The sequence below is a fragment of the Triticum aestivum genome, chromosome 7D, assembly GCF_018294505.1.
Source record: "Triticum aestivum cultivar Chinese Spring chromosome 7D, IWGSC CS RefSeq v2.1, whole genome shotgun sequence".
Classification (NCBI taxonomy): Eukaryota; Viridiplantae; Streptophyta; class Magnoliopsida; order Poales; family Poaceae; genus Triticum; species Triticum aestivum.
The window spans coordinates 596328925-596473103 of record NC_057814.1 but is presented as its reverse complement, the minus strand read 5'-3'; positions in this window follow the sequence as shown (position 1 = coordinate 596473103).

Here is a 144179-nt window from a genome sequence, read left to right as displayed (position 1 = left end):
GAACGAAAAGAATATCTTTGAGGTGGTTTCGTAACCTACAAACAATTTATTCTTATGTTCTCCGCTAGATTGGAACTTTGGAGTGATTCTTCGTTGCACTTTGAGGGATGGTTATATGATCCAATTATATTAGCATTTTCGAGAGATTGCACTAGCGAAAGTACGGACCCTAGGCCTTGTTTTCAAGCATTGCAATACCGTTTTTGTGCCCATTTACTATTTGCTACCTTGCTGTTTTTATTTATTCAGATTATAAAAATATATTTGTACCATCAATATTACACTTGTATCACCATCTCTTCGCCGAACTAGTGCACCTATACAATTTGCCATTGTATTGGGTGTGTTGGGGACACAAGAGATTTCTTGTATTTGGTTGCAGGGTTGTTCGAGAGAGACCATATTCCTCCTACACCTCCCACGGACTGATAAACCTTAGGTCATCCACTTGAGGGAAATTTGCTACTGTCCTACAAACCTCTGCGCTTGGAGGCCCAACACGAGTCTACAAGAATAAAGTTGTGTTCTAGACATCAAGCTCTTTTCTGGCGCCGTTGCCTGGGAGGTGAGTGCATGAAGATAGATCTTTAGATCTTGCAATTGAATCTTTTAGTTTCTTTTTTTATCACTAGTTTGGATAATAAAAAGAAAACTACAAAAAATGGAATTGAGGTTGGATCATACTATTGATCATCTCTATAATATCTTTCTTGAAAATGATGGATCGGAAAATTGTGCTCAATTTTTAGAAGAAGAAGTCAATAAAATGTTTGGCACAAAATATTTGAATGATGAGCATGATTGCAATGTTGTTAGTATGAATTCTTTGAATATCCATGATGCTAATGATATGCAAAGCCATAACCTTGTGGATGCTATTTGATGAAGGTGATATTTTTTGTCCCCCAAGTTTTTGATGAGAAAAATTATTATGCTGAAATCATGCCTCCTATTTATGATGATTATATTGATGAAAGTGGATTTGGAGAGGTCATGACTTTATTTAATGACGAATCCACTATTTTGGAAGAGGATCCAATTGACTATGACAAAAAAGTTCCTATCTATGATGATTATGGTGATGACGTGTATGTGATAAAGAATAATGATAACCATGAAACTTGTCATCGTGATTTTAATTTTCAATCACATGATAGTTACTTTGTTGAGTTTGCTCCCACTACTATGAATGATAATAAATTTTCTTATGTGGAGAGTAACAAAATTTCTATGCTTATGTATCATAAAAAGAATGCTTTATGTGATAGTTATATTGTTGAATTCATTCATTATTCTGCTAAAAATTACTATGAGAGAAGAACATATGATTTCACATATTGCAATAATATCAAGTTTCCTCTCTATGTGTTGAAAATCTTGAAGTTATGTTTGTTTTGCCTTCCTATGCTAGTTGATTATTGTTCCCATAAGTTGTTTGCTCACAAAATCCCTATGCATAGGAAGTGGGTTAGACTTAAATGTGCTAGTCATATGCTTCATGATGCTCTCTTTGTGTTTTAATTCTTATCTTTTATGTGAGCATCATTGAAATCATCAGGCCTAGCTTAAAAGGCACTAAAGAAAAGCGCTGGTTGGGAGCCAACCCAACACTTTTACCTACTGTTTTTGTGTGTTAACATGATTAGGCTACTTTAGTAATCATGTTTTATAGCATTTGTTCCAATAAAGTGCCAAGTAAAGCCTTTACGATCTTCTTGGGTGATAGTTGTTCGATCTTGCTGAAAAACAGAAACTTTTACACTCACTAAAATAATTTTCATAAATCACAGAAACATGCTTTTGCTCTGTTTCTTTTTGCAGAATATTCATATACAAATTTCTTATGTTGTCCTAATTTTTCAGAATTTTTGGAGTATCAGAAGTATGGTTAGAGTACAGATTACTACAGACTGTTCAGTTTTTGACAGATTTTGTTTCCAATGCATAGTTTGCTTGTTTTCTAGTTTCTATGGCTTATATTGCTCGATATAAATTGTGGAAATAATATGCTACAGTAGGCATTGTGTGGAAACAATTATGGATTTTGTCTTTGACAGTACCAAAGTGAATTGGTTTGCTCTTTCTCATACTAACTTATCTCACGAAGTTCCGTTAACTTTTGTGTGATGGAAGTTTTCATGTTTTGGGTGAAATGTCAATATGAGGAGAATAAAGAGTGACAAGACCCTAAGCTTGGGGATGCCCAAGGCACCCCAAGGTAATATTCAAGGAAGATCCAAGCAACTAAGCTTGGGGATGCCCCGGAAGGCATCCCCTCTTTCGTCTCCAACATTATTGGTAACCTTACTTGGGGCTATATTTTCATTCGTCACATGCTATGCGTTTTACTTGGAGTGCCAATATATTTTGTTAGGATTTTCTTGCTGTTAATTAGAATAATTTTTTGCATCTTTATTTTCAATAAAAATGTCAAGGATAGCCTTTTCCATGCTTATTTTAAAAGTCTATATGTTGTTGTTTCAAAACAGAAAGTTTATCGCTGTTGCGAAAATTCCCTAGAAAAGTCAGAATGTGATAAAATGTTGAAACTTTTTGCATAATAAGCTCTGACAAATTCTCTACAGTGTGGTAAATTTTCAGAAATTTTGGAATTAGGGAAGTATGATGAATCCTGCATTCTTTACAGACTGTATTGTTTTGGCAGATTGCTGTTATGTTTGCTTGTTTAATGATTCTATTTGAGGATAGGACTATTAAATATGCAGAGGCATTTTGTATGCAATGTTGAATAATAATTTTAGTGATTTCCTTCAGTAGAGAATGATAAGGATTTTGCATTGGTTTATACTAACTTATCTCACGAGTTCTTGTTGAGTTTTGTGTGGATAAAGCTTTTGAGATTTAGGAAAACCGTGGTATGAGAAGAATCAAGGAGACACAAAATCTCAAGCTTGGGGATGCCAAAGGCATCCCAACAGAAGAGAATGAGAAGGATTTTGCATTGGTTTATACTAATTTATCTCACGAGTTCTTGTTGAGTTTTGTGTGGATAAAGCTTTTGAGATTTAGGAAAACCGTGGTATGAGAAGAATCAAGGAGACACAAAAGCTCAAGTTTGGGGATGCCCAAGGCATCCCAAGTTAATATTCCAATAAGTCTCAAGCATCTAAGCTTGTGGATGCCCCGGTAGGCATCCCACCTTTCTTCTTTCACAATTATCGGTTAGTATCGGTTGAGCCTAAGTTTTTGCTTCTTCACATGTTGTGTGCTATTCTTGAAATGCCATTTTGTTTTGTTTTTCTTGCTGTTTTAATAAATTGCTTAGATCCGAAAGTTTTTAAATAAAAATAGAGTCATCAAATAATTGGCAGGGAGGCTAAGCAAGTGGCATTCACATCCCGTCAACGAAGCTCTTTTCTATGGAATTGCTCTCGTGCTTCACTTATATCCTATGAGTAAATTGTTCAATAAATTGAATGAAATAAAGTTGAAGTTTTATGTTCGTATCATGCCAAGTGATAGCTTCACATTGGGTTTAGAAAGTGAAATCTTTTGAAGCTTGACAATCACAATATTGGTCATACAAGCAATTCCTAAATGATTAGTAGAAGGAAGAGAAATTTCACATGCAAATACACTACAATGGAAATCTTTTGTGATCAAAATATTATATGCCAAAATTGTTGATGTTGGACAAGGAAGACAACGTAATGATTTATGTTTGTTCATATTCACATAGAAGTTATATTGTCATAGATCCTTCAACATGTGGTGCTTGCCCCCTATCTTTGCTAGCCTAAAATTCTGCACCAAGTAGAGATACTACTTGTGCATCCAAAAACCCTTAAACCCAAATCTTATTTTCAAGAGTCCACCATACCTACCTAAGGATTGAGTAAGATCCTTCAAGTAAGTTGTCATCGGTGCAATATGGCAATAAAAATTGCTTCTAAAAGTGAGATTATTTAGTGTAAGAGAAAATTGAGCGTTGTACAAACTTGGATGGCAAAGAATAAAAGCGACAGACTGCATAATAAAGGTTGCCATCTTAAGGGGAAATACAACGTGACGTTCTTATGCACTAAGGGATTGAGCATACAAACAAATAAGCGCATGGCAACCTCTGCTTCCCTCTGCGAAGGGCCTATCTTTTACTTTTATGTATTTACTTTTATGCAAGAGTCCAAGTTTTTCTCTCTATTCCTTTTTATTTTTTCTCCTTTGGCAAGCATCATGTGGTGAGGAAAGATCTAGGCACATATGTCCAGTTGAATATGGATAGCATGAGTTATTATTGTTGACATCACCCTTGAGGTGAATACGTTGGGAGGCGAAACTATAAGCCCCTATCTTTCTATGTGTCTGGTTGAAACGTTTTGCTCATGTGTATGCGGTGAGTGTTAGCAATCATAGAAGACTATATGATGGTTGAGTATGTGGAGCTCTTACATAGAATCTGTTGAATAAGTTGAATTGCAATTGCTTGGTGACTGAGAACATAGGTTGTTGGGTTTCAAGAGAATTCATTGTTTCAACCTTAACATGTGAATTGGTTGCTACTTTAACATGAGAAGTTTTATAATAAAGAATTACTATTATGATGCTAGGAAAAGTGAATGAAATTATCATGGATCAAATTTATGCACTTTGCTAGCATTCACACTTCATAAATCATTTCTTTTATCATTTACCTACTCGAGGACGAGTAGGAATTAAGCTTGAGGATGCTGATACGTCTCCAATGTATCTATAATTTATGAAGTATTCATGCCATGTTTACAACAATTTTATATGGTTTTGGTATGATTTGCAAGGAACTAACCCGGACTGACGCTGTTTTCAGCAAAACTACCGTGGTGGTGTTTTTTGTGCAGAAATAAAAGTTCTCGGAATTGGACGAAACTTTTTAATGATTTTTTTGGAACAAAAGAGACCCCCGAAGCTTTGTGGGGGGCAGAAGAGCTATGAGGTGGGCACAACCCACCGGGGCGCGCCTGGTGGGCCGTCCGTCCCCGGTGGGTTGTGCTCACCTCAAGGCCCATCTTACCGTGAAACCGACGCCAAAAAATCCTATAAATAGAGAAACCATCATAAGTAACCTAGATCATAAGTTCCGCCGCCGCAAGGCTCTGTAGCCACCGAAAACCAATCTAGACCCCGTTTCGGCACCCTGTCGGTGGGGAAATCATCACCGATGGCCATCTTCATCATCCTAGCGGCCACCACGATGAGGAGGGAGTAGTCCACCCTCGGGGTTGAGGGTTTGTACAAGTAGCTATGTGTTTAATCTCTCTCTCTCGTGTTCTTGAGATGTCACGATCTTGATGTATCGCGGGCTTTGTTAATGTAGTTGGATCATATGGTGTTTTCCCCTCTTTTATCTTGTTGTGATGAATTGAATTTTCCCTTTGAGATTTCGTTGTTATCAGATTGAATACTTTTATGGATTTGAGAACACTTGATATATGTATTGCAATTGAATACTCATGGTGACAATGGGGTATCGTATTGATTCACTTGATATATGTTTTGGAACTCAACTCGCGGATTCCTGAGGTGACATTGGGGTAATCTATGCATAGGGGTGGATGCACATTCTTTTCTTTAGTTTCTCCGGTAGAAATCTCGGGGCACTCTTTGAAGTTCTTTGTGTTGGATTGAATATTATGAATATGAATTTGCTTTGTTGTTATTTTAGTACGAACTCTAGGATAGATCGAACGGAAAGAATAATATTGTGTTATTTTAGTACGAACTCTTGAATAGATCGAACGGAAAGAATAGCTTTGAGGTGGTTTTGTACCCTACAAACAATTTATTCTTATGTTCTCCGCTAGATAGGAACTTTGGAGTGATTCTTCATTGCACTTTGAGGGATTGTTATATGACACAATTATATTAGCATTGTTGAGAGATTGCACTAGAGAAAGTACGGACCCTAGGCCTTGTTTTCAAGCATTGCAATACCGTTTTTGTGCCCGTTTACTATTTGCTACCTTCCTATTTTTATTTATTAAGATTATAAAAATATATTTCTACCATCAATATTACACTTTTATCACCATCTCTTCGTCGAACTAGTGCACCTATACAATTTGCCATTGTATTGGATGTGTTGGGGACACAAGAGATTTCGTGTATTTGGTTGCAGGGTTGTTCGAGAGAGACCATCTTCATCCTAAACCTCCCACGGATTGATAAACCTTAGGCATCTACTTGAGGGAAAATTGCTACTTTCCTACAAAACTATGCGCTTGGAGGCCCAACACGAGTCTACTAGAATTAAGTTGCGTAGTAGACATCAACAGTCTCGCCGTATGGTCAGTGCACACTGTAGCCATACTCTGTCTCGTCGGAGTAATTATGCGTGGACTCCGAGGGGAGGGAAGGGCCGGCTACTGGAGGCCGTTCCGCCCCCGGAGCTGCCTTTTGGGGAGCACCGCCTTCTGGGAGCTCACAGACAGGTAGGGCCTACCACCTGCGGGCCGTACTGACCGCCCGTCGTGGGAGATCGGGAGGCCCTATAGCCACGCTCCATCTTGTCGTAGTGGTTGGGTGCATATTTCATGGGGAGGAAGGGCCGCCTGCTAGGAGCCGGCCTCCCCAAAAGCTGCCTTCTAAGTGGGCGTCGTCTTCTGGAAGGCGGCCGCTTGGGCCCAGCCGGCCCAAGGAGCCGGCCGCGTGTCCGGAAGGTGCGAGGGGCTTTGCTAGCCCCGATGTCTTGAAATGCCAAGGGGTGTGGATGAGACTACCCGTGGTCAATCCCTCCAACATAAGACTCTTTAGGTTTTGTCTAAAATGTGATGCTGAAAAATATTATAGTCTATTACCCCAAGGAAGTATCAAAGGAAATATGCCCTAGAGGCAATAATAAAGTTGTTATTTATATTTCCTTATATCATGATAAATGTTTATTATTCATGCTAGAATTGTATTAACCGGAACATTAGTACATGTGTGAATACATAGACAAACAGAGTGTCCCTAGTATGCCTCTACTAGACTAGCTCGTTAATAAGATGGTTAATTTTTCTAGCCATAGACATGTGTTGTCATTTGATGAACGGGATCACATCATTAGATAATGATGTAATGGACAAGACCCATCCGTAGCACTATGATCGTTTAGTTTATTTCTATTGCTTTCTTCATGACTTATACATGTTCCTATGACTATGAGATTATGCAACTCCCGAATACTGGAGGAACACTTAGTGTGCTATCAAATGTCACAACGTAACTGGGTGATTATAAAGATGCTCTACAGGTGTCTCCGTAGGTGCTTGTTTGGTTGGCATAGATCAAGTGTCTCCGAGGTATCTCTCGACCCTCTCGTTAACGCTCATCACTATAAGCCTTGCAAGCAATGTGACTAATGAGTTAGTTACAGGATGATGCATTACGGAACGAGTAAAGAGACTTGCCGGTAACGAGATTGAACTAGGTATGATGATACCGACGATCGAATCTCGGGCAAGTAACATATCGATGACAAAGTGAACAACATATGTTGTTATGCGGTTTGACCGATAAAGATCTTCATAGAATATGTAGGAGCCAATATGAGATCTAGGTTCCGCTATTGGTTATTGACCAAAGATGTGTCTCGGTCAGGTCTGCATAGTTCTCGAACCCGTAGGGTCCGCACGCTTAACGCTCGATGACGATTTGTATTATGAGTTATGTGATTTAATGAACCGAAGTTTGTTCAGAGTCCCGGATGAGATCATGGACATGACGAGGAGTCTCAAAATGGTCGAGACGTAAAGATTGATATATTGGAGGGTTGCATTTGGACATCAGAATGGTTCCGGGATGTTCGGGCATTTTTCCGGAGTACCGGGAGGTTACCGGAACCCCTCGGGGAGTTAGTGGGCCTTCATGGGCCCTAGTGGAGAGAAGAGGCAGCGGCCAGGTGGATGCGCGTGCCCCCCAAGCCCAAACCGAATTGGACTAGCACTACTAGGGAAAACCCTAGCAGTAGCGCGGGTATTTTGCCTATTAGTAGCGCGGGACGATGCGCTTCTGATAAGGCGCTACAGCTAACGTGTAGCAGTAGCGCCTGTCGTCCCACGCTACTGCTATACGTGGCTAGCAGCAGCGTCCTTTAGTGAAGAGCGCTGCTACTAATATCCTGCAACGCTTTTTAGCAGGAAGCGCTGTTGGAGATATGCCCTAGAGGCAATCATGTGATGATGACATTTCCATATATATTCATGAGTCCTTTGTATTGTCCTTGAACATCATCAATGATGTGTATCAATAAGTATGTGACTTGTTTGTGGAACTATGTATTGTATGATGATTGTTCTAATGGTCCCTAGTTGATAAGGTTATGCGGACACATATCCTTGACTAGTATACGACTCGGTTGATGACTATGTTTCACAAGTCATGTGCATGGAGATGCTAAACCTATAGTATGGGCTCGGGGATGGAGATCACCGAGCCAGACATACCCACTTTGAGACGCAGCGAGATATAGTCATGTGTTAGTCTCAAGTGCAATGTCTATGCCATGTCCTAGACCTGAGGTCCTCGCATGTTCTCGGGATGAGGATCGACTCACTTAGGGTCTATCAAACGCTACTCCGTAACTTGGTAGTTATAAAGGTAGCTTTCAGGTGAGTCGTGAGACATGCCGCAAGACATGGTTGACCAAGATGGAATTTGCCCCTCCTATTTGGAGAGATATTCTCTGGGCCCTCTCAAGTGATCAGATTCGGAAAGCATGGCCATGCGACTTGGGTTAAGTGTTGACCCAGTTCGGGAATCTGTATCATGGTTTCGAGAAGAGAGGTCGAGCTAACACAAGGGTGACAAGTACTCGCCTTGAGCTCGACAACAAATATCGTGAGGCAAAAGGAATGTGCCACATTGTTGAGGTTTGTCAAACGACTTTATGCCCACATGGGAGTTGGCACGTTCTGCTAGGAGCCGCTACCAACTATCGACTCTGGTCGTGTCCATGTGTACGTGAACCTATAGGGTCGCACACTTAAGGGGCTGCAGCCCATTCGGATTGGATCTGAGTGGAAAATGGATGTGGACTCCTAGTGGGCTCAAGTGTTGAGCCCACCTCGGAGGTCTATATAAAGGGGAGTGGGCACACCACTTAGGGTGGATCGGATTGAACCCTGGTTAGCCACCGCCACTCCCCATGCCCATGCCGCGCGACCGGACCTAGCAGTCCGCCGCTCGACGCTGCTTCCCGTACGTGTGGATACCTTGGAGGCATCGCATCTGCGGTGCTTGGACGAACCGTTCGAGGGAACGGCGAGGTGCCGTTCGCGGGAGATCACCGTTCACGGGTCTTCGCTGTTCGCGGGAGATCGGCAACGCGAGGAGGAGACGACCCGGGAGATCGGCTACACGCATCACCAACTCTACTTCCGCTGTGGTGACTGCGCGTCTAGTGGTAAATCCGATCCCGTGATCTATTTCCAGCAGCATGATCTTGGGTGCGCGGTAAAAATTTTATTTGGCGCTAGTGTAGCGTACCGTGTGTTCCAACAGTGGTATCAGAGCCTTCGCTGTGTGGTAATAGATTCGATGATATGCATATGAGATATGTAGATCGGTTCAGGTGTGGGTCGATGAGATCGGTCGCGCATGTCAGTGTTGTAGGTTGGTTTCGTGATCTTGTTTCCGTGATCGTGATGCAGAGGTCGTGACACGACTTACTCCTACCGGTCGGTTGTCCGCCATCGGGGTAGACAGTGGAACGTAAATCTGGATGCAGCACGCGAAGATCAATGAGATTGATCGAATCGGAACATAGATCAACACCTTGGAAATGTGATTTCCATGGTGCTGAAATCTGTTGGAGAGGCCTCGGTAAAACGGCTGTAACTTTTCCATACGAACTCCGATTTTGCTCCGCGACCTGTCAAACTGAAGCTAACGAAATGTTGGATTAGCCGCAAAACTTTGGAATAGGATTTCGGCGCTTCTGGCTAGGCCTAAATCCACTTGTAAGATAGAGTTTCGGGAGGTTTTATCTTCGGCGATAGAACGTCTGACTCATTTTTGCAGGGAATGACTGTGATTTGGTATAGCACATGTATGTTCCTTGTATATTATTGTTTCATGACCTGCGTTTCATGAGTGCGGCAACCGGCAGGAGCCATATGGTTGTCCCATTATTGTATTAATGAACTGCGTGTCAACATGAGAAGCCATGTAATGTAATTTACTTTCAGTAGCTATTAGTTTTTAATAGCTTAGTATCTTATGTAACACTTGGCGGTTGACACCATGGCGTGGAGATGGAGATCACCACGAGGACAACCATGCATGGGCAGACCGCGCACGTGGAGATGGAGATCACCACGCGCTGTGAAAAGGGGCTATACCATATCACACATACATAAACTACCTGTGAAAGTTTATCCCTTTTATGCACCCTTCCTTTTGCATGGTAGATGTTTTAAGTAGGGTGATCCCTCAAAGAATGTCAAGTAAAAATGCCTCCCCAATTGCTGCACCTTCACATGTCAAGTATATTTAGTGGCGGGCCTATGAAATTAGGGTGCCACTAGATCTCCTTGAAGTGATGGGTTTGTGTCGGACGCTTACACGCGGAGCATTGGTTGACTTGTCGTGTCTATCAAAACAGTTTTGGGCTACGCATAGGAGTTGGCGAGGCATGAGATGTCCCCAACAACAAGAGTCGTATGGAGATACGATTAGCAAGAGTTGCTTACCGAGTGATCTTGTCCTCTAGCGGTGATGCAAAAGCTCACTAGTTGACATGTTGATCTTGGATCTTGAATCACTAAGTATCAACCGAGGGATGTTGATTTTAGTGGGAGTAATGATCATATTAAAATGTTTAATATGAATTACTCTTCATGAATACATGTCTTAGTGTTTTGCATATTTCTGTTGTAGATCAATGGCACCACCTGCTCAAGTTACCCCTTTTGTGTTGAAATCAATCCTGGAAAAAGATAAATTGAATGGAACAAACTTTACCACCTGGTATAGAAATCTGAGGATTGTTCTTAGGCATGAGAAAAAGGAACAAGTTCTAGAGAATCCGCTTCTAGAGGAACCTGCCGATAATGCTAATACCACAGCCAGAAATGCCTACTAGAAACTCGTTGATGAATCAAACGAGATCAGCTGTCTCATGCTGGCTTCTATGGAGCCCGATCTGCAGCAGCAGTTCGAAAATATTGAGGCTTTCGATATGATCGAGAACCTTAAGAGCATGTTTCAAATGCAGGCTAGGACCGAAAGGTTCAACGTCTGGCGATCCTTGATGGATTGTAACCTGAAAGAGGGTGATCCACTGAGCCCGCATGTGATCAAGATGATCGGGTACATGCAAGCTCTGGATAGGCTGGGCTTCCCACTTGGGGATGAGTTGTCCACAGATACAATTCTGGGTTCTCTTCCGGACAGCTATGGGCCGTTCATCTCGAACTACCATATGCATGGGATGGAAAAGAAGCTCACTGAATTGCATGGGATGCTCAAAGTGGCAGAGCAGGATATCAAGAAAGGTACACATCGTCAAGTGTTGATGGTGCAGAACTCGGCTAAGTTCAAGAAGAGCTGGTCCAAGAAAAAGGCTAAGGCAAAGGGCAAAGAGAAGGAGGCAACTCCAACTACAGCCGTTGCGCCTAAGTCAGGGACGGCTTCGGGGAGTATTTGCTTTCATTGCAAGGAACCCGGACACTGGAAAAGGAACTGTAGCAAGTGGCTTGCCGAGAAGGGCAAGAAGACTGGAAGTATGACTTCTTCTTCAGGTACACTTGTTGTATATGTTATAGACATTTATCTTGCTGATGTTTCTAGTAGCTCTTGGGTATATGATACCGGATCGGTTGTTCACATATGCAACTCGATGCAGGGGCTAAGCAGAACTAGGAATGTCGCAAGAGGAGAAGTTGACATTCGCGTCGGGAATAAAGCAAGAGTTGCTGCATTGGCCGTCGGCACTATGCAACTTAATTTACCTTCAGGATTTGTAATGGAACTTGATAATTGTTATTATGTTCCTGCTTTGAGTCAAAACATTATTTCTGCCTCATGTTTGATGAGACAAGGTTATGAATTTAGTATTAAGGACAATGGTTGTTCTATTTACTTGAATAATATGTTTCATGGCTTTGCACCCGTTGTAAATGGGTTATTTATCCTAGATCTTGAAGGTGAATCAGTCTATAACATAAATGTCAAGAGGCATAAGCCTAATCAGATAAATCTGACTTACATCTGGCATTGTCGACTAGGACACATTAGTCAAAAGCGCAAGAAGAAGCTCCATGATGATGGAAATCTAACTTCGTTTGAGTTTGAATCATTCGAGACATGCGAGTCTTGCCTACTTGGTAAGATAACTAAGACTCCTTTTGCAAAGAGTTGCGAGAGGGCGTCCAAGTTGTTGGAACTTATAAATAGTGATGTATGTGGACCAATGAGCACGGTAGCCAGAGGTGGTTTCCAATACTTCGTGACTTTCACCGACGACTTGAGTAGATATGGATATGTCTACTTGATCAGGCACAAGTCAGAAACTTTTGAAAAGTTGAAGGAGTTTCAGAACGAAGTGGAAAATCAACTCGGCAAGAAAATCAAACTTCTACGATCTGATCGTGGCGGTGAGTATATGAGCCAGGAGTTTGATGATCATCTGAAGAATCGTGGAATAGTTCCACAACTGACTCCTCCGGGTACGCCACAGAGAAATGGTGTGTCAGAACGGAGGAATCGGACCCTGTTGGACATGGTTCGATCGATGATGAGTCAGTCGGATTTACCCTTGTCATTTTGGGGATACGCTCTAGAAACTGCAGCTTTCACACTAAACAAGGTACCATCTAAGTCCGTAGATAAGACACCATATGAGATATGGACTGCGAAGAGTCACAGTTTGTCTTTTCTGAAAATTTGGGGATGTGAAGCATATGTCAAGCGACTCCAGTCGGATAAGCTCACACCCAAATCGGACAAGTGCATATTCGTGGGATATCCAAGGGAAACCTTGGGATATTACTTCTACAACCGTGAAGAGGGCAAAGTGTTTGTCGCTCGACATGGAGTTTTCCTTGAGAAAGAGTTTCTCAATTGGAAGGCTAGTGGGAGGACGGTCCGACTAGAAGAAATTCGAGAACCACACGGGGACGTTCCGGTAGGTGATACTGTCACACCGGAGTTAGTCAGGGAACCCGTAGTGGAGTCGACACCGGTTCCACGGAGGTCGGAAAGGTTACGCAATTTGCATGACTGCAATGTGTTTTTCTTGGAGAACAACGAGCCGACTACATATGCGGAAGCGATGGAGATCCCTGATTCCGAGTTATGGCTTGAGGCCATGAGATCCGAATTAAAGTCCATGGATGACAATCAAGTTTGGAACTTGGTTGATCTGCTAGATGGCGTTCGAGCCATTGAGTGCAAGTGGATCTTTAAGAAAAAAATGATATTGACGGAAATGTCACAGTCCATAAGGCTCGACTTGTTGCTAAAGGTTATCGACAAGTTCAAGGAGTTGACTACGATGGGACTTACTCACCGGTAGCGATGCCTAAATCAATTCGGATCATTCTTACTATAGCGGCATATTTCGACTATGAAATATGGCAGATGGATGTCAAAACGGCTTTCCTTAATGGAAATTTAACCGAGGATGTGTATATGACACAACCCGAGGGTTTTGTCGATCCAAAGAAGTCTAGCATGGTATGCAAGCTTCAGAGCTCCATTTATGGATTAAGGCAAGCATCTCGGAATTGGAACATTCGTTTTAATGAAGCTGTCAAAGAGTTTGTCTTCATCAAGAATGACTGTGATCATTGTGTATTCAAGAAGGTCAGTGCGAGCTCAGTTGCATTTCTGATCTTATATGTGGATGACATATTACTGATTGGAAATGATGTTCAAATGCTTGAATCTGTCAAGGACTCATTGAAAAATAGTTTTTCTATGAAGGACTTGGGAGAAGCAGCTTACATTTTGGGAATCAAGATCTATAGAGATAGATCGAGAAGGCTTATTGGATTAAGCCAGAGTGCGTATATTGATAAGGTGTTGAAGCGGTTCAACATGCAAGATGCCAAGAAAGGGTTCTTGCCCATGTCACATGGCATTAGTCTTAGCAAGACTCAGAGTCCTACGACTCCTGATGAGCGAAGACGCATGGATGGGATTCCGTATGCTTCAGCTGTTGGGTCCATCATGTATGCTATGGTATGTACTCGTCCCGATGTTAGTTTTGCTCTTAGCGTGGTGGGCAGATACCAGGCTGATCCAGGGAGAGTCACTGGACAGCGGTGAAGAATATCCTTAAGTACTTGAGAAGGACTAAGGATATGTTCCTGGTTTATGGAGGTGAGGATGAGCTCGTTGTAAAGAGTTACACCGATGCTAGTTTCCAAACAGATAGGGATGATAGTCGATCGCAATCTGGGTTTGTGTTCATTCTGAACGGAGGAGCAGTGAGCTGGAGGAGCTCCAAGCAAGATACGGTAGCTGATTCTACAATAGAGGCTGAGTACATTGCGGCTTCTGAAGCTGCAAAAGAAGGTGTTTGGGTGAAGAATTTCATTTCTGATCTTGGTGTGGTTGAGCGCGCGTCTAAGCCATTGGACCTCTATTGTGATAATAGTGGTGCCATTGCGCAAGTCAAGGAACCATGAAACCATCATAAAACCCAACACATACTCAGGCGTTTTAACCTTATTCACGACATTGTCGAAAGAGGTGATGTAAACATATGCAAGGTACACACGGATGCAAATGTTGCCGATCCATTGACGAAGCCTCTCCCACGGCCGAAGCATGAGGCACACATGAGCTCCATGGGCATACGATGCCTAAATGATTGACTCTAGTGCAAGTGGGAGACTGCTGGAGATATGCCCTAGAGGCAATCATGTGATGATGACATTTCCATATGTATTCATGATTCCTTTGTATTGTCCTTGAACATCATCAATGATATGTATCAATAAGTATGTGACTTGTTTGTGGAACTATGTATTGTATGATGATTGTTCTAATGGTCCCTAGTTGATAAGGTTGTGCGGACACATATCCTTGACTAGTATACAACTCGGTTGATGACTATGTTTCACAAGTCATGTGCATGGAGATGCTAAACCGATAGTATGGGCTCGGGGATGGAGATTACCGAGCCGGACAACTCGGTTGATGATTATCAATAAGTATTTGAGACACAGCGAGATATAGTCATCTGTTAGTCTCAAGTGCAATGTCTATGCCATGTCCTAGACCTGAGGTCCTCGCATGTTCTCGGGATGAGGATCGATGTCACACCCTAGCTAGTTCTTGCATTAGAGTGTTGCATCATGTCTACTTTTCCAGAAACTTGAAATGGGGATGACAGAACCCCCAGCACCCCCTGAAAACAACTAGGGTTTACTAAAATATTTTTCAGTGAACCTGAAATGCCCTTCTAAAATGTCCATCATTTTTGTCTTGCGTTAGAACATCTGGCAAAATTGGTTCACAATTTTCTAGGTCATCATAAGGTCATTTAATTAAATCATATGTAACTTGCATTTGGGCATTTAAATGCTAGTAAATATTTTAAATGTCCAAATAATCCCAAACTGAAATGTTTCATGTTGGATATATTCCATATAGTGGGCATGAGCAGTTTGGTGAATTTTGAAAGTGCCTAAGCATTTTTAGAAATGCCACAAACTTGCAGAAATAAAACAAAACGGAAAATAAACAGGAAAGGACTTACCTGGCCGCAACCCACCACCCAGCCCACCTGGCGGCCCAGCACTGTGCTGGCCCGTGCTAGCCAGCTGCTTCTTCCCCGCCAGGCAGGCAGGGAGGTGACACCGGCGTGCACGAGCTCGCCACGACACCACCTGCTTGCCGCCCGCGCCCCTGGACACCTGGGCGAGCTCCACATCGCCGCTCCGACCCCGCAGACACCTCACACGCCCCCTGCCTCTCTCTCTCGCCTCTCCTCACCATGGCCGACGCCGCTGCAGCCGCACCGCTGACGTAGACGCGCCCACCATCGTCCCCGCGCTGCGCCACCATGTCTAGAAGCTCCGCCGCCCTCCTCTCCTTCGAGCAGGCCGAGCCCCGAGCGCTCGCTTGCCCGGAAGTCACTGCAACGACCACGGCCGACTCCACCACCGTCGGAGATCCCCTTCGCCGTCACCGCCGCACCAGCTCATCCCCGACCTCGCCGACTGCTCCAACGTGATCGCCGTGAGCTCAGCCACCTCCCCATCCTCTCTGTTCTCGCTCTCGAACACCGTAGCGACCGCATGAAGTTTCATCGCACGCGACGCCGCCGAGCTCGTCGCCGACGATGCTCCGGCCACCCAACGGCCACACCACCTTGTCCACCGCACTCACCGCATTCCCAGGAGCCCGTAGCACCACTCCACGCACCTCGCCGTGCCCCCTAGCGACGAGCCCGAGCTCGTCCGAACTCCGGCAGCCGCACAGCTCGTCGCCGACGTAGTTTCCGGCGACCCCGAGCCCAACCGCCACCACCACTCGACGCGGCTTACTCCCCGCGTCACATAGATGCCCTCCGCCTTCCATTTGGTCGCCGGAGGAGGAAACCCACACTGCCCCGCCACGTCTGGCCTTGCCGGCGGCTAAACGCCGGCGAGTTGACCAGTTGGACCGGGTTGACTAGTTTGACCCCCTGGGTCACTGACGTGTGGGCCCCAGGCCACTAACTAAACTAGGTTAGTGTTAGTTTAATGCTAACTAAACATAGTTAGTTTAATTGACACTGACAGACGGGACCCACTGGCCAGGTTTGACCTAGACCAGCCCCGTTGACTACTGACGTCACAGTGACGCAATGCTGACGCAATAAGTATTTTCTGGATTTATTTTTATACAGGAAATTCCAGAAAATACTACAAACTTCGAAAATTCATAGAAATTAATATGTAACTCCAAATGAAAAGATTATATATGAAAATTGATCAGAAAAATTCAATCTTTCCATCTGTACTGGTTTCATGCATGTCAGAACACTTTAACCTTGCTGTTTAGATGAAACAAGTTAATGCACTAATATCACCTCTTACGTTGGGTTAGCATTTGAATCCTTGATTCAAATGAACTCAAACTAATCTGTTCTAAGTTGCATTAGCCAAAACACACTCATTTTGCCATGTCATTGCATGCGTCATATTGTTGCATATTGCCATGTAATGATTGTGTTTCAATGTGTTCTTCGTGGTAGGTTCTACTTCCGAGGATATTCACGAGTATCCAACTGAAGGGCAGTATCCCACTACCACTCTGTCAGGCAAGCAACCCCATCGATCATTTCGATACAAACCCATCTTCTCGCTTCTGATCTCGTTTACTGCATTAAGACAATGCGTTTCAAACTGCTGTGTGTTGCGGTAGTTGAAGCCACTTCCTCTGCATGACCTGTCATTGCCACAGTAACTAGGTGAAACCCACTAGCATGTGTAGGAGTTGATTGAGCCATGTTTGTGTTTCCTACCATTCTATGCTTGCTATGCTTAGAGTCGTGTCAGGTCTGGCTCATCGGGGTGATGAACTAGAGTGAATGGTTGTGTCGGTAATGAGAGTGAAGTGTTAAACATGATTTGGTAAAGGTATCGATGAGAGGCCATGTAGGAGTACATGGTGGGTTGTTTCATTGAGGCCGCCCTTAAGAACTGAGATCTGTATGTGTGATTTAAGATTAGCTACTAGCACGCGTTGGGCCCGAAACCAATGGACCCTCTCAACTTATTAACCACTCTTGTCCTCTGTCCAGGAGTTGCAAGTAGTTTCATGTGTTTGTAGTATGCTGGAGGCCGTGCACAGCGCTGACCTTAGGGGTGGGCTGTGATGCGGTAGGCTCGTGGCACGGTGTACCGAGTCGCCCGTTTGGTGTCTCGGGAACCCTGCACACATCGTTTGGGGCCGTTGAGGACACCCCGGCCGGATTTCCTTGCGGATGGAACCCGAATAGCAGATAAACCTGGACTAGGGACTCGTGTGTTTAGTCAGGTCATGGCCGACACCCTCGCTGGGCTTCCGCTTGAAGGTTGCCGAGTACATGTCGTGTAAACGGCGATAAGTGGTGGCAGTGTGTGTGAAGAAGTACACCCCTGCAGGGTATAAAACTATTCGAATAGCCGCGTCCGCGGTAAAGGACTACTTGGTCGCTTATGCAGTTCATAGACAAGTTAATGGTTACTACTAAAAGACTCAAGATAAGTGTGAATACCGCGGATGGCCCTCTCGTAGGATGACGAGGGAGGATCCACGGTGGAGTATTGAGATGGTGATTAGTGGACTCGTGTGCAAAAACTATTTTACAAGTGGTGTCTCGTAGGATAGCTTAGCCAAGAGTCAAAGCTGGCTTGCTGCAATAACTCCACTACCCTTCTTGAGAATGTGCATGTATAGTAGGATCTGTTGTAAGACTTGCTGAGTACCTTTGTACTCATGTTGCTTTAATTACTATTTTCAGACGACAACACCGCCCCCTCCGATGGGTTCTATGTAGATCTCGACGTTGACGAGTGACTTGCCACCCAGGTGGAGATCTGAGCTTGTGAAGGGCCCTATGTAGATAGACACGCTTCGTCAAGCCTTCTTTCCTTCTAGTGTCTGTAATCAGACAAGTTTGCTTCCGCATGTGCTTGTATGTTTGTATGACTTGAGTGTCGGGTCATGTGACCCCTACCTGTATGAACATGTTATGTATGGCTCTCCGGAGCCTTTAAATAAAGTACTTTGAGTTGTAGAGTTTTGTTGCGATGCCATGTTGTATTTACACATATTGAGCATATTGTGTGTATGATTGAAATGCTTGGTATGTGTGGGATCCGACAATCTAGTTGTTTATCCTTGGCAGCCTCTCTTATGGGGAAATGTAGTCTAGTGCTTCCATGAGCCATAGTAGTCCGCTACAGCCCGGTTCACCGGAGTCCTGCTAGCCCAGCACTACTGCTCCGGAACACTTGACTGGCCGGCATGTGTTTTACTTCGTTCCTGTGTCTGTCCCTTCGGGGAAATGTCACGCGGTGACATCCAGAGTCCTGCCTAGCCTGCTACAGCCCGGGTTCCCGGAGTCCTGTTAGCCCAGTGCTACTGCCCGGATTCACACGCTGCTGACCGACATGCTCGATGTTGATTCATGTATGTCTGTCCCCTTAAGTTAGCGCCGCTTTGGGTTCACGACTAGCCATGTCGGCCCGAGTTCTCTGTCATATGGATGCTAGCGACACTGTCATATACGTGAGCAAAAAGGCGAAACGGTCCCGGGCCATGGTAAGGAGACAACCGTGGGAATACCGTGCGTGAGGCCACAAAGTGATATGAGGTGTTACAGGCTAGAGCGGTGTGACTTATAATCGGGGTCCTGACAATCGAATCACTTAGGGTCTATCAAACGCTACTCCGTAACTGGGTGGTTATAAAGGTAGCTTTCGGGTGAGTCGTGAGACATGCCGCGAGACATGGTTGACCAAGATGGGATTTTCCCCACCTATTTGGAGAGATATTCTCTGGGCCCTCTCGAGTGATCAGATTCAGAAAGCATGGCCATGCGACTTGGGTTAAGCATTAACCTAGTTCGGGAATCTGTATCACGGTTTCGAGAAGAGAGGTCGAGCTATCACAAGGGTGACAAGTACTCGCCTTGAGCTCGACAACAAATATCGTGAGGCAAAAGGAATGTTGCATATGCCACATTGTTGAGGTTCGTAAAACGACTTTACGCCCACATGGGAGTTGGCACGTTCTGCTAGGAGCCGCTACCAAATATCGACTCTGGTCGTGTCCATGTGTACTTGAACCTATAGGGTCGCACACTTAAGGGGCTGCTGCCCATTCGGAATGGATCTGAGTGGAAAATGGATGTGGACTCCTAGTGGGCTCAAGTGTTGAGCCCACCTCGGAGGTCTATATAAAGGGGACTGGGCACACCACTTAGGGTTGATCGAATTGAACCCTGGTTAGCCACCGCCACTCCCCACGCCATGCCGCGCGACCGGACCTAGCAGTCCGCCGCTCGACGCTGCTCCCCGTACGTGTGGATACCTTGGAGGCATCGCATCTGCGGTGCTTGGACGAACCGTTCGAGGGAACCGCAAGGTGCCGTTTGCAGGAGATCACCGTTCACGGGTCTTCGCTGTTCGCGGGAGATCGGCAACGTGAGGAGGAGACGGCCCGGGGGATCGGCTACACGCATCACCAACTCTACTTCCGCTGCGGTGACTGCGCGTCAAGTGGTAAACCCAATTCCGTGATCTATTTCCAGCAGCATGATCTTGGGTGCGCGGTCGAAAATTTTATTTGGCGCTAGCGTAGCGTACCGCGTGATCCAACAAGCGCTACTGGTAAGGCAGCGCTACTGCTAAATTTGTTCCCCTCGCTACTGCTAGTTTTATTAGTTTTTTTCTGCATATTTGTTTTGTATTTGAATAGGCTTTATACAATAATCTTTAGCATATCATACACATACAAATGTAATCATAGCATATACATACAAATAGTCTCATCAAATCATGTCATCATCATAATCACCATCCAACACAAAGTGGTCTCTCGTCATCATCTCAAAAATAGCGATACAAGTCTCGATTACTTGCAACTACATTGTCATCCATCTAAACAATGATATACGCGAGAAGAGCTATCACTTTGAGTGAGAGCAGTACATGAGTTCGTATCCCTCTCTCGCAATAGCGTGAACCTAAACTAACTACTGCCTGTGGCTCGAAAACCGGAAACCGGTACACCTGGGCCTGACACTCCGACCACTCGTCGTATATATACTCCTGGCGTAGCACTTCTTCGCCATCGATGATCTATGCACCTGCATCGTCACATAAGTCAATGATATGCAACATATATAGTTGAGCAACAGAAAGAGACATACTTGGCAAAAATAGAAGCAACATATCATAAGCATAAATAACAAAGTTGATGTACGCAAAATGCCCTAACTAGAGTGATCGTCGCTCGTCGAGGAGGACGGTTTAATTACATCACAAATAAAGTTTCGTCGTGCATAACTCAAAGTTTTGTCATACAAAAAGTATGGACTAAACGGACACATTGTCATATATCGACAATCACTCCAACATGTAGTGCCATCCATCCAAGTCAGGGAGATAGTCCCCGAGCCTAGTGAAAGGCTTCAGGTCGAGAGGCTAAGCGGCTACCCGTGTTGGGACGTCTTCCCGCGACATTTGTCCTTCTTCGTAGAACAACCCTGTTTTTCCGACGACCACCTTCATGATGATTTGGGCAAGTTCATGCTGGATGTGATAGAACTCAGCTCGAAGTCGATGATCCTCAATATCTCCTACGTTCTTCACCCATTGCAGAATATGGGCATCGCCGGATGTAGGTGACATGCGAAGGTTCTGGTGATCCCGTCTGTACTCCAGCATGTGGTGTAGGACATATAATCCATCATTAAGAGAATCACTCGGTTGCTGGATGCAGTAGAAGTCGGTCTTATGGCCGAAGGCGGGCCTGTCGTCCCTTCTCTTCTTGTCCTTGACCTCTCCAACCCGCGCGTCGTAGTAAAACATAGCACTCTCGAGAACATCCTTGATGTGGGTGTAATCCTTTTTGTTAATGTTCTTCGATGAGTCCAAGTAAGGAGCGTGGGAATGTCGAAGGGAGAGGATGATGAGAACGGCGCGCCCACCGCTGCGCAAAATAAGTACACCTCAAGTTAATTACACTACTAGAAAAAGGGCTATAGATGGGATTGACACTAATGGCGCACCAGACAAGCGGTGCGCCATTAGTATATACTAATGGCGCACCACCTTCTGATACGCCATTAGAGTTGAAACTACTAATGGCGCACCTGGCCCAGGGTGCGCCATTAGTATAAAAAAAATAAAAAATTTAACTAGTGCGCCTGTCCAAACATACTAATGGCGCATCCAGACACGGTGCGCCATTACTAGTTGTAACTAGTAATGGCGCACCTGCCGGAAAGTGCGCCACTAATGTTGTTTTTTCTATTATATTTTTTATTCCCTTTTTTGCAAAACTACTAATGGCGCACTTTTCCACCGTGCGCCATTACTAGTTTAAACTAGTAATGGCGCACTGTGGAACAGTGCGCCATTAGTATGTTTTTTTTTGCAAAACTACTAATGGCGCACCACCAGAAGGTGCGCCATTAGTAACCTGGATTACTAATGGCGCATTTAGAGTTGGTGCCCCATTAGTAAGTGGGCAGCAACAAGATATTTTGGACAGCCTCTCCTACCCACACTCACTTTCTCCCCACTTCATTCTCTCCACCTCCTCCTTGTATCGGGTGCCTCCTCTTTTTCACCTCATTTCCACCATAGATTCATTCAATTTAAGTGGTTAAATTACCTTGTTTTGATAGGTAAGTAAGGGGGGAAGCTATATTTATGTTGTTCTCCCTACAACAATGTGCACATGCACTTTTTATGGCCTAGCTAGATCTATGTATGTTCGTGGTGTTGCATATGTTTGTGGTGTTGCATATGTGTTTGTGTTTGGAGGTGTACCGGTATTTGAAATGCGATAGTTGCCAATATTTTGCCGGAATGTTGATTCATTTCCGTTTCGGCGAGAATTTCGGCATTTAGCATTCTTTTTTGTCCTATTTTTAGGGAAAGTCATGCCAAATTTTTTCTTGGTTCTAAAATATCGTTTTGCTCTACCCCGCAGGCGACCATGGTCCGCATGATGACCGAAGGCATCGTGAATAGGTTTTTGAGGTCCGCGAAGGCCGAGATGCTTCAAAAGAACGAGACGGAGATAAGATGTCCGTGTCGAAGATGCAAGCTGAAGAGCCTTATTGCGGACCCAGAATCCGGGCAGGTGCGGGACCACCTGCTCTTGCGTGGTTTCATGGATTGCTATCGGTGGCAAGGTGATGAAGATGACTACGAAGTCGTCCATGGGGGCCGGGCAAGAAATGAGGAAGGGCAGCAAGACAACCACCGCGGCTCGGGCAGGCGAGAAGACGAAGAATCCCCAGGAGATGATCACGACGGTGATGCTGTACACAGTCATCATGTAGAAGATGCAGGACATGATGATGAGGAAGATGCCGGAGCAGACGACGGGCATGATCATGAAGATGATGATGCCGGCGGAGCAGACGACGCTGGACCATCGATGGGCTGGGTGCAGGACCCTCATATTCAAGAGCTGCTTCTCAAGCAGACGGATAACGCAAGAGCTGCCGCCCGTGAGAAAGCCAAGATGGATCAACTTGAGTTAGACGCAGTTACTCCATTGTATGAAGGATGCAGGCCCGAGGATACCCGCCTGAAAGTAACGCTCATGGCTCTGGAGATGAAGGTAAAACACAAAATGACTGACGCATGCTTCGACGAGAACATGTCATTCCGGCACGAACGTCTTCCCAAGGGGAACAAGTGCCAGACCAGTTTGGAGGAGGCGAAGAAAATTATGTGTCCTCTGGATTTACCGCACGTGAAATACCATGTGTGCATGAACAATTGCATCATTTATCGGGACGAGCACGCGGAGTCTACCATATGTCCGGTGTGCGGCGTCACTCGATACAAGAAGAGGAAGAAAGCTCCTCGAAAAGTGGTGTGGTACTTTCCGATCACTCCTCGTCTGCAGCGGTATTTCGCGGACCCTAAGGTAGCAAAGCTCCTGCGTTGGCACGCGGATAGGGAGGAGAAGAAGCGAGAAGATGACGCAAATGATCCGGAGATAGATAAAAAAGACAAGATGCTGAGTCACCCTAAGGATGCGAGCCAGTGGCAAGCGTTGAACTTCGAAGACCTAGAATTTGGGAACGATCCAAGGAATATCATGCTGGGCGCGAGCACCGATGGAGTCAATCCATTTGGCAGCCAGAGAAGCACACATAACACCTGGCCTGTGTTTGTGTGGATGTACAACCTTCCCCCCTGGTTGTGCATGAAGAGGAAGTACATTCACATGAGTATGCTAATTGAAGGACCGAAACAACCAGGGAACGACATCAATCTGTATCTGGGGCTGCTGAAAGAGGAGCTTGACACGCTGTGGAAAACGCCAGCCAATACGTGGGACGCCGCAGAGAAAGAATATTTCCCTATGAGAGCCGCGCTGCTCACGACGGTGCACGACTATCTCGGTTATGGATATGTCGCGGGGCAGGTGGTCCACAGATTTTCTGGATGCGTCAGGTGCATGGATGACACAACGTATCGCCAGCTAGATAGAGATCCCGGGTCTTCGAAAACCGTGTTCATGGGACATCGAAGGTGGCTTCGCGATGATGACCCGTGGAGAAAACGCAAGGATCTATTCGATGGTGAAACCGAACCCCGAGGACGCCCGCATACGAGGAGCGGCGAGGAAATAGACGAGCTATTGAAAAATTGGAAAGACTGCCCACTGCCGGGAAAGAAGCAAAAGGCGCCAGAGCCGGGAAAGAAGCGAAAGGCGCCAGAGCCGCTGCTGAAGGTATGGAAAACGAGGTCTGTTTTCTGGGACTTGCCGTACTGGAAGATCCACCGTGTGCCTCACAGCCTTGATGTCATGCATATCACGAAGAACGTGTGCGAGAGTCTGCTTGGTACCCTGCTCAACATGCCAGAGAGGACCAAAGATGGGCCGAAAGCAAGGGCAGACTTGAAATCAATGGGCATCAGGCAGGAGCTTCACGCTATATATGATGATGATGATGATGATGATCATGATGAGGCGAAGCAGGACACGGAAAGTCGTCGCAAAGGCAAAAAGGCCAAGAAGACCGGAAATGACTACCCTCCCGCGTGCTTCACTCTAAGTCAGGAGGAGATCGAGCAGTTTTTCACCTGCCTCGTAGGAGTAAAACTTCCTTACGGTTACGCGGGGAAGATAAGCAGATACCTAGACCTAGCGAAGCTGAAGTTCAGCGGGATGAAGTCTCACCACTGTCACGTGCTGATGACGCAGATACTTCCAGTTGCAATCCGTGGGATCATGGACGCGCACGTCCGTGAAACGCTATTTGGCCTATGCAACTTTTTCGACGTCATCTCTCGGAAGTCTGTTGGCGTGAGGCAACTCAGAAGGCTACAGGAAGAGATCGTGGTGATACTATGCGAGCTTGAGATGTACTTCCCGCCCGCATTCTTCGACGTTATGGTGCATTTGCTGGTCCATATCATGGACGATATCATCCAACTCGGGCCGACGTTCCTGCACAGCATGATGCCGTTCGAAAGGAAGAATGGTGTCATCAAAGGATACGTTCGCAACATGTCACGTCCAGAGGGAAGCATAGCCAGGGGCTTTCTGACCGAAGAGTGCATCTCCTACTGCACGAATTATCTAGGCATCGAGAACCCCGTTGGTCTGCCCGTCAACAGGCACCTCGGCAGGCTCGCTGGATGGGGTCACCGTGAGGGTCGCCGTGAAATGCATGTCGACTTCGAGGGTCGACTCGCCGACTTTGAAAGAGCAAACCTAGTCGCGCTACAACACATAGACGTGGTCGATCCTTGGGTGGTAGAGCACAAAGCCTTTATTAAGAAGACGTACAATGACCGAGGCCAACAGAGGACGGACGGAGATATACTCAAAGAGCACAACTCATGTTTCACGCGTTGGTTCAAGCAGAAGCTTCTGTCGTACCCTTTACCTGAGGATTCTTCCGCGGAAGAACAACTCATATTCGCCTTGTCACAGGGCGCCGAGCACAACCTGATGACCTATGAGGCGTACGATATCAACGGCTATGCATTCTACACCGAGGCCAAGGACATGAAGAGCAATGGTTATCAGAACTCCGGGGTAACGATGGAATCCTACACCGGTAACGACAAGGACAGATACTACGGAAGGATCGAGGAGATCTGGGAGCTGAGCTACGCTGGAGAGAAGGTCCCGATGTTCCGTGTGAGATGGGCCAAGAGCGTCCTAAAAGAAGACCGGTATTTCACCACCATGGTTATACCCGAAACCAAATCCAAGACCGCAGGCGCAAATGTCACCGCGAAAAATGAGCCATGGGTACTGGCTTCCCAAGTGGACCAATGCTTCTTCATTACCGACCCGTCAAAGCCCAGTCGTGTTGTCGTGAGGAGAGGCAAAAGGAAGATCATCGGAATGGATGGAGTAGCCAATGAGCAAGACTTCGACAAGTACGGCGACCCGAGAATCGAACATGACGACGATGATGAAGTAGCAGCATACACCACAAGAAGAAGCAGGACCACCCTACCTAAAGGACGTCCGTTCCACAGAAGAACTCCATTTGCGAAAAAGAAGGGCAAGAAGATTGTGAACAGATAGCTAGCTAAGATCGATTGTATTTAAATCGTAGCCTTCATTTCTCAATTGTATTTCATGGGCACTTTTTGAACTATCATGAATATTTTTAAATTTCATGGACACTCGATCTCGATCCCCCTCCATCTCGATCGCTATCCCACCTCGCCAGATCCGGTCCCCCTCGCCGCCGAGCACCCCCCGGTCCACCGGCCCCCCGCACCCCGCGCACCCTCCCCGCTCCACCGGCATTACTGTTTGATGATATTTTAAAAAAAATTATTACTGTCTTATAAAAATATTACTGTTATGATTTAAACAAGTTTGAACATATTTAAACACAAATAAATATCAAACAACATTTTAAATGCATAAAAAAATTGTGGAGCCTGGGAATCGAACCCAGGACCTCCTGGTGTGAGAACTGGCTGCTGACGAGTCGAGCTAGTAGAGGGAACTTGGTGTGGATCAGGTCAGGTGGAAGATAACCTGTTGGCTCAAGCAGAAATCAAAAAAAATACTAGTGGCGCACCAGGGTGAGGTGCGCCATTAGTATGGATGTACTTATGGCGCACCGAGGGGTGGTGCGCCATTAGTATTGTGCCCTCGCCCTCGATCCCCTTCCCCTCTCCTCTCCCGACGCCGCTGCCCCGCCGCCTCGACGCCGCCCCGTCGTCCTCGTCTCCGCCCCGACGCCCCAACGCTGCGACGCCGCCCTCTCCTCTCCCGACGCCGCCGCCCCACCGCCCCGTCGTCCTCGTCTCCTCGGCGCCGCTCTCCTCGTCTCCTCGGAGCACCACCACCACCCGGATCTCGTCGCCTCCCGGACCTCGTCGCACCACCACCACCCGGACCTCGTCGCCCCACCTCGTCGCCCCGTCCACACCACCGCCCCCGTGAGCTCCACCACCACCCGGACTTGTCTATTGCTTCATGTTCATTATGACAATTGCTAATTCTTGTTTGATTTAGTAGCGTCTCATTTCTTGTGCTCATGGGAAAACTAAGAAAGCTCAGGAACATAATTGTGTTTCTTGTCTTGTTTGTTTCGGTTGCCTTTTAAAGAGAATGGGGTTAGCAAGAGAAATCAGCTTGTACACTATGAGTAGCTTATGCATGAGTCCTGATGGAATCACTATAAACACCAGGTCATTATAATTGTTTTCGAGGAGTAGTTTTGATGGTCAAGATCAGCATAAAGGAATACAACTTTATATCTGGTTTACCTTGGATTGTTTTACCTTGAGAAAATGCATTCCACTCAAAGACAGCCCATTTTGTACACTTTTTCGTTTGATAGATCTAAGGAGGCAGAAAAGTTCTCTTTTAGTCATCTTTATTGAAGTCAATGTCTCCACCACTCTGATATCCTCAGTATCATGGTTGTGCTCTGAATCTCCAAGCAAATCATATTGGTTGTGATGATTGACTGAAACATAAGAAGTTTTCAGGTGGTTGCATTGTTTCTTGCAACCAACACCCGTAGTTTCTTTCTTTGTTTAGTTGGATGTTTGTTATACTGATAGAGTGTGCATAGGGAGTAAACGAATTCCTGCAAAACGAATTTGTATGAGTTTTTTAGATCTGAATTCATTTATGTTCATGTGCGTCAGTCTGGCTGTGTATCCCAACTTGTGTTGATGCTCTGAAGTAGGTTTTCACTAAGAGAATTCAAAACTAAGACATGTTCTTAAACTGAAGCAGTATTTGTATCACAGAAAAAGTTCTGAAGCTGTTGAACCTTACCTTATGTATCACAAAAAAGGCAAGGAACATCATGAACAACTCTCCATGACTTAATTTTCCTATATGCATTGGCCTGTACAGCAGGTTCACTTTTCCTATATGCATTGGCCAGTACAGCGGGTTCACTTTTCAAAACAAATTAGAGCAGACCTCATACACCCAAGAAAACCTGAAAAAAATGAAGTTCAACCCCTCACTTTTCCTATATGCATTGGCCTGTACAGTTGGATTTGTTTCTGATTTTAGTGTTTTCAGTCTATTTTTCTATTTCTGCTTTAACACAACGGAATAACTAATGGTGGCTGCCTAATGATGACAGACTAAGTTTCTGATTTATTTTGTTATAGAAGTGTAGATTCATTGGTAGCAATTGTTTTCAGTGTCTCATGTTGCTTGTAGTGTTTTGTCCAAAATGTTGAATGATACTGCTTGGAGATGCATATATTGTTTCACCTCTTCACATGCCAATGTATTTTCCATGTTGTGATGGAGGCCTTTTTTGCCTTGTCCACCCGAGAGGCCCTTGAGTTTGCCGGAATGTCGATTAACTTCCGTTCCGGCAAATTCGGGTACTCCATATGTCCTATTTTCAGCAAAGGTCATGCTGAAATTTTCCGTGAATTTTAGCATGACTTTGCTAAAAATAGGACATATGGGGTACTTGTGACTAATGCATGGGCCGGGGTATCTTAGTAGTTAATTAAGTAGGATCAAGTGCCCCGGCGTACTTGTGACTTGTTTAGGGTTCAACTGGTTCGGGTGCTGCCAGGCTGCGACGAGTTGTTACCTCCGATTCGACCCATCGGGGCCGACGATGATGACGTGATGACCCTCAGCGCGTGCCTGAGCTGGCCCCTGCTTTGGCCGAAGAGCCAGATTCGTTTGGGGGCGGGGGACACCACCCCAAAGACAACACCGCCAGTCGTGCCGGCGCCAAGTCGGCCCCATGGCAAGACCGCCGCAACGGTGCCGGACATCCCTATGCCACTAGATCCAAACATGCATATGGCACAGGATCAGAACGACGACGACGACGACGATACATTAGCCAACGTCGATCAGTACTTTGCCGATCATGGGTACGGTGGCGACTGCATGGGGCCTCCTTCTCAAGAACCCAACCCAACAAAAGACGTGTGCGATCTAGCTGGTACCACGGAGAAGCCAAGTTGCAACAGGCGTCGTCTGCAGTTCAGCTCTCAGGAGACGCCTCCAGCTGCCGACTTCACCGAGCCTCAGATAGGCGAGGTGCGAAATATGATCAGCCCCAACACACTCAAGAAGGCGGTCTGTGAGCAGAACTCGGTCCCATTACAGGAGAAGAAGAAGGTACGCAAAAGAAAGACTAACAAGGGTGCGGGCCAGCCGGCACCGAGTACGATCCGTGCTCAGGACGGGCCACCTTCAACTGAGGATATCTCGAGGAGGGTGCATGTGGCGGGTAGGCCGATGCTACCGAGAAATATGCTCGATGCTGCAACCGGTGCTATGCGGAGTCTCCATGACAGTGTTCTTTCTTTGGAGAAGCGGCGTCTCGGAGAGAAGGATGTGGCATACCCGGTTTTCGCGGCCAAGGTGCCAGAGGGCAAGGGCTTTGTGGATTACTCCATCGGGGGTACGATCGTCCTGCGGTTTGATGACATCCACGCTATGTTGAACCTTCATCCGCTGCACTACACCTTCGTTCGGCTATTTTCGCTCAGTATGGAGATGCGGATCATTCACGACAAGACCCCGGACATCGTGATAGTCGACCCCTTCTACATGCGTGCCAAGATCTTGGGCAGCGCTGGGGACCGGCAAGTCGCGAGTTCTTACCTCGAAGGCGTCATTCTGGCAAACCAAGATAAGGATAACTTCCTCGTGCCTTACTTTCCCGAGTAAGTCCTCCCCTCAACCGCCCCGTAACATATGAATTCTTAGATTTCGATCGTTTTTCTTTTAACATTCCGTGTTTTCTGCAGTGACACACATTGCACGCTCATCCTCCTAAGCCCCAAATTCCATGGCCACGTATTTCGACCCGGACCGTCAGTCGAACGTAGACTACACAAATGTCAAGAAGGTTCTTGATGATGTTCTCCCCGGCTACATCAAATCTGGAGGCACCTTCACCAGGCCTATTCGTAAGTACGGCAAGCACGTGTTCTCCCACAATACGACGTTCTGCTGCGTCAAGCAGGCGCCTGGCGGTCAGAAGGGTGCCTACTACGCCATCCATCACATGCGGGCGATCGTACGGGACCATCATCAACTTCTGCTACCGAGTAGACTCAAAGATTGGGCCGCGAGCGTGTCGGCAATCCAGGACGCGGACATCAGACAAGAATTCTTTCGCATCCAGTCGGAGTTTGCGGAAATCATCCATCAAGATGTCCTTCGTACCTCGGGGCAGTTCTACCTCAGAAATCAACCGTCCAACAGTGACATCGACACAATCCTACAAATGCAGGCTGACAACGCCCGTTGTTTCATGACTCCCACGATAGACGGTGGCTTCATCCACGCTCCGGTCCCTTGAGTCGAGTCGAAAGCAGTGATGCTGTGTCTAGTTCTGAAACATCGATTGGCTCATGTTGTAATTAAACTTTAATGAACTTGTAGTATGTCTCTTTGGTTTCGAGAGTCGTTCAACTTAGATGTAATCGATGCTATTAATGTCTTACTTTTCTCTTCCGATCGTTCTGTTGCATACTTATATATTGCTTATGTATTGTCTGTGAATTGGTACTAACGTTTCGTTTGGCTACTGCATAGCGATGCCGTGGTATGTCGTGTACAAGGGTAAGGTTCCCGGAGTCTACGACGACTGGGAGGAGTGTCGGAGACAGGTTCACCGATTCAGCGGTAACAGTTACAAAGGGTACGACACTAGGGCCGAGGCAGAATCTAGATACGCCCGCTATCTAGCGGGAGAGGGGAGGGAGCGTTGGAGGAACCGGATGAAGACGAGTTTCATCGTGATGATGCTCATCGTGATGACCGCAGCTCTCTTCTATGTGATGGTAGTTTAGATGATCGATATCGACTTGTAATGTGAAGACAAACTCGTGGTCTCGAGACTTGTAATATAATGTTCTATCTTTGTTCGGTCTTTTCAATTCGGAGACTAATATGATGAATTGTATTCGGAGACTAAAATGATGAATTGTATTCAGAGACTAATCTTCTATTGTATTCGATGAATCTGTTGTTGATGTGTGCTGTCTATATTTTGTCCAATTATACATTTTGTAACCTGTGCAAAAAACAGAAAATTAAAAAATTAAAAAAACCTAATATTCATACTAATGGCGCATCACATCATAGTGCGCCATTAGTATGCCAAAGGATACTAATGGCGCATCACTAAACAGTGCGCCATTAGTATGTCGAAGTTACTAATGGTGCATCCTGTTGTTGTGCGCCATTAGAATGCCAAAGCACCTGGGTATAGATGGCCCCCTGGGAGGCATACTAATGGCGCACTGTTGTATATACTAATGGCGCATCTGGGGTGCGCCATTAGTATACCAGATACTAATGGCGCACCAGTGGTGCGCCATTAGTAAAATATACTAATGGCGTGGCACTAATGGCGCACCACTAATGCGCCATTAATGGCCAAATTAGGTGCGCCATTAGTAGGCCTTTTCCTAGTAGTGTTAGCCTCCACCGTGCAAATGAATGATTGAAATCGAAGGAAGGATATCCGCGTGGATGACTTACAGGGGATGATAAGCCACGAGAATCGCCTCCTTGTCCTTATTGGCGAGCATGAAATTGACGATGTATTCCCTCGCGTATTCACGGTGCTTTGCGCAGACTCCCAAGAAGCCCTCGTGCATGAAGTACGGGTCAGCGACACAGATATGAGGTATCTGCTCAACCCCGATGATGTAGTTCATGTGCAAGGCATAAAGGCGAACAAATGTAAAATCCAGCTTCTTCACGTGAAACATGTCGAATTTGTAATCGAATCGAAGGAAGAACTTCTCCCCGGGGAATGTGTTGATGTACGGCAATTGCCATGGAACGTTAACCACGTAGAGTGGGTATCCTGGATCTTTCGAGGCGATGAGGCCTTTCTCTATCCGCACCACATCGTCATGAAGTCTCCTTAGATCGCCGAATCTGGCCCTAGCGCTGCTGCGGGTAGGATTGGTTGACCGGGGATATGCCATTTATCCGCACCGGGGATATCTATACGGTCTTGAACCCGAGGCTGCTGAGGCGGCTGGATCATAGTATCAGCTTTTTTTCCTTTCCTCGGTCTCTTCCTAGACTTCTTTACTACCGGAAGGTCGTCCATAATACGTTCAGCCTCCGGAGACAGCAATTCAGGCACCGACTCATGACGCTCAAACCCTATGTAGGCGCCAGTATTGACATACTATTGAGTGACATCGTCATCCTCATCCTCATCTATGGCAATGTCACCAGCGACTAATGGAGCCTTTTCCTCACCCCCTCCGCTATCACCCAGCACGACAGCCGACACTAATTGGGTAGGTGAGGTGTTGATGTTCATACCTAACTGCGTGCTCATGGGTGTGCTCCCGGCCGCCTCCATACAAAAGAGACTCTTTGACCACAACAGGACCCACCCATTGCAACAATCACCAAGCCGCCGCGGGGTCTCGTCGTCATCCCCCACTAGTACCAGAGGAGGCAAATTCTCGTGGCCCGGTTTGACACTGGCCACGAAAACCTTGAATACCTCCGGGGGGATCGGCCGGCTGTGGAACAATGGTTCCTTCGGCTCCATTATCGTCTCCTTCCCCACGTCCACCTTCTGGTCACCGATGGCGTACAATATGGTGCACGGGGTTTCGTCGGCCTACAAAGAAAAGTCTGCGACGTGAGACATCCAAAAGGCAACGAAAATGTGAGATTATACATTTATTGAAGGGGGGCGGTGTGACAGATACCGTGAGGGCGTCGAGCTCAGCCAAAGATGAAGCACCGCCGAGCACGTCCAGTGCCGGAGCCGGTGCCGAAGCAGGTACAGGAGCCGGTGCGGGAGCAGGTGCAGCTGCAGGTGCTGGTGCAACGCTAGTCGAGCTGCTCCCCAAGAAGTCAGCAAGGGGAAAGTCCGCTGCATTTTTTTTGGATTTTGCCTGGTCCAATTGAAAACGGACGGAACCAAGGAAGTAGACATATCTACAAGCACCTATTTTGCGGCAGCTACCGCTGTTGCGACTGTCTGAGATGATTTCTTCTCAACCGCAATCTCAACCTTCTTGTCGATGTTTTCTTCAGTTAACCTCCGTCTTTCCTTTCTCTCCTCCCTGGTCTAACGGTAGTACTTCTTCCACGTGGTGCCGTCTCCGACACCGTGCACTCGTCCATACGACAGTCGAGTCTCCATCGGGAGTCGTTTCAACATGTTCAACGCCCGGTCGAGTGGAGTGTCCCACTTGGGCCTCGCCAATGCCTCAGATGGCAAGTCGCTTTCGACCGCAATCCTGTGCTGCTCTCTCTGCAAAAGGCACAAGGATCGTTTACAAATATGACTAACGTGCAATCAAATTGATCAGAAACTAAAATTACCAGCAGTCTCATGAAATCCGTCGTGACTACGTTCGTCTCGAAAACCTTCTTCACTGGGTCCCAATGGTGCCGGGCCCTGAGGACGTCATGCTCCTGCGGGACGGTGAACTCCGCCAAGGGGTCTGGGATGCCCAGACTCGCGGCTTCCGCGTCCTACTTGGCCCATATGGACCTCTTCCCGCCGTAACCACGGCTTTCGAGGTGGTGGCACCCAATGTTCCTCTGTTGAAGCCCCTTCATGTACTTCGACTTTTTTATTGCAGCTTCGTCCTCGCAAGCTGCCTTGAATATTTCAAAGTGCTCTGCCGTGATTGTCGGATTATCCTTTACAATCTCGGAGTAGGGTTCCTTTTTGTCGATGATCCTTCCTTTCACCTTTATTTTCCAGGCGGCCAACGTGTCGCTAAACTTGGTCATGGCATGTTTGTTTATGTTCTTCATTGCCGGGTCCTTATCTGGATCTTTATAATCCTTTTCATTCCGGCCCGGGAACAAGAATATCTGGTGCAGCTTCTTTAGGAGGGAGGGCCTCATATTATCTATCTTCTGTAGTTTCTCATCGTTGATGGTGGCGGTTGTCCGTACGATGCAGCCTATTTGATTGCCGTAGCACGCGCGTGCTTCCTCGGGCGCGTTTGGCTCAAAATTGCCGTCGTCCACCTCCGTGACCACCAGTCTAGTAGTCCTGAGTTTGTTAGGAAGCCGTTGCCTCTTTGCTTTCGGTTCTACACCGGCTTCGCTACCCGAGGCAGCGCCGTTCTCAGTCTCAGCACTGGTCTTGATGCCGGTCTGAGTCTCAGCAACGGTCTCAGTCTCAACACCAGTCTGCGTGTCGGTCTCAGTCCCTGATGTGACCGGTGGGCCCAGCAACAACATCGGTTGATCGTCGGCAAGGCTCAAAAATTCATCTGCTGCCAGGTAGACGTCGTCGCAATCACCAGAACCCTGTCCTTCATCGTTGCTAGCCATGTTTCCTACGTTTAAATCTAGTCAATTAATTCTAGACCTAATAGAATTAATAATGACATAAAAAAGGCCTATGTTTTGCAGGAACGTTGACTCCTTCCCGGTGCGGCAAATCCCGGGCACTCGATATGTCCTAGTTTGTAGCACAAGTCATGCTGAAATTCACGGAAAATTTCGGCATGACCTTTGCTAAAAAGTGGACAAATCGAGAACCTGAAATTTGCCGGAACGGAAATGAATCAACATTCCGGCAAAACATAGGCCACTCAGCTTCATTCCCTGGAAACAGTGTTCAAATATCTGTCACCGCAACACATGTCCAAATATACACGAGCAACCACATGTCCAAATATACATGTCCAAATTTCACAAGCTAATTCAAAAACAAAGTGTAGAAGAAAATCCATTTAACTACTAATAGGACAAAATTCAGTTAACTTTAGTGCTCTATAATGATGAAAGGAAATAAATTCAGTTAACTACTAATTTCATTCATTTAGGTTATTCATTTAACTTCACCTAATTAACCTACTGTACCACTACTACTAGCAGCACTACTAACTTAATTAACCTAGCAAAACTCTACTGCCCTAACTAAAAAACATCTAATTAACATCTACTAGTACCACTACTGCCCTAACCTAATTAACATCTACTAGTATCACTATATACTACAAGCAACATCTACCCTAATTAAACCCTACTGCCCTAACTAACTTTTGCTGTAAACCAAATTTTTTGCTCTAAACTAATTTTTCTCTAACATCTACTACTTAATATCTTTTGCTCTAAACTAAATTTTTTGCTATAAACTAACTTTTGTTGTACTAATTTTTTCTCTAAAATGCAAAGAGAGAGGAGTGGGGGTAGGGGTGGGGGACTTACAGAGAGGGAGAGAGACGGTGGCGGGGAGGTGCTCGGCGACGGAGGCAGGGGCGGACAGGGCGGGCTCGGGCACGGGCAGCGGCGGTCTTGGGCGGGCTCGGGCGGCGGTGAGGTCGAGGGCAGCGACGGTGAGGTCGAGGGCGGCCTCGGGCGGCGGCGGTGAGGCTGAGGGCGGCCTCGGGCGGCGGCAGTGAGGATGACGGCGGCCTCGGGGGGAGACGGTGAGGTTGCGGGCGTCCACGCCGGCAGGAGACGACGGCGGAGTGGGGCGGCGGCGAATTGGGGAGACGGAGGCGAGGGCGAGGGATTTGGGGGAGAAGTGGTGGCCGGGGGGAGGGAAACCACTGTTTAAGTGAAACGTAACGGTAGCGCATTCCTGAAAACGCGCTATAGCTAAGTTAGCTACAGCGCTTTTCCTGAAACGCACTACTGCTATTCCTTTCTCCTTTTTTCCATTTTTTCATTTATTTTTCTTTACATTTTATTTTTTTTCCTTTCTCCTTTTTCTATTTCATTCATTTTCATTTACTTTTCTACTTGTTTTTCATTTTATTTTATTTTCATTAGCAGTAGCGCCTTACACATAAACGCGCTGCTACAACGAAATTAGCGGCAGCGCTGTTTCTAAAAGAGCGCTACTACTATGTGTAGCCGATCGGCTTAGTGGTGGGAATTTTTGTAGTAGCGCTTTTACAACGGGACGCGCTACTGCTATATATGTATCTGCAGCGCGGTTATTTCGCGCGCGCTACTGCTGTCTTGCAGTAGCGCCCTTTTTTAACATGCGCTACTGCTAAAGTTCTGTGTATAGGCTTTTCCATAGTAGTGTAGGGTTGGGGGGCGGCCCCCCCTTTCCTTCTCCCTTCTCCTAGTTGGAATAGGAAAGGGGGGCCGAATCCTACTTGGACCGGGAGTCCAAGTAGGACTCACCCCTTTGGCGCGCCCCCTCCAGGGCCGGCCTCCTCTTCCCCCCTCCTTTATATACGTGGGAGGGGGGCACCCCAAAGGCACACAATAGTTTCTCTTAGGCGTGTGCGGTGCCCCCCTCCACAGTTACACACCTAAGTCATATCGTCGTAGTGCTTAGGCGAAGCCCTGCGCCGGTAACTTCATCATCACCGTCACCACACCATCGTGCTGATGAAACTCTCCCTCGTCCTCAACTGGATCAAGAGCTCGAGGGACGTCATCGAGCTGAACGTGTGCTGAAGGCGGAGTTGCCGTACGTTCGGTGCTTGGATCGGTTGGATCACAAAGACGTTTGACTACATCAACCGCGTTACTAAACGCTTCCACTTTCGGTCTACGAGGGTACGTGGACACACTCTCCCTGCTCGTTGTTATGCTTCTCCTGGATAGATCTTGCGTGATCGTAGGAAAGTTTTTGAAATACTATGTTCCCCAACAGTGGCATCCGAGCCAGGTCTATGCATAGATGTTATATGCACGAGTAGAACACAAAGAGTTGTGGGCGATAATATTCATACTGCTTACCAGCAATGTCTTGCTTTGATTCGGCGGTATTGTTGGACGAAGCGGCCCAGACCGACATTACATGAACGCGTTCATGAAACTGGTTCTACCGACGTGCTTCGCACACAGGTGGCTAGTGGTGTCTGTTTCTCCAACTTTAGTTGAATCGAGTTTGACTACGCCCGGTCCTTGTTGAAGGTTAAAACAACACACTTGACAAAAAATCATTCTGGTTTTGAAGCGTAGGTAAGAACGGTTCTTGCTAGAAGCCCATAGCAGCCACGTAAAACTTGCAACAACAAAGTAGAGGACGTCTAACTTGTTGTTGCAGGGCATATTGTCATGTGATGTGGTCAAGACGTGATGAGATATAAATTGTTGTATGAGATGATCATGTTTTGTAAAAGTTATCGGCAACTGGCAGGAGCCTTATGGTTGTCGCTTTATTGTATAAAATACAATTGCCATGTAATTGCTTTACTTTATCACTAAGCGGTAGCGATAGTCGTAGAAGCAATAGTTGGCGAGACGACAACAATGCTACGATGGAGATCAAGGTGTCAAGCCGGTGACGATGGAGATCATGACGGTGCTTTGGAGATGGAGATCAAAGGCACAAGATGATGATGGCCATATCATGTCACATATTTTGATTGCATGTGATGTTTATCTTTTATGCATCTTATTTTTCTTAGCACGGCGGTAGCATTATAAGATGATCCCTCACTAAATTTCAAGGTATAAGTGTTCTCCCTGAGTATGCAACGTTGCCACAGTTCGTCATGCCGAGACACCACGTGATGATCGGGTGTGATAAGCTCTACGTTCATATACAACGGGTGCAAGCTAGTTTTGCACATGTAGAATACTCGGGTTAAACTTGACGAGCCTAGCATATGCAGATATGGCGTCGGAACACTGAGATCGAAAGATCGAACGTGAATCATATAGTAGATATGATCAACATAGTGATGTTCACCATTGAAACTACTCCATCTCACGTGATGATCGGACATGGTTTAGTTGATATGGATCACGTGATCATTTAGATGACTAGAGGGATGTCTATCTAAGTGGGAGTTCTTAAGTGATATGATTAATTGAACTTTAATTTATCATGAACTTAGTACCTGATAGTATTTTGCATGTCTATGTTGTTGTAGATCAATGGCCCGTGCTACCGTTCCCTTGAATTTTAATGCGTTCCTAGAGAAAGCTAAGTTGAAAGATGATGGTAGCAACTACACGGACTGGGTCTGTAACTTGAGGATTATCCTCATTGCTGCACAGAAGAATTACGTCCTGGAAGCACCGCTAGGTGCAAGACCCGTTGCAGGAGCAACTCCGGACGTTATGAACGTCTGGCAGAGCAAAGCTGATGAATACTTGATAGTTCAGTGTGCCATGCTTTACGGCTTAGAACCGGGACTTCAACGACGTTTTGAACGTCATGCAGCATATGAGATGTTCCAGGAGTTGAAGTTAATATTTCAAGCAAATGCCCGGATTGAGAGATATGAAGTCTCCAATAAATTCTATAGCTGCAAGATGGAGGAGAATAGTTTTGTCAGTGAACATATACTCAGAATGTTTGGGTACCACAACCACTTGTCTCCACTAGGAGTTAATCTTCCTGATGATAGTGTCATTGATAGAGTTCTTCAATCACTGCCACCAAGCTACAAAATCTTCATGATGAACTATAATATGCAAGGGATGGAAAAGACAATTCCCGAGCTCTTCACGATGCTAAAAGCTGCGGAGGTAGAAATCAAGAAGGAACATCAAGTGTTGATGGTTAACAAGACCACTTGTTTCAAGAAAAAGGGCAAAGGGAAGAAGGGTAACTTCAAGAAGAATAGCAAGCAAATTGCTGCTCAAGTGAAGAAACCAAAGTCTGGACCTAAGCCTGAGACTGAGTGCTTTTAGTGCAAAGGGACTGGTGACTGGAAGCGGAACTGCCCCAAGTATTTGGCGGATAAGAAGGATGGCAAAGTGAAAGGTATATTTGATATACATGTTATTGATGTGTACCTTACTAATGCTCGTAGTAGCGCCTGGGTATTTGATACTGGTTCTGTTGCTCATATTTGCAACTCGAAACAGGGGCTATGGATTAAACGAAGATTGGCTAAGGATGAGGTGACGATGCGCGTGGGAAATGGTTCCAAAGTTGGTGTGATCGCGGTCGGCACGCTACCTCTACATCTACCATCGGGATTAGTTTTAGACCTGAATATTTGTTATTTGGTGCCAGCGTTGAGCATGAACATTCGATCTGGATCTTGTTTGATGTGAGACGGTTATTCATTTAAATTAGAGAATAATGGTTGTTCTTTATATGAGTAATATCTTTTATGGTCATGCACCCTTGATGAGTGGTCTATTTCTGTTGAATCTTGATAGTAGTGATACAGATATTCATAATATTGAAGCCAAAAGATGCAAAGTTAATAATGATAGTGCAACTTATTTGTGGCACTGCCGTTTCGGTCATATTGGTGTAAAGCACATGAAGAAACTCCATGCTGATGGGCTTTTTGAATCACATGATTATGAATCACTTAATGCTTGCGAACCATGCCTCATGGGCAAGATGACTAAGACTCCGTTCTCCAGAACAATGGAGCGAGCAACTGACTTACTGGAAATAACACATACTGATGTATGCGGTCCAATGAGTGTTGAGGCTCGCGGCGGGTATCGTTATTTTTTGACCTTCAGAGATGATTTAAGCATATATGGGTATATCTACTTGATGAAACATAAGTCTGAAACATTTGAAAAGTTCAAAGAATTTCAGAGTGAACTAGAAAATCATCGTAACAAGAAAATAAAGTTTCTACGATCTGATCGTGGAGAATATTTGAGTTATTAGTTTGGTCTACATTTGAAACAATGTGGAATAGTTTCGCAACTCACGCCACCTGGACACCACAGCGTAATGATGTGTCCGAACGTCGTAACCCCACTTTATTAGATATGGTGCGATCTATGATGTCTCTTACTGATTCACCGCTATCGTTTTGGGGTTATGCCTTAGAGACGGCTGCATTCACGTTAAATAGGGCACCATCTAAATCCGTTGAGACGACACCATATGAAGTGTGGTTTGGCAAGAAACCTAAGCTATCGTTTCTTAAAGTTTGGGGCTGCGATGCTTATGTGAAAAAGCTTCAACTTGATAAGCTCGAACCCAAATCAGAGAAATGTGTCTTCATAGGATACCCAAAGGAGACTGTTGGGTACACCTTCTATCACAAATCCGAAGGCAAGATATTCGTTGCTAAGAATGGATCCTTTCTAGAGAAGGAGTTTCTCTTGAAAGAAGTGAGTGGGAGGAAAGTAGAACTTGACGAGGTAATTGTACCTTCTCCCGAATTAGAAAGTAGTTCATCACAAAAATCAGTTCCAGTGATTTCTACACCAATTAGTGAGGAAGTTAATGATGATGATCATGAAACTTCAGATCAAGTTACTACCAAGCCTCATAGGTCAACCAGAGTACGTTCCGCACCAGAGTGGTATGGTAATCCTATTCCGGACGTCATGTTACTAGACCATGACGAACCTACAAACTATGAGGAAGCGATGATGAGCCCAGATTCCGCGAAATGGCTTGAGGCCAGGAAATCTGAGATGGGATCCATGTATGAGAACAAAGTGTGGACTTTGGTTGATGTGCCCGGTGATCGGCAAGCTATAGAGAATAAATGGATCTTCAAGAAGAAGACTGACGCTGACGGTAATGTTACTGTCTACAAAGCTCGACTTGTTGCGAAAGGTTTTCGACAAGTTCAAGGTGTTGTCTATGATGAGACCTTCTCACCTGTAGCGATGCTTAAGTCTGTCCGAATCATGTTAGCAATTGCTGCATTTTATGATTATGAAATTTGGCAAATGGATGTCAAAACTGCATTCCTTAATGGATTTCTTAAAGAAGAGTTGTATATGATGCAACCAGAAGGTTTTGTCGATCCTAAAGGTGCTAACAAAGTGTGCAAGCTCCAACGATCCATTTATGGACTGGTGCAAGCCTCTTGGAGTTGGAATATACGCTTTGATAGTGTGATCAAACCATATGGTTTTATACAGACTTTTAGAGAAGCCTGTATTTACAAGAAAGTGAGTGGGAGCTCTGTAGCATTTCTAATATTATATGTGGATGACATATTGTTGATTGGAAATGATAAATAATTTCTGAATAGCATAAAAGGATACTTGAATAAGAATTTTTCAATGAAAGACCTCGGTGCAGCTGCTTACATATTGGGCATCAAGATCTATAGAGATAGATCAAGACGCTTAATTGGACTTTCACAAAGCACATACCTTGATAAAATTTTGAAGAAGTTCAAAATGGATCAGTCAAAGAAAGGGTTCTTGCCTGTGTTACAAGTTGTGAAGTTTAGTGAGACTCAATGCCCAACCACTTCAGATGATAAAGAGAAAATGAAAGTCATTCCCTATGCCTCAGCCATAGGTTCTATCATGTATGCAATGCTGTGTACCAGACCTGATGTGTGCCTTGCTATAAGTATAGTAGGGAGGTACCAAAGTAATCCAGGAGTGGATCACTAGACAGTGGTGATACGTCTCCAACGTATCTATAACTTTTGATTGTTCCATGCTATATTTTATTCTGTTTTGGATGTTTAATGGGCTTTATTATACACTTTTATATTATTTTTGGGACTAACCTATTAACCGGACGCCCAGCCCGAATTGCTGTTTTTTTGCCTATTTCAGTGTTTCGAAGGAAAAGGATATCAAACGGAGTCCAAACGGAATGAAACCTTCGGGAACGTGATTTTCAGAACAAAATTGATCCAGAGGACTTGGAGTGGACGTCAAGCAATCAACAAGGAGGCCACGAAGCAGGGGGCCGGCGTGCCTACCCCCTGGGCGCGCCCTCCACCCTCGTGGGGCCCTCGTAGCTCTCCTGACCGACCTCCTTCGCTTATATATACTCATATACCCTGAAAACATCATATACGGAGACAAAACCCTATTTCCACCACCGCAACCTTCTATACTCGTGAGATCCCATCTTGGGGCCTTTTCCGGCGCTCCGCCGGAGGGGGCATTGATCACGGAGGGCTTCTACATCAACACCATAGCCTCTCTGATGATGTGTGAGTAGTTTACCTCAGACCTTCGGGTCCATAGTTATTAGCTAGATGGCTTCTTCTCTCTCTTTGGATCTCAATACAAAGTTCTCCTCGATTCTCTTGGAGATCTATTTGATGTAACTCTTCTTTTGCGGTGTGTTTGTCGAGATCCGATGAATTGTAGGTTTATGATCAAGATTATCTATGAACAATATTTGAATCTCCTCTGAATTCTTTTATGTATGATTGGTTATCTTTGCAAGTCTCTTCAAATTATCAGTTTGGTTTGGCCTACTAGATTGATCTTTCTTGCAATGGGAGAAGTGCTTAGCTTTGGGTTCAATCTTGCGGTGCTCGATCCCAGTGACAGTAGGGGAAACAACACGTATTGTATTGTTGCCATCGAGGATAAAAAAGATGGGGTTTATATCATATTGCATGACTTTATCCCTCTAGATCCACTAGTAGGAAAACGGGCTTTTACCCCGGTTTGTAAGGGCCTTTTGTCCCGGTTCTCGAACCGGGACTAAAGGGTCGTTACTAATGCCTCCCCTCTTTAGTCCCGGTTCTTACACGAACCGGGACAGAAGGTCCTCCACGTGGCCGCTGCTGCCAGCCCAGGCAGGCGGCCTTTGGTCCCGGTTGGTGGCACCAACCGGGACAAATAGGCAGGGCCTTTTGTCCCGATTGGTGTCACCAACCGGGACCAATAGGCATCCACGCGTCAGCAGCTGGCAGTAGCTGAGGTTTTTGTTTTTTTAAAGGGGGTGGTTTAGGGGTTTTGGGGGGTTAATTTAGGTGTTTCATATATTGTGTTAGCTAGCTAATTAATAGAGAGAAGTGTCCTCTCTTATCTCCGTGCTTGGTCGACGCTACGTACTATATACGTATGGAGAGGAGTAGACACGCTAGCTAGTAATCAAATGAAGGAAACAGAAGATCGTCATGAACATATGCATACAGAGAGAAGTGATATCGACCACCCTCTCCTTCTCCGAGATATTGGTCGAACAACAAGTTCTCGTATATCTATCCAACACTACCGGCTACATGTATACAATAATTATCTCTTACAATACAATCTCCTAATTAAATTGTAGGAACACAGGGTCCACATAGTATTCTTCGTTTTCAGCGATCACGTGGTCAAGGAAGAATGCCGCCAATTCCTCTTGAATTCCTCGCATACGATCTTCTGCTAGGTGCGTACAAGAATGCCGTAACATCTAATTTGAAGAAGGGGGTCAATACATATATATATATATATATATGAATAAATGAAACTCAACACAAATGATGGTAATAAAATAAAATTGTGAATATTATTGCTTACGCACTTCATATTGTTCTTCAGTGTAGCCCCGCTCACAGGTCGTGTAGCGGATGGACTCGCAAACGTAGTATCCACAGTAATTATTCCCGGGTTCCTGCCACAACCACTTTACAAGAAATAGAGGTCAATGAAATTGATAAGCAAGCATGCTAAATGGTATTGATGAAACTAGCGCTTGAATCACTAGGAGATGCGCGGAACATGCTACTATAGTACTTACTTTCGGGTGATTAAATTGCAGCTTCTTCGGCAGTCCCGGAGCTTTTGAGGTAAATTTTCTCCAAACCCTGCCAGACAAAGAAAACAATTACTTGATATCAGGAAATGAACAAAGTTGCTGATATGGTGGATAATGATCGATTTAACTTACTTCTCAAGCATTTGAGTCATGTTCGCATAGTCCTGGGGATCTTTTCGTCTCGAGTCTAAGACGGTTACTACTCCCTGCTCAAGCTTAATCTCTAGGAGAATATAGTGGAAGCTGCACATGCATGCATAAGTCATCAATTACATTACCATAACCTGGACTAATAAGGGAAACCAAATATGCACAAAACAGTAACACTAACTTGAAGTTGTAAGGAAAGGGTGCTCTCAACTTCCCGTCTTTCTTACGGTCATCACTGTGCCATCGCATCAACTTGGCATGCTCTTCGTTTCTGAACAGACGTTTCAACCATGGTATTATAGGAGCATACCACATCACCTTCGCTGGAACCCTCTTCCTGGGGGGCTCGCCGTCAACATCACCAGGGTCATCTCGTCTGATCTTATACCTCAATGCACCGCATACCGGGCATGCGTTCAGATCCTTGTACGCACCCCGGTAGAGGATGCAGTCATTAGGGCATGCATGTATCTTCTGCACCTCCAATCCTAGAGGGCATACGACCTTCTTTGCTGCGTATGTACTGTCGGGCAATTCGTTATCCTTTGGAAGCTTCTTCTTCAATATTTTCAATAGCTTCTCAAATCCTTTGTCAGGCACAGCATTCTCTGCCTTCCACTGCAGCAATTCCAGTACGGTACCGAGCTTTGTGTTGCCATCTTCGCAATTGGGGTACAACCCTTTTTTGTGATCCTCTAACATGCGATCGAACTTCAGCTTCTCCTTTTGACTTTCGCATTGCGTCCTTGCATCGACTATGACCCGGCGGAGATCATCATCATCGGGCACTGGTTCCTCTTGATCTTCAGCAGCTTCCCCCCTTGTAGCATCATTGGGCACATCGTCTGGTTCCTCTTGATCTTCAGCAGCTTCCCCCGTTGCAGCATCACCGTATTCAGGGGCACATAGTTGTCATCGTCCTCTTCTTCTTCGCCGTCTTCCATCATAAACCCTATTTCTCCGTGCCTTGTCCAAACATTATAGTGTGGCATGAAACCCTTGTAAAGCAGGTGGGGGTGAAGGATTTTCCGGTCAGAGTAAGACTTCGTATTCCCACATATAGGGCATGGACAACACATAAAACCATTCTACTTGTTTGCCTCATCCACTTCGAGAAAATCATGCACGCCCTTAATGTACTCGGAGGTGTGTCTGTCACCGTACATCCATTGTCGGTTCATCTGCGTGCATTATATATAATTAAGTGTGTCAAAAACCATTAGAGAACATCATGAATAGATAATTAAGTGACCAAATTAATAGAAGTTCATCATCACATTAAAACCAAAGTACATACATAGTTCTCATCTAACAACATATATATATCTCTCCAAAGCATCTAATTAATTAAACCATACATTGAAACTATGTAAAACATTTCAATGCGAAAACAAATGCGATCATAATCGCAACCTAACAATTGATCCAACGACATAATGATACCAAGCCTCGGTATGAATGGCATATTTTCTAATCTTTCTAATCTTCAAGCGCATTGCATCCATCTTGATCTTGTGATCATCGACGACATCCGCAACATGCAACTCCAATATCATCTTCTCCTCCTCAATTTTTTTATTTTTTCCTTCAAATAATTGTTTTCTTCTTCAACTAAATTTAACCTCTCGACAATAGGGTCGGTTAGAATTTCCGGTTCAACCACCTCCTAGATAAATAAAATCTATGTCACGTTGGTCAGTATATTTGTCATAAACAATAAATGAACCAAATAGTTATAAAAAGATAATATATACCACATCCGAATCATAGACAGGACGAGGGCCGACGGGAGCGGATACCAAAACCATCGCACTATGTAATAAGAAGGAATAATAAAAGTAACAAAATTAGACAAGTAACTATCTAAAGTAAGAATTTTTTTTCCTTTCAGAAAGAAGATAAGAACAAGAGGCTCACCACGGTGGTGCTGGCGACGAGATCGGCGCGGGCGATCGACGGCGGTGAAGACGGGGACGGGACGTGACGGACCGCTAAACCTAGACAAATCTCGGGGAAAATGGAGCTCGGAGGTCGAGTTTCGAGAGGACAAAGATTAACTAGTGTGGCTCAGACATTTCATCGAACACCTCATGTGCATAGGAGGTGAGCTAGAGCACCCAAATGCCCTCCCCTCGCCGGCCAGAAAAACAGAGCACTCTGGAGTGCTCTGCTGTGGCGATGGGGTATATATAGGGAACTCATTGGTCCCGGTTTGTGGCACCAACCGGGACTAAAGGCCTTTGGTCCCGGTTGGTGCCACGAACCGGGACCAATGCCCCCTTTAGTCCCGGTTGGTGGCACCAACCGGGACCAAAGGCCTTGTGCTGGAACTGGCGCGGTGCGGTGGGATGTTTAGTCCCACCTCGCTAGGCGAGAGGCTTCGACAGTGGTTTATAAGCGCAGCTGCGCTGACCACTTCGAGCTCCTCTCAAATGCAAGCTTACGGGCCTATTCTGTCACTCTTTGCCTGTGGGGCCTACTGGGCCTTCTGCGGGCCTGAATCCTGGCCCATGGATGGGTTTCTAGTCGTATTCAGGCCGTGGTAGCCCAGTAGGTGGCATAATTTTTTTCCTCTGTTTTTTTCTCTTTTGCTTTATTTGTTTTGTTTTGTTTATACTTACAACAAAAAACTTATTTATTTTATTTCTAATTACTTATGCATTTTACTTTAATTATTTTATTTTTATTTATTTTACTGCTGCTATTTTTACTTAATTTATTAAGGTTTATTTATTGTAGTTACTATAGTTTATTTTATTTTATTAAGGTTTATTTAGTTTTATTTATTTTATTAAGGTTTATTTATTTTATAAATATAAAAAAATGAAAATATATGCGCTTATAGAGAAAATTCAACCTAAATTCATAATAAATTTCTATGAAATTTACTGTGAATTTAGGTCAAATTCCCTGTGTAAGGGCATCTATTTTCACTTTAAAAGGCAGAGAGGGACGGGCTTATAAACTGGTGTGAGCGCCCTTCGTTTGGCGAGGTGGGACTAAACACTGGACGCAACTAGGACCAGCCCTTTAGTCCCGGTTTGTGGTATGAACCGGGACTAAAGGGTGGTGGGCCAGGAGCGTGGCCCTTTGGTCCCGGTTTGTCCCACCAACCGGGACCAAAGGGGCCGGACGAACCGGGACCAATGCCCCCACGAGGCCCGGCAGGCCCCTGGCCGCACGAACCGGGACCAATGCTCACATTAGTCCCGGTTCGTGACTGAACCGGGACCAATGTGAATATTGCCCTGTGACCAAAGCCCAGTTTTCTACTAGTGATCATGTCATCTTGCTTAAAGCATTACTCCATTATTATGAACTTAATACTCTAGATGCATGCTGGATAGCGGTCGATGTGTGGAGTAATAGTAGTAGATGCAGGTAGGAGTCGGTCTACTTGTCACGGACGTGATGCCTATATACATGATCATACCTAGATATTCTCATAACTATGCTCAATTCTATCAATTGTTCGACAGTAATTCGTTTACCCACCGTAATACTTATGCTATCTTGAGAGAAGCCACTAGTGAAACCTATGGCCCTCGGGTCTATTTTCCATCATATTAATCTCCCGTCAACAAGCTATTTCTTGCACCGTTTATTTTGCTTTCTTTACTTTTAGTCTTTATCATAGAAATACCAAAAATATTATCTTATCATCTCTATCAGATCTCACTTTTGCAAGTGGCCGTGAAGGGATTGACAACCCCTTTATCGCGTTGGTTGCAAGGTTCTTATTTGTTTGTGTAGGTGCGTGGGACTTGAACGTGGCCTCCTACTGGATTGATACCTTAGTTCTCAAAAACTGAGGGAAATACTTACGCTACTTTGCTGCATCACCCTTTCCTCTTCAAGGGAAAACCAATGCAGTGCTCAAGAGGCAGCCAGAAGGATTTCTGGCGCCGTTGCCTGGGAGGCTTACGCGAAGTCAAGTCAAGATTTGATTGCCCGACAACGAGCCATTTCTGGCGCTGTTGCCGGGGAGTCTACGCAGAAGTCAAGACATACCAAGTACCCATCACAAACTCTTATCCCTCGCATTAAATTATTTGCCATTTGCCTCTCGTTTTCCTCTCCCCCACTTCACCCTTGCCGTTTTATTCGCCCTCTTTTTCCGTTCGCCTCTTTTTCGCCTGCCTTTTTGTGTCCCGTGTGCCGTCATGGCTAGTCCCTTATCTACTCCATTGTCTCCGAGTTTGAAGTTCTTCACTTCAAACAAAGGCAAGGAGAAAACTTAAAAGATGCTTGGTTTAGAATGATGAAATATTATCATAATTGTACCCTAGAGGTGAACTTTAGAATTTTGCTTCGCAATTTTTATGTTGGACTAAATATGTCTCATAGACAACTTTTGGATTGCGTTGCCAAAGGCTATTTTATCGAAATTGATTCCAATATTGCACATGAAATTATAGAAGGAACAGTAGGAACACTACCTCAACAAAAGGGGCCTCATCATACCCAGGAAGAAACACAAGTTTTTGAGAAAATTTGCGAAGTAACGAAGATTTTACAAAAATCTCTTGAACCTTTTAAATGTTTTAGCGGGAATTTTCACCGCATGAATATGTTGATCACTCTTTGCAATAAGCGGTTGGATTCTTTAGATCTAAAAATTTCCGAATATGAAGGGAAACGTAAAGAACCTCCCGGATTTGAGCATAACTCCGCTAAAAAATTAAAGACCAAAGATGATAATACCTAGATCTATCATTGCTTTTATGCCTAGCTAGGGGCGTTAAACGATAGCACTTGTCGGGAATAAATCTTTGATCTTTAGTCTAGCTAGGGGCAACCCAATTTTATGCCTAGATCTATCATTGCTTTTATGCCTAGCTAGGGGCAACCCAATTTTTATTTTAGTTTTTTTTGCTTTTTGCTCCTGTTTAGGAATAAATCTTTGATCTAGCATCTGGTTAGATTTGTCTTTGTGTTTTAATTAGTGTTTGTGCCAAGTAAAACCTATAGGATCCTCTTGGATGATAGTTATTTGATCTTGCTGAAAATTCCAGAAACTTTCTATTCACGAAAACAATTGTTAAAAATCACCAGAACGTGATAAAATACTGATTCCAAATGCAGCAGATCAATAAAAAAAATATTTAGGTCGTCGTATTTTGGTAGATTTTTCTGAGTTCCAGAAGTTTGCGTTAGTTACAGATTACTACAGACTGTTCTGTTTTTGACAGATTCTGTTTTTCGTGTGTTGTTTGCTTATTTTGATGAGTCTATGGTTAGTAAAATAGTTTATAAACCATAGAGAAGTTGGAATACAGTATATTTAACACCAATACAAATAAAGAATGAGTTCAATACAGTACCTTGAAGTGGTGTTTTGTTTTCTTTCGCTAACAGAGCTCATGAGATTTTCTGTTGAGTTTTGTGTTGTGAAGTTTTCAAGTTTTGGGTAAGGATTTGATGGAATATGGAACAAGGAGTGGCAAGAGCCTAAGCTTGGGGATTCCCAAGGCACCCCAAGGTAAATCCAAGGACACCAAAAAGCTAAAGCTTGGGGATGCCCCGGAAGGCATCCCCTCTTTCGTCTGCGTCCATCGGTAACTTTACTTGGGGCTATATTTTTATTCACCACATGATATGTGTTTTTCTTGGAGCGTCTTGTATGATTTGAGTCTTTGATTTTAGTTTACCACAATCCTCCTTGCTGTACACACCTTTTGAGAGAGGCACACATGATTCGGAATTTGTTAGAATACTCATTGTGCTTCACTTATATCTTTTGAGCTATATAGTTTTTGCTCTAGTGCTTCACTTATATCTTTTAGAGCACGGTGGTGGTCTTGTTTTATAGAAACTATTGTTCTCTCATGCTTCACTTATATCATTTTGAGAGTCCTCCAAAACAGCATGGTAATTTGCTTAAATTGTGAAATTAGTCCTAATATGATAGGCATCCAAGATTAGTAAGAACTTTCTTATAAGTGCGTTGAATACTAAGAAAAGTTTGATGCTTGATGATTGTTTTGAGATATGGAGGTAGTAATATTAAAGTTGTGCTAGTTGAGTAATTGTGAATTTGAGAAATACTTGTGTTGAAGTTTGCAAGTCCCGTAGCATGCACGTATGGTAAACGTTGTGTAATAAATTTGAAACATGAGGTGTTCTTTGATTGTCCTCCTTATGAGTGGCGGTCGGGGACAAGCGATGGTCTTTTCCTACCAATCTATCCCCTAGGAGCATGTGCGTAGTGCTTGGTTTTTGATGACTTGTAGACTTTTACAATAAGTATGTGAGTTCTTTATGACTAATGTTGAGTCCATGGATTATACGCACTCTCACCCTTCCATCATTGCTAGCCTCTTCAGTACCGTGCATTGCCCTTTCTCACCTTGAGAGTTGGTGCAAACTTCGCCGGTGCATACAAACCCCGTGATACGATACGCTCTATCACACATAAACCTCCTTATATCTTCCTCAAAACAGCCACCATACCTACCTATTATGGCATTTCCATAGCCATTCCGAGATATATTGCCATGCAATTCCACCGTTCCGTTTATCATGACATGTCTCATCATTGTCATATTGCCTTGCATGATCATGTAGTTGACATCGTATTTGTGGCAAAGCCACCATGCATATTATTTCATACATGTCACTCTTGATTCATTGCCCATCCCGGTACACCGCCGGAGGCATTCATATAGAGTCATACTTTGTTCTAGTATCGAGTTGTAAATAAATAGAAGTGTGATGATCATCATTCATAGAGCATTGTCCCAAATAAAAAAAGGGAAAGGCAAAATAAAAAAAGGGAATGGCCCAAAAAAAGAAAATAAAGAAGGGACAATGCTACTATCCTTTTTTCACACTTGTGCTTCAAAGTAGCACCATGATCTTTATGATAGAGAGTCTCTTGTTTTGTCACTTTCATATACTAGTGGGAATTTTTCATTATAGAACTTGGCTTGTATATTCCAACAATGGGCTTCCTCAAATGCCCTAGGTCTTCGTGAGCAAGCAAGTTGGATGCACACCCACTTAGTTTCTTTTGTTGAGCTTTCATACATTTATAGCTCTAGTGCATCCGTTGCATGGCAATCCCTACTCCTTGCATTGACATCAATTGATGGGCATCTCCCTAGCTCGTTGATTAGCCGCGTCAATGTGAGACTTTCTCCTTTTTTGTCTTCTCCACATAACCCCCATCATCATATTCTATTCCACCCATAGTGCTATATCCATGGCTCACACTCATATATTACGTGAAAGTTGAAACAAGTTTGAGATTACTAAAGTATGAAACAATTGCTTGGCTTATCATTGGGGTTGTGCATGAGGAGAGCATTCTTGTGTGACGAAAATGGAGCATGACCAAACTCTATGATTTTGTAGGGATGAACTTTCTTTGGCCATGTTATTTTGAGAAGACATAATTGCTTTGTTAGTATGCTTGAAGTATTATTACTTTTATGTCAATATTAAACTTTTATCTTGAATCTTTCGGATCTGAATATTCATACCACAAATAAGAGAATTACATTGAATATTATGCCAAGTAGCATTCCACATCAAAAATTCTGTTTTTATCATTTACCTACTCAAGGACGAGCAGGAATTAAGCTTGGGGATGCTTGATACGTCTCCAACGTATCTATAATTTTTTATTCTTCCATGCTATATTATATTCTGTTTTGGATGTTTAATGGGATTTATTATACACTTTTATATTATTTATGGGACGAACCTATTAACCGAAGGCCCAGCCTGAATTGCTGTTTTTTTTGCCTATTTCAGTGTTTCGAAGGAAAAGGATATCAAACGGAGTCCAAACGGAATGAAACCTTCGGGAACGTGATTTTCAGAACAAACATGATCAAGAGGACTTGGAGTGGACGTCAAGCAATCAACGAGGAGGCCACGAGGCAGGGGGCGCGCCTACCCCCTGGGCGCGCCCTCCACCCTCGTGTGCCCCTCGTAGCTCTCCTGACCGACCTCCTTCGCCTATATATACTTATATACCCTGGAAACATCATATACGGAGCCAAAACCCTATTTCCACCGCCGCAACCTTTTGTCCCGTGAGATTCCATCTTGGGGCCTTTTCCGGCGCTCCGCCGGAGGGGGCATTGATCACGGAGGGCTTCTACATCAACACCATAGCTTCTCCGATGATGTGTGAGTAGTTTACCTCAGACCTTCGGGTCCATAGTTATTAGCTAGATGGCTACTTCTCTCTCTTTGGATCTCAATACAAAGTTCTCCTCGATTCTCTTGGAGATCTATTTGATGTAACTCTTCTTTTGCGGTGTGTTTGTCGAGATCCGATGAATTGTAGGTTTATGATCAAGATTATCTATGAACAATATTTGAATCTCCTCTGAATTCTTTTATGTATGATTGGTTATCTTTGCAAGTCTCTTCGAATTATCAGTTTGGTTTGGCCTACTAGATTGATCTTTCTTGCAATGGGAGAAGTGCTTAGCTTTGGGTACAATCTTGCGGTGCTCGATCCCAGTGACAGTAGGGGAAACGACACGTATTGTATTGTTGCCATCGAGGATAAAAAGATGGGGTTTATATCATATTGCATGAGTTTATCGCTCTATATCGTGTCATCTTGCTTAAAGCGTTACTCCGTTCTTATGAACTTAATACTCTTGATGCATGCTGGATAGCGGTCGATGTGTGGAGAAATAGTAGTAGATGCAGGCAGGAGTTGGTCTACTTGTCATGGACGTGATGCCTATATACATGATCATACCTAGATATTCTCATAAATATGCTCAATTCTATCAATTGCTCGACAGTAATTCGTTTACCCACTGTAATACTTATGCTATCTTGAGAGAAGCCACTAGTGAAACCTATGGCCCCGGGTCTATTTTCCATCATATTAATCTCCCGTCAACAAGCTATTTCTTGCACCGTTTATTTTGCTTTATTTACTTTTAGTCTTTATCATAAAAATACCAAAAATATTATCCTATCATCTCTATCAGATCTCACTTTTGCAAGTGGCCGTGAAGGGATTGACAACCCCTTTATCGCGTTGGTTGCAAGGTTCTTATTTGTTTGTGTAGGTGCGTGGGACTTGAGCGTGGCCTCCTACTGGATTGATACCTTGGTTCTCAAAAACTGAGGGAAATACTTACGTTACTTTGCCGCATCACCCTTTCCTCTTCAAGGGAAAACCAACGCAATGCTCAAGAGGTAGCAAGTGGTCAAGAACATCCTGAAATACCTGAAAAGGACTAAGGATATGTTTCTCGTTTACGGAGGAGACAAAGAGCTCGTCGTAAATGGTTACGTCGATGCAAGCTTTGACTGCGATCCGGATGACTCTAAGTCACAAACCGGATACGTATTTATATTGAATGGCGGAGCTGTCAGTTGGTGCAGTTCCAACGAGAGCGTCGTGGCGGGATCTACGTGTGAAGCAGAGTACATAGCTGCTTCGGAAGTAGCAAATGAAGGAGTCTGGATGAAGGAGCTCATATCCGATCTAGGTGTAATACCTAGTGCATCGGGTCCAATGAAAATCTTTGGTGATAATACTAGAGCAATTGCCGTGGCGAAGGAATCTAGATTTCACAAGAGAACCAAGGACATCAAGAGACGCTTCAATTCCATCCGCGATCTAGTCAAGGAGGGAGACATAGAAGTTTGCAAAATACATACGGATCTGAATGTTGCAGACCCGTTGACTAAGCCTCTTCCACGAGCAAAACATGATCAGCATCAAGACTCCATGGGTGTTAGAATCAGTACTACGTAATCTAGAATTTTGACTCTAGTGCAATTGGGAGACTGAAGGAAATATGCCCTAGAGGCAACAATAAAGTTGTTATTTATATTTCCTTATATCATGATAAATGATTATTATTCATGCTAGAATTGTATTAACCGGAAACTTAGTACATGTGTGAATACATAGACAAACAGAGTGTCCCTAGTATGCCTCTACTTGACTAGCTCGTTAATCAAAGATGGTTAAGTTTCCTAGCCATGTGTTGTCATTTGAAGAACGGGATCACATCATTAGAGAATGATGTGATGGACAAGACCCATCCATTAGCTTAGCATAATGATCGTTTAGTTTTATCGCTATTACTTTCTTCATGACTTATACATGTTCCTCTGACTATGAGATCATGCAACCCCCAAATACCGGAGGAACACCTTGTGTGCTATCAAACGTCACAACATAAATGGGTGATTATAAAGATGCTCTACAGGTGTCTCCGAAGGTGCTTGTTGGGTTGGCATAAATCAAGATTAGGATTTGTCACTCCGTGTATCGGAGAGGTATCTCTGGGCCCTCTCGGTAATGCTCATCACTATAAGCCTTGCAAGCAATGTAACTAATGAGTTAGTTACGGGATGATGCATTACGGAACGAGTAAAGAGACTTGCCGATAATGAGATTGAACTAGGTATGATGATACCGATGATCGAATCTCGGGCAAGTAACATACCGATGACAAAGGGAACACCGTATGTTGTTATGCGGCTTGACCGATAAAGATCTTCGTAGAATATGTAGGAGCCAATATGAGCATCCAGGTTCCACTATTGGTTATTGACCAGAGATGTGTCTTGGTCATGTCTACATAGTTCTCGAACCCGTAGGGTCCGCGCGCTTAACGTTCGATGATGATTTGTATTATGAGTTATGTGATTTAATGAATCGAAGTTTGTCCGGAGTCCCAGATGAGATCATGGACATGACGAGGAGTCTCGAAATGGTCGAGACATAAAGATTGATATATTGGAAGGTTTCATTTGGACATTGGAATGGTTCCGGGGTGTTCGGGCATTTTCCGGAGTACCGGGAGGTTACCGGACCCCCCCCCCCGGGGGGGGGAGTTAATGGGCCTTCATGGGCCCTAGTGGAGAGAGGAGACAGCGGACGGGTCGAGGCGCACGCCCCCCCAAGCCCAAACCAAATTGGACTAGGGTTGGGGGGCGCCCCCCCCCCTTTCCTTCTCCCCTCTTCTCCCTTCCCTCCTTCTCCTAGTTGGAATAGGAAAGGGGGGCCGAATCCTACTTGGACCAGAGTCCAGGTAGGACTCCCCCCTTTGTGGTGCCCCCTCTAGGGCCGGCCCCCTCTTCCCCACTCCTTTATATGCGTGGGAGGGGGGCACCCCAAAGGCACACACAAGTTTCTCTTAGCCGTGTGCGGTGCCCCCCTCCATAGTTAGACACCTCGGTCATATCGTCGTAGTGCTTAGGCGAAGTCCTGCGCCGGTAACTTCATCATCACTGTCACCACACCGTCGTGCTGATGAAACTCTCCCTCGTCCTCAACTAGATCAAGAGCTCGAGGGACGTCATCGAGTTGAACGTGTGCTGAACGCGGAGGTGCCGTACGTTCGGTGCTTGGATCGGTTGGATCGCGAAGACGTTCGACTACATCAATCGCGTTACTAAACGCTTCCGCTTTCGGTCTACGAGGGTACATGGACACACTCTCCCCGCTCGTTGCTATGCTTCTCCTAGATAGATCTAGCGTGATCGTAGGAATTTTTTTGAAATACTATGTTCCCCAACAAGTATAACGAGCTGGCTAATGTGTGCTAATAAATTTATGGCTGAATTCCATCCAGGCTCAAAGATTACTAAATTACGAAGAAACATCCCCTTGTTCGTTCAAGAAGAGGGTCAATGTCTATATGGGTCCTAGGGAAGTTATCCTAAAATTTTCAATTTATGCCCTAATCACCATATGCTGAACATGTTATACTTCATATGTTTTATCATGGAATTAATGATGCACTATAGGAATCAGGCACTTTTCCGTCTGCCATGGCTGACGGCAAAGGCATGCCTGGCGGATAGCAAAGGCCTTTGCCGTCCGCCAGCAAACGGCAACAGGTCCGACTGAATAGGCTACGGCGAAGGGCTCTTTGCCATCTGCTGGCAAACGGCAAAGATAAAATGGTCTTTGCCGTTGCCAGCAGACGGCAAAGAGCCTGGACGGCACACGTGGCAGGTTAGGTCCGTTAGGGGGTTAACGGCGTGCTTTGCCGTTCGCTGGCAGACGGCAAAGACTATTGTACCTTTGCCATCTGCCAGCGGACGGTAAAGTGCACAAATAGGCCAGACCCCAGGTGCTGCCACGTGTCATCCTATGCCGTCCGCTGGCGGACAGCAAAGGTGCAACGGTCTTTGGTAGATGAATACGACCCTCTCGCCGGATTTTGGTGTGGGGATGACCTGCCCTTCAGCAGGGAGCCTGTGAAGGATTTCTGCAGTCAGGTACCTCGCCTTCCGAAGCTTCACGATATCCTCCTCGGTGACCGAGGAGGCTGCCCACTTGCCTAGGGATATGGATCTGAACATAACTAGAGGGCATGGTAACAATGGAAGAAATTGAATCCTGGGCGCTGGAGCCTGAGGTTGGGAAGATTGAGGAAGACGTAGGCGTGGGGGGAGAAAGACGGGTTTGTACCCCTTTATAAAGGTAATGAATATCGAACGCCTCCTCACGGGCCTTAAAGCTCGCCTATTCCCAAGGGATCGCCAACGACACGGTTGGATTACCCACGCCCATATTAATGAGGATCCCATGATAAGGGGACATGATCTCTGCTTTGACAAGACGTGCCAAAGGAAACCGCATCTCGAAACGTGGAGCGGGAGATAATGATCGTGCAGAGACGTGGTGTCTCACTACAAAAGATGTCAGTAGATGGGACTTGTTAATATTATACTCTTTGCGGCTACACATGGAGCCTGTTTTTCAGAGCCGGACACATTTTTTGTGTTCGAGGACTACTTTGAAGTATTCGGAGGTGCGCCGGACACATCGTCATTGAAGCCTGGTTCAGAGGCTACTGAGGGAGTCCTGGATTAAGGAGTCCTCGGGCGTCCAGGCTATGTGACGTGGGCTGGACTGATGGGCCATGAAGATACAAGACAGAAGACTTCATCCCGTGTCCAGATGGGACTCTCCTTTGCGTGGGTGGCAAGCTTGGCATTCGGATATGAAGATTCCTTCCTCTGTAAACCGACTCTGTACAACCCTAGTCCCCTCCGGTGTCTATATAAACCGGTGGGTTTAGTCCGTAGAGGGTATCATAGTCATACAGGCCAGACATCTAGGGTTTAGCCATTACAATCTCGTGGTAGATCAACTCTTGTAAACCTCATATTCATCAAGATCAATCAAGCAGGAAGTAGGGTATTACCTCCATCAAGAGGGCCCGAACCTGGGTAAACATCGTGTCCCCCATCTCCTGTTACCATCGACCTTAGACGCACAGTTCGGGACACCCTACCCGAGATCCGCCAGTTTTGACACCGACACAAGCCTTGATGGCGAGGTCCACTAGCCGTGGTCGAGGCGGTATCTCAGGAAGAGACCTCGTGTGGCGCTTCTTGATCTCCAGGAGACTTCTAGGACAATGTATCAGTCCATCGCCAATGGCTACCGAGCCATGTTTCCTCCCCTCACCAGATAGCATCACGAGCTCTGTATCAAAAGGACTCTAGCTCAGGTTGAAGTCATCCCCTTTCGTCGCCTTCCCAAAGTCTCTGTACCTCACGAGCTTATTGTGGGAGGAGATGTTGGTGAAGCTCTCTGGATGATCGAGGTCATCCTCAGAGAATGCCTTGGCCTTCTTGAACGGTGCCATATGGGCCATGGCATAGAGGTCGTACAGCTGTGGCACTTCCTTCTTGTTGTGTTTGGCCTAAAAGAGAGGAACAACATATTAGTTAAGGGCTGAAGCTAGCATGAAGAATGAAATTACATGAATCGTTAAGGGCTGAAACCACATACCAAGTGATCCCCGTACTCAAATAGGTTGGAGCTCCCTTGATGGTGTGGCACACCTCGCATTTGGGAACGCTTATCCCTGGCCTTGCTGTGTTCAGCTAGCCATTGGGGAGAGCACCACTCATCTACCAACGCCTCCAAACAGTCCATCATATCCGCACACCATCGCGGGGGCACCTATGTTCGGCAAAGAGAAATTTCAGTGCTACGCCTACGAATGAAATCAAGGAAACTAAGTACAAGGCATTAAGAATAGGTAATTACCTTCATGTACTTCTCCTTACTCAGATACTTGCGGCGGCACTTCTTCTTGGCCCTCCTAATGTTAGTCGAGGCGTAGTAGTGTCGAACAGCCTGCACCCTAGCCTCGTGCCGTAAGTTCTGAAGTAGGCGCTTGCACTCAGCTTCGAGAACCCTAGCCGCCTCTGCCTCGTGTTCCTCAGCAACCCTGTAGAAGGTCTGCAATCGAACAAGACAACACTGATTAGTACAATCACTAGGTAATGTTGATTCGTAATTCTGCAAAGGAGAAATTACCCAAAACCACCGCCTCACAATGTCGGCCACCGTCTCGCACACGACACCGTCGACCCTCTCCTCTGGCGAGGCCGGGGCAGCCACATACAGCTCCTAGCTCATTGCTAGGTATGGAGCCTGACCCTCACCGGGCAACGTGACCCACCCCGGGAAGTGTTGCCGGTAAATCACACCAAGAACCTTGTTGGGCCTGCGGACACCATCGGGGTGTATCCAACCCCTGCAGTATGACAAGGCCAACACATTAGATATTAATTTGAAGAAACATGAAGGACAAATGTTAAAAACGAGTAAATGCACTTACTTCTCCCCGTTAGGCTGAATCAACCACCTCTGATCGCTGGTAGACCCTCTTGCCCTGCTCAACCAGCTCGCCCTCGCTAAAACTATTGTCAGACCAGGTCTTCTCGCCATCAGCATGGCCACTAGTCTCCGGAGTCACCTGGGACGAAGACTCTGTGACCGGAGTCTCGTGGGACGAAGACTCTGGGGCCCGAGTCTCCTGGGACGAAGGCTTGGTGACCCGAGGCTCGTCAGCCTGAGGCTCGTGGACCGGAGTCCGAGACGGGTCCATGTCTGACGGGTCCACCTGAGACGGAGCACTCCGGTGGTCCGGAGAATCAGCTGGGGGTGGCGGAGAGGAAGGCACAATAGCCTTCCTACCTCTCCTGCCGCCACGTCCACCTCTAGGTGCACCCCTCTTCGTCTTTCCCCGACCTCTGCCGGCCGAAGAAGAAGCGCCCGCCGGTGTCCCCATGCTATCTACGAGCGCTCTCCGAAGCTGCTAGGTTCGAATATAGCCACCACTCCTACCATGCGCCGAGGAAGAAGGAGGCTCGGAGCGCTTTCGACCCGCGCCCACCATGTGTCAACACCTACAATGACAAAGAGTAAACAAAATTAGTACAACATAGACATAATAAAAAAATTGGTGGGTGAAAACAACACCTAAAAAATTTACTAACTAATTAACTAACTAACTAAGTAATTAACCTAAAAAATAACTAACTAACTAATTAAAGGTTTTTTCTTAAGGCCACAAATGGTCTTTAATAGGTTAAAATTATTTTAGTGTTTCAAAAATATTTTAGAAAATTTAGGGAAGCTCATTGGACATATATTGTCCATATATAAGAGTTTCGACACACGGTCATGTTCAAAATATTGGTCAAATCCATCAAAAACCCTTTTCTGATATTTCAAGCTTTTGGAATATTTACATAGGAAATATTCTCTATAAATCCCAAGAAAATTCTAGCATGTAAAAAATGCCATATTTGGTTATCTTGCCAAGTATCATCTCTTGGAGAACCAAGATGACATCACCAAAACCCCTCAAACTAATTAACCTAACTAACCTAGAAACTAAGTTAACTAACCTAGTCTAAAGATAACTAACCTAACTAACCTAGAAAATCAAACTAACTAACCTAACTAACCTTTTCTTCTCATCTTCTCCTCCTTTTCTTCATCTTCTCCTCCTCTTCGTCGTCGTCGTCCTCCTCCTCCTCCTCTTCTTCACTTTTCTTCTTTGTTTTACATCTTTTTTTCACTTCCATTAATTATGACTACTTAACTAAAACCTAACACTAATCTAATATAATATAATCTAATCTAGCTAACTATATATCTAATATATCTATTATCTAAAACAAAAAAGAAAAAATAGAAAAAAAGACAGAACTCCTCCTCCTCTTCTTCTTCTTATTTTTTTCTTCCTTCTTTTACTTTTTCCTCTTTTATGCTCATCTACTTCTCCTCCTCCTCCTCCAATTATTTTTCTTCTTCTTCTTCTTCTTCCCCATTCCACTTATTCTACTTTTCTTCTTCTTTTTTCATCTTTTTTTACTTCCTTTAATTATGACTATTTAAGTAAAACCTAACACTTATCTAATATTATCTAATCTAATCTAGCTAACTATATAACCTAAACTAATTAAACCTAAACCTAAAATAAATAACCAAAGCTAATTAAACTAAATAACCTAAACTAACTAAATTGAAAAAACTTAAACTAAAAAACCTAAACTAAACAGAAAAGAAAAACAAAAGAAAAAACAGAAAAGAAAACAGGGGGCAGGGGCTCACCGTGGGGGGCGGCGACGGGTCGTGGAGGGGGCGGTGACGGGGCGGTGGCGAGGCGGGGTGGTGACGGGGCGGGGAGGGGGCAGTGACAGGCGGCGCTCCTCGGGGGGTGGTCGACCCGCGACTGCGGCGGGGAGGCTCGGGAGGGGGTGGGGAGGTAGGGAGGGGGCGGCCACGGGGCGGGGAGGGTGCGGCGGCGACGGCACGGGGAGGGTGCGGCGGCGACGGCGCGGGGTGGCACGAGGGAGGAAGAAAGAGGAGAGAAGACAGAGAGAGAGGGCGACGGCGGGGGCGCGGCCGTTAAGTCAATTTGAAGCTTTGTCGTCCGCCCCACCTTTGCCGTCTACTAGCGGACGGCAAAGAGGGGCACCATTAGGGGTTGACAACCAGTGGGCCAAACCCCCTCTTTGTCGTCTGCTACCGGACGACAAAGAGATGGCTCATGGCAAAGCCAGCCTTTCCCATCCGCTGCCTCTTTGCCGTCCACTTTCTGCTGGCTTATGGCAAAGCCTCTCTTTGTCGTCAGCTAGCTGACGGCAAAGAGTGGACAGACAGCAAATCTGCCGATTCCAGTAGTGATGAATCGATATCTATTCTTGATCTGAGTGTAGGACGAAGATTTATGTCTCTGACTCTTGAAGAAGGAAGAGCACTTATAGAAAAGATTATGACTGCTAAAGAAAAGTGGAATATTGAGGAGCCAGTAAAGCCCATTCAAAAAATATATCATATTGAAGACATGGAAGAATTCAAAAAAGCTACTCAAGAAAGAGGTAAGCATGTTGAACAAGTTATCAATGAAAAATTAGATATATTCAGTATCTATCATAAGGAGGATAACTACAAGAAACTATAAATAAGTTCAATTTTCCTCAAGAAAACTTCAACAGAGACTTTCGATGATGCATCCATCATAACCTTTTGTGCTCTGTTTTATCACTTGCTTCCTTGCTGTTTTCATATTTTCATATTACAAAAACCTATATCTACTATCCATACTACACTTCTATCACCATCTCTTCGCCGTACTAGTGCACCTATACAATTTGCCATTGTATTGGGTGTGTTGGGGACACAAGAGATTTCTTGTATTTGATTGTAGGGTTTGTTTGAGGGAGACTATCTTCATCCTACGCCTCCCATGAATTGATAAACCTTAGGTCATCCACTTGAGGGAAAGTTGGTACTGTCCTATAAAACTATGTGCTTGGAGGCCCAACACGAGTCTACAATAATAAGTTGTGTAGTAGACATCATGATCCACTGCATTGGTGCTCTCGGCGCGGCGTGGTCAATGTGTTCAACAAACAACAACCATTGGAAGAGGGATGTACGTGTAGAGGCTGACAGTAGGGACCCACATGGTCCATAGCCACACACAAGCAAGTGCCTCCTAAGTACGAGAAAAAAATGATCCCACCTGACAGCTGGGACCCACCAGCTATATCTTCACACGGAAGAAAGTGCCTCCTTATTACGCGAAGAAAATGATTCCTCCCCCTGACAGGTGGGACCCACCAGTTATATCTTTGCACGCAAGGAAGTTCCTCCTCATCCTCCCTGATAGCTAGGACCCACTCGGTCGAAGCGTACGTAGCGTTGTCTGTGTGGTCGGGAACGTGTACGTACATAGTGGTGATCGGTCTCTCTGCAACTATGAACCGCAACTTAGTAAGTTGTTGCACGTGTCGTAGTAGAGCCCCCGGCATAGTAGTTCATGTAGTCATATCTAAATCATATACATGTACGTACAACCACACGACAAAAAATACAGCCACGTACATACATACAGGTGGGTCTCAAACCCGTACTCGCGCATACGTACGGCCAGGACACGTATACATGGAGAGGCAATGCATAGCAGCAATGGCATCCTATTCATCGACAGCCAACCGGCTGGTTCAGAACAGAGAAACAACATCTTGTTCATCGGCAACCAATCGGTTGGGTCGGAATGGAGAAACACATTGTGTTCATCTGGAGGCAACTGACTGGGTTGGAATGCGTCATATTCATCGGGAGCCAACCGGCTTGGATGGAACAGCCAAAACTGGGTCATGTTCATCGACTCGGGGTCTGGCGTACCGCAAAACGGAGAAAACAGAGTTCTCTTCGACTGGCTTCGGTCGGAACAGGGTCCTGTTCATCAGTAAGGGTCTGGTGTACCGAAAAAAGAAGAACATACTTCTGTTCAACCTCCTACTATCGAAACGGGGTCCTCTTGATCGAGAGGGGTCTAGCATACCGCAAAACGGAGGAAACGGACTTCTCTTCGTGAGCCTATGGTCAAAACGGGGTCCTGTTCATCGCGAGGGGTGTGGCATACCGCAAAATAGGACTCCACGGGCTACTTTTCATCCACCGTCGACTTCCTCCAGCCTCCACCAGTTACTATTCATCCACCGTCTTCCTCCAACCTCCACCTGCTACTGTTCATCCAGCCTCCATGAGGTCTTGTTCATCCACCCCTGGCCGGCTAGGGTGTGGTAGCCTCCTCGGGGTCCTGTTCATCTAGCGGCAACCATTTACTACCATGGGGTCCTATTCATCCAACCCCACGGGAACTGTTCATCCATAGCCAACCAACCGGTTAGGTAAACTTACCACGTCTCGCACAAGGGGCTCGATCGAGGCAAGTCTCGACTCGTTATACGTATCGCGCGCGCTGCAGCAACGGGCACTGATCATCGGGAGGCAACCCAACCATCTAGCTACGTCTCGCACGAGGGCTCAATCGGCTTTATTAAGAAGCAAAGGGATCGATCAGGTTCAGTTAGTAGCAAAGGAATAGGTCGAGTTCAGTTAGCAGCGAAGGAATCGGTCGGGTTCAGTTAGCAACGAAGGGATCGATCGGCTTGAGTACGTACCTAGTGCGATCGCTCGGGTTCAATAAGTGAATGCCTCATTCGGGTTCAGTTAGCGAACGCCTGCACACACGTGCGTACGAGAGAAACAAGCAAAACCACACTACATCGCTCGGCCCACCCACCGTAATCGGGAACTCCCCGAAATTTTCCTCGCCCTCACTTCTACCATAATTTTTACGTCGTGGACAGCCCAAAAAATGTTATGCGAGTTTGTCTCCGGACCGCCTAGGACGAAAATCCCATTTTCTATCATAGAAGTAGGAGCCCACCACATCTATGATGATTCATGTTTTTGTCACAATTATAGTCATAGAAGTGTCATAACCATGACAGAAAAAGTTCTCATTAGGACCATAATGTCACGGATGTGTCCTTTGTTTGTAGTGTATATAAGCCGGAGGGTTTAGCCTGTAGGGGGAGTATCACAGTTACTCACCTTAGGGTCCGAACTCAACATACGATCTTGAGATAGATCAAGCATGTACTCGATACATCATCATCAATACACCCTGGCATGGGAGGTCAGTCCTCTAGTGGCCCATCTCAGATGCGGTGGTCTCATACTGCTCCAAGGGACAACGATGACGAGGACATGGACTAGAGAGTAGGCCAAGAGCCTAAGCTTGGGGGAGCTCATACCCTAGTTATCCATACATACATACTTTTTCTTATTTTTCTTTTATTAGAACTAGCAGAGTGGCCCGCTCGATGCGCGGGCTAGAACTTTAGAAGGTTTAACAATGAGAACATATTATTTTATTTATGTAAACAAAATTTGGGACCAAATGTGCTGACATTTGTATATATAAGAATTTTGCAAAAAAAAAATCTTATGCATGTTTAGTTTTCTCAATGGCATATAAATATATAGGTTTGTCCATTTATCATTTAAATACATATTCTGCATGTTATACTAAATGTATTTTTTTTATGATGAATTAGGTTGGGCAATTTATTTTTTGTATCATTTTCTGACACTTTCATCATGTTTTTTTTTTCATTTTTTTGTTTTAGCACATATTTAGTTGTTCATATTGTTTTCGTGTAGGCATATGTAAATATTTGCTTACGTCATGTAATATTGAATTTAGTGTTTTGATATTGTTCGAAATATTTTCTACATACTCAATATTATATGATTTCAAATAAGATGCGTAGAGAGCAAAAATGATATGATAGTAAGTGTATCACCTATGGGGAAAAGTAATTATTCAGCTTCAAACGTTCATGTTTTGCTATTTTTTAACCAGCAGAGAAATAAAATAAATAAAATACAACATATGTATCACCTATGTCGTTAGAGGAGAACAGAAGCAACTAAATGTTTACTGTAGATGTAAATACAACATATATAAAATAAGACAACACCTAACATTGCTTGAACTGGTAAATAATAAACCACCCGACGACCAAGCATGTAGTGCGCCTCATCCTTTATCAAACAAACATTATATAATAAGAAATACGCCTTTATTGTAAGATTCGATCGATCTAAAAGAATGCACAATAGATGACTAAAGTGCAGGCTTTAGCATTATGAGCAAAGGTCTACTGTGTATGCTTGGGCAGCCTACCCACTGAATTGACTTGTGCATAATACAACCTCATATTAGTCTTTTCATTGTGTCCATGCATGTTTCCATCATTATTAAGGTTTACCCTGAGAAGATATAATTTTAATACACGACATTGTAGAGCACGGAAGTGAATTACGAATGGTGGAAACCAACTATACTTTAGTGATAGTTTCCAGCAGGTGATAGGTAGGTTTGAACCCGAATACAACACTTTATGGGGAATACAAAAGTACTGACTGGTGTTCTTAGATACAAACTTGCAGCTATAAATTAAGAGGCTTCACATTGGTGTCAGTAATTAGAATGCTAATTCAGAGCAAAATGCTGAGATGGAAAAGAGTACATGTTAGCACAAAAAGATCGCATATACCAGGTAAAGCTATTCCATGGCTTTGAGGTATACGTATGATAACATATGATTTATGTGAGCCCAGTTAATATTTACAAAATGCTGTGACCCTCGTGGCACCATAAAACTTATGGAGGACCCAAAGATTAACTTTAGCATGTGTGAGTAATGTGCATATGACTACAGAAAATATATTAGGCATCATATATACATTCTGAAATCTGATCATATAGCCCGAGTTTAAACTGTGAAAGTAATAATGATCACCAAATCTTTGGTGAAGTTGTAGCACAAAAGGATTACCTTAAGCAGATTGCATAATTAAGTAATGTGCCCTGTTGCTGGCATGTCCGCTGATTGCAAGAATCAATGGCCACGGCAAGAAACCCCTCAAGCCATATGGATTTAGATGCTGATGTGCACAGTGCAATGGCAGTGTGAAAATTATTTCAAGATTAGGTGCAACAATACAGTAATTAGGATTGCTTTAGGAGCAATGTGCTTCTAACATCCAGGTTCACAGTAGTGGATAAAAGGAATATAATTTGTACTAAAGCAAACTACTATACGCTTCCTGTACTCCTTTGGCGTGGCTCGAATGCAATAGCGTCTGCATGTGTCATTTTGAGTTGCAAAGATGCGTCTGCTGTATTTAGAACAAACAGATAGTAACTTGCAACAAAATAACTATTTGTGTAGTAAATGGCCCAGCTCACTAATCAGGTCGAAACTGTTCAAGCAGCTTGTCCTTGAAGTTCTCCATGCCGTGAGCTTAACCTCATTGACTGAAAAAACCGAAGATACACTTAGAATTAGCAACGAACATCAAGCTACTGTAAAAAAAACAGTAAGCCTCTCAGTCTCACACAAAATATTTCGTCCAACAAAGGATCACCTCCATAGCTATACTAACTGAGGCTCCTTCCCTTTGCTATATAGGGGATAAAACACTGGCATACGAACAATTTCAGAGTAGGATATTGACCAGCACATGCATGCTGCAGTAACTCCAAACTGAGGTCCGTGGCTACAATTAATACATTCGAAGTGTACAATAGATCTTAAACTGAAGCATTACATTCCCGCAGAAAAAATCTGAAGCATTACATGTACGTAATATATGGATATATAGGTTAACCTTACCCTGCTTGGCTGCTTGTCCATTAATTTTAAGCTCATCTGTTGGAAACGTGTGACATAAAAAGAAGCATGGTACCATGCTTTTATTATCATTGCTGTTTTTCCAACAGAAGGCGAAATTTATGTTGGTGTCTAAACTCAAGATTTCTATATTTTGGCATCACACGTAACTTCCATGTGATGCAAGATAGCAAAAGAAGAATTTTAAACAAAAACAAAAGGCATGCATGTATGGAGCTACTACTTCTATCTAGGCTGGTCAAGTACGTACTTGTCTTCTTGGATGAATGCTACATCCATTGGTGGCAGAGACAGACCTGATACGGGCCGGCCGGTGAATCTTTCTTTCCTTTGTTTCTCTCAAATCTCAATGGGCATATATATATCAAGAGAAGAGGCAGGACGTTGCGGCCTTCCGGCCGGCCGGCCAGGTACTGGCACCGCGGATGCCGCGGAGATGGCGCAGCTACCCTAGGGCAGATTTTATGTTCTTCCTTTTTCCCCGAGAGAGAGACGTGATAGGGGCGGCCGGTGCATCTTCGAATTTCCTATGTATCGCTGAAAATCCCGATCAACATATATACACGAAGAGAAACTGATCAGAAGGACGTTTTGCGGCTGGCCGGATGCCTAGGTACGTACTGGCACCACGGATGACGGCGGAGATGGAGCAGCTACGCTAGGGCAGATTTTCTGATGTTCCTTCTTCCCTAGGTAGTAGAGGTTGGATACGGTTCTGTTAAAAGAATTACCGACTTTATTCTGGTCTAGTCGTTCACCGTGTTGGTACAGGACAACAGCGTACGCAAGCATGAGGTTTAATTAACGATGATAGTATAAAATAATAAGTCTCATTATCATGTCATTCACACGTGTTGAAAAAAAAATCGTTCACACAAAAAAGTCTCAGGTCCACCATATTATGTTACGTGGATCGTACGGCCACGCTTTCATAATTTTAGAAGATCCTTAATATTAAGGGACAGTATTTTCTAATTAATGTGGGATTTTACAATATATTTCTCTTACTTCTGGTTAACCCGTTAATTACTTTTTATATATAATAGATGTTTATTTTTTAGTTTGCATAATAAATTTGTAGAGTAAGCTTTGCCCTTGCTTCGTTGGAATCCTCATTGTTTGTGTTTTGTTTCTTCAAGCCCACAGATTTGTTCACCAATAGCAAGTTTGAAATGAACAAAATGAAGTGGAGAATTTACCAAGGGAAGAAGTGAGCCAGCTCGAGAAGGTATGATATATGCATAATCCGTTGTCTAGCTCGCAATATTATTTGAGAAAGAATTTTCATTTGGCTCGATGCAATTGAGTTAGTTCCCCTCGTTAGTTGAATATCATTTAGTCATAACTCCCAACTTCAATTTTTGCTAGTGCAACCTTGTAGTGAAGCATGATCTTGCTCTAACATGAATTGTAAGAAAAACATAGGGGCCCAAATTTTTTAAGAGAGCGAGCATTCAAACACTTCAACTCCATAGTGCTAAATTTGATTGTCTTGATAACACCTATTGATCAAAATATTTGGAGGAATGAATATTTGAAATGATTGAGGTTGTGCCGAAATTTATTTGCAATAATAAAATCATGGGGCTTCAGCGCTCTTTGCCGGCTTTATGTTCCGTTGCTGTATGTTGAGATAATTCGCATAACTGCGATACTGTCACGGACTTGGAGATTGAGTGGTAAATGACCGACCATCTCCAAGGAAGTCTGTATGTGGTAAATAAGAAGCACTGATCGCTGAGTTCGAAAGAGACAACCATTCTTGATCTATAGTGCACAAAATTAAGCCATACCGAAAACGAATTGCATATAGTAAATTTTGGCATAACCCCGTCACCAAGAGTTGAAGTTCTAAAGAATAATGATTGAGAGACGTGTTTGAAAGCCATGACTAGGAGGTACTAGTGGGCGTTAATGAAATGCTTGAATTCTTTGCTCTCTTCATTTCGGAAACCCCCTAATCCATTTTGTTTTATGAAGAGACTAAAAAAGAATGTCCATCCAAAGAAAGAATTGTTTTCGCTTGCTTAATACTTTCTTAACAATGAAAATTTTGGTTTGAGAAACTATAACTAGTGATAGGAAACTATACGTGGTTAGGCAATGAGCTTGAGCGCAACTATTCAAATGCGAATACTTTCTTGAATGACATTGGAGGATAAGTGAGGATGGATATATCATATTCTCTCGCGCAGGTAAAGCTTTTTTCTACTCAATGAAGCTCCATTTTATTCTCTTGATTTCTCATTTGATCGAGGAAGAGCAAGTTTTAAGCTTCGGGGAGCTGATGGATAGAGAATTTGTGATGTTTTTCGAGTGATTCTCATTTGGTTTCATTGGAACTTTGTTACCTCTCGATTATCTCTGGCCGCTTATCCTTCAAAAGAGAAGAAAATCCGTTTTTCCATTGTTTGGCAGGAAATATCATACTCCCTCCATTCCAAAATATAAGGTGTATTGGTTTCTGTGCAAGTAAACGATTTGAATGTTTGACCAAGATTAGAGAATAAAATAACAACATATGTAATACCTAGTAGATAAAATATGAAACTACTTTTCATGATGGATCCAATGATATAAATTTCATATTGTGAATGTTGATATATTTTTCTAAAAACTCGGTCAAACTTGCACTCGTTTGACTTTTCAAAAAACAAATACACCTTATATAAAGGAATGGAGGGAGTATATGAAAGGAAACCAAGGAGAATTACTGCCAATCAAGCCAAATGGAGCAACTTCCTTGTGGAGAGCCAAGCCACCAGGTGCAATAGAGCAAAAGACGACCTTCCATACGTCTGCAAGCACTCGTATCAGTGGTCGTTTGAAGTGCCAACAACTCCACCACTTCTATACAAGACACTTTCATGAAGCAACCCAGGGGAGAAGAGAACCCTATCCGCCGCCACCACATCCAGAACAAAAGAAGAAGGGATCCGAAGAACCTTAGGAGATTTTCTTAGTTTTGGTCTTTTCATCTCCATAATCCTCTCATCCTTCACAATTGTAAGAGGAATTCCAAGTTTTGGTAACAAGTTGTAAACTCTATTCACTCTCGTCTCGAGATCAAGACTAGTCAAATTATCCACTTCATCTTATTGTGGATCTTCACGGTATTATCAATATGATTTTCATGGGTTTAATATCTGGTGTGATTGCTTTCTGTCTTATGATGTGTGAGTAATTCCCCATAGGCGTGGGAGATGTAGGTGAGTGGTAAGATTCATATGTGCCTAATCTATATGTCGTCATTCGTATTTGTAGTAGTATGATCTGTCTAGTACGTTGTTATCCTGTGGTGTACTCTATGCATGTTCTCCAATTTAAGGGCCCAGACAATAGGATCTCAAGACCTACATAGGTAACACATATTGTTTAGGAAATCTGTGACCTCCGACGTGACAGGAGGAGATAACTATGAGCACCAAACGCAATATGAGATAGTAGTGATCCACGAAACCTATCCAAGGACCTTAATTATGGAAACAGCCACTCTATGGCAACGGTAAAGCAATACCACAGAATGAAATATAATCCCGAGAGGAGGAGTTCCATAACTTTGGGGTGATCCGCCTACAGAACACACATATCAAATAGTACGAGTATGATACAAGGTAACCCGTATTACTGTCGCACCAGCACACTTGATTTATTCTTAATAAGAACTGAATTCTCTCTAAGTCTAATCTCTTCAATGCAGGATACACAATTCTCATTTTCATCTATGTCATTTACTTTTAATATTTTTTACCTCTGTTACTACAATACTCTTATCCTTGTTCATCTGGTTTGTTCATCCACCAGGACAGTAATTGGTGCCCTCTTCGCCGCCGCAATTCGGCATCAACATGGAGGAAGGGGTTTGAGCAAAGATAAGCATGACATATATGTATCAGCGGATTGTTTGATTGATGTGTCAATTATCATCATGAATTGAATTGAGCAATGGACAAAAATAAGCGCACACACAGAAGATGCACGATGCATATCTGTCCATGTCATCTGTATGTAGCGTGATCAAGTAAATTGGATGTTTTGGATGCCCTATTTTACATCAGTTGTCAAAGGAAGAACAATTTCTGATAGACTTTCAACAACAAGCAGTAGCAAATGATACAGAGCCGAACTCAAAGGCGGCAACCGTATCCTACGATGATTCCGGTGGTTCCTCCACCCTCCAACAGTCACTCCGGTGGCAGGAGGGTCGGGAGACCTTGAATCCCATCCCTGGTGTACTAGCGTGGGGTTTGAGAGCTCTGGTCGGCGGCGTTGATGAGGTGCTAGTTGAGGAATAATTGTGTTGCGGCTCCTGCCCATCTCCGCCTTGGTGTTGGGCATCGGCGAAGAGTTGCTAGTTGTTGTTGCGCGCGAATCTGGACATCCGACGAGATTTGGTGCCCCTTGTGCGGTTGATGAGGCGACAAGGGCATCCGTGTGATGTGGGGTTGTTGTCCTTGCCCGGTTGTCGTCACATCGACGTTCCCTAAAACAGAGATGTGGGGCTACTAAGGTATGAAGGAGGCTTGCTTACGGGGTTCAAATCTGTTGGATTTCACTAGCGACGGTATCTCGATGTGCTCAAGACGTCTTAACTAGGCACATGTGGTGCTATTCTATTGGTTCATGCTCTTTTGACGAGCTGGTCCGATTGGATCGAAGGTGGAGAGACCTTGAATCCCATCCCTGGTGTACTAGCGTGGTGTTTGACAGCTCTGGTCAGCGGTGTTGAGGAGGTGCCAGTTGAGGAATAATTGTGTTGCTGCTCCTGTCCATCTCCGCCTTGGTGTTGGGCATCGGCGAAGAGTTGCTAGTTGTTGTTGCGCGCGAATCTGGACATCCGACGAGATTTGGTGCCCCTTGTGCGGTTGATGAGGCGACAAGGGCATCCGTGTGATGTGGGGTTGTTGTCCTTGCCCGGTTGTCGTCACATCGACGTTCCCTAAAACAGAGATGTGGGGCTACTAAGGTATGAAGGAGGCTTGCTTACGGGGTTCAAATCTGTTGGATTTCACTAGCGACGGTATCTCGATGTGCTCAAGACGTCTTAACTAGGCACATGTGGTGCTATTCTATTGGTTCATGCTCTTTTGACGAGCTGGTCCGATTGGATCGAAGGTGGAGAGACCTTGAATCCCATCCCTGGTGTACTAGCGTGGTGTTTGACAGCTCTGGTCAGCGGTGTTGAGGAGGTGCCAGTTGAGGAATAATTGTGTTGCTGCTCCTGTCCATCTCCGCCTTGGTGTTGGGCATCGGCGAAGAGTTGCTAGTTGTTGTTGCCTGCGAATTTCGACATCTGACGAGGTTTGGTGCCCCTTGTACGGTCGATGAGGCGACGAGGGCGGCCGTGTGATGTGGGGTTGTTTTCCTTGCCATGTTGTCGCCACATCGACGTTCCCTAAAACGGAGATGTGGGGCTACTAAGGTATGTAGGAGGCTTGCTTATGCGCTTCAAATCTATTGGATTTCACCAATGACAGTGTCTCGGTGTCCTCAAGACGTCTTAAGCAGGCACATGTGGTGCTATTATATTGGTTCATCCTCTTTCGACGAGCTGGTCCGACTGGATCGAAGGTGGAGAGACCTTGAATCCCATCCCTAGTGTACTAGTGTGGCGTTTGAGAGCTCTCATCGGCGGCGTTGAGGAGGTGCCAGTTGAGGAATAATTGTGTTTCTGCTCTTGTCCAACTCTGCCTTGGTGTTGGGCATCGGCGAAGAGTTGCTAGTTGTTGTTGCTCGCGAATCTAGACATCCGACGAGGTATGGTGCCCCTTGTGCGGTCGATGAGGCGACGAGGGCGGCATTGTGATGTGGGGTTACTATCCTTGCCCTGTTGTCGTCACATCGATGTTCCCTATAACGGAGATGTGGGGAACTAAGGTATGTAGGAGGCTTGCTTATGGGTTTCAAATATATTGGATTTCACAAGCGCCAGTTTCTCGATGTGCTCAAGACGTCTTAAGCAGGCACATGTGGTGCTATACTATTGGTTCATCCTCCTTCGACGAGCTGGTCCCATTGGATCGAAGGTGGAGATTTACCGTCCTCATAATCTCTCTCAACGATCAGTGATGACGATGTCACTTGTGGGCAACCTTGTCGCCAGTGTTCTTTTTGGCGGCATGTGTGGAGTATATGTTGGTAGACATGTCCTTTTGCACGATCACGTCTAATGATGGCAGTTCAGGTGTGTTGTAAATATTTTTACTTGGTTTTTAGCTAATTACCTAGACAATTCTCATATGATTAATTAGTAGATTGAGCCCTTTATTCTCTATTAAAAAAGGGAGTTGGAAGACGCCTGGCACACCAACCAATGACATTTCACGTCTAAGAAAGACTGTTATTATGTATGTCTAAACCACAACGCACTCATAAAAAATATGAATTATACAAATATTTTTATTAATTTCAGAAGAAGTTTACATACTAAATAAAATATTAAAGTAATTTTAAAAATAGTTAAATAAATTATCGTACAAGTACAATTATTGTCATGTTTTTAATAAAATATTCATGTAGTATATAAAAGTTTTTATGCTTTAATTATTTAATGTTGTTTTATATGTAGTGATGTGTTTTTGTACAGTTTGTGTGTTTTATCAATAAAATATTTATATATTCATAAATAAAAATAATATTTTTGGAAAAAAATATGAGCCTATTTTGGCCTAAGACTGCCGATCCTCAAATGAATACTTTTTAGCTCATTCATTTTTTCGTAATTCATAAATATTTAAAATTATATGAAACTATTTAAAGTAACACGTGAATTCTTTTCAGAATTATATGAAATTTTTTATTTCATTTGTAGATATATCATTAATGACACACCAATATTCCATGTTTATTTTATTACTATGATTATAATTTTTATTTTTTAAAACAAAATCTAAAAAGTAAAAAAAAACAAGAATATGGTAAATGGGCCACAATAACTCCACCCCCTTTAAGCCCGGCATGCGCGTTTTATTATAGACATAAGCAGAGTCATACACACTCATTTGTCAACTCATACCTAGATGAGGTCAAACTGCTGATCAAACCGGCTGTGCGATGCTACGTCTCGTTTGTGTCTACAGCAGCCCAACAATGTTGGCTGCCACCTACGACAAACATGCCCAAAATCAGTGCTGACGGAGCTGTGTTGCGGCATTGGCGAGGAGGAACGGCGACAACCATCTACCGCGATCACAATGGTCTATATCTGGGATATTCGGTTGTGATCATCGAAGGAGCATCAGATCCCACTGTTCTCGAGAGCTACGCGTGTAGAGAAGCGTTGGCACCGGTAGCGGACCTTCAACTTCAGAATATAATCATAAAATCGGACAATCAGGGTGTTGTGAAGGATATCCAGGTGGGTACTGGTGGTGCTCATGCAGCCATCATACATGAAACAATGGACCGGAAGGCATCTTGTAGTTTCATATTCGAACATAGAAACTTTAATTTTGGAGCTCATAATCTCCCCAAGTTTGCCTGTAATTTAGATATAGGTCGTCATGTTTGGCTGGGAATTCTCCATGACCAAAGTTCTACCTATGAACATTGTTTTGGATCAATAAAAAGGGCGAGATTTCTCAAACAAAAAATAAAGACACAAATAGTAAGCTCCTATTTGGCGCATGACGTGCTGGCGAACAAGCTAGGGGAGCACCTATTGGGCGCTTCAGGCGCCAGAACTCCTCCCCGGCACCTACTATAACGCTAAGTTGGGCCGGCCCACAAAACATGCACAACATCAAAAATCATAGCGTTCAAAAAATCACATAAATAAATGCTATCTACAGGTTTCGAACTCGTGCAGTTTGGCTACCGTACAATGTTCCCTCGCTATTTTATTTCACAAAAAGTTTCATTGGTTTCGAAAAAAGTTCATCAATTTTCAGAAAGTTCATGAAATTGGAAAAAGAGTTCATCAAAATTGAAGAAGGTTTATGTCATTTAAAAAAAATCTTCAAATTTTGTAGAAATTCACTGAATTGAAAAAGTTCACAAATTTGAAAAACCAGTTCATGGATTTTTGAGAAAATTCGTCAAATGTTTAAAAAAATTCACAAAATTTAAAAACAGTTCATGGATTTTAAAAAACGTTCATTGATTTTGTAGAAAAAGTCATCGATTTACAATCACGCATTTAAGAAAAATAAATAGAAAGAAAAAAGAACAGAAAAAAAGAAAAAAAGAAAATGCTAACTAGAGAAAAATTAAGAACGCAAAAGGTTACCATGCATAAAATAGCGATGGCCGTAGTGGTTAGCACTTTATAAACACATGAAGCAAAACGCTGAATGGGCGGGCCCATCTGCGGTAGAGGGAGTGCGCTGCAGGCGCCCGTTTGCAAAATGACCTGTAACGGGTGCCTGTTTTTTTTTGAGAAATTTAACGGGTGCCTGCTGCGGTAAATAGGAAGCGCAACAAGCCAGCGCGCCCCTTATGGTCCTGTCCATGAGCGGGGCTGGACTATCCCAATTTTTTTATTTCGTTTTCTATTTTTTTATTGTTTTTGTTTTGTTTTTCTTCTCTAAAACAATTCAGAATTTTAAAAAGTTCCTAATTTCAGAAAATAGTGAAATTTGGAAAACAAATCATGGTTTTAAAAAAATGTCCATGATTTTGAAAAAAGTTCATAAATTTGAAAAAAAATGTGAACTCAAAAAGTGTTCATCAATTGTCAAAATGTTCATCGATTTGTGATTTCGAAAAAATGTTCATGTCTTCAAAAAATGTTCACAATTTCATAAAATATTCATCAATTTTTAATAAAATTCAAAACAATGTTAGGAGAATTTCAAAAATTTGGTACCAAATTTTTTAAAAATGTTCACAAAATTAAAAAAATGTTTGCTGGTTCACAAAAATATTCATGAATTCAAAAACATTGTGGGAAAAAAATTATTTTATGAATTACTAAAGTTGTTTCTGAATTTCAAAAAATGTAGGCCTATTCAAAATACTCGTTTACCAGTTCCAAAAAATGTATGCAATTTTAAACAATTTTCATGAGTTAAAAAATGATCACAAATTTGTAAAATATGTTCATCAAGTTAAAAAATGTTTGCAAATTTAAAAATAAGATTAATGTTTTTAATTCAATGATCCAATTTTGAATAAATAAAAATAAAAATACTGCAACGAGAATTAACAATAAATAAAAACTGGCATGGGAAGGATCTACATTCTAGAACCTTCCCAAATCGGGAATGGAGCTGACCCAAATGGTGAACGTAAAGGGGGGGGTGCTCGTAGGCAACCTGCACAACAAATAGCAGCCACCTAAACTGCCTAAAAAAATATTTGTACTTTAAAAGCAACAAACGACATTGGTTGGAGTGGTAGCCCACCGAAAGATATAAAGCCAGTGTACCTTTTTTTGCGGATAAAGCATGTGTACCTTATTACATGACAACTAATGTAATCAGGATGGGGAACGTTTGTGGCTGGTGTGCCGGCCGAAGATTGGACGCTCCCTGCTCCTCTCACCAGGACGTGTCCTACGGGACCCGCCCACCACCGCCCTTTCCTTCTTATCCTTCCACGCACTCATCTATCGTCTCCCTCCTCTGTTCCTCTCCCTCCCCAATCTCGCCTCTCCTTTTCTGTCTCACCGACTATGAGTTTGTTGTCGTGGAACAGTTCCGAGCCCACTACTGCAAGCACCTCCGGAGCCATCAAAAAACACACGAGCTCATTGCTGGGCATGGCCCTGTTTTGCAACTTCGGCGACCCTCCTCCCCCCTCTCCCGCGGAGAAGCCATGGCGGTGGAAGATCTGCCCGATTTTTTATGCCAACTGGTTGCAGCTTTTTGGATCACCGGTTGTAGCTTCTGCTAAACCAGTTGCATCTTTTTTAAAATCATTCTGTTCAGCTTTTTCTTCAAAAATCTGTTTCTTTTGCATCTTTTTCCTTAAATCATTGGTTCCAGCCTTTAAAGTCACTGGTTGTAGCATTTTGTTTAGCTGGTTGTAGCATTTTATTCAGGAATGCTACCACCGGAGTTCGTCCTGCTGGACGAGCGACGCTTTTTGCTATAACCATAGCCTGTTATTGCTGCCACCGGTGACTTCTTTTTGTTACATACATGCATGGCGGTGCTGGTCGACGGCGGCGATGCCTTTTTGTTGCTGCAACCGGTTTGGAGTTCGCTGGAATAGGCACCCAAATTTGCTACCATCGCCTTTTGGGGTTTGCTGGAAGGAACCGCCCAAAATCTTCCACCGGATTCGGTTTTTGCTAAAACCCTCTCCAAAGAATGCTACCACCGGCTTATTTCGCTGCGAGCCATGTCGTCGTCTGCCATTTGATGACGCAACCGGTAGTGGTGCAGTCGGCGTCCATGGTGCGACGAGCTACAACCGAGGGTTTGCAACAATTTTTGTTACAACCATCCTCTGTGTTTGCTATAACCAACCGTGGAATTTGCTGCGACGTTAAATGGACGCATTTGCAGCCAGCAAGGTGTCTTCCTGCATGTCAATGGTGAGCCCGGGGTGGCCGGCGAGTGCGCGGAGGCAGAGGGCGAGCGCAAGACGGCCGAGGGTGAGCGCAAGGCGGCCGAGGGTGAGCGCGGCGGCCTTGTCCCCTCTGTGATTTGTCGTATGGAAGGGATATGCGAGGGAGGAAAGAGGCGTTGACTCAGATCCAACGGTACCTGGAGATCGCATCCGATGCCTGGGGGTCGACCGGTCGAAATTTCAGCCGGGCACTGGCGCCTAGCAGTCGCCAATCAGGATGGGGTGGCTATCCACAAACAAGGATTAGATCCGGGTCGCCGATTTGAACCCTGAGCGGACCTTTTTCATTCTATTAAAATTTGTGATGTTTCACTGACAAGTGGGACCCACCCAGTGCCACACATGCGTTGATGTTCACCTTCGAGCAGCTTTTCCGTGAGAAAAGAACGACGTGGATTTGCAAAGAGAGCAGCCACATGTCCCGTCTTCACCACACGACCACCGGCATCGGGCCCATACCATGCTGGCACGCCTCGTAAGTATCATGGGCATATACAAACGAGGTTTGCACCGCTCTGCCAAGTTGTCGCTACAATCTATCTATCTATTATATAATTATAAGACAAGAGACAAATAAGCCGCGTCATTAATCCACATAGGCTAAAAATATATGATTCATCGATCTTAATTTTAATGGATGAGATTTAAAGACGGATTAGTGTTACGTAAATCATGTCACGTCCAACCTTTCAAGGACATACACCATCAAACATAGACAAATAAAGCAGTCCACATCTATGAAAAAAAGGTAGATCTATCTCCAATTGGAAATTCATGTATGGTTAAAAAAAACTGAAATTCGTATTGGACAAGGAGACCCACAACTTTAGTGCTGTCTAATTTCTACGGGTGGATAGCCAACGAAGTTGAGTCCGTGTATAGGAGGGGGAGGGGGGGGGGGGGGTCCAATAGAAGCAACGACTTGGTCGCTGATGTGACCAACAACTCTTAGTACAATCAACGTGACAACTTATCAGCTTAAAAATCCTGCAAAAAAAAATTTACTTCAGGCAAGTAATAACCATGACACGTAGATTCAAAAAAAAAACCCATGACATGTACAAACAAGTCCACCACGACACATGCAATCCGAATCGAGGATGGACACGTATAACCCTGCAAAGAAATAATGGACACGTATAACCCTGCAAAAATATAATGGGCATGTATACAACCAGAATAATTAGGTCTTTAATCCTAAAAAAGAAAGGGAAATTTAAGTCTTTCCAAGAAAACCGAGCGATAGGCAAGTAATGCACGTAAAAAATATATACCAGCAATGGGCAAGTTCTTTGGTTTTTGAGGGGAACAAGCAATGGGCAAGTAATAACCTTGACACGTACAAACAAGTCGACCTTCAAACGCGCAATCTGAATCCAGGATGGACACATGTAACCATGCAAAAAGATGGACACGTACAAAAACAAAATAATTAGGTCTTTCCAAGAAAACAAAAAAACTTACACGCATGCATTGGTAATCCTAGAAGAAATTAAAAAATATGCCCTCTCTCTCTCCGTATTAAGAAACTTACACGCAAGAGTCGGGCTAAACCTAGATGGAATTATTCTTGCAAAAAAAAAAGATGGAATTATAAAGAGAAAGCCTAGCCTCCACTCTCTTTCTCTCTCTCTCTCTCTCTAAAAAAGGAAGACTCACATTGCAAGTACGCATTAGCGACCGACGGCCGCCGCCATAAAATGATGGAGTGCTTGCCGGAGACGGAGACATCAGGTAGATCGGATTTTTGGGTTGCTAGGAAGAAGAATTGGGCTAGCGTGGAGATACATCATGATGGCCGATGGGCTTGATCCTAGAGACTGACCAAATCGTGATGGCAAGCACCACCCACCACGCACCATGCAAGACCTGGCCAGGTAATCAGCCACGGCCGCCTGGTCGTCTTCGACGACTGCTTGGTTGGGCACGTATTTAAGGTGGAAGTGCTTGCCGACGACGGAGACAACAAGCACATCGGAGTTCGGGATGCTAAGAAGAGAAGCATATTGGGCTATCGTGATAGTGCGATACATCACGATGATCGTGATGGCACGCATGACACACAATGGAAACACATGGCCAGGTCGTCAACCACGGCCACATGGTCGCCGACATAGATTGCACCGGCACACACAAACGCACTAGCCGGATAACGGAGTTCTCCTCTTGGCGATCGATCAGCCGCTACCTCGGCCTCTACGACCACGGTCAGAACTAACTCCTGATCATCAAATTCTTGATCAGGACACGTGCAATTCTTGATCCAGTTCAACCAATTTTCCTCTGTCTATTATAATCGTCAAATTTGTGATATATACCATGTGTAAATTAATAATAATGTGTGGTTATCTTTATAAATTGAACTAATACCATTGGATTTTAATACTAGATCTTACTCTTCACTTTTTATGTGATTATATTTCTCTTAACCATTAATAACTAAATTTTGTACATGAACATTTTTAGTGAAGTTTAATATTAAAAAAATGTGCGCCTTATAAGTTCTTTTTTGTCATGCTAAACTCATAAGTTGTACGTAAACAACATGGTCCCTGTCATAAAGAGTAAGCTATATGATCGACGTGATCTTGGCCTACTTTGTCACTGATAATAATATTGTCATTGATAGGCAAGTGAAACAAGCAAAAGAACATGGGCATGAACTGCAAAAGAAAATTATGATGAAAGTGGCCAAGGGAGAACGTATAAGCAAGATATCATGTCAAGTATGTAATACAATTATCTGAATTGTGCTAAAAAATACAACTCAGTCCAAATAATATAGACATGATTGAATAGAATAATCATGTGCATGCCCATGAAAATAGATATGAATAATTAACAAATGGACGGGAGATAAGAATAATCAGATATGAAGAAATAGAAATAATTTTTCTTCTGTATTTCTAAAGGTTTGAAATGGAAGTTCATGTAAAGTACACAATAAATTATTTTAGATGTGCTAAATAACATATTTTGGAGCAAAAATTGTTGCCACCATTAGACAAAGGTACGTTATGACACAATAACATGGACACAGTTAGATAAATTACAAAGACAAGGCATGCAAGACTTAGTACAGAGATAATGTTTTATGAATTTTTAGTGAGACATATACATTACATTAATACGCACCCCATAAATGAAATTGGAGTAAGGATCGCATGTGTGGAAGCTCTACATGGCATTTCCCTAACAAAACCACACTGCAATAGTGCTAAAGCTCACAAAGGGAAGAAAAAGACCCAAGCATTTCATGAGCCATCAAAATTGCGATGAACTATTATTTGAAATTTCTCTATTGTGATGTTAGTTTTTGGTGTCCAATTTCTTAAGTTCAATGACCAAATTGACCTAAAAATAATCTCATACACAAAGCTAATATAGAAAATATGCTAAAACTCAAATTTAAAAATGTGTGGAAAATCTAGCCGCGCAAATGCGCGGGTCACCCCGCTAGTTTCATGCATACCACAAGTTCATGCAGTAAACTTATCGTTCGTGGCAAGTTCAAGCATCAGTGATGTAGTTACCTCTAAATCAGTTAGCTCGGATAACTAATCTGAAACAATACTAGGAAATTTCATGCATGTTATACCAGGATTCCAAGGGCAGGAATTTTCACAAATCAAGGTGTGCATTACTTCGTGCACCACTGGCGCATCGTCTAGCCTGCTAGCGCCGCTCTTCCTCTTGCATCGCCTCGCCCTCCCTGTTTGTGCAACCATCTAAGATCATCTCCAATAGTAGAAAAAAGTTTTAGGGCACCAGGAATTTTCCTGTTTTTGCAAAGAGGACCTCAGACTTATATTGAATTTAAACAATGGTACAAACACACACACCCCTCCCCTCACCCCCCCCCCCCCAAAAAAAAGATAGGAAATACAAACAGATCTTTGGGGATCTGGGGATCGACTCACCACACAGATCACCACGAGATAAGGGCACACCGCCGTCGCCGCTGCCACCGCTCCCTCCTACACCCAGCGAGTACCCTTGGACATGCACACATATTGATTCTAACATTGCGGCCACAAACCACCATGGTAGCCATCACTGCAAACAACCATCCAGAGCAAGTATCACTGTATGCCAAACAATAGGCTATCCCCACAAATGATTAGTTAGCTCCGACTCCAAATAAGGGGCACGGAAGGATGCGAGGTTTGTGCTGCAGTGGGTCACCATGGACCATTTGATCGCATTCGTATTTGGGAGAAGTACCCAATAGTACAATTTTTAAAGTGCATACAACTCATGTTTTTGTTGGTCAAATCAGTGGTAGCGGGGTCTAGTCATCGTGCCCAAAGTGTAGAAAGGCAAGTCTCATGGGAAGCGACACGTGAGGGGTGTCCCGAACATGATGGAAGGCGCATTTAGGGTTGGAAGATGCACTTTGGGCTCCTGCACCAGTAAGAATGGAGCTGGAATAAAAAGTCGGGCTAGCTACACTCAATTACCAAGGAAAGAGACGAGTGGGGATTCTGGCTCGCGCTTCACGCAGTAGCACGGTGATTTATCACAAGTATAAGGGATCGCAACAGTTTTCGAGGGTAGAGTGTTCAACCCAAATTTATTGATTCGACACAAGGGGAGTCAAAGAATATTTGCAAGTATTAGCAGTTGAGTTGTCAATTCAACCACACCTGGAGAACTAAGTATCTACAGCAAAGTGGTCAGTAGCACAATAATATGATAGTTTGATATCAGTGGTAATAGTAGCGACAGTAACCGTAACAATAGCAGTAGCAGTTTTGTAGCGATTGTAACAACAACAGCAATAGTAGTAAATTAACAAATATCAATATGTGAAAAGCTTGTACGCATTGAATTGGTGATGGATAATTATGCTGGATGACATTCATCATGTAACAGTTATAACCTAGGGCAACACATAACTAGCTCCAATTCATCAATGTAATATAGGCATGTATTCCGTACATAGTCCTACGTGTTTGTGATAAAAACTTTCATGACATGTTTTGTCCTACCCTCCCATGGCTGCGACGTCCATAAGAAAACAAAGGGATATTTTTTCCTCCACTTAATAGAGAACCGGAATAAAGCATTAACACATAGTGAATACATGAACCCCTCAAACTACGGTAATCACCAGAAACAATCCCAATTATTGTCACCTTGGGGCACTACTAGAAAAACGGCTATAGCTAATATGGACATTAATGGCGCACCATATATGTGGTGCGCCACTGCTATGTATTGTCACCTTGGGGCACTACTAGAAAAACGGCTATAGCTAATATGGACATTAATGGCGCACCATGTATGTGGTGCGCCACTGCTATATAGCAGTTGCGCACCAGATATAGGTACGCCATTATTGGCCACATTACTAATGGCGCATCTGGTCTGTGGTGCGCCATTACTAGTTTTGAAAAAAATAAAAAAAATTGTTAGCAGTGGCGCACCAGGGGATAGTGCGCCATTACTAAGTTGACATAGTAATGGCGTACCTTCACAAAGTGCGCCATTACTATGTCAAACTTAGTAATGGCGTACATATACAAAGTGTGCCATTACTAGAGGGGGAAAATGGAACCCCGTTGAAGATTTTTAGAATCCCAAAAACCTAACAGAATAAAAGATACGGGGCTTTTAAGATCTAGAGGGGGAAAATGGAAAAAAAATTCAAACTTAGTAATGACGCACCATTTGCTAGATGCGCCACTAGTAACAGAAAAAAATTGGTTTTGAATTATTTTTTGGAAAAAATGTTCAAAATATGATACGTAATATGACCGGGAAGTTTGAAATATTTTTTCAAAATTTCATCACACTCATGAACATGAACAAAGTCCTAGACATCAACAAGGTTTAATAGGATTGATATGATAGATATATCAATAAGTGCCTGTTAAGTGAGCTGGTGTTGGGGTTTGATAGAACTGAGAAGTTAAGCGTGCTTAGGCTGAAGTAGTGTGAGGATGGGTGACCTTCTGGGAAGTTTGCCACGGAGTGCGATTTGACTTGAGATTAAGCATATTGACCTGAGATTAAGCCATGGTGACCCGAGATTACGAAAAAAATTTGAATTTTTTTTTGAAAAAAATTGTTAGTAATGACGCACTTCTATGTGCCTGGTGTGCCTGGTTAGTTAGATTGTTGATTACCAGAATGGGGTGCTTCACATCAAGGATATCAAAGGGCCGAAGAAGGAGGGAGACAAGAAGTCCGCGCTCGAAGACGTGGAGCAAGAACTCTTCAAGTGCAAGAACTCTTCAAGACGTGGAGCAAGAACTCCATGATCAGGGATTTTGTCCATGAGTAGAAGTGGGATAGCGACAAGATCCTGGAGGCCATTGATCGTCTCCACGTCAGGATGGAGGATCTACAATCACAAGTCTATGACCTATAGAACCAAAACTGTGAGTATGAAACCAGGTTTAAAAAGATGAGTTTAGCTGTAGATTTCAGGATGTTGGAGACCATCTCTACTCTTCTTAATGGAGAACCTATGCCTTGGAACAAAGATGACAAGTGTGTTGCTTCATCACCATCATCTTCGAAGAAGGAGACTTGAGTACTCGGGTATGGGCAGAATGATGATAGGACTTTCCACGCTTCTAGTGAGCCTACTGTAGACACACCTGAGAATCCAAATGATATTTCTATTTCTGATGTTGAAACACAATCTAGTGATGAACATGAACCTAGTAATAAGGATAATTATGATGTTCATGTAGATGCTCAACCTAGTAATGATAATGATGTGGAGATAGAACCTGTTGTTGATCTTGATAACCCACAACCTAAGAATAAAAGAAGTGATAAAAGAGACTTCATTGCTAGGAAACGTGGTAAAGAAAGGGAACCATGGGTTTAGAAACCTATGACTTTTCCCCCTAAAGCTACAAAGAATAAAGATGATGAAGAAATTGAATGCTTTGTTGAAATGCTTAGACCTGTCTTTTTGCGTTTGCGTTTGACTGATATTCTGAAAACTCCTTATGCTAAGTATATGAAAGATATTGTTACAAATAAAAGAAAGATACCCGAAGCTGAAATTTCCACCATGCTTGCTAATTATACATTTAAAGGTGGAATCTCAAAGAAACTAGGAGACCCAGGAATACCAACTATACCTTGCTCAACTAGAAGAAACTATGTTAAAACTGCTTTGTGTGATCTAGGAGCTCGTGTTAGTGTTATGCCTTTCTCTTTATACAAAAGACTTGATTTGTATAAGTTGACACCAATTGAAATTTCTTTGCAAATGGCTGATAAATCGACTGCTATACTCATTGGTATTTGTGAGGATGTGCCCGTCGTTGTTGCAAATGTTACTCTCTTAACAGACTTTGTTATTCTTGATATTTCGATCATCCTTGGTAGACCATTTTTGAACACTACATGGGCTGTTATTGATTGCAACAAGGGCAATGTCACTTTTCATGTTAATGGTAATGAACACACTATTGGAAAAATTTCAGTGATTAATATTGGAGGTATTGAATTACCTATTCCTACCGTCAAAAAGAAATATGAAATTCTTATTGTTGGGGACATGCATATCCCCGTTGAGGTAACCTAGTGCTATACGAAGATTCACCGATTTCATGTCATTCGGAAGAAGTTTGTTAATAAGACTTGATCAACCTTATTAATGGATTCCTTTTGACAGGCATGTGGTCGATGAATTTAGTAAACACAACTTTCTGTACCCACTGTTTACTTTCTGTTATTTAGAGTTAATAAAGTAGAAATACCTTGATTATGTTGTTTTCTGAATTATCCGTGCAATAGAAAATGACCAGAAAATAAATATCTCCAAATGCCCTGAAAACTTAATATGATTTTTTTGTAATATTTGAAAATGTTTGGCACTGAACACTCCCCAGGGTGGTGCACCTATGAGACAATCTCACAGGGCGCGCCCACCCCCTGGCGCGCCTAGCAAGCTTGTGGGGCCCATGTAGGCCCCCTCACTTATTCCAGCCACCCATGCACTTCTTCTTCCTCTAGAGAAAATCGCACCATTGCTCAAACCCGTGTTCTTGCTCATCTTGCTGCTATTTTCGATCTCTTTGCTCGGAAATCCGTTTCTGAAACTGTTTTGGGGGATTGTTCATCGGTATGTGAGTCCTTCGTTGGTCCAATTAGTTTTTGCTCTAGTAGTTTATTATTTGCACATTTAGCAACTGTTGGTGACTATGTTCTTGAGCTTTCATGTCAAATATATGGTTGAAACTAGTTTTGATGCTTGATATGGCCGCTAGACACTTGTAGGAGTAGTTGCTATCAATTTTGTTGAGTTTTTTTTTTTGAGGAAAAAAGAGTAACAAGCTACTCGTTTATTTTGAGTCACTAAAAAAATCAGAAATTTTCAGCCGAAGAAAATGTTTAGGAAGATGTTCCAAGGTGGTTCCTCGAAGAAGATATCCCCAAGGCTCGCGATACATGAGCCGAACCTTGAACCACCTCAGGAAGCTCTAGTTCAACCTTGTGAATGGGCGTTGATGTCGCTTGAAGCTACTTTGGTATTTCCCCAAAGAGGAAGGGATGATGCAGCACAGCTACGGTAGGTATTTCCCTCGGTTATGAAACCAAGGTATCAATCCAGTAGGAGAACCAAGCAACACTATGTAAACGGTACCTGCACACAAAGAACAAATACTTGCAACCTGACGCGTATAAGGGGTTGTCAATCCCTTTTCGGGTAACGGATCCAGTAATTGTCAAGTTGATGGGATAAAAGTTGTGGTAGATTGGATAAGTAGATCTCGATAAAACGCAAAAAAATAAGTAATAAAAAAGTGCAGCAAGGTATTTTTGGGTTTTTGGAATAATAGATCTGAAAATAAAAGAAAATAAAAATAGATCTCAAAGCAAATATGATAAAGAATAGACCCGGGGGCCGTACATTTCACTAGTGGCTTCTCTCAAGAAATAGCACACGGTGGGTAAACAAATTACTGTTGGGCAATTGATAGAAGATCGAATAATTATGACGATATCCAAGGCAATGAACAATATATAGGCATCACATCCAAGATTAGTAGACTGACTCCTGCCTGCATCTACTACTATTACTCCACACATCGACCGCTGTCCAGCATGCATCTAGTGTATTAAGTTCATGGAAAAACAGAGTAATGCAATAAGAATGATGACGTGATGCAGACGAGATCTATTCATGTAGGAATATCCCCCATCTTGTTATCCCTAATAGCAACGATACATGCGTGTCTTGCTGCCCCTTCTATCACTAGGAAAGAAGACTGCACGATCGAGCCCATCACAAAGCACCTCTTTCCATGGCAAGAAAAATCGATCTAGTTGGCCTAACTAAACCAAAGATTCGAAGAAGAAATACGAGGCTATAAATAATCATGCATATAAGAGATCAAAAGAAGACCCAAATAATATTCATGGATATAGAAAGTTCATCGGATCCCTAAACCCTATAACCACGGGCTGAATTTGGCCCACAAGCAGAACATGCCAGTAACAGACTGTAAGTAACCGAATGCTGGAAATGAGCCCAAGAATAAGTGGGCCCTTAGAAGGCCGAAATTTAACACGGGCTGGAAACAGGCCAACGAAATAATGGGCCGTTAATGGGTATAAAGCGATACATTGTACATTATGGCCTAGTTTGACCTCGGGCCTTTAATGGGCCCAGAGTTACAAAGGGCCTCGTATGGGCCGAAAGACGGCATGGGCCATACATGGGCCATAAGTTACAACGGGCTGGCATACAAGATGCTCCAAGAAAAACACATATCATGTGGTGAATAAAAATATAGCCTCAAGTAAATTTACCAATTGATTGAAGACAAAAGAGGGGATGCCATCCGGGGCATCCCCAAGCATAGATGCTTGGTTGTCCTTGAATATTACCTTGGGCTGCCTTGGGCATCCTCAAGCTTAGGCTCTTGCCACTCCTTATCCCGTAGTCCATCGAAACTTCACCCAAAAAATATTTCTATAACTCCAATTTTTTTGAAAAATCAGGACAATCTAGGCAATTTGTATATCAATATTTTGTAAAAAAAACTCAAGAATTTATCATGTTTCAGCAGCTCAGATCAATTCTATGACTGGGCGCAAAAGTTTCTGTTCTTCAGCAAAATCAAATCAACTATCACCATGACCACGCCAAAGGTCTTACTTAGATAAAACACTAATTAAAACACCAAAACAAAATTACTACAGAAGTAATAATGTGTATAATCATAAAAATAGAAAATAAAAAATATTGGGTTGTCTCCCAACAAGCGATTTTTTAAAGCCTTTTAGCTAGGCATTGATAAATTTAAAGATGCTCACATTAAAGACAAAAAATTGAAGCACAAAGAGAGCATCACATAGCATGTGAAAAGCAAGTTTAAGTCTAACATACTTCCTATGCATAGGCATTTTATCGGGAAAAGATTTATCAAGACAATCAAAAACTAGCATATGCAAGGAAGAGGAAGGAAACAATAGCAATCTCAACATAACGAGAGGTAATTTAGTAACATGAAAATTTCAACAACCGTATTTTCCTCTCTCGCAATAATTACATGTAGGATCATAATCAAATTCAACAATATAACTATCACATAAAATATTCTCTTCATGATCCACATGCATGCCAAGTTGACACTCTTCTAAAATAGTGGGATTATCGTCAAATAAAGTCATGACCTCTCCAAGCCCACTTTTATCAAAAAATTCATAAGATTGATCATACTCCGAAGTAGTGGTATCATTATTACCTAGAGTTGAAACTCTTCCAAACCCACTTTCAATATTATAGCAACCATATTCATCATGAGGCTTAAATAAATTTTCAAGATCATAAGAAACATTATCACCCCAATCATGATCATTGCAATAAGTAGTGGACATGGCAAAATTAGCATCCCCAAGCTTAGGGTTTTGCATATTATTAGCACAATTGACATTAATATAATTTATAATAACATCATTGCAATCATGCTTTTGTTTCAAGGAGCTATCGTGAATCACTTCCTAAATTTCTTCTTTTAACACTTCATAACGAATTTTAGATTCACGAATTTCAACCAAAACTTCATAAAGATAATCTAGTACACTCAACTCACTAGCAATTGGTTCATCATAGTTGGAACTTTTAAAAATATTAGCAAATGGATGAAGATCCATAAACCCCCTTTTTTTCTTTGCTTCTGATTTCAATAAACACACAATTATGGCAAGCAAAATAGAAAACAAACCAAGTAAGACATAAGGGAAAATGGAAAATATTTTTGTATTTTTCTGAAAACGTTTTTGAAGTGGGGGAGAGGAAAACGAGAGGCAAATGTCAAATAATGTAAGCGCAAGAGATGAGAGTTTATGATAGGTACTTGGTAGGCTTGATGTAGAACCTCCCCGGCAACGGCCCCAGAAATTCTTCCTGCTACTTCTTGAGCTTGCGTTGATTTTTCCCTTGAAGAGGAAAGGGTGATGCAGCAAAGTAAAGATAAGTATTTCCCTCAGTTAAGAGCCAATGTATCAATCCAGTAGGAGGCACAGGCAAGTCTCCAATATATTTAGCTGCACAAACTAACAAACACTTGGACACAATGCGAAAAAGGGGTTATCAATCCCTTCACGGTCACGAACAAGAGTGAGACCTAAAAGAGATAGATATAAAAGATAAATAAAAGAGCAAACTAAAGTAAATATAAATAAATTGCAGCAAGGTGATTTTGGGTTTTTTGGTTTATAGATCTGAAAATATATGATGCAAAATAGACACGGGGGCATAGGTTTCACTAGCGGCTTCTCTCTTGAATAAAGCATATGGCGGGTAAACAAAATTATTGTTGAGCAATTGATAGAAAAGCGCATAATTATGACGATATCTAAGGCAATGATCATGAATATAGGCATCACGTCCGTGACAAGTAGACCGACTCCTGCCTGCATCTTCTACTATTACTCCACACATCGACCAACTCCTGCCTGCATCTAGAGTATTAAGTTCATAAGAACAGAGCAACACTTTAAGTAAGATGACATGATGTAGAGGGATAAACTCAAGCAATATGATATAAACCCCATCTTTTTTATCCTTGATGGCAACAATACATTACGTGCCTCGCTACCCCTTCTGTCACTAGGTGAGGACACCACAAGATTGAACCCAAAACTAAGCACCTCTGCCATTGCAAGAAAAACCAATCTAGTTGGCCAAACCAAACCGATAGTTCGAAGAGAAATACAAAGATATCTTAATCATGCATAAAAGAGTTCAGAGAAGACTCAAATAATATTCATAGATAATCTGATCATAAATCCACAATTCATCGGATCTCAACAAACGCACCGCAAAAGAAGATTACATCGGATAGAACTCCGAGAACATCGAGGAGAACATTCTATTGAAGATCAAAGAGAGAGAAGAAACTATCTAGCTACTAGCTATGGACCCTTAGGTCCGTGGTAAACTACTCATGCTTTATCGGAAGGGCAGCAAGGTTGATGTAGAGGCCCTCCATGATCGAATCCCCCTCCGGCGGAGTGCCGGAAAAGGCCCCAAGATGGGAGCTCACGAGAGCAGAAGATTGCGGCGGCGGAAAAGTATTTTTGGTGTATCCTCTGGTATAGGGGGATATTTGAGCATTTATAGCGCAGAGATTAGGTCAAGACGGTCCACGAGGGGCCCACAAGCCAGGGGCGCACCCCCCGGGGCGCGCCCCCATGACTTGTGGCCGCCTCGTGGTTCTTCTCGCCTCCTCTCTAAGTCTCGTAAAGTTTTATTCCGTTTGGACTTCGTTTGATATTCCTTCTCTGTAGAAGTCAAAAACAAGGAGAAAACAGAAACTGGCACTGGGCTCTAGGTTAATAGGTTAGTCCCAAAAATAATATAAAATAGCATATTAATGCATATAAAACATCCAAAATAGATAATATAATAGCATGGAACAATAAAAAATTATAGATACGTTGGAGACGTATCACATATCAGTAGACCCGATGGTCTGACCCCGATGCATGTGCTAAGGTTCTATTGCAATGAACCTTCAACCCGAAAAGTCCGCCTCTAGTCCCCCACACATCTGGAGGTCTAGTAGTGTCTCATGATAAAATATTGTTTTCTCCAATGTCCACTAATTCATTTTGAGAAATAAAACATGTAAGCTAGCTACTACTGCACTTGGAATTTGTAGAGACAAATATAGTAGGCCACTTTATCATTAAGATCATCTTCCTTTTTTGATTGATTAGAATAGTTCTCTAAGATAGCTTTGGATGCGCTCTTACTTTTTAGACCCAAGTATCCCAAAAAGACACTTTTGATCGAACTCACACCAAGCTTCTAAAATGCATGGGCCAGCCCTGACCCAGTCCACTAACATGATATCTCTCCACTCTAGGAAATGGTGGGAAACCAAAGTATAAAGTAAAAAACCAGCAAATGGAATGTGGTTTGCTCCTAATAATGGAGGAAACCATGGGCTAGTGCACAAATAGATGCATTGGCATTTCCATGGGAAAAAATATTATAGCTGCAACAATTATGGAGTGGAAAGTATGATACATGCAGGGGATGGGGGTCACCTTCCATCTGTTGACCAAAAGATTTCCACTCCTTCCTGGCTACTACCCCTATAAATAGTTGTCGGCATTCTGGGAACGGGGGTCCCCAGACTTTCCTGCCTACGGCCCACAGCGTGGCTCCACTAGCGGCCCCGTACGGTCCATCTTCACCAGCAAACCATCAAGACCCTCGCGAGGGGCCAAGCCTCGCGAGGCGGACAACGCAAGACCTCCTCGGGGGCAGCCTAGTCAGGCTGGCTCGCGAGGGGCGGAGAGATCAAGGCAAGGGGAACCTCGCGAGGTTCCTATGACGTAAGCCATGACGACCAAGACCAGGCGGATGCCAGTGCGCACAGTGTCCTCGTCTCTTTGGTGATAAAGAGGCAAGCACATGCGAGGAGTCCCGAGGCATCAGGCAAAGGTTTCCATAACGGTGGAACGAGAACAAGGCCAGCAGGACGGCAGGACGGAGGTCACAGTGGAGCCCAAGACGGCGTCACCACCAGAGCCTTTGGCAGGCGAAGACCACCTTTAGTCAGGATAGCTTGTACTAGTTGTCCCCCTTCAAACTGGCCGTTGTGGCATCCCTTCCTGCTCAATATTTGGGAAGAGGACCAGGGCCTCTATAAATAGGACTAGCCATCACCATAGGAGGCAACTCATCTTGGACTTGACCATCCTCACCCACACAAGCTCACCAAGCACAAGAACACCTCTCCTCAGGAGGCTGTTCTTCCCTTGTACTGTTCATCCTCTGCCCGAGAGGCAATCTACCACACCACACTGGAGTAGGGTATTACACCTCAACGGTGGCCCGAACCAGTATAAATCTCGTGTCCCTTTGTTCTTTGGGTTCGTTGAGCTAGGACGTGAGATCATGATGCGCGCGGGCTAGAGGGAGGAGAGATCTTTGTGCGCACCCCACTGTTCGAACCTCAAGGGTTTTGACGGAACCCGAAATCCGACATTTGGCGCGCCATGTAGGGGTGCGCTGAAGCTTTCCTCTCGTCGATCCGCGTTTCGCCACTCCGCCAAGTTCATGGCCGACGCTCGTCGGGCCCGCGCTGAGCACCGGGCCGCTCTCGCCACCCGTGTCGCTCAGACAGCCCCTGTCGACGGGCCTCCCCGTCGTTCTCCTTCACCCGCCGCCAAAGCCACCACCGGTCCGGCGGGAAACGAGCAGCAAGCGTGCTCTCTGCACCCCTCCGTGCGACGGGATGGCCACACAGCCACTCCCTCGCTGACCCCAGCCGGCTCGTCGTCCCACGCTTGCCGCGCTCCCACGGACACGCAGGCCGCGCTTCTCATGGCACGCGAGCTCTGCGCTGCCGCCCGGTCGACGACCTCTACGAGGACTAGTTGGACAGCATCACTGAGCTCGTCAGCGCCGCTCGGGGCTCCCCCGCACCGACCCTCTCGCTACCTCGCCCTCCGCCAGCTGCGGGCGACGTAGCTCACGGAGCACCTCCACCACCTCTGCACCAAGACGGGGCTCTAGCGCCAAGACGCATGGCCCCTCGGCCTGAACCGCCGCGCCGGGCGCCCGCGCGGGAAGAAGGAAGCTGCCAAGAAATTCCCCGACCCCAAGAAAACGCTCCACCGCGCCCAGCACTGCCATGTCAGGATCACTTGCCACGGTAGGGCCATGCGTCACTTGCCGTGGCGGCGCGGGGACGGCAAGATCAAGCTTCGCCTCCACGACGGGCCCGGTGGCCACGGCCGGTTGCCGCGCCTTCACTCTTGAGCTGCGTGGCGTCGTCTGGCCGGGCAAGTTCAAGTCGGATCTGCCTCCTCGCTAAGACGGCACCCCGACCCTGCGGAGTTCTTGCAGCTCTAAGAGCTGAGCATCGAGGCGGCCAATGGCGAAGAAAAAGTCATGGCGAACTGGTTCCCCAAGGCTCTCAAGGACGGCGCCCGCTCATGACTCCTGAACCTTCCCCCGGGCTCGATCTCCTCCTGGGATGAGATGCACGACCGCTTCGTCGCCAAGTTCCAGGGCACTCGAGACCGCCCTCCGGCCGTGGGTGACCTGCGCCGTATCAAGCAGCAGCCAGGAGAGACCTTGCAGAAGTACATCCAGCGCTTCAACAGCGTTTGTCTCAAGATCCCCATGGTGACGGACGAGGCCATCATTTCGGCGTTTTCCGATGGCGTCCGCGACGTCAAGATGAAGGAGGAGCTCGCCATCCACGAGGAGCTATGCACGGCTCTGGAGCTATTCAACCTGGCGACCAAGTGCGCAAGAGCTGAGGAAGGGCGCCTTTCCCTCCTCGAGCTCCCTACTACCGACCCGGAGGAGAAGAAAGCCAAGGCCAAAGACGTGAAGCACAAAGGAGTGGTCGTACTTGCGGCAGAGCCTGATACGAAGCATGGCCGAGACCATCCCGAGTCATCCAAGAGCAGCCGGCCGTTCTGCGCCTTCCACAACGTACACAGCCACAACACCAACGATTGTCAGGAGCTCAGGGCCATCCGAGATGGACGCTTCGGTCGACGCCCCGAGCGCAACGACCGGGGCTATGGCCGAGGAGGAGGACGAGGCGGAGGTCGCGGGACGATCGCGGCCCACGACAGGTGTGGCGCGACCGGGCTCGCGAGGATCGTTGGAAGGATCAGCCTCGTGAGGAAGCCCGGAAGGATCAGCCTCGCGAGGACCGCCCTCAGGGCAACGCTGGTCTTCCTCCGCTGCCACCACCACCCAGAAGGAACGACGACCACCATCAGGACGAAGGAGCTGGGGGCTTCCAGGAACCGCGCGCTATCGCCTGCATCTTGGGCGGAGCTCAGGCCCCAGCGTCTCCGCATATCTTCAAACAGTTTGCTCGCGAGGTAAACACGGCTCTTCCCAAGCTCGAGGCCACACGCCCGCTCAGGTGGTCCAAGTACGCCATCACGTTCAGCTCGGCGGACCAGCTCAAGTGCGCCGCAGCTGCTGGTGCTCTCCCAATGCTCTACTCGCCTGTCATCAGTAACGTCCAAGTCACCAAGACCCTCATCGATGGCGGTGCGGGGCTTAACGTCCTGTCCGTCGACACGTTCGATCGCCTTCAAGCACCCAATGATCAGCTGCAACCGACCAAGCTCTTCTCAGGAGTGACCGATGGTTCCACCACCCCAATCGGGCAGGTCCGCCTCCCTGTCACCTTCGGCGGGTGCGACAATTACCACACCGAGCTCATCGACTTTGACGTCGCCCACATTCGTCTGCCATACAACGCAATCCTCGGGTACCCAGCGTTTGCCAAGTTCATGGCAGTGACCCACCACGGTTACAACGTCCTCAAGATGGCAGGAACTGGTGGTGTCATCACAGTCGCCTATGAGGAGAAGGACGCAGTGTGCTCCCTTGAGCGCGCCTTCCAGGCCGCGGCAATCGAAGACCCCGAAAACGAAGGGATCCTACACCCTCGTGAGGCCATCCCCAAGAAGAAGAAGCACCTGCTCCGTACAAGGCCTCAGGAGAGCAGCGTCACCAGCAGCACCACCTCAAGACCTGTGCCCTCAGATGGGACGCCTCCCTCCCGCGCATAGGACGGCGTGCCCGACGCCCTCCTTGGGCAGGGCTCGGGGGCTCTCTTCTGGAGGGCCTCAGACCTCGCCAACATCACGAGGGAGGCGCTCGGGCACCACATGGAGGCGTGCTTTGCGGCACGTTTCCCTCAGGAGGGCACCAGGCGAGGAGCGCCTGGCGCTCAAGAATTCATCACCGAGACTACCCAAGAGCTTCAAGAAGCAAGAGCCATGAGCGGCGACCGCTGCCCACCTGGCGCAGCTCCCCATCCAGGCGAGGATGGCGGGCTGCGCGTCTGCATCGACATCCCAGCGCTCAACAGGGCCGCATGTCAGGAGTTCTTCTGGCCTTCGCGAGTGGGACATTGTGAGGGCCCACCTCACAGCTATGTTCGCATGCCATTCGGCCTGCCGAGCATGGTGGCCGCCTATCAGCGCAATCTGCAGAGCGTCCTGGCGGCTCAGGAGGCCAGGCATACGCAGTCCTGGAGGAGATGGAGACGGTTCTCAAGGAACCGCCTGGACCCCTAGAGCCTCCCGAGCCTCAGGGCCCTGGTGGCTCGTGAGGAGCAACCCCTTCGCCACGTGTCTTCAGCTACCCCAACACCCCTTTGACAATAGAACCAGGTGACATTTTCCAAGTTCATTTAGCTAGGAGCGCCCTCTGGGCCGCATCATTCCCAGGCCGCGTGGGTCCGTCCCTGCGGCATGCATCCCTTTTTATGTCTTTAGCTTACTCTGCTGGGGGCGCCCCTCGGGCTGCATCATCCCCAAGCCGCTCGGGTCTGACCCAGTGGCATGTATCGTTCTTGCATCTACATAAGCTAGTTTGCTTTCCATGCGCAATTTACCTATGGTTATCACCTGCTTGATTGTTACCCACCACGGGAGCCGCGCACGGATCGTCTTTCTACAAGATCCTTCACATAAGATGGCTAGGCACGGCATCTGTGCTCGGGCCCGTCCCTGCAGCGTCGATAAATCCAACGGCTGAGCTCTCCCTGGCGGGCCCGCCCCATTCACGTCAATTCCTGGGGCCGTTGGTGCTTGACCTTCTCATGTGATAACCTCAGGAGATTCGTTCGGCATAGGTTGTCTAACCATCTCGCAGGACCATCATAGTCAACAAGAACCAAGACCAGGCGCAACCCGCCTTGAGGTAGGGCCTCGTGAGTCCCGCGCTGGCTCACGAGTGCCCAGACACACCTCGTCTAGCCCTGCCGTGCAAGCCACGTGTCAGGGCGGGGCTGTACACGCCCCGGGGGCTCTCCGCAGTAGGGAGTCCCCTCCCACGCACCAGTGGAAGCACCATGCTCCGCGCTGGCAGTCGACACTACCGAGCAGCGGTTAAGCCCGTGTAAGTGCGGAAGCGCTATGCTCCGCGCTGGTGATAAACAACTGAGGGCAGCCCCTTGTCCATATCAACCTCAGGGAGCCCTTGAGCTAAGTGTCTGGCCTCATCGCAACACCTCCCCTCGGGAGAGTCGCGCGAGGGGGCTAGGCACGGGGGATGTGCTTGGGTCACGCCCAAGCGTACGCCGCCCTGCCAGGTCCCCCGGACCTAGTCATCGCGCGCCCCTCCCAAGCCGAACCTCGACGAGGGAAAAGGTACGAAGGTCGTTTGAGCGTCAAAGGGAACTCCTGAGCATCGCGACTCGGGAGCCTAACTAGCCACGTAGCCCCTCATGCCTTGGTCTCGTCCTGGTGATCCGGACAACCCAACGGCGGTTGAGGTATGCGCGGGGCCGGGCCCTGCCGACGTAGAACACTGGACCTATTCCTGCATCTCCTTTCCATAAGCTGTTTGCACGTCAAGGGGGACTCCTGAGCATCGCGACTCAGGAGCCTAATTGGCCACGTAGCCCCTCACTCCTTGGTCTCATCCTGGTGATCCGGACGACCCGACGGCGCCTGAGGTATGCGTGGGGTCAGGCCCTGCCGACGTAGAACGAAAAGCAAATGGGAAGGAAACCGCAAAATCTCAAATAAATATTACAAGACATATTGTTCTCCCAATACCAAACACAAGTTTAAACGCCTCCACGTGGCATGGTGCATGTCGCAGGAGTTAAACTGGAAAGGAGCCGCCGGCAAGTCATTTCGTCATCACTGGACACCGCCGTCGCCCGCAAGGGATGCTTCTTCCTTGGTGGCATTGCCTTCATCTACACCGCCTGCCGGAGTTGCAGGATCAGCAGCACCGCCGGACGAGGGCGCGGGGGCGAAACCGCGGAACTTCTCCAGCAGGGCCTCCACTTGACCCTTCACGGCTGCGACAGCGGCTGCGCAATGCTCGTCGTCCATAGGCTCCAGCAGCTCGTCGAGGCGGGCGGCAGGATCACGAAGATGCAGGTGGCTGAAGACGCGCGTCAATGCGGCTGAGGAAAGAATGCGGGCTTCTCCCTCAGCCATGGGGCCGATACCGCTCACCACTTCTTCAAGCGCCTCGACCAGATAAGGAAGCAGCTGTGCGGGGCCCTCGTTGTTGGTAGCCAGCAGATCCTCCAAGCCCTTCTCGTAAAGTGCCCGCAGTGCCACGCGGGACCTCTCCTCGAGGAGCTTGAAGGCCTCGTGGTCCTTAGCTAGGACCTTCGCCGTGGCGTCAAGCTCGGCTTTCTCCGCTTCCATCTCCTGTTTCAGCTTCTCCAGCCGGCCGTACTCTGCGGCCTGCGCCTTCCCCAACTGCTCCAGCTCGGTGTCGCGACCCCTGACGGCGTCCTCACGGGTCTTCATCTTCTCCTCCTCCGCCTTGCGGCCACGAGCTTCTTCCGCACGCCTGTTGCGTAGAGTTTTCAGTTTGGCCTCCAGCACCCGGCAGCGATCCTGGGCGGCCTCGACATCCTTCAGCGCCACCTCGCGAGCGGCCGTGGCTTGGGCGGCGGCCTTCTTGTCCTTCTCGGAGGTCGCTGCAGCCTGGCTCAGCGCCGCCTGAACGGACACGTCAGAGTGAAGCCAGCCAGAGACTAGCTCCAAGCACCCAACTACCAGGTGGGGGTCGGCGCCCTGAAGATCTTCTCGCAGCCGGGTCATCTCAGAAAGAACACACTCCAAGGCGTCAGGGGAGGCGGAAGGATCTGGAACCAGTGGTGCAACAGGAGGAGGAGGCAACATCGTCACCATAGCCTCGGAGACTAGGGGCTCCTGAGCTTTGGGGACCCCAGCAGCCGAGCCGAACACTGGCGCCTCCGGAGCCAGCGGGGCCACGGGGGCTGACTCCTCCCGAAGCTGCTCCCCCAGGCCTCGCGAGGACGATCGAGCTGGAGAGACGTGAGCGCCGACGGTGCCTTTCTCCCCAGAGGGAGACGCAGCCGCGGCAGACAGATTGGTCCCGAGCAACACCACCACTTCCTCCTTCCTCTTCTTCGCCGCGGGGCGTCGGCCTAATTGCACAACGGAGCGGCATCAAGGATCAGCAGCATAAGCAAGAACAAGGAGGGGCAAGAACACTTACTGGTCCACCGCGGTGTAGTCCCTCCGCTTGTTAAGCTTGAAGCCTGAGAGCCTTGCAGCCTGAGGTGCGGGCGCGCGGGCTCCAGGAGCAAAAGAAGGGGCAGCAGATGGGCCGGAAGCAGCTCCAGGCGGTGTCGGAGCGGAAGCATCATCTCTGGAGATCAGCGCCGACCTGCCCCTCGTCGGAACCTCGGCCAGTGGCCTCCTCTGGGGGCTGGCCTTGGGCCTCGTGGAGCCCCCATCCACGTGCAGCTCCTCCCTCTCTAGAAGGGCATCGGCTTTGTCGTCATCGTCAGGCAAGGTGCGGAGGATGTCGGCCTTGCGTAGGGGGAGGTCTCCCCCATCCCCTCCGGGCTCGCCTCCGAGTCGCGCTCCTCATCTTCTTCCTCTCCCCCCTGCCCGCGGGAATCGCCAGAAGACACGTCCACCGGTATCGTCGCCACCGGAACCCCAGGGGGCGCCGGCGGCACCAGCCCGTGACCGTCAAAGGTGGGCATGGCGGCCGCGACCCGCGCCCCGTCCTCGTGAAGGAACAAAAGAACAAGGGCACTCGGTGGGTACTCCTGATCATCTCCGACCAGGAGGCGGAGGGCCACGGCCAGCTCTTCTTCAGGTAAGGCCGCCGGGCTCAAGCGGAGCTTGTCCTCCGCGCCCTCAAGCGTCCACAAGGGGCGCCAGCGCGCTTGGAGCGGAGCCACGCGCAGCATCAGGAACTCCCTCAGGAGCATGGCCCCCGTCAACTTCGTCGTCTTCGCATTGCCTGACTTCAAGTCGGCGATCATCTTCTCTAGCACCAACTGCGCCCGGTCGTCAGTGAGCTTGCGAGACCACCCCTCGTCCGACTGGGGCATCGACGTCGGCAGCGTCAACCGTGGATGGACACACTTGACATCCATCATGACCCACTTGCTCCTGAAGCCATCGGCCTTCTTTCCGGCCTTCGAGATCGCGTTGGCCTTGCCGGCTGCGATGAAGTTGGTGCACCCAGAGGTGTGATCGCCGTTGATACGGAGGAAGAAGAAGTGGCGTAGCAGATCCACAGACGGTATCACCCCGACATACGCCTCACAGTAGAAGGCAAAGATTGACAAGAGAAGAACGGAGTTGGGATGGAGATGAAGGGCCTGCAACCTGTAATGGCGGGGGACGGCATAGAAGAAGTCGGAGAAGGGGGGAACCAGGCCCGCGACTACACAACTCATGAAGAAGGGGTAGAAGGTGCTCCCCTGAGCCTCCGGCTCGGCGGAGCCGGCCCGGAGCTCGGTCTTCCCCTTCTCGTTGCCCTCCCCCGCCGATAGCAGGCGTGTGGCGGCGAGGTTCTTCTCCGAGACATTGGGCACGTCCAGAGCTGGCTTGTACCAAGCAGGCGGCACAGCAGCCTTGGCCTGGTGGGGCACCATTGGTCGAAGGCTCGGAAGGGGATTGAAGAAGATCTGGGGACTTTGAAAGCAAGGAGCAAGAAATGGGATCTGGAGCGGGGCGAAAGGAAGCAATGAAGGCAAGTGTTGCCCGCGCTAGTCTTTTGTCAGTCTGACGGTTGCCGAGGCAGCATGGGGAAGCGGAGACGCCCACGTCCAATGAATCGCCACGCATCGACTAAGGCCGCAGGCCGTTGGGGCCCGCGGCGCTCTGCACTTGCCCTCTGGCTTTGCCTCAAAGCCAAGTCTGAGCGCGCCCTGGGCCCGGGGGCTACTGTCGGCATTCTAGGAACGGGGGTCCCCAGACTTGCCTGCCTGTGGCCCACGGCGTGGCTCCACTAGCAGCCCCGTACGGCCCATCTTCACCAGCAAAACCTCAAGACCCTTGCAAGGGGCCATGCCTCGCGAGGCGAACGACACAAGACCTCCTCGGGGGCAGCCTAGTCAGGCTGGCTCGCGAGGGGCGGAGAGATCAAGGCAAGGGGAACCTCGTGAGATTCCTATGACGTAAGCCATGACGACCAAAACCAGGCGGGGCCAGGCGGGCGCCAGCGCGCATAGTGTCCTCGTTTCCTCTTTGGTGCTAAAGAGGCAAGTGCAGGCGAGGAGTCCCGAGGCATCAGGCAAAGGTTTCCATATCGGTGCAACGAGACCAAGGCTAGCAGGACAGCAGAACGGAGGTCACCATGGAGCCCAAGACGGTGTCACCACCAAAGCCTTTGGCAGGCGAAGACCACCTTTAGTCAGGACAACTTGTACTAGTTGTCCCCCTTCAAACTGGCCGTTATGGCATCCCTTCCTGCTCAATATTTGGGAAAGAGGACCAGGGCCTCTATAAATAGGACTAGCCATCACCATAGGAGGCAACTCATCTTGGACTAGACCATCCTCACCCACACAAGCTCACCAAGCACAAGAACACCTCTCCTCGGGAGGCTGTTCTTCCCTGGTACTGTTCATCCTCAGCCCGAGTGTCAGGACCCCGATTCTAAGTCACACCGATCTAGCCTGTAACACCTCATATCACTTTGCGGCCTTACACACGGTATTCCCACGGGTGTCGCCTTACCATGGCCCGGGACTGTTTGCGCCTTTTGGCTCACGTGTATGATAGTGTCGCTAGCATCCATATGACAGAGATCCCGGGCCGACATGGCTAGTCGTGAACCCAAAGCGGCGCTAACTTACGGGAACAGGCATACATGAATCAACATCGAGCATGTCGGTCAGCAGCGTGTGAATCCGGGCTGTAGCACTGGGCTAACAGGACTCCGGGAACCCGGGCTGTAGCAGGCTAGGCAGGACTCCGGATGTCACCGCGTGACATTTCCCCGAAGGGACAGACACAAGAACGAAGTGAAACACATGCCGGCCAGTCTAAGTGTTCCGGAGCAGTAGTGCTGGCTAGCAGGACTCCGGTGAACCGGGCTGTAGCGGACTACTATGGCTTATGGAAGCACTAGACTACATTTCCCCATAAGAGAGGCTGCCAAGGATAAACAACTAGATTGTCGGATCCCACACATACCAAGCATTTCAATCATACACACAATATGCTCGATATGTGTAAATACAACATGGCATCACAACAAAACTCTACAACTCACGTACTTCATTTAAAGGCTCCGGAGAGCCATACATAACATGTTCATACAGGTAGGGGTCACATGACTCGACACTCAAGTCATACAAACATACAACCACATGCGGAAGCAAACTTGTCTGAGTACAGACAACTAGAATGAAAGAAGGCTTGACGAAGCCTGTCTATCTACATAGGGCCCTTCACAAGCTCAGATCACCACCTGGGTGGCAAGTCACTCGTCAACGGCGAGATCTACATAGAACCCATCGGAGGGGGCGGTGTTGTTGTCTGAAAACAGTAATTAAAGCAACATGAGTACAAAGGTACTCAGCAAGTCTTACAACAGATCCTACTATACATGCACATTCTCAAGAAGGTAGTGGAGTTATTGCAGCAAGCCAGCTTTGACTCTTGGCTAAGCTATCCTATGAGACACCACTTGTAAAATAGTTTTCGCACACGAGTCCACTAATCACCATCACAATACTCCACCGTGGATCCTCCCTCGTCATCCTACGAGAGGGCCATCCGCGGTACTCACACTTATCTTGAGTCTTTTAGTAGTAACCATTAACTTGTCTATGAACTGCATAAGCGACCAAGTAGTCCTTTACCGCGGACGTGGTTATTCGAATAGTTTTATACCCTGCAGGGGTGTACTTCTTCACACACGCTTCCACCACTTATCGCCGTTTACACGACATGTACTCGGCAACCTTCAAGCGGAAGCCCAGCGAGGGTGTCGGCCACGACCTGACTAAACACACAAGTCCCTAATCCAGGTTTATCGCCTATTCGGGTTCCATCCGCAAGGAAATCCGGCCGGGGTGTCCTCAACAGCCCCAAACGATGTGTGCAGGGTTCCCGAGACACCAAACGGGCGACTCGGTACACCGGGTCACGAGCCTACCGCATCACAGCCCACCCCTAAGGCCAGCGCTGCGCATGGCCTCCAGCATACTACAAACACCAGGAACTACTTGCAACTCCTGGACAGAGGACAAGAGTGGTTAATAAGTCGAGAGGTTCCATTGGTTTCGGGCCCAACGCGTGGTAGTAGCTGATCTTAAATCACACATACAGATCTCAGTTCTTAAGGACGGCCTCAATGAAACAACCCACCATGTACTCCTACATGGCCTCTCATCGATACCTTTACCAAATCATGTTCAACACTTCACTCTCATTACCGACACAACCTTTCACTCTAGTTCATCACCCCGATGAGCCAGACCTGACACGACTCTAAGCATAGCATGGTAGGAAACACAAACATGGCTCAATCAACTCCTACACATGCTAGTGGGTTTCATCTAGTTACTGTGGCAATGACAGGTCATGCAGAGGAAGTGGGTTCAACTACCGCAACACACAGCAGTTTGAAACGCGTTGTCTTAATGCAGTAAACGAGAGCAGAAGCGAGAAGATGGGTTTGCATTGAAATGATCAATGGGGTTGCTTGCCTGACAGAGTGGTAGTGGGATACTGCCCTTCAGTTGGATACTCGTGAATATCCTCGGAGGCAGAACCTACCACGAAGAACACATCGAAACACAATCATCACAAGGCAATATGCAACAATATGATGCATGCAATGACATGGCGAAATGAGTGTGTTTTGTCTAATGAAACTTAGAACAGAGTGGTTTGAGTTCATTTGAATCAGGGATTCAAATGCAAACCCAAAATAAGAGGTCATATTAGTGCATAACTTGTTTCATCTAAACAGCAAGGTTAAATTGTTCTGACATGCATGAAACCACTACAGATGGAAAGATTGAATTTTTTTGATCAAATTTCATATATAAATCTTTGCATTTGGAGTTACAGATTAATTTCTATGAATTTTTCAAGTTTGTAGCATTTTCTGGAATTTCCTGTATAAGAATAAATCTAGTAAATGATTTACTACATCAACATTGCGTCAGGGTGACGTCAGCGGTCAACGGGGCCAGTCCAGGTCAAACTGACCAGTGGGTCCCGTCTGTCAGTAGTTAGTTAAACTAACTAAATTTAGTTAGCGCTAAACCTGGGTTAATTAGCAGGGCGGGCCCCACTTGTCATAGACCCAGGGGGTCAAACTGGGTCCACCCGAGGTCAAGTTGGGTCAGCGGGGTCAAACTCGCCGGCGAGGCCAGACGCGGCGAGGCAGTGCGGGTTTCCTCCTCCGGCGACCAAATGGACGGCGGAGGGCATCTACGTGACGCGGAGAGTGAGCCGCGTCGAGTGGTGGTGGTGGTTGGGCTCGGGGTCGCCGAAAATGACGCCGGCGACGAGCTGTGCGGCTGCTGGAGTTCGGGTGAGCTCGGGCTCGTCACTAGGGGGCACGGCGAGGTGCGTGGAGTGGTGCTACGAGTTCCTGGCGATGCGGTGAGTGCATTGGACACGGTGGTGTGGCCATTGGGTGGCCGGAGCATCGTCGGCGACGAGCTCGGCGGCGGCGCGTGCGGTAAAGCTTCATGCGGTCGCTACGGTGCTCGAGAGAGAGAACGGGAAGGATGTGGAGGTGGCTGAGCTCACGGCGATCACGTCGGAGCAAACGGCGAGGTCGGGGACGAGCTAGTGTGGCGGTGACGGCGAAGGGGATCTCCGGCGGTGGCGGAGTCGGGCGAGGTCGTTGCAGTGGCTTCGGGGCAAGCGAGCACTCAGGGCTCGGCCTGCTCGACGGAGAGGAGGGCGGCGGAGCTTCTGGACACGGTGGCGCGGCGCGGGGACGACGGTGGGTGCGTCTACGTCGGCGGTGCGGCAGCGGCAGCGTCGGCCATGGTGAGGAGAGGCGAGGGAGAGGCGTTGGGGGAGAATGGAGGTGTCCAGGGGGTCGGGGCGACGACGTGGAGGTCGTCCAGCGCATCCAGAGGCGAAGCGGCAAGCAGGTGGCGCCATGGCGAGCTCGCGCACGCCGGCGTCACCTCCCTGCCTGCCTGGCGGGGAAGAAGCAGCTGGCTGGCACGGGCCAGCACAGTGCTGGCCCTGCCAGGTGGGCTGGGTGGTGGGTTGCGGCCAGGTAAGTTTGTTTTTCTTTTATTTTCTGTTTTCCTTTATTTCTGCAAGTTTGTGGCATTTCTAAAAATACTTAGGCATCTTCAAAAATCACCAAACTGCTCATGCCCACTGTATAGAGTATATCCAACATGGAATATTTCAGTTTGGGATTATTTGGACATTTAAAATATTTACTAGCATTTAAATGCCCAAATGCAAGTTACATATGATTTAATTCAATGACCTTATGATGACCTAGAAAATTGTGAACCAATTTTGCCAGAGGTTCTAACCCAAGACAAAAAGGGTGGACTTTTTAGAAGGGCATTTCAGGTTCATTGAAAATGATTTTAGTAATCCCTAGTTGTTTTCGGGGGGGTGCTGGGGTTTCTATCATCCCCATTTCAAGTTTCTGGAAAAGTAAACATGATGCAACACTCTAATGCATGAACTAGCTAGGATGTGACACCGAGAGGCAATCCACCACACCACACTGGAGTAGGGTATTACACCACAACGGTGGCCCGAACCAATATAAATCTCGTGTCCCTTTGTTCTTTGGGTTCGTCGAGCTAGGCCGTGAGATCATGATGCGCGTGAGCTAGAGGGAGGAGAGATCTTTGTGCACACCCCAGTGTTCGAACCTCAAGGGTTTTGCCGGAACCCGAAATCCGACAATAGCCCCCTACATCCTTAGCTCTTCCCACCAATTCAATCCTGCTCTTCGACCTCTGCATTGCTCTGCCTGTTGCGAGGAAGCCAATGTAGCCCTGTAGGAGGTGAGGAAGGAGGGATGTTTTAGGGTTGTTTGTTCTGTTTGTTTCTTGGTGTTTGTATTAATGATGTTGAATTTTCTAGGGAGGGAAGTTCGGAAGACACAGTCAAGGTTGGTGAGGAAAAAATTCAAGGGATAGAGGCGGTGGTTGAGGACAACTTCACAAAGGGGTTGCGTGTACTCATCGCTGAGGACGACCCAGTCTCCCTGAAGATCCTAGAGTCCCTCATGTGCAACTGCAAATACCATCGTGCGCCTCTCGGTCTTCACGCTTTCTCTAATCCATTAGAATTGAGGTTATATGAGTTATTCTCTAAGAATAATGTTTTTTCTTTGTTTGATTTTGTGCACACAAAATGATGTAGCAACGATGGTGATGGATGCATAGATGGAACTAAAGATGCCCAGGAAGGGGAAGGATGAGTTGGACCTGGTGATCAGCGACGTGCACATGCCAGACATGGACGGTTTCATGCTCCTTCAGCTCATTAGAGTTGAGATGGATCTCCCTTCCATAAGTAGACTCTCTGCTTAATCCAATATCCTACTTTTTTACATGAACTAGTGGTGGTGATTTAGAAAATTTATTACCACTAGTCGTCAACCCGTGCGTTCGCACGGGCTAGCTTGTATTTTGTATGTATTTTTTTGTTTGAATACAAAAGTTTATTTGCAGTATACATGGTGTTATTTCATATTTTCGTTTACGAATTTTGCAAGATCACATGTAAAAGATGAGATGCCATATTGTTAAAAATATATGTGCAAATTTGTATATATCCAACATTTGGTTAGCTATACAAATTGACTATTGTATATTTATAATATGAGTGTATATCATATATACTATTAAAGGTGGAAAATAAATATTTTATTTCATTCACAGAGGCCCATATATATTCAGAATAACGTTCTAGTAAACCATACATATACGTTGAAAACCACTAAAGCCTAACATATATAGATATATGCGTTAGCATTTGAGTCAACAGTAATCGCAATAAAAAAGCTCAGCGAGAACTATTTTTGGTTTATGTTATGGTACAAATTTAATTCAGTACATGTTGAAGACTGCACCTCCAATTCATATTGCTCAGACTTTACATAGATATCCTCATTTTCTTTAATAAGTAGATTTTATTGGGATGTCTAAATCACCTAATTAAATACGAATTGGCATTTTACAAACCTGAGTTATTGATATAGTTACCCCTAATTCAAGATCGATTAATGCTACTGCTGTGAATAAGAGATCGAGATCTCATGTGAAATAGAAATACGTTATACAGAAAAGGCATAAACTAATCGAGCCCGCTTAAAATTGTTATCTCATGTAAATAACAGTTATTATTTGAGATAATTTTGTATTTTGGTCGTCCATATAAATGCTCGCAGATTCAAAAAGATTTAGATTAAAATGGAGCAACTATGTTATATCGATATCTTTATGTGCTCCCTCCGAATGTTATTTACCTCGTGATTAGTAATCACCAAAAATGAGAGAGGTTCTGATTGGCTCTGCAAGCAACATGGAAAAAATAAAACAAAGATTTTATTAAAGAATATTAGAGATGGAAATAGACTTTCTATACGCATCCTTGAATGTTTACTCGAACACGATGCAACAAATTAATAGTATATGTAGTAAATATAATATAATTTCATAGTACTTTCAGTTATCAAATTATAGATAGTAACTTGATAATGGCAGATCAGATATATGCAGTAATCAGTAGGATATCGTGAGAATTCTCCATATGTAAGACCATGCCATGGGGCCGACATCCATCCTGTTTGTGTTAGGATCTACCTCAGATCCTGTTAAGAGAGTTTTCAACCAAGAGACTATTAATCGTAGAGCATCCTGCTGGTTATCACTGTTATTCTCGCCTAGTTATAAATAATGAAACTAACGATAAACAGACGACATTCAGGCATCCACCCTATACCAACTATAAACTGTGTTTTAAAGGTTAAAACTGTTTATTTTATCCCAAAGAGAACAAAGGCTCTGGAAATAAAAATATTAGAGGATCGTTAGTCGGTGGCCCGTCCGCTCTCCTTCCTTTATTCGTGCAGGGCATGCTTGCAATTTCCATTGTCCTAATTTTTCACTTCGATCAGCATGGTTTGCACTAGTAGAAAAAGAGGCTTCCATACGCCCCATTAGTCCCCAAAATAATCGAACCACGACAAAAGGGGTCTTTAGTCGCGGTTCGGGAGGAGACCCGCGACCAACTATCTGGGCCCAGCGCGCTCGGTCGACAGCTGGCGGAGGGGAGGGGCTTTAGTCCCGGTTGGCCTGGCCAACCGGGACTAAAGGTCCCCGAAGGCCTTTAGTCGCGGTTGGCCAGGCCAACCGGGACTAAAGGCCCATCTTAGTCGCGGTTGGCCAGGCAAACCGGAACTAAAGGCCCATCCCTATATATAGGACTCAGCTCACTTCACTTCACTCAGCTCACTTCACAATATTCAGAAGGGGGTGGTGGGTTTGCTTTTGGTTCCTCCTATGCACACAAGGTGTTTGATGAAATGCCCGAGAGCCTGAAACAAACATGATATGAAGTGTCCGAGCCACACTTGAGCTTTCTCATTTATTTTTCCTCCGCGATCGCGGTTAGCAACTTGAACCTTTCATGTGTCATTGATAAAATATGCATGTGTGTAGTTCATTGTTTAATTTGTATTATTTCTAGCTAGTTAGTTTAACAAATGCATCATGGTTAATTATATACTTTATATAATAATAATGCAGATGAATCGGCAATGGATGTACGGTCCCCGACTCTCCGGCGAGTTCACTACGGGTTTGAAAGATTTCCTCGTTGTGGCAAATGCGAACAAGCAGCAATGTTTTATTATCTGTCCATGTGCTGTCTGTAAGAATCAGAAGGGTTACTCCTCCTCAAGAGACGTTCACATGTACCTGCTTCGGCACGGTTTCATGTGAAGCTATAATTGTTGGACCAAGCATGGAGAAAGAGGGGTTAGAATGGAAGAAGATGAAGAAGGGGATGATATCGATGACAACTATCATGATCATTTCGGTGATACTTTCATGGAGGATGATGCTGAAGGTGGGGAAGGGTTAGGTGAAGGTGAAGAAGAGGCACATGATGAGCCCGCTGATGATCTTGGTCGGACCATTGCTGATGCACGGAGACGCTGCGAAACTGACAAGGATAGGGAGAATTTGGATCGCATGTTAGAGGATCACAAAAAGTCGTTGTATCCAGGATGCGATAATAGTCTGAAAAAGCTGGGCTGCACACTGGATTTGCTAAAATGGAAGGCACAGGAAGGTGTAGGTGACTCATCATTTGAAAATTTGCTGAAAATGTTGAAGAATATGTTTCCGAAGTATAACGAGTTGCCCGCCAGTACGTAGGAAGCAAAGAAGGTTGTCTGCCCTCTAGGTTTAGAGGTTCTGAAGATACATGCATGCATTAACGACTGCATCCTCTACCGCGGTGAATACGAGAATTTGAATGAATGCCCTGTATGCACTGCATTGCGTTATAAGATCAGAGGCAATGACCCTGGTGACGATGTTGAGGGCGAGAAACCCAGGAAGAGGGTTCCCGCCAAGGTGATGTGGTATGCTCCTATAATACCACGGTTGAAACGTCTGTTCAGGAACAAAAAGCATGCCAAGTCGTTGCGATGGCACAAAGAGGACCGTAAGTCCGACGGGGAGTTGAGACACACCGCTGATGGAACGCAATGGAGAAAGATCGACAGAGTGTTCAAAGATTTTGCAGCTGACGCAAGGAACATAAGATTTGGTCTAAGTACTGATGGCATGAATCTTTTTGGCGAGCAGAGCTCCAGCCATAGCACCTGGCCCGTGACTCTATGCATCTACAACCTTCCTCCTTGGTTGTGCATGAAGCGGAAGTTCATTATGATGCCAGTGCTCATCCAAGGTCCAAAGCAACCCGGGAACGACATCGATGTGTACCTAAGGCCATTAGTTGATGAACTTTTACAGTTGTGGGCCAGACCTGGTGTACGTGTCTGGGATGAGCACAAAGGAGAGGAATTTGACCTACGAGCGTTGCTTTTTGTAACCATCAACGATTGGCCTGCTCTCAGTAACCTTTCGGGACAGACAAATAAGGGATACAATGCATTCAACTGCCAGATTATTCTATGGAAAAAGAAGTACATAGTGTTTCCAGGAGAGGCGCCAAGGCTAACAAGTCCACCCCCCTCCGATGGTGGTGGTGGTGGTGGTGGTGGTGGCGGTGGTGGTGGTCGTGGTGGTTCACCTACACCTCCTTCACGCCATTCGACGCCGTCCCCCGATCCACAACCTCCGGCGGGTACGACGCCCCCCAATCCTCCTCCGGCGGGTACGACGCCCCCCAATCCACCTCCGGCGAAGAAGCAGAAGCAGGCGGACAGCAAGGAAACCCCCTCCTGGACTATTAACCCGGACCCTTATGTACCTAAGACCACAAGGGTACCGGAGCCATCACTGAAGCCTCTCCTCCCAAGGCCTTGGGAACTTAGTGAAGCTGAAACCAAATTGGCCGCGTCTGCTGATTATGAGAAATGGAAGGCGGATATGAAGGCGATAAAAGAGCCTGAGCCCAAGCAAGTATTCACTGAGAAGCAAAAGAAGTGGGCTAAGGATTTTTTGACAACACCGTCCCAAGCCGAGCTGAATATGCCTGACGACTATGGACATGAACTTCGTAGGCAAGCAAAAATATTGAAGGAGGAGAAAGAAGAAAGTAAAAAAAGCGGGAAACAAGTTGACCAGCTCGGGATGCATAATAAACAATCGATCCCCCTGCTCATAGTGAAAGCCGGTCCGGAAGAGGACCCCGAGATCATAGTAGCTGCGGCAGCACTTGGATTGACTGTAGCGAGTGACATGAAACAAGCGTCCGAGATGGGTTTGACTCTTCGTGCCTTCTTAGGCCTTGAGGATGCGCCAGTATGTGAGATAGCATTACAATATGTGCGGAATGGGCCTCTCGTCGAGCCTGCGCGGGAAAAGAGTCTACCACCACAAATGCGAAATCTGCTACGTTGGTACAAGCAATTCATAACATGGGCCGACAAAGAATATGTTTATGCGGATGTTACAGAGGAGCATCACACCAAACGGTACTCTGTACAAGTTCATATGAGTGAATTGTTTCAGCTGTTCAATCTGCGCGACCTATTATGACCTAGTAGATTTAATCTCTGTGATTATTGAAATACAATGAAAAATCACAAAAGGTGGCAAATGGAAAGACGGTGAGATTGAGCGGAGACACAAACAGACCTGCGTATTAATCAATGCATGCACATCAACTTCAAATGGTGCTAATTAGTACAACAGAAATTTAAAGGTGGCAGGAAGTCACAAGCGGGGTTATGAGCTAGATCGGTGGCATAACTTCCATCTGGTGTTGCATGCCTTCATAGTTGCGCGTACTGTGGCCGTACGGGAAGAACAATTGATACATATTTTTGCCAATACGTGAGGGAAAAAGTGGCAGCCAGAAAATTGCCCACATAAGGCGATTAAGGGCTAGGATAGGACACGATGTGCTGTTGTGGACTTAAGCACGATATGACGCACATCTACAGGCGTGAAGATTATTATATAATATAGAAGCGTAAAGGATTAGGAGAGATGGTGTTAAACGTGATGGACTCTCACCGAGATAATTGCACGTATAGTCACGGAAGTTGGCGGCAAGGTCCAACATGGTCTTGGATGTTGAGAAGTGATCCAATACGGTTCTGATACAAGGAAATACGTTGCCAATACGGTCCTTGATTTTGGACCGACAGTCCTGGCTCTACTTGTCGCATATGTATCGCGTATTCTCTCGTATGACATGTCTGTACGGGGCCACGCCTGCCAGGGACCCACATGTCAGTGGCGCCAGAAATAACAAAAATAATATGGGCCGGCTTGGCGAGGATCTCAAACTGGCGACCCCGGGCTAAACTTCGCCTGCGCTAGCCACCGCATAAAGTATATTTCTCTGTTCAATATAGGATGCACCGCCTAGTAAATAAATCGCGTAGTCTTTTCCGCTGTAGCATGCACAGACTTGTAGATGCACATGGTTTCGAACCATAATTTTTTTCTTTTCTGTTTTTTCTGCTTCATTTTTATTTACTTCCTTTTCTGTTTATTTTAACGAAATATGTATATGGTAACCGTGTGGTAGATTGCGAAACTGCCACACGCATCCAGCTCCATCAGTTCCATCCCGATCTCATTTCTTTCCCGCACGTCCTCCCTGACCGACCTCCCGATTTCTTTCCTTTCCCGCACGCCTCCCGATCTCCTTCCTTTCCCGCACGCACCTCGCCTATGACACTCATTGTTGAACAAGCTAAGAGAAATACTGTTTTTGACATGTTTTTGCCTTTAATATGTTAGCACTGAAAAACTATTTGTTTCAAGCATCGTGGTAACTTTGATTACTGGGAATAAATTTGTTGAACCTGCCCCCCGGTAATTTCTATAAATAGCACGATAACATTCAGGCCATAGACCTGATAATTTAGATGCAAACATCGTGATAACTTTAACCATCGGGGAAGACAAATGTGAAAAGATACCCGATAATTTATGTGTAAATAGATGATAATATACGCAGCGCACATCTGATAACTGATGTAAAAACACCATGGTAACTTTGACCGTAGGGATTTTTTTTGAAAAGATACTCCAGTATGTTCTGTGTAAATAGCACGGTAGTATATATACCTCCCTCCCCTGGCATTTTTATGTGTAAATAGCATGAAAAACATATGCACTGCGATAACTAAACACCATGATAAGTTTTTGAACCGGGGGGGGGGGGGGGGGGGGGGGGAAGGGGAATTTGCTGAAACATACCCCTGATAAATTTTGTGTAAATAACATGATATTTTAGCACTACAGGCTTGATAGTCTACCTAGAATCACCATGATAACTTTTTGTCCCAGGAAAAAGTTATTTAAAACATCCCCAATATTTTTTGTGTAAATAACATGATAATATAAGCACCGCATAACCGATAACTTGCAATATAAACATGATGGTAACTTTTTTACCGAAGAAAAATAAGTTGTTAAAAACATACACTCGCCTTGCGCGTGGGCCTCTTGGATAACACAACACATGGCGAGCCACGGGAAAGTCGCATAATGTTTAGTGTCATGAGGGGAACACGTGCTATAGGCGTGATAAGTTACGCAAAAACATCGTGGTAATTTTTGACCTATGGAAAAAGCTACCGAAACACACCCAGGTTTTTAGGTGAAAGTACCATGATAATATACGAACTATAGACCCGGTAACTCATGTACAATCTCCCATGGTAACTTTGACCGGGGGGGGGGGGGGGGAGGTTGATGTACATATACCCTGATAACTTATGTGTAAGTACCACGGTATTTTACACATCAAAGACCTTATAACTTGTGTACAAAACACAGTGGTAACTTTGAAGGGGTGTAGTTGTTGAAGCATAGTACCTAGTACGTTCTATGTAAATAGCACGGTAAGTTACGCAACATAGGCCTGATAACTTGCATACGAATACCATGGTTGAAGGAAATATGCCCTAGAGGCAATAATAAAATATTATTTATTTCCTTATATCATGATAAATGTTTATTATTCATGCTAGAATTGTATTAACCGGAAACTTAATACATGTGTGAATACATAGACAAACAGAGTGTCACTAGTATGCCTCTACTTGACTAGCTCGTTGATCAAAGATGGTTATGTTTCCTAGCCATAGACATGAGTTGTCATTTGATTAACGGGATCAAATCATTAGGAGAATGATGTGATTGACTTGACCCATTCCGTTAGCTTAGCACTCGATCGTTTAGTATGTTGCTATTGCTTTCTTCATGACTTATACATGTTCCTATGACTATGAGATTATGCAACTCCCGTTTACCGCAGGAACACTTTGTGTGCTACCAAACGTCACAACGTAACTGGGTGATTATAATGGTGCTCTACAGGTGTCTCCAAAGGTACTTGTTGGGTTGGCGTATTTCGAGATTAGGATTTGTCACTCCGATTGTCGGAGAGGTATCTCTGGGCCCACTCGGTAATGCACATCACTATAAGCCTTGCAAGCATTGTAACTAATGAGTTAGTTGCGGGATGATGTATTACGGAACGAGTAAAGAGACTTGCCGGTAACGAGATTGAACTAGGTATCGAGATACCGACGATCGAATCTCGGGCAAGTAACATACCGATGACAAAGCGAACAACGTATGTTGTTATGCGGTCTGACCGATAAAGATCTTCGTAGAATATGTGGGAACCAATATGAGCATCCAGGTTCCGCTATTGGTTATTGACCGGAGAGGTGTCTCGGTGATGTCTACATAGTTCTCGAACCCGTAGGGTCCGCACGCTTAACGTTACGATGACAGTTATATTATGAGTTTATATGTTTTGATGTACCGAAGGTTGTTCGGAGTCCCGGATGTGATCACGGACATGACGAGGAGTCTTGAAATGGTCGAGACATAAAGATTGATATATTGGAAGCCTATGTTTGGACATCGGAAGTGTTCCGGGTGAAATCGGGATTTTTCCGGAGTACCGGGAGGTTACCGGAACCCCCCCCCCCCCGGTAACTTAATGGGCCTTATTGGGCCTAGGTGGAAGAGAGGAGAGGAGGCTAGGGCAGGGCCGCGCCCACCTTCCCCCCCCAGTCCGAATAGGACAAGGAGAGGGGGGCGGCGCCCCCCTTCCTTCCTTCCCTCCACCTCTTCCCCCTTCCACTCCTGTCCAACATGGAAAGGGGGGAGTCCTACTCCCGGTAGGAGTAGGACTCCTCCTGGCGCGCCTCTACCTCCTAGGCCGGCGGCCTCCCCCTTGCACCTTTATATACGGGGGCAGGGGGCACCTCTAGACACACAATTGATCAACGATCTTTTAGCCGTGTGCGGTGCCCCCCTCCACCATATTACACCTCGATAATATCGTAGCGGAGCTTAGGCGAAGCCCTGCGTCGGTAGAACATCATCATCGTCACCACTCCGTCGTGCTGACGAAACTCTCCCTCAACACTCGGCTGGATAGGAGTTCGAGGGACGTCATCGAGCTGAACGTGTGCTGAACTCGGAGGTGCCGTGCGTTCGGTACTTGATCGGTCGGATCGTGAAGACGTACGACTACATCAACCGCGTTGTGTTAACGCTTCCGCTTTCGGTCTACAAGGGTACGTGGACAACACTCTCCCCTCTCGTTGCTATGCATCACCATGATCTTGTGTGTGCGTAGAATTTTTTTGAAATTACTACTTTCCCCAACAATGGTAACTTTGTCCTGAGGAGAAATCATGTGGTAGACGTGAAGAAGTGGCAGTTTTCTCGGGGGTGGGCGCACGAGATGTGCGGGAGAAGCAGGTTTCTCGGGCGAGCTTGCGGGGTCGTTTGGGAGGAGGCGAGGTCAAAGGACGGGGGATCGTGTGGTACTTAAAAATGAAAGAAGTAGAGGTGTGACAGTTTTGCTTATATGGCACATGTGTGCCAAATATCACAGTCCTTTTTTTTAACAAATCACATTTTTCGAAAATAGTTGAAGTTTCAAAATTTGGTCACAGTATACGAAAATATTAGAACTTTAAAAAATCTCTCCATTTCCAAATTTTTGTTCACGCAATCAATAAATATTTCAATTTTTTATTTTTTGGATGTTCAAATGTTTCTCAGTTATAAATTCTTGTTCTGAATCTCAAATTTTGTTCAGCAATTTTAAAAATGCCCCCTTTTCAAAAAATGATCGGGAATTTAAAATAACATTAGTGTTTTAGATGAATTTTTGTTCAACAATTCTTTTTTCATGTATTTATCTTTTCTGTATCTCTCACATGCAAGCACATATATTGATGAAATTTTACATAGTTACATTACACAACTATAAATGCATATACATAAAATTTTAGAAATTTTCAGGCATTAAAATCCATTTTTCTTAATTAGAAATAATAGGCGCAATGTGCTCATGCTCCAAAGCCATTATTTGCAACATGTTGAGCAATTGAAAAAATATTTGCAATTTTTTTTTGGATTTTCAGATTGTTCTCGGTTATAAATTCTTGTTCTGAATGTCAAATTTTGTTCAGCAATTCATAAAATGATTCGTAATTTAAAATAATGTTAGTGTTTTCGATAAATTTTCGTTCAACAAGTTTTTTTTCATATATTTGTCTTTTTTGTATCTCTCACATGCAAGCACACGTATATTGATAAAATTTTGCACAATTATATTACACTACTATATTCTATACACGCATATACATAAAACTTTTGGAATTTTTCAGGCAGTAAAAATCCATTTTTTAGTGAAAATAACAGGTGCAATGTGCCCCGTGCTCCAAAGCCATTATTCACAACATGTTGAGCTATTCAAAAAAAATTTACAATTTTTTTCGGATTTTCAAATTGTCCTCGGTTTTAAAATCTTGTTGTGAACCTCAATTTTTGTTCAGCAATTCAAAAAATGTTCCCCTTTTCATAAAATGATTTATTTCGCGGCTATCCTAGCATGCGTAGAACAAATCGCAAGAATAGGATCCTTCTGTTTCGTTTGTTGTAACGTACGCGTGTGCTGCCGTCTTTCATCTGGGCCATAGCTTAGAAAAAGAAAACAGGCTCGTCCGGCTCAAAAAGACCATGTGCACCTTATTAGTAGCAAAGTCCTACTGTTTTTCGCAAAAAAAAAAACAAGTATGTGCGTGCTACAGCGGAAAAGGTAACGCGATTTATATACTAGGCCGTGCAGTCCTATAGAAACCAGTTAAACATAATTACTGTGGTAGCTACAGCTCGGAAGTTCGGCCCGTGGTCGCGAGTTCGAAACCTAACGACGCGTTTGTCTTTTTGTTATTTCTCACGCCATTGACATGTGGTTCCTAGGCAGGCGTGGCCGCGTACTGACGTATCATACGATAGAATACGCGATACATATGCGACATGTAGAGCCAGGACTGTCGGTCCAAAATTCAGGACCATATTGGCAACGTATTTCCTTGTATTAGGACCGTATTGAATTACTTCTCAACATCCAGGACCATGTTGGACCTCGCCACCAACTTCCAGGACTATACGTGCAATTATCTCCGCTGGTGGGAGATGTTCTGTGGTTGGTCGAGCCTTGCCTCTCGATCTTTTCGCGCCCCACACATTGCTCTTGGATCCATGGAGAGTGCATCGAGCGAACGAGCAGATGCTGGGTGGTAGATGGTGTGCAATCGAGCCGCGGATGGGCGTATCCGGGCAGCCAAACTAGTCAGCCGTGCGCACGCCCAGTGGCACATATGTGGTCGCCCTTGGTCCGAGCAAGGTCTGCTCATGTGGCTGCAACGCCACAATGTCAGACTTGATGGTTTGGTCTGCCCTCACCGTAAGAGCACGCCTTTCTCGACCTATCCTTCTATTATGTAATATTGCAAGATGCCGCTCAAACTGAATAGTTATTTCAAATCTTGTGATGCAGTGATATATGTAATTCTACAGGACGTGGAAACATGAGATGCGGGCAGGAAGTCATTGGACAAGCAACACCGTAGAAACCCGGATACTTTGCAAAATACGGAGGTATATGTCCTGTCAAGGGTGATGAAGCAGCCGACAAGTGTTTGTTTTAGATGACTGATTCATAAATTTGCATGACTTTCCTTTTGCATGTTTAGCTTTTGTCAGACTTTTTGGTACCATGTTGTACTTAATTTCTGAATCTTGTTAAGACGCATGGTTATTTTGATTTCAATACAGTGCTCTAGCTCGTCTTATATGTGAAAAAATTAAATATTTGATTCTCGATGTGTGAAAAATTGTTACTTTCATATAATTCTTACTTAACTCAAATGGTAAGAGCAAAACAATCAATTAGATGCATATGATATTTTCACCCACCATTTTTTTTCTCAAATGGTCCCAAGACTCATATCCTATGATGAAGAAAATTAAGCTCTAAACATTTCTTGCCTATTTTTTTCTGTTATTTTGTTGAGATGGAGAGCATGCTACTTCTGAAGGCAATAGCACATAGAGTTGTTGAATTTAAGCTCAGTTCAGATGGCCATGTCGGTGTGGGAAGAGAAATGTTTTCGGTGTCAATGCAGAGGCATCACCAGGAGCAACAAAGTTGTGTACAAGAAAACACATGGGACATTGAGTTGCCCGTGACCATGGACGTTGTACGTTAAAGGTACATTCTAGTGGTGTCCAAAGTGCTTACCAAGCTTAATGAAGGCGTTGTAGGATGCTGATGCAAATCTGTAATAGGTGCAAAGGCTCAGACTTTTCTTGAAGTGGGTGAAGCATGCTGGGTACATGCATGTATTGCCGACGAGTTATGACAGATGACTTGGAGGCAATAGACTGACGGCTGCACAACGACACTAGGTGGCAAGACCGCATGCTCGACCTCTATAGTGACCAACTAAAGCGCTGAGTTGATGTAATGACATGTTGTGTTTTCCTTCCATGTGAAATGCAAAATGGCATACATGCTTGTGCGGCGATCGATTTCTTCTCGACGCGTTATGCTGCCGAAATTTCTAGCAAAAATTCTCACGACTAAGCTGTACCAAGCGATCTACACCAAGCTGTACGACTACATAACGAAAGAAAATCTTCGTCGAGCACATACATATGAAGTGACCACGACAAGCATCGTCCACACGCCATGCAGATGTGGAACGAGGTGCAATCATCATCGACTTCTTCAGCAAGTCACGGCATCGACATTCCGTCACCGCGAGGGACGCCTTCAAGCGACGGATCATCGTCGACACGCCACTGCAACGTCATCGCCGACACTTCATCGCCTAGGTCTTTATCAATGTGGTCTTCACCAGCATCTTCATCAACACACCGTCGCCGCCTCGTCCAAGATGGGCATCTAGCGTCCTCTGACAGACTTTTCTGTAAGACACGACCTCGACGACGGCATCGACTGCGTCATCCACGACGGCACGACTGCATCGACACGGCGTCACTACAGTGACGACCCTACACGGCCACATGGTTCTGGCAAAACCGATGTGTGCTCGATGGGTTTCCTCCTGTCTTGGCAAAACCGGTGGACTCATCGCCGACGGCACCCTCTGACATTCGCAAGGTGCATTGTCCATGTCTGCAGCTCCGTCATAGCGCATTTTTTTGCGCCTCCGACTTTGTGCGGCTTCATCATCCACGACGACTACACCATTGACCACGGCTACATCATCATGATCGGCTACCTCGACATCGACATTAATGACTTGGTCTACAGCAACACATCGGCAACAACTCCAGTCAATAGCATCCGCGTCGTCACTAGTGTTCATGCCACTTGCGCTGTGACTGCGGGAGGGAATAGAGGAGAAGGCAGGAAGGCACCATAAGGGGACGGAGTCACCGCCCTAGGTGCCGACCCATCAGAGACGCAATTGATGATGGCGCAGCGGAGAAGACGACGGAAGCACAAGAGTTCAAATTCAGTCGTCATCGTCCGCTTCACTCCCGTTACGACTGAGGGGGAATGTTAGAAGTATAATTATGTTTAAGTTAGAGATAGGATTGGTTTAAACCATGTACGACTTGTCCCCTACTCCAAGTCTCTCTCTTATATTGTACTCTATATATATCCCACACCTGGGTCAGATCAATACAACACACAAATATTAGCATCCTATACTTTCCACAATGAAGACGCCTTATAATAGACGATTCGAGTTGTAAACAGATCGTATTTCACCACTTCAACAGCAACAACAGCAACGGGTCCTTACGGATATGTTTTTTTTCCGAGGAAAGATCCTTACGGATATGTTAGTGGTGCAGCTTTGCTTGATTTGTTACTCTACCTATTTCATTGAGAATATTCCATCAATTTGATCTGTTCTTGAATATTAATTATATGCTAACTATCTTTCTTACTGAGAATATATACCCTCCGTTCCATAATAAGTGTCGTGGTTTTAGTTGAAATGAATATTTTTCAACCAAACATCGTATTAGTATTCTTCAACCGAAGACCGATCTGTTCGTCCTGCTGGCTCTTATCCTCGCTCACCTATTCAGCGGCTACTAGGAGCGCTACAACGTCACAATGGAGGAGGACTAACGCTTCTCCTCTGATGCCAACACCGGGATCGTGGCTCTCGCGAGCCTTGGGGATTTCGAATGGCTCGGGCTTGGCATCCTTCTGCACTTCCCCAACCCGGCTATGACATGCACGTCCTTCTCAACATCACTCTGTTCAAGAACTTAGACACTTGTGCAGAAACGTTCAGATGAAAAGGTCAACGTTGGAATGTTGGATGTGTACAGAGCTTCTCCCCTAGCCAGAATTCCCTCGGGCGATCGGCATCAGGTAGGCCTCTGGCATTAGATTATATATCATATATATAAAGTTTAAGTACCACTCTGAAATCACTACCACTGCTTTCCAAGCTGCATCCACCCCTGTGTGTGATTTTTGGATTTGCTTTGTCTCAAGTTGTCTTAACCCCTTGTTGATGCTTGTGATTAACACCCTTAACTACTTCTCGTGCAAAAATGATTTCGAAGCTATTAGCATCTCTGATGGCTTTTTCAAATCTTCGGTAATTGTTCCTCTGAGGTCGGAGTATTTAACAGAAAACTACCACAATTTGACCGACCCTGAGAAAAAACTATCACTTCATATATTTTTTCTGAAAACTACCACTCTACGTCAATTTTTTTGCAAAAAGATTACCAAGTCTGACAATTGCCCGATTAAACCCGATTATGATAGGCTGGGCCAACATGTCAGGACTAAAAAAGTCAATACCGTTAACTTTGACTGTCAACATGTGGGGCCTATATGTAAGTTCTATGGACGACAGCTAAGCGTCATAGATGACTTAGCATGCGCGGACGTCAGCGGCGTGCCCGACGACAATGACTCCCTCAAGGAGAACACCAAATCGAAGCTCTATTATTAAGCCGAGGGACAAACATTTTCGTGCTTCTAAATTAACAATTTGAACCAAATCTAAACTCAATATCTACTTGTTCTTCTGTGCCAACAAATGAGCAATTGATCAAAGTTAAACTCTTGAATACCACAAGAAAATTCAACTTCATTTTATACCGGTTGCAACTAACGGGTTCTTTTGCGAGTCATGTATAGTTGGCAAGTGGCTTGATTGATTGGCCATCTCATCCCTTGCACCGTGCATCAGCTGGAAGACAAATACGGCAAGAAAATAAACAATTCCGGCAAAACTTATTCAGCGTTACTTTTGCACAAAACATATATGTACTTTAATATGGCGAACAGATAGTTGTACTTTGCTCACGGTATCAATCAAGTAAAAGCTGGACTTCTTGACTCAATTCCTTACACAGCGTTGGATCCATTCATCGAAACCAAAAACACAGCGTGATCAATCCTTTATTGCCCCTTCTCTAAATAACTCATGAAATTATTGATTGCTGCCGCTTGTCGGCAGAGGGTGGAGGGAACTCCACCTGCGAGCAGACCTTCTGGCACTCGTCCTCGTCGAGCCAACACGGACTGTCAGGGGTCGCCAAACAGCAGAAGCATTTGTCGTCTTTGCCGTCATGGCATATACTCAGCTTGCACTCTTTGGGCAGTACATTGTAGAATACACCATCTAGATGGCGGCTGCCTGCACAAGATGCAATGGATCGGAGAAGATGCTTATTAGCATCGCATATGCTGTGCGAGATGGATAATCCTTTGATCGATGGATCACTCGCGTATGAATGAACTTACAGTGTGCGGAGAACGCATGGCATACAACAAGGACCACGAGGAATAAGATGAGCGCCGCCTTGCCTCTCATCTTGCTGCCGGATCTGCAGCACATCATGATCGAATGTTGATTGTGTGGTAGATCTACGAATATATACTGCTCATGTGGTTGAGTCCAGCCTTGCGCTATATATAGCACATCATGCATCTATCCAATGAATGCTAGTTTTCTTTGGCAGTAATATTATTTCCTTGTTATGGCTTGCCACATAAAGAGATCCAACATTGAAAAGATGCTAGTTCTTATTTTGGTCGGCAATTCACATGCACTGGGAATGACGAATAGGTTCTTTGTGTTTTGGTAATAAAATATGGATATTTATTGTTTCATTTGTATATACTATTTTTAAAATAGTGAACTGCCATAACCATCACATCTGAGGCGCAGATGATACACATTTGATTCCCTTCCATCTACATAAGCTTTGTCAGATTGTTTTTGGTAGAATAACCCCATATTGCAGCAGATTTACAAATCAAATATTTTATTTTTCATAGAAGGATCTTCAGTTTATTTTATTCTTTTAATTAGTTCTCAGTCGACCGAGAATGAGTTAAGTCTGAGTCTGATGCGAGAGGTGTCGAATCTACTTGCATCATGATTCATGCTCCTGGCCACTGAGCCACTAATATGTCATAGTTTCCTAGAATAATTCGTCGTTGCCTCATAGTTGTGTTGCACAGGGCGAAGCAAGTGCCATTCGAACCACAAGGTGAGATCTGTTGTTGCGGCCCGTTCTTTCACGACACTCATTTTTCAGAGCCGGATAGCAACAGTCTCTTGTCACACACGAGATATATGCGAAGTAGAGGGTTTGAAACTTGTTGTGTGTGTGTGTGTCCTTAAATTGCACTATATATTGTTTGTCGGCTTGTTAGGCTTCTCTTTTTTCTTTTTGTGAATTTTTCTTTGTCCTTTATAGAGGGGAATTCTTTTGCCCGTTGTGCAACTAAGATGGAGCAACTAAGCAGATGGAGAAGCAGATGCCCCTAAAAAAACTAAGCATATGTCAGCAAGATTCCGTCCCGGGAGGGGGTCACCCGAGGTGGGGAGGGGTAGTGGAGTCCATTTCGACAATTGGGGCGGCAGGCGGAAGGTAGGATGGCTACTGGCAGTTAGATTTAGCAGCGAGGAGAGGTTATAAAGAGAGGGGGGACGGGAGGGAGGAGAGAGAAAGTATGGAGAGTTACCTCTCTTGGATTAAATTTGGACTAGTGGGGGATTAGTTTTGGGGGACAACTAAGTTTTCAAGGGAGTAAACGTAGGAAGGGTGCCTAGGGCTAGTTCCCTATACATTTTTTTGTTAGAGCATGGTTAATAATATAGCCAACAATTGGCTATAAGAAGTTGTCATGTCATCTAGAGCCAACCTAATAGCCGGCTTGTACAATATTAAGTTTTTAATATGTACTACTTTACTAATAGTTGGTCCATTTTACAATCTCACAAAGTGTCTAGGGTCTCGTGCTATAGCCGGCTCTTATTCTACATCCCGCTTTTCTTCTCCCTCCTCCAACTAAGCAAAGATATAATATTTTAGTGCTTAAAGCTTGCTTATGTCACCTTATTGTACTTGCTCTTAGGGATTAAAGATTTTTAGGGGACCGCTAGAGGGGTTATTTGTGTTTGCTCTCCCTTTCCGTCGCCTGCTGGCTTTATCTGCAGGAAAATTAAAAGTTCGCAGTGCACCTAAACAATGGTCATGGATGCAAAAATACCCAAAAATGTTGGCCTAAAAAATTTCCATCATAATTTCGGAGTGCATGCAAACATTTTTTTTGTTGGAACAAAGGACATGCATCCTTTTTTTGAGGGTGTGCATCCTTGGGGAAGAGAACTTGAAATATTTTGTGCGGCTTTGCAAAAATTAAATTGAAACTTTAGGCTTAAAATGGATCCACAGTCTCGTCTCACACCGGGAAACAAGTTATCATACATAATTACATCTTTGATTTTTTTTACATTGTTTGCTTCTCTGATCTTGTTGATACCAGCGCAACCAACTCTTTCACGTTCGAGGTTTTCCCTCTTCATTTCCGTTGTGTAAGCCTTGCCCGTGATAGCCTCGTTTCTCTGTCAAGCCTGGCAACCAACTCCTTTCATCTTGGAGTACTAGTTTTCTCGACGCCATAACGAAAGGGAGAAATCTCTACTCCTGAAGAGGAAATTGGTAGCTTCCCCTTCATGATTTTTTTTCCGCCTCATCTCCCACCACCATCTATTTCATCTGGTTTATTTTTACCTCACCTCCCATCATCATTTTCACTGGCTTTTTTGACCTCTCATAAAAAACAAATACCATTAAATGGGATATCTTGTTTTGTGATTCCTTTCGTAGGTATTGATTCAATTAATTCACATAAATAATAAGTAACTAGGAATTCAGAAATCACACCATATACGAGAGATCACTTTCCTAAAAGACAAGCATAATATGTTTGTTGATAACCTTATAAAACAAAATAAGATATTTCTCAATAACAAGTCGCTAATTGCGTGCACATATTAAATGACAACCACAACTTTCCTAATACAACAAAAAATAAACATTTCTTTTTTCTTATCTGATGGAGGAGTTCAATATCGGTGTACGCATCCGCACGCCCCTGCGGAGAGACGCCATGCGCGACACCATGGAGGACGTCGTGGACGGGCCTGATGCCGACTCGATGATCGAGAATGCCATGTCATGGAGCATGGCGGCGAGGATGGCCGTGGCGACAGGCGGGTCCTCGGACTGCACGTACATGTATTCATGGACGCGGTCATGTTATATTTCTTCTCAATCATATACAGAGAGCCAGCTAGGCTACATTTTTACATCAAATATGTACATTTAAATGTCAAGATTTTCGTGAAGAAAATGTGTCCTACAATACTCGTTGGCCTTGCATAAATGAATCCACAACAAATCTCTACTCCTAAAGGCTGAGTAAGTAACTTCCACTGCACGGTTTTTTTTCCGCCTCAACTCTCACCACCATCTATTTCGTCTTGTTTATTTTCACCTCACTTCCCATCATCACCTTTCATTGGTTTTTTCCCTTCTCAAAAACCAAATCCCATTAAACGGAGATCTTGTTTTGTGCTTGCTTTGGTAGGTACTGATTCAATTAAATCACGTAAATAATAAGTAATTAAGAATTCAGAAATCACACCATATATGTGAGATCACCTTCCAAAAAGACAGACATAATATTTTTTCTTGATAACCTTCAAAGCAAGATCATATATTTCTTAATAACAAATCGTTAGTCTCGTGCACATATTAAATGACAACACAATTTTCCCAATACAACAAAAAATAACACATCCCTTTTCTTATCTAATGGAGGAGTTCAAGATGGGCGTACACATTCGCGCCAATGCGGAGGGTCGCTATGCGCGACACCATGGAGGACGTTGTGGCTGGGCCTGACGTCAGGTTGATGCTCGAGAATGCCAGGGCGTGGAGCACGGTGTCGAGGACGACCGTGGCGGCAGGCGGGTCATCGGACCGCACGTGGCCTTCGTGGACGCGGTCATGTCATATTTCCTCTTAGTCATACAGAGAGCCAAGTAGGTTACATTCTTAAATCAAGTGTGTCCATTTAAATGACAAGAAATTTCTTAAGGAAATGTGTACTACAATACTTGATAGGCCTTGTAGAAATGAATCCACTACAAAAGTGACTTTACCACAAGTCTCAGTTGAACAATATAAGACGAATGTCAAATGTGTAATTCTCTATTATCAAAGGGACTACTTACGTAATCGTCATTCATAGCAGCCGCAAATGCAAAAATAATTTGGAAATCGAGCAATGAATCAAACTAAATCAAACCATTAATGTAATTAATTAGGTCCATTTAAATATGATTTCCCCGTACCGAATCAATTTGGAAACCTAGTCATTAATGCATTTAGAAGTAATGGTTTTCCCAAATAGGCAGATAATTAATTTATTTGGTCGACAGTTAATTTGGGCATGCAAGGATACAGTAGGCAGTGAATGATTTGTGTAATTAATTAATGAAGCAAATAGTTGATCGCGTTGAATCATTTTGAAAGCCCTCGCGGGCATCGACGGTCAACAATCTCTCAGAGACATGGCTGAGCACCACTTGCCAACATGTGCAAGGGCCACCATGAGCTCGCGACATGGGCGACCAAGCATTCACCAAGATGGATGACGACCATCCTCTGCAAGATGTCCACACGCTGACGGTTGCCAAAACGTTCGTGGGCAAAGAAAGCATGACACTACATTGGTTCATGCTATAGTAGAATGGAAGAGTGCTTAAAGAATGAGAAGGAAAAATAAATTAAAGCGGCCAAATGGTCCATGGTGTTGGTGAAAGAAAGAGTGTTCCAGAAAATAAAGCGAGAAAAGAAAGAAAGTGTATTCCAGGAAATAAGTATGATCAAGAACTAAAGCTGGTGAGGAAGGAGGAAGAAGAAGATGAGGCGGCGCTGACGTGGTGCTAGTTGGCGCCAACAACACTGGTTGGCGAAGAGGGTAGGAGAAGAATGTGTAGCCGAGGAAGGAGGCACACTCATACATCATAATTCAATGGACATATAATGTCATTTCATCATGACATTGACATGCTGAAATGAAGGTGTTGCACACTCTAAATAGATGCCAGATATGAGAAATGGGATAAAAATATTGGCACGTGTTGCGACACAATTAGAAACCCTAGAAAAGATGACAATTTACTGCGTGCATTTGTAAAGTTCAATGGACCTTTGAATATGATCTCTATAGTTATTTGTTGTTTTGTTTCAATAGTATGTGTTAGTTTAACCCACTCTATTAGTATATTGTAAATATGAAAAAATTCGTTTGTGTTACAATGCATGGCAAAGGTGAGGTAGACGTCATCCGATTTTAAAGAAGTGGTCCAGCGAGAAATGTCTCGTTACGGCGAGAAAACGAAGCAGCAAGGGGAAGGTTCGACAGGAAAATGGAAGGATGCATCGTAGTGTGGGGTTTTTGTGTTGGGCCCAAACATGGCGAATAGTCCGGGAAATCATATTTCTCCGCATGTATGGTTTGGATTTGGGGAGGCTATTGGGCGCCCGTTTGATATCCGAACACACCCGGATGTATGAGGGAGAAATAAACTTCGATCTTGAAGATGACCTTAGTCATTTATTTGATTTGTTTATATTTGGAATCATTATAACTGTGCAACTTTCGAACCCTCCCAGACCATCAACGTTCGTAGCCGTCCGATCGTCACTTTTTCCCATTTTCTGCCGTCGGATTGGCTCGGGATCGCATGCACGCTCGCCTCTTTCGCTACAGTTAAGCGCTATCCGTCCTGGGCCGCTGCTCCGGTGACTTTTTTGGGCCTCTGTCGTTAAATTGGGCTTAATTTGCTATTGGGCTTCTACCAGCCTCCCATCCTTCTCAAAAAAAAAATCCATATAGCTGAAGGGAAAAAAAGAACATGACCCTCGCAACCCTCGTTTAGTTCACAAGATCGCAGCCTTCCTCATACGCGTGGCGGCTCCTCGGTCCTCGCGACCATATTGGGCTTGTGTGGGAGCAATGACTCCCATGGCCACCACGCTGGGTTCTGACCGACGCGACGAACGGCCTTGCCGGGCGACGGCACGGGGTCCGCTCGGTTGCACTTGCACAGCGCAACGGGACGATGCAGTAACGGCAAACAGCAGTATGTCGATTGGAGTTCTTTATCGCCAGCGGTTGATTGATTCGTTAATGGCCATTAAAAGCAGATCAGTTTCGTTTGTCCATTCATACGTATTTATCTTCAAGTCACAGGCGCGCATATAATCCCAGCCTGGCGCTGCTCCTTCCCCACTCTTCTCACTTCCCCAAACAATTCTGCGACAGCGATTGGTGATGCTTAGGTCTCTAATTCATTCTAACACCCCCTCCTTCCTACCCCCCCCCCCCCCCCCCCCCCCCCATCTTCCCCAATTCTTCATCCATTTTCATAATTTGTTTCATTGATGCTGTTCTTTCTGTTCACAAACAACGCAGGTCCATTCTGCTAAGTTAGCTCCTTATGCTGGACTAAACGGTTTAGGCATTACCCATTTGGAATGTGATGGGCTGATTTTAAATTCAATGTTTTTGTTCGAATTGTTGCTATAATAGTTTAGAGGCATATAGAGATTATCCATTCCTGCTCGGATTATTCTTTGACCTAGTGCACAGTGAACTTAGGCTAATCATCTGAGTTTTTGCAATCTGCTGCAATGTTATCCCTTTTACAGGCTAATCGTCTGAGTTTTTGCAGCTGCTGCAATGTTATCCCTTTTCTGGATGTGTTCTTTGGCTAATAATTCAAAATGATTGCAGGTTCTCTAGAAGGTCAGATTTCTTTCTTTCTTGCAGCTGAATCTGCCAATATCCAGTGGTCAACGGACAGGTTAGTATCAGTATGCTCGTATGCTGTTATGCCTCATTTAACTTGTGCCCCATCTCACCATCTGTGCTTATTATATTTACATTTCTATTCGTAGGTAGGAAGGAGGGAACACTTGTAGAAGGGGGGAAGATGAATTATCGACTTAGTGTCAACCATGCCTGATTTGTTCTTTTCATTGTGATTTTCTGAATAATTGATTGATAGTTTTTTTTACTGTATTAGCATCTAAGATAGGATCAAAATAAATTAAATTAAAGAAAAATATTTTTCTCAGTCTGGTGTGCTATATTCCCTAACTCTCTCGCCCATGCAGGTGGATTTCACAAGTTTTCATTCTGCTTGCTAGCACAGCAGTGCCATAATTCGAGACAAGCATAGAAGCCCCTGTCTTCTTAGATGGACTATATGTATATATGCTCATAGTTAATGTAATGTATTGTAGTGATCCGCATGATTTGTCACGTTTATGCAAGTTCGAGTCAATATTCAAGGATACATTGCACATTTTTCTAACTTGAAAAGTGAACTGATCATATGACTGTTACTCCGTTTAAGTCTCGGCTGATATATGCTATTAGGAGGTATATATCAATCCTCATATATTTTTGATTCAATAATGTTATTACTTCCATTTTCCTTATTTATTTTTCCTCCGTGCGCTCAGCTATGTATAATATCTAATTTTAACAAATGTGATGCTCGCCTGCAAAACGTAGCAACAATTACAACATGATATTTATCACCATCATCGCTATGTGCTTCTGTGTTGCTAAGCTATTTTGTTTCCGGAAATTTTCACGGCGCGAATTAGCGAGATCATGAAGTAACCATAAGTTCCAGATCTTTGGAAAAAGATTGTCTGCAACATGATCCATTAGATTTTTGTTGTTAACTAACTAATATAGCTGTTCCACCATTTTACCGTTCTGAAATCAAGAGTGTATATACCCATCATGGTGATTGGTAAAAACAAGTGACCCTTCTACCTAAGATTTATTTTTACTTTTGATTAACATATATTTCTGAATTCACTATCATTCTATTGTAAAAATGGACGGGCACGGCAACGCGCGCCATCATGGTCTAGTATGCATTATAGCCCGTAGCAAAGCACGGCATTGTAATAGTTTAACAATAGCTGCCCGGCCGAAGAGAACGTGCATGTTCCTCTAGTAGTATCTTGTATATTTTGGAAGCGCTATTAGAGATTTTATTATCCCTTCCACTGTGCATTTGCTGGAAGAAGACAAATACAGCAAAGAATTGAACCGGTATTAATTGCTGCAAAATCATACAGCTATTGTTTCGCGCAAACTTATTTAATTTTGCAAATAAACAACAGTACTTTGGTCACAGCTAAAAATCAAGGAAAAACTCGATTTCTTGACTCAATTCCATACACATTAGACGACCCATTCGATTCATTTTGAAAGCAAAAACACGGCGTGATCTCTTATTGCCGTCGTTGCAAAGATCTCACGGCACTATTTGATTGGTGCCGGCAGAGGAGGATGGTGGCAGCTGCACCTGCGAGCAGACCTTCTTGCACTCGTCCTCCTTGAACCAACAAGGGCTGTCGGGCGTCGCCAAGCAGCAGAAGCAACTCTTGTGTCCTCCGATTTCATGGCACACGCTCAGCTTACACTCCTTGCGCAGTATATCGTGCCAGTCATCTGGCTGACGGATGGCTGCGTAAGATGGAATGGACAAGCAGATGCATAGATATTAGCACCCACAATGGATAATATTTCGACGGATCGGTCGCTTGCGTACCAACAAACTTACCGTGTGCAGAGGAGAACGCGTGGCATACAAGGATGGCGAAGAGTAAGATCAGTGCTGCCTTGCCTCTCATCTGGCTGCCGGATCTGTGGCACATCCTGTCTGAATGTTTGATAGATCTACGAATAATACGACTCGTGGGCTTGTGTTGAGTTTTTGTGCTATATATATATATATATATATATATATATATATATATATATATATATATAGACCAGCACGACGTAGATATACAAGGCAGCCTACCAAATGCATTAACTGCATGGAGATATCTCAGCGCGTATATAGACGAGACACAACTGCGATATACGGAGTATATAGGAGTAGTACCATATATTCAATTCTTTCCTAGTTTTCTTTGGTACTAATATTGGTGCCTTGTTATGGGCTTATGGCTTGCTATATAATGATCCAACATTAAAATGAGCACGCTGCTGTATGGCGCAATCCTCGTCCAGCGGCACGGGTTGAGATCCTAACCCCCAGAGCACACACTTCAGAAATGGAAAGTTTAAATCACTTGTTTCCGGCGACACGGGAGGCGATCGCGATCTAAAATTTCTGGTCCTCGCCGCTGCCGGATGCTGCTGCCGGGCAATGTCTGAGCAGCCATGGTGGCGGCGAGGATCCGGGTGGTTCCGTGGAGGCCATCCTCGGCAGCAACGGCGGCAAGAAGGGCAGATGCATGAACAATCAGCAGCTGCATGATGGCGGAATAAAAAGCAGTAACAACGGTAAGCGGTGCTTTGTGCCCAGCTGCGGCCATACGTAATCACGCAATAGCTGATTGTAGCAGCGTGATGGCGATCTGGAAACAGCGGTGGTGGCGCATTGCACTCACCCGCGCAATCGTCCAAAGCAGGTTGCAGCATCAGCGAGGTATCCAACACTGTGTGTCATGGCATAACAGTGGCAAAGCATGGCCAGACGGGCAACGCAGCGGCGCCGAGCCGTGAAGCGTGCTGCTGGGGGCGGGCGTCCTCGTGGCTGCGTGGGTGTGTGGTGCCGATGGCGCCGAGGCTCCCTCATGCTGGGCTCGGGTGCTGCTGCGCTGACGTCTGTGTGGGGGCCGATCATGGTTCCGGGCCAGATCCGGCCGGATTTGGCGCAGGGGCCAGCATGCATCGGGCTCTCTGCTCGGAGATGGACTGTGGCGGTGAGGAGCTGGACTTTCGCGCGGGCGTTGACCGGCTGGCAACGTTACGGTCCACAGATGGTGGTGGTGATCTAGATCCGGTCGGCCAAGTGGGGGTGATTGCAGAGTGTGCTCCAGTGACCTCCTACGGCTCCACAATTGCGTGGTCACCAAAGATCTTCGGGTATGTTTATCTCTTAAGATCGAATGGTTGATTTCGATAGTGAGATGCAAATTATGGACGACGACTTGACGCAGAGGAATGGTTGCGTGGCGACGGCGACATTGCATGTAGCTGCTGGGATCGTGGAAAAGTGGTGGCGACAATACTCAAGTGACTTCGATGGTGGTGCTACTCGAGCACCTGGTCTTGAGCTTCGGGGTGAAAGCCTAGGTCTGACCTGGCAATGGCGATGTTTGTTTTACGTCGTTACCTTGTTGAAGGCATTGTTCGGATATGCTCGGATTGGTTCTTCAGGGTGAAAACCTAGATTCTGGCCTTGGTGGTTGGATCGAGTGACGGCGATGCTTGAGTATCGCTCCCTTCCTAAAGGCGTTGCTGTTGAAGAATCTCGTCGTCCATGTGGTGTCATGAGATGGTTGGTACGGATATGGTTTTGTTGTAGTTTGCCGATCACAGATCTGATCGCTTTGAGTTTTTTTTTCTTCCTCGCCTACACATAGCTTGGGTCTTATGTGACTTTGCTATTTGTAGGTGTGTTTTTACGTGTGTTGGTGTTGGCTGTGTGCATCCTAGCTATGCAGAGGCCGGGTGTGTGCTTTTTGGCTTTGTATCCTCTCGATACTCCATGTTGAGCCAATAAAATCCACCCTTTGTAGAAAAAATCACTTGTTTCCCAAACAGAAAAAAAAAGATGTCGACAGTGCCCCACCTTAGCGATTGCCAACCTGCTGGCTGAAAACTCACCTCTCCACTGCGCGATGCCCTTCTGAATCCCTATAATAGTGGGAAAAAAACAGCACAAAGGCATAAAAGTTATTAAAAATGCATCACTTTCGAACCAATCGTCCAAATCAATTTTGACTTCAACGTCAAGTTTCTAGTACAAAGATGATTTTCCATAATGGTTCGATAAGTTAAATATTGTTTGGACTAAAAGCCCAAGCAAGCTTTTATTATATAGTTGAATGCATCTTATTAAATGGTCCTTAAACTCGTCTTTTTCCCTCGCAAAAAAAAACTCGCCTTTTACAATTTTCAGAGGGGCAACTGATATTTCTTAAAAATATGTTATGGTAATGAAGTTTAAGCTAAAACATGTTTTTTCCACCACAAATAGACACGGCCGTTGGTCTGCCTCGTCTCAAGTGGCCTTAGGGCCATGGAGGCGTGATGGACCCAGGCCCTTGACGATGGGAGGGATCTTGCTTCAATTTTAGGTGCTTCTGTGAGTTTGTTTATGGTTTGTGTCCTGCTCGGGAAGAAGAGGTGGTGGCGGTCCTGAAGATGGAATAAGGTTCTCCCCGCCTAGCTCTCACTCTAATGATGCGTTTAGCGTCGTCAGAGGACATGTTGAGGTGTGTCTCTGACGGATCTCGCTAGATTTGGTTGGTACTGGTCTTCAGTGATCTACTTGGATCATGTCTTTGTTCGTTTTCGACTGTGTGTCTATTGATTGGATCATTTCGATCTATACTTCTCTTCACCAGTGAGGGTTGTTGTTCTCGTGCACTGGTTCTATGGGGTCTTAGCACGACGAATTACCGACTGCCTGCTACAACAAGTTTGGCCCAGCTCCGGTGAGGATGGGGCGATGACGGTGGCATGCCTTCGGCTCGCTTCAATTCTTGTACTCATCCGTACATGGTCTACGGACATGGATATAACATTTGTACTCGTCCCTAGGTGCGCTCCATAAAACTCACATCAACATTTATCTTAATATACTCGGAAGAAGGAGGCTGCCAGAGAACACGGTCTTTCGTCGAAAGATTAACGTACCTCCGGCTATCCGTCACCCCCTTATCTTTGTTGCTTAAATCAACTTTCTCGCAAGCGATGGATATCGAGATGAACTTCCAATAATTATCAACAAAGATAACAGAGGCGGGCAAAGATTATTTCCCCTTCCCAAATATCAAATTGTTTCTCAAAAGCTAAGCTCTCTAGAACATGAATAAAACTTGCTTGCGCACCAGCAACCTTAGTTGATCCAACAAAATAAGAAGCCAGTTCGGACCCGTAAATCTGAATAACTCCTCTCCCGAAATATTCCACACTTCCGTAGGGCAAAATGCGAAACACAAGCCTTAGGACAAATGATAAGAGCATGAAAAATACTTTCATCTTCAACACTATAGATAGAGCACAGACCAAACATAGTTTGGTGATGAGATGCTCTATTCACCTGAACTGCCAAACTGTTTGATGCGGCACCCTGGGCAAAAATTCTGTTTTTTGGCGGAACTTTGGCCTTCCAAATAACATCCCAAAGCCTCCTTTCCTCATTAGGGGCGCCCTAGTCAACCCCATATCTACCTTGCTATCCTTGATATTAAAAGCTAGTCTATACGCACTTTTAACAGAAAAATATCATTTTTCTCATATTGCTATGCAATTAAATCACCCTCACCCACTGAATGAATACGCACATTTAAAATCTCCTTGGCATCATATTGATAGAACAAGTGCCTAATCAAATTTTCATCCCGTCTTCTTGTCCTGCTCATGAATACTTCAGACACCCATTTCAGTCTAGATCGATTCTTTTTGGCAGAAAATTTTAAGCCTGAATTTCTTGGTAGCAAATTATCTCCCCAGATATGTATATTGTTACCATCGAACACTCTCCAAATGACAAATTTTGTAAGCAGTTCCAGGCCATGCATAATTCAGCAAAAATTGTTAAGCTCAAAATTCTCAACTTATTGGTCAGTGCTGGAAACGCATGCTCACACGAGAAACTTGCTTTTCGGTAGAAAGTTGTTTCTAAAAAATAATGTCAGAATGTGTCCATGTGGGATGTAGTTTGGAAGACCTCGTCATGAGGAATACAACTGTGAAAGCATATTTTGATTTGGCCATTTAGTTTGAAAATAATGCATTGTTTAAACTTCAAAATAGGTTTACATGACGCTAAGGGCTCCCAATGCATGTCCCTTAGCACGTTATCATAGGAGGTATGAAAACTTACTAGAGTAGAAAACTCTCCACATTCATTGTTTCAGAGGGGTTGTATCTAAATTTATTGATTTGAGGTTCATGCATAAATGTGATTGGTCGAGCAATTGTTTTGCCTATGGCTACATGCAAGGGTTGTATGGTAGCTAAGCTACAACCTTCATCTCTCTCTTGTATGAAAAAATACCTATCAAACCGTGCTAAGAAACATGTATTGGGACAGCCCTAAGGCTGGTCATTATAATAAGTATCATATACCAGTATGATGCATATGATACTAGTGTATGATACCGCCTCCATAGTGTGTATAGTATCATAACTTGGTTTCATAGTGACCTCATTTATCTCCATGCATGAAATATATTAGTACATCATGGAATATGATATAGTATCATATCATTATACTCAACCTCTCTCTCTCTATCTCTCTCTATCTCTCTCTCTCCTTATTTAATAATGTGCCACCTCACATAAATGCCTTGTTGCCACATCACATATTCTCTCTCCCCTACTTTCCATGTCATCACTTTTCCCTCTCGGGACTGAAACAAAAGCACCAGGTTTTTCCAAACTATCAATTTGTGTATAGTTTGAATTTTAAACTTGGACCTAAAAGGTTTCTCTCAAACTGTATGTTGTCGCTGCGCTATTTCCAATTTACTGCGGTTGTTTCAATTTTTGCACTACTAGGAAAAAGGCTATAGCTAATATGGACATTAATGGCGCACCACGTATAGCAGTGGCGCGCCAGATACAGGTGCGCCATTATTGACATATTACTAATGGCGCACCTGATGTGTGGTGCGCCATTACTAGTTTAGAAAAAAATAAAAAAAATTGTTAGTAATGGCGCACCAGGGGATAGTGCGCCGTTACTAGTTGACATAGTAATGGCGCACCTTCACCAAAGTGCGCCATTACTATGTGTATGACTTGGTCAAACCTTGGTCAAACTTAGTAATGGCGCACTTTGCATAGGTCTAATGATGCACCTATGCAAAATGCGCCATTACTAAGTTTGACCAAGTCATACACATAGTAATGACGCACTTTGTGAAGGTGCGTCATTACTATGTCAACTAGTAATGGCGCACTATCCCCTGGTGCGCCATTACTAAGTTTAATTTTTACTAATGGCGTGATAATAGTGGCGCACCTATAATGCGCCATTAATGTCCAAAACAGGTGCGCCACTAATTAGCCTTTTCCTAGTAGTGTTATGTAGTGAATTTTAAACCCAAAGTTAGGATCTGAAACTACAACAATGAGTTCCTCTCAAACTATATATATATGTTGATTTAGCTGTACTTTTATACAATTCGGTGATCGATGAATTGTTTTCCAGAATTTTCCATTTTTCTGTACAATATGCGATTTGGAAGTTTATGTAGCTACGAGAGAGGGAGAGAAGAGTTAACGTCGGAAGGAGAGAAAGAGGGAAAAAAATCTAATATGTAGGTATTTAACAGCATGAAACCATAGTCAAACAGGTAAAAACCTATCTAATTAAGTTCATGTAAATGTGAACCATAGGACAAATTCAGGAGGGTAAAGTGAACGTCTCTCTAGCAAAATACATGCGGCTCATGTTGCCAACACGAAGAATGCCTATTGTATTAATACAGAGAAAACTATGATGCTAGCTTCCAAATAATTCGACATGGAAATACAAGCATACAAGCACTGGTCGCCTATGTACATCTAGTAGATTACACAAAACGGATTGCACATACACACACAATCATTGATCTTGCAGAAGCATCAGTTTACATAAATACAGGAACGTAAATTCTAACTGTTGTGTAAGACAACATGGCAATACCGACATCAACTTACATCCACGTGACAAACTGTTAGAGTTGCACTTGCCCGTGTAGGTTTAATATTATGGCAATACTACATCTCGTTAGATGACATCTCGATTAGTTTATGATATACTAATATTTCAGTTACTAGATAAAATATAGGGTAAGCTAGCTAACTTACTATTGCATAGCTTCAAGAGGGAAGAATATATTTTGCAATGGCAAAATACTTCAGGCCATATTTCTGCAGAACTGTTCAACAATACATTTCAGCAGAACTTGGGTGTTCCAAAATCCAGAGTTTTGGATAAGCACATAAAACAATTTTCAACTATTTTGTAGTTATTATAATATTGGTGTTTCCACACTTCTAATTATTTGTTTCTATTCCCATAAAGGGGACACAAAGAAAATTTAGGATGTGTTGTGAACTGTGGAGAACATGTACGTCCTTTTATGTCGACTATTTAGAAGTACATGATGTTCAAATCACATAAATATAGACAATCTTCCACATCCTATTTTATCATGATGTCCTTGTAGATGTTTATTGTATTTTATGAAGTTGGGCAAATTAAAAAGGAGGGAAATAAAAACCAGCAATTGAGATATAGGAGTGCTTCGGTGCACACCCCCACCCCCTCCCCACCTATAAATATCATGAATCCCATAGCTACTAGGGGTATACGGAAGCACTCCTGAACAAGATAAAATTGAAAATTTTCCAGCAGTGATGGACTCACCTCATGTGTTGATTTGGATTGAGAAACCCGATCATAAATAAGCATACACACATGGTAAACGCCATAAAATAAGAGCAACTCCAACGGCCGACCCAAACGGACGGCGCATTTGTCCGTTTGTGTCAGCCGCCCGCCCGGCGTCCGCTCAGTTTTGCATTTGGGTTGGCAGTGCGCCCAACGCGCCGACCCATTTCATGCCCGCGTTCAACTTTTAAATGAAAAAGGCCTGCGGCCGATCATGCCAGCGGCCATGTCTCATGCCAGCGCCGGCATACAATGCCGGCATCAGAAAATATCACACAGTTCATGCTGACGCACTCGCCAGCCGGCCGGCACACATGCCAGCACACAAAAAAGGGTAGGACTTGAATTCGACCACGCCATCGCGGCTCCCGTGGTCATGCCGGCACACCTGCCGGCATACAAAAAAGATGGCCCTCGCCGCCATAGATCACTCGTCGTCGAACTTGAGTATGTCGGCCTGCATCTTCTCGAACCACGGCCTCTTCCTTGGCGACATGGTGTTGAGATCCACCTTCATGATCTCCACCCCGGTCATCATGCTCGTGAGAGCAACTTCTTTCGCCTTGGTCTTGGCGTTGGCGGCCTCGATCTCTAGCATCTTGGCTTGCTTCTCCGCCTCAAGCTCGAACATCTTGGCTTGCTTCGCGGCGTCCAGATCAAGCCTCCTCCTTTGGATCTCCATGAAAGCATCCATTTGCTCCGCCTTGAAATGCCGGCGCTCCTCCCTTGAGTCCGTCTTATTCATCATGCCGTCCACGTTTGCGATCAATGCGTTGGTGGCCGCATCTCGCTTGTCCTCCTTCTTGGAGTTTGTCTTCCCCCGCGGCCGTGCCGGCTCGCCCTCCCCAACATCCTCCACGGCTTTCTTCCCCCCACGTGCCTTGAGTGCGGCATATTGCGCCTTGAACTTCTCCTCGTCCTTGATGACCCGATAACAATGGGAGAGGTTGAAGCACTTGCCATTGTGTTGAACCTTGAATGCCTCCAAAGCTTGAAATGCCTACAAAATGTTTCCATGCAAGCATATGGGCAAGTGATATGCAAATGGACACGCAAAGGATGATCTTGATGACACAAAAGAGGGCGGCTTGCTTGCTATCATACCATGTCTTGCATGTCGATGCCGCTCACGGGGCGGGCCTTGACACTCTCAAGGGTGGCGCAAAACTTGTTGCACTCTTGTTGGATCACCCTCCACCGCTTGGAAATGGAGACCCACCCGCGCGTGCTCACAAATTGGTAAGGTGGAAACTTCTTGCGCTCATGAAACTCTCGGTGGACACGAGTCCAAAAGGTTGAATGCTTTTGCCCGGCGCCCGTCTTGGGGTCTTGTCCAATGTCTCGCCAACACTCGCAAAGAAGCTTGTCCTCGGCAGCTGTGTACGCCTTCGTGCGCTTGCTCTTGCGCTTCGGCTTAGGACCGGCGGCTTGGTTGGCGAGCTCGTCCTCGAACAAAGGCTCCACTTCGATGTCGCACTCATCCTCTTCCTCTAGCCCGTAGTCATCTGGGAACTCGTGGTCGAGGGGGAAGCCGTTCAGGTCAATGCCGACCTGATCACGCATGAAGGCCGCCTGATCGGGATCATAGCCAGCGGCCGGCGTGAACGCCCCGCGCCCGTCCTGGCTTTGTGTCTCGTCGGGATCGTAGCCAGCGCCCGGCGCACCACCCTCGAAGATGAGGTTCTGCATGTAGTCCTCGTCGACGGCGGACGGCATTTCCTCGAACAGGTTACGGGCGTCCGGGATCCCGCCGGCCGGTGTCTGCCGCGCGCGTTTCCTCGTGCCGCCGGATGACGAGTCACCGACCACCGGGGTTGCGTTGAGGTCGATGGGCGCGGGCGTGGAAGGCCATACCACGCTCACGTCGGGCGAGCACTCCCCGGAGAGGCGGGAGGCCTGCGGGTAGACGTGGAAGCCGGGGATCGAGTTGCAAGCCGACGCGCGGGGTGAGTCGGGCAGCACCATCCGAGGAAACGCCGACGAGCCGGTGCTGGCCGCGGCGACGGCAGCTTGGACGAGGCTGTGCTGGCTAGGGTTTACCCCTAGCATGTAGAGCGCCTCCCTCGTTGCCGCCGCGACGCAGGCGTTTGTGAACTCCTGCTGCGCGGCGACGACGGCAGCCTGCGCGGCGGCCTCATCCCTCGCATCCGCGGCGTGCCTCCGGCCCTTCCTCTTGGCCGACTCCCTTGCCCGCTGTTCGGGCGTCAGCGCCTTCTTCGGCTTGGTCACGGCGGCGGTCTTGCGCGGGGCACGAGGCTTGCCTTTCCCGGAGGAGGCGGTGGCGCCGGACGAGGCGAGGGAGGCGAGGCCGGCGGCGGCGTCGAGGTCGATGGCGTCGTCCATGGCTGGTTGGGGGCGGGAGCGCGCGCGGGCGGGAGTGTTTTTGGGGGGAAGTGGTGGTGGCTCCCACCGACAGGCGGGCCGGGGGAGAGGAGTAGGCGCGCGCGCGTGTCCGTCTCGTGTCCGCGCCGACGCAAATCCGGCTCAAAATTGGGTCAGGAATGGGTCGCCCGCGGACGAATAACGGACGCGCGTCCGTTTGGGTCGGCGCGTTGGTAGAGGACATCTTCCATCCCCAAGAAAACAAACTCAGAATTGGTCCCAACCGCATACACCGTAAAGAATGAATCATTCACATCCTTGAATTTGCAAGTTGGTATCATAGAATTAGCACATATCTCACGCAAACAAACGGTACCCTCAAGGAACCAGTTGGAGACGCCATTGTCATCCATCCCGTTAAGCCAGATCCGAAGTTGATATCCCTTTACATGGATCAGATGAAGACCAGCATCATGTGTAAGCAACAGATCAACGTTCCGAAGGAGGTCCATCTCTTCGGGGAGGTTCACCAGTGACAAAGATGAGGTCACAAGATCTAGCAGGAATAACTTATTATCAATCATGCCCACACAGTCCGCCATATTATAGATCTTCCTGTCACCAATCAAACTAGGGAATAGCAGGTCAAACTAGGGAATAGCAGGTCGATGTCAGGGATTTCAGTTACAACCGTGGGATTTTCGAACCCATAGTGAGGATGTAGAAGCCGAGGAGGCGGGGCGGATGGAGATTGTGGAAGTGACGGAGGAAGACGGGGGCAGAGGCGAGGCGAAGCCAGCGCTTACAGACGAGGGCGGCGCGGACGAGGCTGGTCGGGAAGGCGACGCGGAGGAGGATTTCGGAGAGGAGATCGTCGTCATCGAGCACGGCTGAGATGGCCGGCGCCGTCACCCCTTCTCCTTCCATCTCCGATCTAGCTGGATGTACTGGCCGGCGCCGGTACGGGATTAGGGGTTTAGGGTTTGAGGTCCGGGATTTGCAATTGGTGCAGGGCTGTTTTTTTCTCTATAGGAACGGTTCGGGGCTGGTTTTTGGTCCGTGTGTAGCCCGCTGAGAATGGGCTTTCTTGTCTCTCTTCTCGTCGTTTCTAGTTTGTGAAATGTCAAATTTTCCTACCTATAGATTACCTAATTTCCGTGTCTTTCTTCTTTGTATTAGAGGGTGGCAGAGGCGGAGACACGCTTGATCATGTGTTTGTTATTCGTGCTGGTGGGGGTTTCAGAGCTTGGGCACGAAGAAGGGGAGAGGGACTTTGATTCGACGGCGACGCTGCTAATCTCGCCTCTGGTTTCGAGAAACAAGTTCAGTTTGCTGATACAGTCGTTACGGCCATGACATGAAAAATTATTATACACTATATTGTGCAAGGTGCAGAACAATGCATAGATCAAACCGGGGCACACGAGATCTTCATCCATGAATACATAAGTAATCCTCTTTACAGTAATATAAACCCAGGTGTACATTTAACCTAACTACGAATAAATATCGGTGGCATCACCAAACAATCAAATTTGCACACATCACTACCATATACACCATCGAATGCAGCTCTAGCTAAAAAATACACGATAGTTTGACAGGTTGAAACGGGACCGTCTTAAACTGCTATAAGTACAGACGAAAGCAAGCATGTAAAGGCAAGATCTGCATAACACCGGATAAAAAAAAAAGACCTGCATAACACAACATGGTATAACAGTTTACAACCATGTGTCAAACTGGTAGTGTTGGACATTTGTGGGTCTGGCACTGTGGCAGACAATGCCTGCATATTCAACTAGCTCAATCGGTAATGACAGTTGATACCACTGCTCCAGTTACCTGATAAGAGTATATGGAAAATTAGCTTAGTGTTGCAAGCTTTAGGACGAAAAAATATATATTTTTGAAACATCAAAACAACTTTCAGTAATATTTCTGTAGAATCTGGCAGTGGAAGTATTTCCGAGAAGCATATAAGAAAAATTCCAAACTGTTTGGTCATTATTCATATCTCCAGTGTTTCAAGTCTTGTAATTGTTTACTTCGGGAACGTTTGGATCCCTCGCCAGATTGCCTCGCTAGGCAAAGCTAGGCTTGCCAACGGAGGCGAGCCAAATCTGCTCGCTCGCTCCAACACGAAAAAAGCTGGAAACCGCTGGCAAAGAGGCAAGCTCGCCTAGTAACCAAATACGTCGCTTCCTTGCTGGGCTAGGCTAAGCAAGCGCTAGCACGAGAACCAAACGCTTCCCTCCAAGCATTTTTTTTTTTTTTGAAAAAGAGGATGACCCCCGGCTTCTGCATCTGAAAGATACATGCGGCCATTTTATTAATTATTCACAAAGACCTTACAAAGCAGTACATCAATATGTCTGAATCTGCCATCTTGGCAACATAGTTCGCTACTCCTATGCACTTGATGAAGGGGTGGAGCAATACTGAGCTGAATACCCAGAACTCTCACCTAAGCCTAACATCTAAAACCGGAGGACCCAGCCCAGCCACATACCGGGACTAGGACACAGACCGGTCCGACGCACTCTCATAGGTCGTCGCCGCCGTCTTCCCTCCAAGCATAAACAAACAAAAATTAGGATGTGCTATGCACAGTTGAAAACATGTATCTCGTTTCTAGACTGAGGTACACAGGTGTCTGGATCAAAAACAATGTTTCGCTTTCCTGAGATACATAATACACCGCAGAATCATTTGCAAGCGTCATGCTGTTAGAGGTAAACACGGCTTAGTACTCTGTAGCTATCGCCAAAATCAGTTTCGTTCAGTTTTTCTGTTCGCTAAGTACGCTAGAGTAGATGACAATAGACCAAAATCAAACTACGCAATAGCAGTTCAATTCGACAGAATCCAGTTACAGCGAAAGAGTAGATGACCCACAGATAGTTTTGTAGTCCCTCCGTTTCAAAATAGATGATCCAACTTTTTACTGTACAAAATTAGTAAAAAGTTGGGTCATCTATTTTGGAACAGAGGGGGTAACACATAGACATCCAAAACGGATTGCTGCTCGTTATGCTCTATTGCCAAATAGAAACTGGACAGGCCATGGCCGCTGCTCAGGGGGCGGAGGCAACAGCACAAACCGCGGGGCGCTGACGGCAGTCTCGCCGTAGAACACTAGCCGGCTTGGTGGGTGAAGGTCGCTGAAGCGGCGGAGGAAGGCGGGCGTGGAGGCGAGCCGGAGCCACCGCTTGCAGACCAGCGCGGTGCGGACAAGGCTGGCAGGGAAGGCGACCCGCAGGAGGATCTCCCCGAGGAGATCGTCGTTGTCGAGCACGTGGGAGATGGCCGGCGCTGGCGCACCCTCTGCTTCCATCTCCGCTCTAGCTTGATGCGTACTGGGAGATTGGCAATTGGGTCTCCGATTTGGGTTTAGGGTTTTACGTTTACTTGGTTCTGGGTTGTTGTCTTTCCTTTTATTTGAGGAACGGCTCAGGGCTGGTTTTTGACCCTTAAATAGTCCGTTTAATTTTCTTCCTCGTCCAGGATTGGTTTCTAATACGTGAAAAGTGAAATTTTCACACCAAAATTATGGGGCCGCTAGGCGTCATCCGGATGCCACGCAACGAAACAACATCCGCCTAGTCAGCCGTTGCATGCACGCCATCTCAGCCATCCGTTCAAGCTCCCACACCCACGAACCCATGACTCAGTCGTCGTCTTTCTCTAGCTGTGTTTGTTCACACCATACAGCACGACAGCATCCCAGGGGCACCAGATCGAAGCTTCATCGGAGGCTCGCCGGAGTGTCGCGGCACGGTTTGCTGCATCGGCCTTGCAGCACAGCGGCACCGTCGCAGCACTGCCTCACAACATGCTGCCGGTTGTCGCAGGCTGGCAGCATCGGCTTGAAGCACTGCGACACAGCTGTCACAGCACATCACCAGTCGTCGCAGCACCACTCGTAGCACGACGTCCGGTCACAACATCGCCGGAGTATCCCGAGCCGCCCTCGCAGCACCGCCGTGCTGTTTGTTGAGTCGCCGCCGCAGCCCTGGTTCGCAACACGGCGGCTTCGTCACAGCATCGTCGGAGCAGCCCGAGCCGCCGTTGCAGCACTAGCTCGCAACATAGGGTCGCCGTTGCAAACATCGCCGTCACTGCCAAAGCCACCATCGCAGCATCCGTCACGCAGTTGAGACCCGCCGTCGTAGCACTGGTTTACGACTCGGCGGTGCCGTCGCAGCAACGCCAGACCAGCCTCACACCGCCGCCGCGAAAGTATCCTGGCTGCTTTGATGATTCTACAATGACATGCTTTGACGACTACGGTGATGCTACAAAGCATGTTACGACGACCGCGATGATGGCACGACGACATGCTTTGAATGCCCGTCGTGTGCTTCGACGACCGTGGCGATGCAGTGATGACATGCTTCGATGGCCGCGGTGATGGTACGATGCGTGTTGTGACGGTTGCGACGACGCCACAGTGACATGCTTTGAATACCCGTGGTGTGCTTTGAATATCGTGGCGATGCAGTGACGACATGCTTCGATGACCGCGGCAATGCTATGATGTGTGTTGTGACGGCCGCGACTACGGAATACCCGTGGTGTGCTTCGACGACTGATGAATGCTACGACGTCATGCTCTGATAGTCAAGGGGTGTCGTGCTTCAAACAATCATGGTGATGATGCGGTGTCGTGCTTTGACGACCTCGGCGATGCTGCGACGGAGCCTGACTACTTCAACGTTGTTGAGATGGCATTCTTCATGATCACGACAGTGTTGCGACGATGACGACATGGCTACTTCGACGATGTTGCGACGCCATTCTTGGACGGCCATGACGATGTGGCAATGACGGCCCGCCTGCCTCTGGTGATGCTGCGATGGCATGCTTCGAAGAGGGCGGTGGCGGCGTTAGGACGCTGCTCTGAGTATTGCTAGAGGGATGGGGATGTAGAAAAGGAGGCACGAATTTATGCAGAATTGTGGTAGCGCTATATCCAAACAACCCTACATGAGCTTGCTAGTATCAGGTCAAACCAAACACCTGTGAAGATGGCGTTCTACAATCCTCGTTTGGTGCTTGCTATGCGCTTCTCTTGAGATTATTTGTGCCATTACATGTATAGGTACGTGCAAGCACAACCTGTCAAGTATAGGTGTAAAAAAGGACCTAAGGCTGTCACGGGGACCACTCAGCTTCATGCGCGTGGCCGCAGAGTAAGATAGATGCACTCCCTTCACGTGCCAGACACACAGGCGCTGCGCCACACGATCGGGTGGGGTCGGATGGCGCCGGACCCGCCGGCTGGCAACGCCTGAAAATCGTCTGACTGTTTTTAAGCATTTTCCCAAAATTATCTATTTATCGTTTTCTTCTACACATTAGAGGGCGTGGTAGACACACTTGGGTTTCGGAGCTCGGGCAGAAGAAGGGAGTATGGAGGGATTACCTGATTCGACGGCAACAAGATTGGTTGAGATCTGCTGATAAAGTTAGGCAGATGGTTCAGGTACCAGTTGTTACGGCCGTAACACAATATTGTGTTTTGCTCAAACGTTACACTATAATCAATGTAAGTAGAAGGTGCAGAACAATGAATGGATCAAACTGGAATGGTGACCTCGAAGAATGCACGTTACACTATTTTTTGTAGAAATTACAGCATACAGTGTGGCGTGCATTCTTCAAAAATCAAAAAGGAAAAAGTGCGGCCGGCTGACCTCCAACACATTACGCGCTGTTGCTGGACAAGGATCCTTACCACTAGAACAAGAATAAGATTGTGTTTGAGCTACAGCTATGCCTCATTTAACTAGACCTTAGGAGTTTAAATTCAAAAAGTTCGATTTTTTTTTGCTCGAGATACAGAATTATCGTGGGGTAACGGGAAAAGCGGTTACCGAATTTACCGCCCGGTACCCAAAACATTCACATACCCACATCTAGTACACAGCAGAAAGTGGCATACATATACAAGAGTTGTACTGGTCTAGCAGAAGCATCAGCAGTACATACAAAATCAGGCATGTAATGTCTAACAGCTGCATAAGTCAACATGGTAAGTTGGTAGCACCTTACAACAATGTGCAAAACTGGTAGTATGGGACGCTGTGGATCTGCTGGTACTATGACAGACCCACGTCTGCATTATCTGCTGCCTCCAACCCTCCACTGGTTATGGTGTTTGATACCATTGATTTCAGTTACCTGATAAAATACAGGTGAAATTCAAGCAATTATCTTGGTTCAGCAAACAACTTTCAGTGATATTTCTGCAGAACTTGGGAGTGCCAGAATTTTAAAAAGTCTGCAGTTGTGTTGTCTTCAGTCATCAGATTGGTGTTTCCCATTTTCTAATAATCGGCTTCTATTCCCGCCAAGTATAAAAAGAAGAAAAACAATACAGGTACATGGGTATTCAAATCAAAGACAACCTTTGGCATTCCTGATATACATAATAATAATTTACAAACCCTGAAACTCGAGGGGGACAAACCACCTCGAACTGAAGAATCAAGAAGCTAAGTCCTGAAAAAAAGAATCTAAAGCTCAAGTTATGGGGTGGAAACCAAGTTTTTATACAGAGGTATTAGAATGTAAAAGATAGAAATTTGTTAAGACGTAAATCTGCAAGATAGCAGCTAAAAAAAATATCTAAAATATATCCTAGTATCTCATACCAAAAAACGGCATGTAAGAAAAGCAAGTGCATTTCACAACGAAGGGATTGTCCTCTATGTTGATTTGCACTAGAAATTTGAATCAAAATAGGCATATGCACATGATAAAAATCACTCGATTCTTTCAAAAGTATAGATATGGTCCTTCAACTTTAAAACCGGCACCTTAGTCCCTCAACTTTAAAACCGGATAACTTTGGTCCCTCACGCCACTTCGGGTGGTTTCCTGCAGACGTCGAGTGGTATTGACTCGGGCTGACAAGTGTGGGCCCCACCACATCCACCCAAAATTTTCACCTTGATTTCTCCTCTTTATCTCTATCATCACTTACATATAGACCCCACATGTAATGAGCACGTGGTGATTCGTGTGCGGCGCCGTCCAGCGAAAAGATGAAGCCGGTGCTCGCGGACGACCAAGCCCGGCCCAGGAGGCGGCATGCGGCAGCACGCATTCTCTCCTCTGCTCTGGCCATGTAGGCTCTACTTCTTCTTGAGGCCATGCACGCCATCAGCACTCCTTGTGGCCGCACGCGCGCACCGCCGCCGGATGTGCTTGTTGTGTTGCCACTGCTGCTATGTTCGTGAGTGTGTTGCACTTCGTGCTGGGTGTGCGTGCAATGTAGCTGTTGCTGCTATGTTCGTGAGTGTGGTGCGCGTGCTATGATGGTTGTGCGACGACGACAATGTGCCCGCCCGTGAACCGTAATAGCTGGGTGTC